At 44.8% G+C, this 144,179-nt stretch overlaps 1 protein-coding gene across 5 annotated transcripts; it reads left to right on the forward strand.

Annotated features, from left to right (window-relative positions):
* Positions 1-16,224: 16,224 nt before the first annotated feature.
* On the forward strand, positions 16,225-110,944 carry LPAR4 (lysophosphatidic acid receptor 4). Of its 5 annotated transcripts, none has more exons than XM_040405724.1 (2): positions 16,225-16,274; positions 109,447-110,944. In XM_040405724.1, exon 2 carries the CDS (start codon positions 109,589-109,591, stop codon positions 110,636-110,638), a length of 1,050 nt encoding a protein of 349 aa, XP_040261658.1. In that variant the 5' UTR covers positions 16,225-16,274; positions 109,447-109,588; the 3' UTR covers positions 110,639-110,944. The 5 variants fall into 5 exon arrangements, with proteins under 5 accessions (XP_040261658.1, XP_040261659.1, XP_040261657.1 ...); XM_040405725.1 differs by lacking the exon at positions 16,225-16,274 and adding an exon at positions 55,806-55,884; XM_040405723.1 differs by lacking the exon at positions 16,225-16,274 and adding an exon at positions 67,971-68,196.
* Positions 110,945-144,179: the final 33,235 nt, after the last annotated feature.

The following is a 144,179-nucleotide window of genomic DNA, read 5'->3' on the forward strand; positions in this document are numbered from 1 at the left end:
AAAGCTTTCATAGAAAGAGAGCAGAACAAAAAATGCTGATAGACGTCTTTAAAGGGGTATTCCGATTGCTACAAATTATCCTCTATCCACAGGATAGAGGATAACTTTCAGATCTGTAGGGGTCCTACTGCTGGGACCCCCACTGATCATGAGAACAGGGACCCCGTACCCCCTGCAGGCCCCTTGCAGCTCCCCTGAAATGACCAGAGCAGCCAGTTGCACATGTGTGCGGCCGCTCCAATAATTTCTATGGGAGTTCCAGCGATAGCCGAGTACAGCGCTCGGCTATCTCCTGAACTCCCATAGAAATTAATGGAGCGGCCATGCACATGTGCGACCGGCCGGTCCGGTCATTTCAGTGCCCCCATTCTCGTGATTGGTGGAGGTCCCAGTGGTAGGACATCACGATCTTCAAGTCATCTCCTATCCTGTGGATAGGGGATAACTTTTATCAACTGTAAAACCCCTTTATGGTCCCCAGCGGTTTATCAGAGGACCTACAGTTAGACCTCCCCATTACTGATGTCACATTGAATGAGTCTACCGCTAGGGACTACAGAAATTAGATCAACATTGGTGGATGCACCAGGGGAAACCTCTCCAGTCCAGAAACATCAGGACAAAGCTCAACTTTGCCCATGGACACCTTGTTAAACACCAGGACTTCTGGCACAATGTGCTCTGGGCAGAAAGGGGAAACACAGTATCAGAAGAAACATCTGGCAAAAAACAAATACAGTATTTAATCAGAAAAACCTAACACTACCTGTAAAGTATGGTGATGGAAATGTTAAGATGAAAACTAAGCACATGAATAGTAATTGACAGTATGTCACCATAGAAGTCCTGTGCACAAGTCGAGGAATTCATACCTTAACACGATGTAACGAAAAATATACATTTCCTTAAGATGTTAATCTACAAGCAGGCAGTGAATATCATCTATCTACCTGCCTTGTTCTAGACTAACAACAATTATGACAGGTCATCCAAGGATGCAATTCTTGCAGCAAATACAAGTCAATCATGTCCAGTATGGCAGACTCCCCAGCCTAATATACCAAGAAGTGTTCAAGTTAAGAAAATCAGTTTATATCCTGCATCTTCATATGTTCTCAAACATATTAACGCCCAACTGAAGTTCACACCTGCAGTTATCGACCGGCTCTATAAAAATATCACATGACCTAACCCCTCAAATGAACACCGTAAAAAATAAAAAATAAAAACTGTGCTAAATAAAAAAATATTTGGTCACCTTACATCACAAAAAGTACAACAGCAAGCGATCAAAAAGGCGTACACCGACCAAAATAGTACCAATCTAACCGTCACCTCATCCCGCAAAAAATTATCCCCTACCTGAGACAATCGCCCAAAAAATTAAAAAACTATGGCTCAGAATATGGAGACACTAAAACATCATTTTTTTTGTTTTAAAAAAGTTATTGTGTAAAACTTACATAAATAAAAAAAAAGTATACATATTAGGTATCGCCGCGTCCGTATCGACCGGCTCTATAAAAATATCACATGACCTAACCCCTCAGATGAACACCGTAAAAAATTAAAAATAAAAACTATGCTAAATAAACCATTTTTTGTCACCTTACATCACAAAAAGTGTAATAGCAAGCGATCAAAAAGTCATATGCACCCCAAAATAGTGCCAATCAAACCGTCATCTCATCCCGCAAAAATCATACCCTACCCAAGGTAATCGCCCAAAAACTGAAAAAAAATATGGCTCTCAGAATATGGAGACACTAAAACATGATTTTTTTTTCTTTAAAAAATAATATTATTGTGTAAAACTTACATAAATAAAAAAAAGTATACATATTAGGTATCGCCGCGTCTGTATCGACCGGCTCTATAAAAATATCACATGACCTAACCCCTCAGATGAACACCGTAAAAAATAAAAAATAAAAGCTGTGCTAAATAAACCATTTTTTGTCACCTTTCGCAAAGTTTCTGCAATCAAGATGGTTCCAACAGCCTCTTTGTGCGCAAATAGATGAGGTGAGTATGTTTTGGTTTTTTTTTATTGCCATTTCAAGAAAAACAGATTTGTTACCACGAAGCACGACGAAATTCGGCTTTGTGGCAAATCAAATTTTTCCTAAAATTCGGATCGAAGTCCACTTTGTTAACTTCGATTCGCTCAGCACTAGTTGTTGACATGTGATTAAACTATGATGGAAATATAACTTTACATTTTTGGGTTCATTCCTTAGCAAAGACTGTTGTAGTACATAGATGAGGCCCTCAGATACAGTGATCCAACTTGCTATGTTCCAAAAAAAAAGCCATGCAGCATCTGCATGGGCCAAGAGACACCAGAAGTGGATGAAATATGAATTTGCAGGGAAAGTACTTATATTTTCTAAGGTTATGGGAGAAGACAGTCAGGGGGTCTTTTGTATCATATTTTTTTTTTATTCAGCAGTTAGGGTGAATTCTAATAAAGTACTGCTTTAAAGGAGTTATCCCAAGAGTAATGTAAAAAATGAAAAAAAGAGATCAGACAGTACATGACAACCTCTTTTTAACAAAGCTGCTCTCATTGCTCTACTAGATTTATATCAAGCTGGCAGCTCAAGGGGAGGGTCTTTTCTGCTGCATCTAAAGGGGCGTGTCTCAGTTCTCCCTATCACAGCTCAGGAGGAAACTGAGCATGTGCAGCCTTCTCAGTGAGCATGTCAAAGAAACAGAAAAAAAAAACAGCAGCTCGACAGATACATTTTATTGAATAACTCAGTGGCTATACTAAATTTTTCATTACATGAAATTACAAAAGCATTTAGATCCAGGTGCTGGTTTAAAAACTGTAGAATATTTTTCATGGGATAACCCCTTTAGGTAAGGTGGTATTTTAAGGACAAAGGAGAAAACAGGAAATTCTGTACAGCTGCGTTCTTAAGAAACAATAGAGCATCTGATAGATTTCCAATATTATGTTTGCTCCCTTAAACCACAGCAGTGGTGCATTTTTTTCACATCTAAATAACCTTTTTGTTCTAAAATAGCTCGAGCCAGTAAACTGAAAGAATACCCCGGTGCAATCTGAACTCACACAAACGTCCATCTGCTGGCTGAACAAAAGGTTGGGTTCAGTTCAACCTCTGTGGATTGAATGATAAAATACCTCGCTCTATGCTAGACTGCTATGTGCTTATTAGGCATGAGTGAATCGAATTCGGATGAAACATCCGAAGTCGATTCGCATAAAACTTTGTTTGAATCCTGTACGGAACGAGCGCTCCGTACAGTATTAGAATGTATTGGCTCCTATGAGCCAAAGTTATTACTTATAACTTCTAGTGTTGAGCGCGAATATTCGAATATCGAATTTTTTTCGCGAATATCGGCACTTCGCTAATTCGCGAATATTTCGAATATAGTGATATAAATTCGATATTTCGAATATTCTTATTTTTTTTTATTGTTATATTTTTTTCTTTCCCACTTCCCTAAAGTTGTTCTTACCTGTCCTTTGGATTCCTGGCTTCCTGGCTGCTCCAGTCAGTGCCCGTTGCCGCTTCTGCCGACTTCCGTGCTCATGGATCGTCCCCATCACCATGGGAACGTCTCCATACACTAGAATGTACTGTCGGATTTGAGAATTACGTGAAAAATCGCAATTCGATTATTTCAAGTTATAATAATCGAATTTCGATTTTAACTTAGCACTGCTATATTTAATTCTAGCCTAATATGGAATATAGCAGTGCTAAGTTAAAATCGAAATTCGATTATTATAACTTGAATTAATCGCATTGCTATTTCAATAGGAGAGTAGCCTTTAAGTTAAAAATCGCAATACGCGATTATTTAACTCGCATATTAATCGCGATAACAAGAATAATGACGAATATTCGATTTCGACGAATATAAAACTAATATTCTATCGAATATTCGCGAATTTCGTCGAAATCGAATATGGCACCTGCCGCTCATCACTAATAACTTCATAAATTGATTTCTACTGTAAAAAAAACATTTCCCGTGGTACTTTGGAACCGAACCGAACCCGAGTTCGGGAAATGATTTTTTACAGTAGAAATCAATTTATGAAGTTATTACCAGAAGTCTCGCAAGACTTCGCGAAGTAATAACTTCGGCTCATAAGAGCCAATACATTCTAATACTGTACAGAGCGCTCGCGCCGTACAGTATTCAAACAAAGTTTTATGCGAATCGACTTCGGATGTTTCATCCGAAGTTGATTCGCTCATCCCTAGTGCTTATCAACAAGCTAGCAATATATTTAAGGCCAAGTTCAGGATGTTCATTACTGAGGCATTTTATATTAAAGTGTACAATAAAAGGTAATATGTTTTTTCTGCACATTTTAGCCATTCTCCTTCTACCTTTTTAAAATAAACTTGAGCATGTACAGTAGCATTGGTTACAAAGGAAAAGGTGCAAGCACAGATATTAGCAGTGACGTTTTTCCATGTTATATATTTATAGCATGTCCACAGGAAATGCAATAATAATTTGATAGGTCAACAACTACTACTGCTGGGGCAACACCTATCGTGGCTACCTATTAGGCCTCATTTACATAGCCGTTACTCAGCCGTTCCGTGCATTGGGGACGGCAATTTGCGGTCCCCAATGCACGAGAACTATCTAGGTGGCTGCCGCGACAGATCCAGACCCATTCAACTTGAATGGGTCTGTGATCTGTCCGCACCGCAAAAATAAATAGAACATGTTATTTTTTTTGCGGTGCGGAGGCACGGAGAGAAACTCCACGGAAGCACTCCGGACCTTCCGGATTGCAGACCCATTCAAGTGAATGTGTCCGCATCCGTGATGTGGTGAGCACATGGCTGGTGCGCATATTGCAGACCTGCTGTTTGAGGGCCGCAATACGGGCACGGATGAGAAATGGCCGTGTGCATGAGGCCTTAGTCATACAAATAGAGCTGGTGGCCGCCATATCGAGGTAGAAGGTAAATGGAGAGGTCATGGCACATTTACTAATATTATCACCTAGATGCGGGCACAAAGGAATGCTCTGATTGGATGTTGAGCTGGAGCCCTAAATGGCTAGGTGTCCCAAGTCTCAGAGCTTGGCTGGTTGGCATTGCATCCTTATGGAAGCAGCCAAATGACAGTCTCCTTGCACCACTTCTGATCTCCCCCAGCACCATTGCATGGACCAGAATGGCGGCTGCGGAGCCGAAGAGACAGACATAGCTGGATTGTGGTCCGGGAAATTTATAAAATCTATGCTGATTATTTTTTTTAATGCATATTGATGGTGGTTGGAGCACAGTTTTTCTGATACAGAGCTCCAAATCCCCTGCAGAGAAGTAGATTAATGACATGCCTTTAGGGTAGACTTACTACAGATTTGATATTATTATTGAGTTAAATGTATGCAGCATGATCCTAAGCTCCCCCTAGTGGTGGATGTAGGCAGTCAGAACATTTTAAATTTAAATTAACTATATTTCTATGCACAGAATTTGGAGCTCTATATTAGAGGAACAAAGCTTCATCCACTATATATTAGGACAGGGATTAGCAACCTTCAACACTCCAGCTGCTGTGAAACTACAACTCCCAGCATGCACACTTACTCAGCTATTCTTGTAACTCCCCTAGAAGTGAAAGGAGGATTCTAGGAGTTGTAGTTTCAGAACAGCTGGAGTGCCGGAGGTTGCTGATCCCTGTATTAGGAAATTACCTTAATCAAGAGACCTTTGAACCCACTTAAATTGAAAAGAAGACAAGATGGTGTTCAAGGTAGGATGTTCCCTTTAGGAATGCAAATATGATAGATTATCATTTTTAGGAAGTTTTAGTGATAGTTACTGTCACTAGATCAAGGAAAAATAAATATTTAGCGGGGTAGAGGGAAGAGTGCCAGGGAGGCTAGCCCTGATCTGACACACCCCAACAAGTTTGCACGTTTGGCAGATGAGGGGGATGTCAGTCCAGGGACGGCACTGCCGCAGCCGGACACTTCCTCTGCCAGTCAGGGGAATGTCAGCTCCGGTAAGCAGGGGACCAGGAGAGCAGGGCAGGCCAGACAGGTGCTGGTAGTGGGAGACTCAATTATTAGGGGAACAGATAGGGAAATCTGTCACAAAGACCGTGATCGCCGAACAGTGTGCTGTCTTCCTGGCGCTAGAGTTCGACATATCGCGGATCGGGTTGACAGATTACTGGGAGGGGCTGGAGAAAATCCAGCGGTCATGGTCCATATCGGAACCAATGACAAAGTTAGGGGTAGGTGGAGAGTCCTTAAAAATGATTTCAGGGATTTAGGGCAAAAGCTTAGGGCAAGGACCTCAAAGGTAGTATTTTCCGAAATACTACCGGTACCACGGGCCACACAAGAAAGGCAGCGGGAGATTAGGGAAATTAACAAGTGGCTCAAGAACTGGTGTAGGATGGAGGGGTTTGGGTTCCTGGAGAACTGGGCCGACTTCGCTGTCGGCTACAGCCTCTATCGTAGGGACGGGCTGCACCTCAATGGGGAAGGAGCAGCTGTGTTGGGGAAGAAGATGGCTAGAAGGTTGGAGGAGTGTTTAAACTAGGGACTGGGGGGGAGGGTAATTACACTATAGAAGGGGAAGATAGTGCAGATAGAGACCGGGGGCAAGGTAGTGGGACTGGGGGAGAAATGGAAGGAGGGACAAGAACAGTTCAGAAGGAAAGGTGTAGGGTAAAAAATATACATAAACCTCTCATATGTATGTATACTAATGCCAGAAGTCTGACTAATAAAACTGGTGAACTGGAATTAGTGATGTGTGAGGAGGACTATGACATAGTGGGAATAACTGAGACATGGCTGGATGATAGCTATGACTGGGCAGTTAATGTACAAGGTTACAGTCTGTTCAGAAAGGATCGTCAAAACCGGAGAGGTGGAGGGGTCTGCCTTTATGTAAAATCTTGTCTAAAGCCCACACTCCGTGAAGATATAAGTGAGGGACATGAACATGTGGAGTCACTGTGGGTAGAGATACATGGAGCTAAAAACAACAATAAATTACTAATAGGAGTCTACTATAAACCACCTAATATACCAGAGTCCACAGAAAATCTACTACTAAACGAGATAGACAAGGCGGCAAATCATAATGAGGTGGTTATTATGGGGGACTTCAACTACCCAGATATAGACTGGGAAACTGAAACTTGTATATCTCATAAAGGAAACAGATTCTTGGCAATAACCAAAGACCATTATCTCTCCCAACTGGTTCAGGACCCGACTAGAGGGACGGCCATACTGGACTTAATATTAACCAATAGACCTGACAGAACAACAGACGTGCAGGTTGGGGGACACCTGGGAAATAGTGACCATAAAGTAATAACCTTCCAATTATCATTCAAAAGAGCGTTTCTACAGGGAGAAACAAAAATACCAAACTTCAAAAAAGCTAAATTTAGCCAACTAAGAGAGGCCATAGGCCTAACTAACTGGGACAAAGTCCTCAAAAATAAAAATACAGCCAAAAAATGGGATATCTTTAAAAACATCCTAAAATCTCATTGTGAGAGGTACATACCGTATGGGAATAAAAGGTTAAGGAACAAAAAGAAACCAATGTGGATAAACAGAACTGTAAAGAAAGCAATAAATGACAAAAAGAAAGCATATAAAACCCTAAAACAGGAGGGTAGCACGGAAGCACTGAAAAACTATAAGGAAAAAAACAGAACATGTAAAAAACAAATAAAAGCGGCCAAACTAGAGACCGAGAGATTAATTGCCAAACAGAGTAAAACTAACCCTAAAATGTTCTTCAATTATATAAATGTTAAAAAGTATAAATCTGAAGGTGTCGGCCCTTTAAAGAGTAATGAGGGGGGAGTCCCAGAGAGCGACGAGGAGAAAGCAAAGCTGTTAAATATTTTTTTCTCCAATGTATTCACTGAGGAAAATAAACTGTCAGATGAAATGCTGAATGCTGAAATAAATTCGCCATTAAAAGTGTCCTGTCTGACCCAGGAAGAAGTACAACAGCGACTTAAAAAAATCAAAATAGACAAATCGCCAGGACCGGATGGCATACACCCCCGTATCCTAAGGGAATTAAGTAATGTCATAGCCAGACCCTTATTTCTGATATTTGTGGACTCTGTACTAACAGGGAATGTCCCACAGGATTGGCGCATGGCAAATGTGGTGCCAATATTCAAAAAGGGTCCAAAAACAGAGCCTGGAAACTATAGGCCGGTAAGTTTAACATCTGTTGTGGGTAAACTGTTTGAAGGTTTTCTGAGAGATGCTATGTTAGAGCATCTTATGGGAAATAAGCAAATAACGCCATATCAGCATGGCTTCGTGAGGGATCGGTCATGTCAAACTAATTTAATCAGTTTCTATGAGGAGGTAAGTACTAGACTTGACAGCGGCAAATCAATGGATGTCGTGTATCTGGACTTCTCCAAAGCATTTGACACTGTACCTCATAAAAGGTTAGTATATAAAATGAGAATGCTCGGACTCGGAGAAAACGTCTGTAAGTGGGTAAGTAACTGGCTCAATGATAGAAAACAGAGGGTGGTTATTAACGGTACATACTCAGATTGGGTCACTGTCACTAGTGGAGTACCTCAGGGGTCAGTATTGGGCCCTATTCTCTTCAATATATTTATTAATGATCTTGTAGAAGGCTTGCATAGTAAAATATCAATTTTCGCAGATGACACTAAACTGTGTAAAATAATTAACACTGAAGAGGACAGTATACTACTACAGAGGGATCTGGATAGATTGGAGGCTTGGGCAGATAAGTGGCAGATGAGGTTTAACACTGAGAAATGTAAAGTTATGCACATGGGAAGGAATAATGCAAGTCACCCGTACATACTAAATGGTAAAACACTCGGTAACACTGACATGGAAAAGGATCTAGGAATTTTAATAAACAGCAAACTAAGCTGCAAAAAACAGTGTCAGGCAGCGGCTGCCAAGGCCAATAAGATAATGGGGTTGCATCAAAAGGGGCATAGATGCCCGTGATGAGAACATATTCCTACTACTTTACAAATCACTGGTCAGACCACACATGGAGTACTGTGTACAGTTCTGGGCTCCTGTAAACAAGGCAGACATAGCAGAGCTGGAGAGGGTCCAGAGGAGGGCAACTAAAGTAATAACTGGAATGGGGCAACTACAGTACCCTGAAAGATTATCAAAATTAGGGTTATTCACGTTAGAAAAAAGACGACTGAGGGGAGATCTAATTACTATGTATAAATATATCAGGGGGCAGTACAGAGATCTATCCCATCATCTATTTATCCCCAGGACTGTGACTGTGACGAGGGGACATCCTCTGCGTTTGGAGGAAAGAAGGTTTGTACACAAACATAGAAAAGGGTTCTTTACGGTAAGAGCAGTGAGACTATGGAACTCTCTGCCTGAGGAGGTGGTGATGGTGAGTACAATAAAGGAATTCAAGAGGGGCCTGGATGTATTTCTGGAGTGTAATAATATTACAGGCTATAGCTACTAGAGAGGGGTCGTTGATCCAGGGAGTTATTCTGATTGCCTGATTGGAGTCGGGAAGGAATTTTTTATTCCCCTAAAGTGAGGAAAATTGGCTTCTACCTCACAGGGTTTTTTTTGCCTTCCTCTGGATCAACTTGTAGGATGACAGGCCGAACTGGATGGACAAATGTCTTTTTTCGGCCTTATGTACTATGTTACTATGTTACTGTCACTAGATCAAGGAAAAATAAATATTTAGCCCGGCCTTTACAAAAAGTCTTGCAGATTGACAAATAGGTGCATGTCTACATTCTGTTATCTTTCTCAGTCATTTCTCGTTCTAATATCCCTTTAAACAGCCCCCAGCAGTAATGTGATGAAATGTGATGTACCCTTTATCCAGAATATCTCGCTTCTTAAGTTAACATATTTATTTTTCTACTTGGTCAGGACATTGACTACTGTCACAGTCTTAGTTCACGGCCAGTGCAGGCGTCCAGATGCTTCCTCTCAGCAGACTGACTGATAGCTGGACATGATCCATTAGCAGTTCATCATTACTCAGGTTAATATTTGTTATTTTGTGTTACACTGACAAGCTATTTACAGAAATAAATAGCAGTTTTTAAATATAAATCACCCCATGGTTTATTATAACTTATGGGTAAAGCTATAGGGTAAAATTATATGTTTCAACAGTGGTCTTCCAAGACATTCAGGTTTTTCATGTGCTCAAGATAGAAACAATGGGGGAGGAACGGTCATCCAAAATGACTACTCTCTCTTTCTATCTTATGTATCCTACTATTATGTGTGTGTTTGTACAGGGTGTATGCTATCCTACATATATGGAAATCAGCTCTTCTTCAAAATGAAGTAAACTAACCTATATCAGCCAAACTAGTAACTCCCCCAATAGGAAGAGACATCCATCTGTAGAAAGCTGTTACTGGGTGGTAGACCCTTATCAGTATAGAGCAGGGTACTGGTTGGTTGGATCAGATGCTTGCTTTGGGGAGGGTGGGGGGGGGGGGTAGAGTCACTGGTTCTCATTGAAGAAATCCACCAGTGTATGTAGACTCACATCTACCAAAGTTCCATGAGAAAAATATATATAATTGGACTCTCTTCAAAAAGGAAGGAAACTACCTCATACTGGTCAAATCGGTGCCCTGTTCTGTACTGACAAGGGGGAAAAACCCTAAGTAGCTGTCTACAGTAGAGTATCTCATCATTTTGGAGGAGTCTTTGGTTTGGTTGATGTGAGAGTTTTTTTTCCATCTGGAGAAGAACCACTTTACATACATTTTCCCCTCATGGAGCATTGCCTGAAGTAAGTCTCCACACAGCACTGGATCTCTTTAATGAGAACTACTACTCCCCAGAGTTATTGTATGTATCAAAACTTTTTAAAATATCTTATAAGGTCCCAGCAGAAGGACCCAAATGCGATCACTTATCATTAGGCAGCCATGCATATTCAATCACTCTTCCAGCAGGATTTAATGAGTAATAGAAAGAGATGGGGGAGTTCTTGACGTGCTAGCCTAAAGCCTTGGGACAGTGAACCTGCATGGGTGGCAAAACGGTGCCAGAGAAAAGCTACCATACAAGGCAACACTTCTGAGGTGAGAGGAAAACCTGGAGTATGGGCAAAGTAGAAATTATTAGCACCCAGATAATTTCTTTAATGTAGGGTAGATAGAAAAATGGCTTCTTCAGAAGCATCAAAGGAAAGGGATCATAATAAATGTCAGTGCTGGGGTCAGTTAGACCCCAATCGACTTTCTGTCCCCCTCTTCAAGGCCTGAAAAGGCACTTAAAGGGGTGGTCTGATCTGAGAAAATGGTGGCTTAACACTAGACTATGCCACCAATGTCAGATAGAGGTGGGACCAGCTCTTAGGACCCACCAGAACAGCCCCTGAAAGTGAAGGAGAGCGCATTGCACATGAACGGTGTGATCTTCATTAATTTCTATGGGAGTTCCAAAAATAGCATTCTCATATAATTCTCCCTTCTATTTCTTCCAAAAGGACTGTGATTGTTAAGGGTTATAATATGATCTTTATGTTGCATCGTGATAATGCTATTCCACTCCATCACCCCCCAACACTTATCCAATATCTATTATGGAATACAAGATGGAGTATAGAAGCTGTAGGACAGAATTCAGGTTCTTCTGACCATTTGACTATATGGACCCTTATATTTCAACTGGCAGCCCTGACAGCAGATAAATATACACCACTGTAGTCAAGACACTCTCTGCAATGATGTTTAACATCATTTACCTTATGAAATATCTAGAATATGTGCATTAAGGTATCTGGGAAGAACTTACATCAAATCACAGAAACCTATTTGGATCCCATTTTCTATTGACTCTATATGGTGAATTGTTTGGTCACTAATTCTTGTTAATGGAAACTAGTCAAATTCCTGAAATAGAGACAAGTTACAAAATATAGTTTGCAATGATTGGCAACAGACACTTTCAAGCTGTATTTGTTGACCAGCTTCCAACTGAAGTAACAGAGCTGCAAAGAAGTCTGGAAGTGATAAGACAACTTGGTGAAAGGGTTGGAACAGCTAAATCTCTACCACATGACGTGTTGGAGTGGAGTACATGAATAGCATAGATCAGCCTTCAGTGTACACAGGTCATTATGAGGCTAAATAATCTTAAAGGGAACCTGTCACATTGAATATTCAGTCTAATCTGCAGGAATGATGTTATAGAGCAGGAGGAGCTGAGCCGATTAATATATCTATATATATATATACACTGTATATATAAATATATATATTTTGTTTTGTAGGTAAAGATTCTGAATAGCATGTCAATTATTCCTCTAAATCTTGTGGTCCTTCTCAGTGATTGACAGCTATCTCAGTATACACTCTCAATCGCTGAGAAGAACCTCCCACTGGACTCCCAGGCCGAGAATGAGCAGATATTTAAATTAATGATTGACACGTTTTTTTTAGCATCTTTACTAGTGTTGATTGAGTACCAAAGTGCTCGGGTGCTCGAGTAGAACACTTTGCGATGCTCGGGTGGAGCACAATAGAAGTCAATGGGAGAAACCAAGCACCCCCTGCTCTGAAGATGGGAGGGTGCTGGGTCCCACTGAGGTCTATGCAGAAGATCGCTGTACAGTGAGGGAATCCCCCAGTGTGAGTCCGCGGCTTAGGATTCCCTGCTCTGACTCCATATATAGCTATGTCCATATGTGGAGTAAGTGTATTTAAATCTGATTTAGCCTCTATTTCTGAAAAGTTTCTGCCGGGATTTGAACTCACAACCTTCTACATTAGAGCCAAGAATCTTAACCACTACGCTATACAGCTACATGTTAACATGCAGTGAAATATGAAATTATACTTCTGCTGTATAGGAATACTTACTACATGACAAGCCACTATGAGGTTTTTCTGACACAGTTTATCATGCAGCTTTATAGCTGAGTGGTTAAAGTACTTGCCTCTAATGTAGAAGGTTGTGAGTTCAAATCCCGTCTGAAATAGAGGCTAAATTGGATTTAAATACACTGACTCGAGCACATGAGGTATTCGACCGAACACTGCGATGTGCCAAAACTATATATCAGTCTGCTCAGCTCCTCCTGCCCTATAACATGCTGCCTGCAGGTCAGACTGCATTTTGAATGTGACAGGTTCCCTTTAAAGTTAGACATAGGTTCAACATTCGCAAATGTGGGCTGCTATCAATATAGGCTCATTTACTCTTAGAGAATCTGAGATGCTTACAGGACTTGACCAATGAATTGTGCTTGTCATGAATCTTGAACTGAGAGAATGAGATGCGCAGGAATAGAATGAAAAGTGATGCAATTGTCAGTGTTCTCTATCCCTGTTTTTATCCATGTATGCCACCCCTCTATTCTCATTGATTGCACATTTACAAGCACCTTTAGAGCATTACTAGATATAGGATGTGCAGTGGAAGCAGTTTCATCTGGGCCCTGGTGCAGAAAGGGACCCAAGGACCCCTCTTCCACAGGAAAATACAGTGTCATTATAAATGGCACATTTTACATGGGATTCTTGTTTGCATAGAGTTCAAACAAAACTTCAAGCTATGGCACTGAGCTTCATTTTCTCTACTAAAAATATACTTTCTTAGGCCTCATGCACAGGGCCGTTGCCTGACCGTATCCGCAATCACGGATGAGGACCCATTCACTTGATAGGGGGCATGGAAGCCCATGGAAGCACTACGGATTGTTTCAGTGAGGTTTCTCTCCGTGCCTCCGCACCACAAAAAAATAGAACTCTAAAGGTCCCTTTACATGGGACGATGTACCAGCAGTTTGTCTGGAGGGAAACGTTCCTTCCTGACAATCTGCTGCTCGCTGGTGGAGGAGACCGCTGCATAATCTCCTCCAGAGTATGCCATTGCTCTTCCCCATACTGACTTGTTGTTTCCCGGCAGCAGGTCGTGTTAACACAGCACAATCTGCTGTCGGGAAACGAGGATTTTTGTGTTCGCACAAACAATCCAATTACCTGATGAACAAGTGTTTCGCTCGTTCATCGGGTAATTGGCAGTACATTTACACTGCCAAATCATTGCTAACGAGCGTTACTGTGAACACTCATCAGCGATGATCTATGCGATTCTTCTGAGCCCTTGACTGTAAGTGCACATCAGTTACATAATAGGTTCTGGTGCAACTACAAGTAGTTCCTTGTAGGATCTTGGCAAAAAAAACTTACTATGTACCAAAATGTATGTTCCTGAAACAGCCGGTGAAGGCGAGTTCTCGCCATGAAACAGCAGCCACATAAATATATATTGACCCTGGTAAAATTTTCCTACGTTTCAATAGTAGTCTCCCAAAACAATGCCTTGGAACCTGAAATGACTCGTAATGGTGGAAATATTCAAGTCTGATTCAGCATCATTGTTTCATATAAAGATTGAAGTGCACGATTTGAGAAATTAGGACCCTTTGAACAATATGTTGAATCATAGCTGCAGGATGTGTGAATATACTGAGTATATCTCTAGATCTATGATCATTGTTGTCTGGTTGTTTTTGTTATAATCAGAGCTACCGGTTTTTCTCATCACTTGCTCACAATTTCCATTCATAACATCAATGGTATCCTACATCACATTATATATTACCTTGAGTATTAGCGAGAAATTTATATAAATTTTAAAGGGTTTTCCGAGATTTGAATACTGATGCAGGGGTTCTCCACAAATGAGGCCAGGTAAGGTGATCGCCTCAGGAAGCACCAGGTAGGGGCAAAAGGGGGGCAGTGGAAGGGCCATGGGCAATGAGCGCTTTGATTGTGGCAAAGGGGTTAAGTTAAGAAACTGGCATTGGGGGGGGTGCCATTTTAGTTTTCATCTCAGGCAGCAGAAAGGCTAGGTGTACCCTGTACTGATGACCTAACGTCTGGATAGGTCATCGGTATCTGATTTGTTGGGGGTCCAACACCAGGGACACCCGTCGATAAGCTGTTTGAGAAAGCGCCACGGCCTTCTCACAGCTTAGCAAGTACAGCCACTATTCAATGTACAGCACTGTGCTTGGAAAGCTGCGAGAAGGCCACAGCACTCACAGGTATCACACTCAGCCCCATTCCCTTCTATGGGGCCAAGCTGCTCCTAGGCCACGTGACAGAGGAATGTGTCGTCAATGGCCTAGGAAAAGAAGGCCGTGGCACTCACAGGGGCGCCAGTGCTTTCTCAGCTGAACGGCGGATGTTGAATTCCAGCAAGCCCTATCCTTTGTCCCCAGAAATCTAACGGGAGGCCCAAAGCATTAACTGTTTGAAGAACTTCTTGAATGCATAGCTTGTCAAATTTAAGCTATTTAGCCTCCCTGTGAATATATGGTGTACTATATATACAGTACATTTTACCTTCAAATAATCTTGACCTTCAAAATTATCATCCCATTTCTATGTCCGATATTTATGTGTTCCTCCAGGACCATAATTTAAAATAACCATATCTGAGACAAGTACTCTGTACATATCTTTGCTTTAACACGAACAACCAAACAGACCCTTCGCATTCACATGACTAACTTGATCATTACCAAGTTTTTGAGAGAAACCAGTGTACAGCTAATGTAAAACATATCAATGTTAGGCAAATCTTCATACATTCCTAACTAAAAACTTTACTCCGACAGCCTTGTTGATGAAGAAACTCTAGCTACTTTCGTAATTCTAAGATGCTGGAGATAATCTGTTATTTAAGTCACGTGTATTGTAAAAGCCTTGATAGACCTTCTGTTAAACCAAAGAGGTTTTGGAACTGAGCTCTCAACATTCTTTTGTGACAGACAGAACCAAGCTGTTTCATTACTGATACTGGCAGGCAAGACGTGGGGAGGTGTTGCGAGAGGCTTAAATATATATTTAACACCACTTAACTACTTTATCTTACAAGAAAAAGGCATGCTCAGCTTATAGGATGTTTCTAGGAACTTGTATGCAATGTGTGCATTTCATCAGCTACAGCGCAAACTCTACTGTCCAGGCTGTTGATAAGTACACATTCAAAACTGACAAAATACAAATATGAAATGTTCATTGTCACAACATCTCAATCAATTCCAAATTCTTGGGATAAGAATGAATTACAAAGTATGTACGTAACTTTTCTATCATGTCGCATGCCACTTGGGGGCACGTCACCGATGTGGCCAGTCATTGGTCGCAGTTGTGCACATGAATCCTGCCCATGCTGGAAATTTACATGCGGAGAACAGAGCAACCAAAAGGATCAGTGGGCTGAAGGGTTACAGGTAAGTATGCTTTGATTTTTTAAGGATTAAAAATTTGTATAAAAAGCTGGAATACCCCTGTAAAAGGGTTGTTCAGGCATAATCAGCCACTTGATCTGACTTGGGACATAGAGAAATGCAACTACACGGTGTCACGGCAGACAGGATACAAGATACACAGGCCATAACAAACAAGTGTCTAGGCAAGAAGCTGGGGAATGGGGTCACCTCCTGACAAATCCCTACCAGCTCTCCCTAGACTGCTATGCCCACATTCAGACCCTGAAGATGGAAATGAATGTGTCCTCGTGCCTGGGCTGAAGATTCCCTAGAATCCCTAAGATGGTGAAAGGGGGAAAGAGGCAGCCTGCTCCCTCAGACCTGGAGGGGGCAGGCGTCTCTCTAACAGCCCAGACAGACAACCACAATAAAACAAAACCAACTTATCTTTTGCTGAGCAGGAACAGCCAATTTTTCCTTTCTTCCTCTGAACCAGACAGAAGCTATAACCCACCCAGGACACTGGGAGTGGGCGTAATTTAAACTCTTACCAATAACCCCACCCAGTGCACCTGAAGGGAGGCGGATACAGCTCCACTCCAAAACAATAACAAAAGGCTACACATGTGCTATTAACCTAGCAGACCTCCGCACATGACCTGAGCAGGGCATGACACACGGTGGATGGCACTTTTTCCAAGGCAACCATCCAATTCCCAGAGTATTATCGACAGGTCCTATTCCAGTTAATAGACCTATGCATGGTACAGGGATATAGGCAACAAGCAGTTATCAAAGCTGCTGTCCGACCCAGTGTACAATTGCATTTCTCTACATCAATGATAGATGGAGTTCCATGGTATTTCTTGGTAATCATGAATAAGGACCAATCCACAGATGTCCGAAAAGCATAGACTCTGTCTTTTTGAATTATGGATTTTATGTGCACCATGTGATATTTAATAAAGATTGTCACTTTTTGCAGAAGGTGGACTTTTACACTATTTTTTCATTTTACTGCTGTGGAGCTGCCGTTTCCAGTTCCAGTCCGTGTTTTCCTAGGTGGTGCCCTCTCAGGTGAGAACAGCCATTACTGCTTCTGTTTCTGTACCTTCCTTGGTAATGTTCCTCTTTCTTTATGACCAAATTGAAAGAGCGTTCTCATTTGGTGTTTGAGCTGCTGTAGTCAATGAATAAATTTATTCTATTATTAAATTTCTCACTTGAGATGTCGATGATAGATTTACAGTGGGGGGTTGGGATTGTTATGGTTTTTAACAGACTCACTCATGTAGTTGTTTACCTACTTCATGCTTCACCGTTTTTTTTTGTTTGTTTTTTTTCAATTTAGACTAGCCTGATACTTTTTTACCAGGCATACAAATCACTCTGGTTTCTTTCCATCCTGTATGTAGAATTCCTTTATTGGTATCCAACCAAACCCATGATGCACTTCTCCTTTTTCGGTGACAGCTCCATCACCACCCCCCAAACAACGCCCAGCTAGTTTTTATCTCCTCCCACCCAGCTAGTTACATAGACACTCCCCTATCACTGTTTTGTCCATAGACATAACATCACAGGAAATAAGAAAGAGCTGCATGGACATGGTCATGTGACCACAGCCCAGAACAGACGATAGGAGCACTAAAGGTAAAAGAAATACATTACAAGATTACAGATACCTGTATAAATAATTGTTTTAAAGGATGTTGATGCAAACTGTTAAACCTCTTTAAGGTATTTCAGATTATTTTGTGGGTATGAGGGAACAGAACCAATTACAACAAACTGATACACAAGGTCTCCTACATAAAGTGACCTTCCCATTTTAACACAATTGCATCAATGACTCTCGGTGGTCACTAGAAATAAGGTTCAGTACGTTCAGAAAGTCTTCAGAACCTTTAACTTTTTTACATTTTGTTATGTTGAGGCCTTGTGCTAAAATAAAAAAAATCTAGTTTTTCCCCATTAATCTGCACTCAATACCCCATAATGAGAATGAAATTAGAATGTTCGAAATCTTTCATTAATTGAAAAGGAAATATTCAGGCCCTTTACTCAGTATCTAGTTAAAGCACCTTTGGCAGCCTCCAGTCTTCCTGGGTATGATGCCAGAAGGATTGCACACCTGGATTTGGGGACTTTCTCCCATTCTTTTCCACTGATCCTCTCAAGCCCTGTCAGGTTAAATGGGGATCATTGGTGGACAGCCATTTTCTCCAGAGATGTTCGATTGGATTCAAGTCAGGGCTCTTGCTGGGCCACTTAAGGACATTCACAGAGTTATACCTAAGCCCCTCCTGTGTTGTCTTGGCTGTGTGCATAGAGTCAGTGTCTGGTCATTTGGCCCAGTCTGAAATCCAGAATACTCTGGATCAGGTTTCTCAGTAAGAATATCTATACACTTTGCTCCATTCAGCTTTCCCTCAACCCTGACCAGTTTCCCAGTACCAGCTATTGAAAAATTCCCCACAGCATGATGCTGTTACCACCATGCTTCACTGTAAGTGATGGGCAGTGTCTGGTTTCCTCCAGACATGACAGTCTTGTTTTCCTCAGACCAGATAATTTTGTTTCTTACAGTCTTTTAAAGTGTTTTTTTTTTTGCAAACTCCAGGTGGGCTTTCATGTGTCTTTTACTAATAAAAGGCTACTTTCTGGCCACTCTGCAACAAAGCCTAGATTGGTGGAATTCTGTAGTGATGGTTTCCCTTCTAGGAGTTTCTCCTATCTTCACACTGGATCGCTGGAGCTCAACCAGAGTGACCAAGGCCCATCACCCCCAATTACTTAGTTTGGTGGGGTAGGAAGAGCCCTGGTTGTTCCAAACTTCTTCTATTTAAGAATTATGGAGGCCACTGTGCTCTTGGGAACTTTCAATGCAGCAGACATTTTTGTACCCTTCTCCAGATCTGTGCCACCACATAATCCTGTCTGTGAGCTCTATGGGCATTTCTTTCCTCCTCATGGCTTGGTTTTTGCTCTGATATACATTGTCGACTGTAAGACCTTATTAAACTGGAGTGTATCTTCACAAATCATGTCCAATCAATTGAATTTACCACAGGTGGACTCCAATTAAGGTGTAGAAACATTTCAAAGATAAGCAAGAGAAATGGGAGACCCCCAGAGATAAATTTAAAATGTCATAGCAAAGGATCTTAACAATTATTTCTATGAAAACTTTTAGTTTTCCATTTTAATAAATTAGAAAATTATTCTAAAATTCTGTTTTCACTTTCTCATTATGGGCTACTCAGTACAGATTGATGGGGGAAACCTGTTTACCTTACTGACTGACTCCAATGCTTGGACATGCAGATTCTTAACCTTCTTCATTCTCTCCTTTCTTTCTATCTTTCTGGAGTACTGTAGAAATGATGAGGTCTTTATTTTAGTAGATAGTCTTGAGAGAAGGTGATTCTTTGCAGGGGCGTACCTAGAGCATTTGGCACCTGGGGCGAACCCTTTGTTTGGCACCCCCCATCCCCCCCCCCCAAGAAAGTTAAGAAAACATGCACAAACTTTTTTCACATGCACACCCCCTTAACGAAATAAACCCAAAACCCCCCTTAATAAAATAAACCCCTGCACACCCCTTAACAAAATAAAACCCCTTAATAAAATAAAACCCCTGCTCACCCCCTTAACTAAATAAAACCCATTAACCCCCCCTTAATAAAACCCCTTAACCTCCCTTAATAAAGTAAAACCCTGCACCCTCCTTAATAAAATAAACCCCTGCACACCCCCTTAACGAAATAAACCCATTAACCCCCCCTTAATAAAATAAACCCCTGCACACCCCTTAACAAAATAAAACCCCTTAATAAAATAAACCTCTGCACACCCCCTTAATGAAATAAACCCATTAACCCCCCTTAATAAAACCCATTAACCACCCCTTAATAGACCCCTTAACCCTTCCTTAATAAAATAAAAACCTGCACCCCCTTAAAAAAATCACTTTCCATCTGCACAAAAAAATCCAAATCCCCATCAATAAAATGAACAAATCCTGCACCCCCCCTTAATTACACCCTCTCTTCTCCCCTTAATTACACCCCCTCCCTCCCCACCTTAATTACATCCCCTCCCTTAATTACACCCCCCCTTAATTACACACTCCCCCCCTTAATTACACCCCCTCCCTCCCCACCTTAATTACAAACCCCTCCCTTAATTACACACACACATCCCTTAATTACACCCCCCCTTAATTACAAACCCCCACTTAATTACACACACACACACCCCTTAATTACACAATTATTTACTCACATTTTGATGATGCCTCAGGGCAGGCTCCGTCCGACCGCTGGTAATGGATCCTTCCGCTTCTTTAAAAGATCCGTGAAGGCGGCGCGGCGTCAGCGTCGTGACGTCATGTTGCGCGCCGCCGCAATAATCCTTCCACAGAAGCCGGCGCCTGGCGGAGTCGCGTCGCGGTGCAGCAGTGGTTGGAGGGGTGACTCCGTCATGGCACCCCCCTTGTGAGTGGAACCCAGGGTGGGCCGCCCCCCCCCGCCCCCCCCTTGGTACGCCACTGATTCTTTGTAACTTTGGTCCAGGCCTGTGAGAAGTACATGGAGCTTCCTCTCACTTCCTCCTCTGCAAACTCACTAGCAACTAGACTGAGCTAGGGGCAGATCCAGGATGCCCACTTAAATTACGCAGGGGCCGTGTCAGAGTTGGTTAACCCCATCACTTCCATACATAATCATACTGGAAATATACACGGCATAAAATGACATAACAAAATTACAATTTTGCAAGTACCCTGGTCTGGGGTACTGCACACCAAAACAGACTTTGATTATCACAACACGCTAAAAGCTCAAGTTGCATATTTTAGCTGGCACTTCCACTTCTCTGAGTTCAAGAACCACATCTGTCTTCCACCATTCCTTTACTTCATTGTTTATTTAAACATCCCTTAGTTTATATAAAGTTCTCTCTGACTGTACCTCTGCTTCACAGATTCTAATTGTGCATCTCTGTCAGACATTTCTTTATTTCTATGTGCCACTTGATTCTCCTTATCACTCAATTCAGCTAAAAGTTGTTGTTTTTTTAACACTTCATTTATTGTGACTTCAAATACACTGACTTTGCACGAACTCATTTTGCTCCCTTTTAGCATGGTCAGGCTTTTCAATATCTTCCATTAGTGAATTTTCTCTTAATTTTTCAATAATGTCAGCACATTAGGCAGGGAAAAACATGGAGGCAGGATCCCAGTCCACTATGCCTGCTTACTTGCAGTGCAAGCCCTAAGCAGCAAGTCCGCAACTGCTCTACATTCCTTATACTGCTAAGTGCAAGACAAATGTAGTACCCCAGAGTGGCACTGCCATTCCTCCACCCAGCTACTGTCTCTAATGGCTAACACAGATGTCATCTGTGTATTTATTTCAGGTCCTTTACACTGTGCATTGATAAAATTGCTATTAAACTGTTATGTTCATGTAATATGCCTGGTTCAGGTGGCAGCGGATATGACTTACCATTCCATTCTCCACCTTTTGGGCAGATGTGGGCTTGTCCTGCTTCCTACCAACGTAGACAATCTCCTGAACTCCAAACTGAATGTCAGAATGGGAGAGAAAGGTGATTTAAGCAATTTTGAGCGTGGCATGGTTGTTGGTGCCAGACGGGCCAGTCTGAGTATTTCACAATCTGCTCAGTTACTGGGATTTTCACGCACAACCATTTCTAGGGTTTACAAAGAATGGTGTGAAAAGTGAAAAAACATCCAGTATGCGGCAGTCCTGTGGGCAAAAATGCCTTGTGGATGCTAGAGGTCAGAGGAGAATGGGCCGACTAATTCAAGCTGTCACAAAGCTCAAATCATATCTAGTCATTTCCACTGGGCAGACAAAAAAAGCCAAGGGTAGTTGGTAGATTGTCTTGGCTACAGTTAATTCTAGTCTAGTGTTGGAGGCAGATTACTCAAGATGTTGCAGTGAGGGGAGGGTTCCCTCTCCTGCAGCAGGAGTCTCCCAGGGAAGCACCTCATAGAGCACCATGACTCCTTACAGATTAAGAGACAGAGTATCATGAGGGGGTCAATGGTCAAATGCACCCCACTCCAAAGGTACCAGAACCGCTACAGAGTCCAGTAATTAAGTGTGCCTGCCAGTTTACCCCAAAAGCTGCTGAAACCAAAAGAAAGACTGAATATTGTCTGGATGCAAGTTTATTCTAGTAAAACTGTTGAACCTTCACCAAGTCTGAACTCGACTTATTCTCTACCTCCTACAACTCTCCCCTTTATTACTCCGGAGCCTAACACTGGGGATGGACGGCATCCAGGTAGGAGCACCGTGACACACACAGAAACTATTAAGGCCACAACACACCTCTCGGCATTCCTTAAAAATCTGGGATGGACCCGGTACCCTTTTGGACCAGAACTCAGTAGCTTCGACCTGCAACATAGCCCACACACAAAGCAAATGAAACACTAATTCAGAATGAGCGCTCCAATGCTATGGACATGCTCGCATTACGAGGGGGCATGGCTAGGCAGTGCATCACAGGGGCGGGGCCCAGCATCGCTTCCAACATGGTGCGACCGCGGCGCACCGCGTTCCACAGCACTGGAGCCGGCACAGACAAGTTGGTGACAAATGTGTTCTTGAACACTAGAACATGCTGTTCCTTTACATCCTGCGATTGCTTTTCAAGTACTTGCTTTTACTACACACTGTGTAGAACCATATTAGATAGAGCGTATTCCATCTCAGCAAACTCCTTCTTAGTGACACAGACCATTCCAAGCAAACCCATCACATTTTTACTATGCATTTTTCTCTTTCACATTCTCGTTTTCAAGAAAGCATAAAAGATGCATCTTTAAGTTTTCTTGAAAACGTTTTTTTTTTCTTGCCCACAGTTCAGTATCAACAGTATATACAATACTCTAGAAAGTACTGTTTTAGACAACCACATATTTTACTCTAATTGTGTTATTTCACACATTTACCAAAACACAATTCATTATACTGTATGTGGCTCTACAACAACCAACATTTTCTTTTGTCCTCAATAATAAGAATGAGCAAATCAATTCGGTATGAATCATTTTCTTTACCAATTTTTTAAAAGATTTGGTTTTCAGCAAATCTAAAACCTTTGGGATTTGTCCGATGCAAATCGCTCAAAATGTTACAGTTTGGAAGACAGAGAAGAAGGCATCAGCCAACAAAAAGGGATCATTTTTGGACCATTAAAAAAAAATATATAACTATGGGCTATCATCCGTTTTCCCATAGCTATATATGTCACTTTAACATTACTAATGATATCTTGGCGGTATAGATCTTGAACATGGTTTGATATATAGTCCTAGGAGACTTCAGAGTGGCATGCATGATTGTTTAGGGCAAATGGGGTACTTTCTATTCCAGTCAAATTTATTCAGACCTAATTGAATCTGCCAGCTGATTTAACCATACTGGAACTAAAACTAATTTTGGGAAATTCACTCATCTCTACTCAACAGAAAATGCAGAAATAATTTTGGCTCATCGGAGCCAATACATTCTAATACGGTACGGAGCGCTCTCTCCGTACAGTATTAAAACAACGTTTTTATTGCAGGTAAACAAAGGGCCAGAAGAGAACCAGGGAAGTGAGAAAATATATATTGTTTTGCCTATAACTTGCTTAGCTTAGTTATATATTGCTGCCCATCAGATTTACAATGCTATATATATTTTCTTTTCATAACTCGGACAACCCCTTTAATCCCATCAATTTCATTATTATGGGCAGCATTACTGTTTAGGTGCAATATTTCACTTCTGTGCAAATTTTTTACTTTGTCATAATCAGCAAATACTTTTCAAATTTCTGTGCGGCAGTCCAATCACTGGATACCTATTTAAAAGTTTTACTTTAACTAGTCTTGCACAACCATTTGCTTTATCTATTTTCACTTTTGCAGACAGTTTACTATTGCAGCTATGTTCTGTTTAAGCCACAGGCCACAGTACTGCAGATATCAAACACTTGCTTTCAGGAGTTGGGTTGACATTTTCATGCCGGCATCCTTCACCGTATGTCACACTTATTAGCATCAAATGAAGCTTCTTCCTGGTTCTTAAAAAGTGTTTGTAGTTCTGAGTACCAAACAAATAGCACATACTGTATGCTAATGACAATACAAAGCCAATGGCTTTGATAACTGCCTTGCCCATACATAGGGTGCTACTTACCTTTTTGAACCTGAACTAACTTTTAACCTTTATGATGGCACCAAGCTCATTCAAGTCTCTTGTCTCTTCTGACCACTAGTTGTCTTGGGACAGAACACCTGTCTGTCTCCAAATAGTCCACAATTCACCAGCTTCCTGAAGAACACTGCACTTCCTTGCTATGAGCTCTCCTTCTGGAATAAGCCAGAGACAAGTGTGGTCAAAGTCCTTTTCAATCTTGTTTTTGGGTCACTCTCATGGGCAGTCTAGATTTACACCCGCACAATTATTAATGGAAAAGTATATGTTTACAAATATGTATAACATATCCCCATTCTTTTCTCTGGACCACCATACCTTTATCCAATAAAAAATTAAACAGATATCTCCTTTGTTGAGACAGTACCCATCAGTATCCATACATTGTAGGTTAACCACTGTTATTTTAGGTTAAGCAGTAGCATTTACATAATAAGGTCATACATATCAGAGAAAATTGTTGTTTGTTCTCTTGGGATCTCTCACAGAAGCAGGAGCTCAGACGTGTGCTTCCTCTCCACACTAGGGCTGAACTAGAACTCTGCCACCTGGCAGGAAGCAGTACCAGCCCACTCCTACCAAGAGGGGAAGAACAGCATGGTTGTCCCTGTTACTTGTTAACCCTTGCCATTAATTTCTCACTGGTATGAACAGCCATAACATATAATAAATAAGTAAAAAAAGGAATACATAAATATATACAATTGTAATACCCCCAGGTGTGGGGTACTATACTAATTCATGGGCATAGTTAGGAGGCGAAAGAGGCATTATGATTGCTGCGTCACCTGCGTGCCAAGCAGGGCATTCACATACCACTCTACTTTGTCCAGGGCCTTAACAGATGTAGCAGCAACAACAACATTACAGACGACAGACTACATGAACAGACTATATCTATACAGTCAATTCTCACTACATCTGATCTGTACAGGGAGTGCAGAATTATTAGGCAAGATGTATTTTTGAGGATTAATTTTATTATTGAACAACAACCATGTTCTCAATGAACCCAAAAAACTCAATAATATCAAAGCTGAATATTTTTGGAAGTAGTTTTTAGTTTGTTTTTAGTTTTAGCTATTTTAGGGGGATATCTGTGTGTGCAGGTGACTATTACTGTGCGTAATTATTAGGCAACTTTAGCAAAAAACAAATATATACCCATTTCAATTATTTATTTTTACCAGTGAAACCAATATAACATCTCAACATTCACAAATATACATTTCTGACATTCAAAAACAAAACAAAAACAAATCAGTGACCAATATAGCCACCTTTCTTTGCAAGGACACTCAAAAGCCTGCCATCCATGGATTCTGTCAGTGTTTTGATCTGTTCACCATCAACATTGCGTGCAGCAGCAACCACAGCCTCCCAGACACTGTTCAGAGAGGTGTACTGTTTTCCCTCCTTGTAAATCTCACATTTGATGATGGACCACAGGTTCTCAATGGGGTTCAGATCAGGTGAACAAGGAGGCCATGTCATTAGATTTTCTTCTTTTATACCCTTTCTTGCCAGCCACGCTGTGGAGTACTTGGACGCGTGTGATGGAGCATTGTCCTGCATGAAAATCATGTTTTTCTTGAAGGATGCAGACTTCTTTCTGTACCACTGCTTGAAGAAGGTGTCTTCCAGAAACTGGCAGTAGGACTGGGAGTTGAGCTTGACTCCATCCTCAACCCGAAAAGGCCCCACAAGCTCATCTTTGATGATACCAGCCCAAACCAGTACTCCACCTCCACCTTGCTGGCGTCTGAGTCGGACTGGAGCTCTCTGCCCTATACCAATCCAGCCACGGGCCCATCCATCTGGCCCATCAAGACTCACTCTCATTTCATCAGTCCATAAAACCTTAGAAAAATCAGTCTTGAGATATTTTTTGGCCCAGTCTTGACGTTTCAGCTTGTGTGTCTTGTTCAGTGGTGGTCGTCTTTCAGCCTTTTTTACCTTGGCCATGTCTCTGAGTATTGCACACCTTGTGCTTTTGGGCACTCCAGTGATGTTGCAGCTCTGAAATATGGCCAAACTGGTGGCAAGTGGCATCTTGGCAGCTGCACGCTTGACTTTTCTCAGTTCATGGGCAGTTATTTTGCGCCTTGGTTTTTCCACACGCTTCTTGCGACCCTGTTGACTATTTTGAATGAAACGCTTGATTGTTCGATGATCACGCTTCAGAAGCTTTGCCATTTTAAGAGTGCTGCATCCCTCTGCAAGATATCTCACTATTTTTGACTTTTCTGAGCCTGTCAAGTCCTTCTTTTGACCCATTTTGCCAAAGGAAAGGAAGTTGCCTAATAATTATGCACACCTAATATAGGGTGTTGATGTCATTAGACCACACCCCTTCTCATTACAGAGATGCACATCACCTAATATGCTTAATTGGTAGTAGGCTTTCGAGCCTATACAGCTTGGAGTAAGACAACATGCATAAAGAGGATGATGTGGTCAAAATACTCATTTGCCTAATAATTCTGTACGCAGTGTAGATAGGCACAGCAGTATGAATCTTTGACCAGGATAAAGAAAGGATAAAGAAAGGTCTAGCTCACCTTTCATTCCACCAACATTTCCTTTAAGAAATGTACCCATTTCTCCATTAATTACAGTGCTTAAACATATTTTTGGTAAAGTGAAAAAATACAAGGAGCTTTATGTACATAGTTGACCAAGTCAAGAATTTCAGCTATGTAGGGTCAAAGAAAAAAACTCTATAAAATGCATTTACTACATGGACATTATGAGGCTGTCACTATGTAGCAGTAACACACTGTTAGCTTTAACATTATTCTAGTAAAATGGATCACTGCCAAAACGAATGAGAACTAAAGATAATGGCTAGTTAGCTGAGGATGAAGTTGGCATCAGTTCCTTCTTTGGGACATTCATATTTTTAAATACATTTTCCAATCATATGTAGCTAATGCTTAATCATTATATACAGTTGCAAGAAAAAGTATGTGAACCCTTTGGAATGATATGGATTTCTGCACAAATTGGTCATAAAATGTGATCTGATCTTCATTAGAGTTGAGCGGACACCTGGATGTTCGGGTTCGGCAGGTTCGGTCGAACTTGAAAAAAAAGTTTGGGTTCGGGACCCGAACTTGACCCGAACTTGACCCCGAACCCCATTGAAGTCAATGGAGACCCGAACTTTTGGCCACTAAAATGGCTCTAAAATAGCCCTGGAAACAGCTAGAGGGCTGCAAAAGGCAGCAAAATGTGCTTAAGAGCATGGCAAATGCTCTGCTAACAAATGTGGATAGGGAAATGAATTTAAAACAGGATGGATGGTTGAGGCTGTTAGAACTGTCTATTCTGCACAAGGTACAGACAAGTCTTGTGGGATCCAGGCCTGGTTCATTTTAATGAACGTGAGCTTGTCCACGTTGGCTGTGGACAGGCGGCTGCGTCTGTCTGTAATGACGCCTCCTGCCGTGCTAAATACACGTTCAGAGAGTACACTGGCTGCGGGGCAGGCCAGCACCTCCAAGGCATACAGGGCAAGCTCTGGCCATGTGGACAATTTGGAGACCTAGAAGTTGAATGGGGCAGAACCATCAGTCAGTATGTGTAGTCGTGTGCACAGGTACTGTTCCACCATGTTGTTCAAATGCTGCCTCCTGCTAACACGCTCCATATCAGCAGTTGGTGCCGGTTGTTGCGGCGAGGTGACAAAGCTTTTCCACATGTCAGCCATGCTAACCCTGCCTTCTGAGGTGCTGGCGCTGACACAGCTGCGTTGGCGACCTCTTCCTCCTCCCCTGCCTTCGCCTTGTGCTTCCACTTGTCCCCCGGCGTCAGTCGGGAATGCTCTCAGGAGCGCGTCTACCAGCGTGTGCCTGTAGTCGCGCAGTGAGGGAATTAAGGACGGCACATAGTCTTTGTAACGGGGATCCAGCAGGGTGGCCACCCAGTAGTCAGCACACGTTAAAATGTGGGCAACTCTGCAGTAGTTGCGCAGGCACTGCAGCATGTAGTCGCTCATGTGTGCCAGGCTGCCCAGAGGTAAGGACAAGCTGTCCTCTGTGGGAGGCGTATCGTCTGCGTCCTCCGTATCCCCCCAGCCACGCACCAGTGATGGGCCCGAGCTGCGTTAGATGCCACCCCGCTTTGAACATGCTTCATCCCCATCCTCCTCATCCTCCTCCTCGTCCTCCAGTAGTGGGCCCTGGCTGGCCAAATTTTTACCTGGCCTCTGCTGTTGCAAAAATCCTCTTTCTGAGCCACTTCTAAAAGACTGGCCTGAAAGTATTAGAGATGACCCCTCTTCCTCCTCCCCGTCCGGGGCCACATCCTCTTCCATCATCGCCCTAAGTGTTTTCTCAATGAGACATAGAAGTGGTATTGTAACGCTGATAACGGCGTCATCGCCACTGGCCATGTTGGTGGAGTACTCGAAACAGCGCAACAGGGCCCAGTCATTGGTGGTGAAGTGGTGCTGTTCCGCAGTGCGACTCACCAGTCCGTGCTGCTGCTGAAACTCAACTATGGCCTGCTGCTGCTCTCACAGTTTCTCCAGCATGTGCAAGGTGGAGTTCCACCTGGTGGGCACGTCGCATATGAGGCGGTGAGCGGGAAGGCCGAAGTTACGCTGTAGAGCAGACAGCTGAGCGGCGGCAGGATGAGAACACCGGAAGCGAGCACAGACGGCCCGCACTTTAGGCAGCAGCTCTGACATGTCAGGGTAGTTGTGAATGAATTTCTGCACCACCAAATTCAGCACATGCGCCAGGCAAGGGATGTGCGTCAAACCGGCTAGTCCCAGAGCTGCAACGAGATTTCACCCATTATCGCACACCACCAGGCCGGGCTTGAGGCTCACTGGCAGCAACCACTCGTCGGTCTGTTGTTCTATACCCCGCCACAACTCCTGTGCGGTTTGGGGCCTGTCCCCCAAACACATCAGTTTCAGAACGGCCTGATGACGTTTACCCCTAGCTGTGCTGAAGTTGGTGGTGAAGGTCTGTCGCTGACCGGATGAGGAGGTGGTAGACGAGGAGGAGGAAGCCGAGTAGGAAGAGGAGGCAACAGGAGGCAAAGAATGATGCCCTGCGATCCTTGGAGGCGGAAGGACGTGCGCCAAACAGCTCTCCGCCTGGGGCCCAGCCGCCACTACATTTACCCAGTGTGCAGTTAGGGAGATATAGTGTCCCTGGCCGTGCTTACTGGTCCACGTATGTGTGGTTAGGTGGACCTTGCCACAGATGGCATTGCGCAGTGCAGACTGGATTTTATCCTTGGTTGTGCAGGGAGGGCACGGCTCTCCTGGAGAAGTAGTGGCGGCTGGGAACGACGTACTGTGGGACAGCAAGCGACATGAGCTGTTTGAAGCTGTCCGTCTCCACCAGCCTGAATGACAGCATTTCAAAGGCCAGTAGTTTAGAAATGCTGGCATTCAGGGCCAGGGATCGAGGGTGGTTAGGTGGGAATTTACGCTTTCTCTCAAAGGTTTGTGAGATGGAGAGCTGAACGCTTCCGTGTGACATGGTGGAGATGCTTGGTGACGGAGGTGGTGTTGTTGGTGGCACATCCTCTGTTTGCTGGGCGGCAGGTGCCAACGTTCCTCCAGAGGCGGAGGAAGAGGCCGAGGCAGCAGCAGAAGAGGGAGCAGGAGGGGCCTGAGCCCTTTCTTGGTTTTGAAGGTGCTTACTCCACTGCAGCCCGTGTCTCACATGTAGATGCCTGGTCATGCAGCTTGTGCTAAGGTTCAGAACGTTAATGCCTCGCTTCAGGCTCTGATGGCACAGCGTGCAAACCACTCGGGTCTTGTCGTCAGCACATTGTGTGACGAAGTGCCATGCCAGGGAACTCCTTGAAGCTGCCTTTAGTGTGCTCGGTCCCTGGTGACGGTGGCCAGTAGCAGGAGAACTGTTTTGGCGACGGCTGCTCTGCTTTTGCACCCTGCTCCCTCTTTTGCTACGCTGTTGGCTCGGTCTCACCACTGCCTCTTCCTCCGAACTCTGAAAGTCAGTGGCACGACCTTTATTCCATGTGGGGTCTAGGACCTCATCATCCCCTGCATCGTCTTCCACCTAGTCTTCCTCCCTGACCTCCTTTTCGGTCTGCACAGTGCAGAAAGACGCAGCAGTTGGCACCTGTGTTTCGTCATCATCAGAGACGTGCTGAGGTGGTATTCCCATGTCCTCATCAGGAAACATAAGTGGTTGTGTGTAAGTGCATTCTATGTCTTCCACCCCTGGGGAAGGGCTAGGTGGATGCCCTTGGGAAACCCTACCAGCAGAGTCTTCAAACAGCATAAGAGATTGCTCTATGACTTGAGGCTCAGACAGGTTCCCCAATATGCACGGGGTGATGTGACAGACTGATGGGCATGGGTTTCAGGCGCCACCTGTGCGCTTTCTGCAGAAGACTGGGTGGGAGATAATATGAACGTGCTGGATCCACTGTCGGCCACCCAATTGACTAGCGCCTGTACTTGCTCAGGCCTTACCATCCTTAGAACGGCATTAGGCCCGACCAAATATTGCTGTAGATTCTGGCGACTACTGGGACCTGAGGTACAGTGGGGGAAATAATTATTTGACCCCTCACTGATTTTGTAAGTTTGTCCAATGACAAAGAAATGAAAAGTCTCAGAACAGTATCATTTCAATGGTAGGTTTATTGTAACAGTGGCAGATAGCACATCAAAAGGAAAATCGAAAAAATAACTTTAAATAAAAGATAGCAACTGATTTGCATTTCATTGAGTGAAATAAGTATTTGAACCCTCTAACAAAAAAAGACTTAATACTTGGTGGAAAAGCCCTTGTTTGCAAGCACAGAGGTCAAACGTTTCTTGTAATTGATGACCAAGTTTGCGCACATTTTAGGAGGAATGTTGGTCCACTCCTCTTTGCAGATCATCTCTAAATCCCTAAGGTTTCGAGGCTGTCTCTGTGCAACTCTGAGCTTGAGCTCCCTCCATAGGTTTTCGATTGGATTAAGGTCCGGAGACTGACTAGGCCACTCCATGACCTTAATGTGCTTCTTCTTGAGCCACTCCTTTGTTGCCTTTGCTGTATGTTTTGGGTCATTGTCGTGCTGGAACACCCATCCACGACCCATTTTCAGTTTCCTGGCAGAGGGAAGGAGGTTGTCGCTCAGGATTTCACGATACATGGCTCCGTCCATTTTCCCGTTTATGCGAATAAGTTGTCCTGTGCCCTTAGCAGAAAAACACCCCCAAAGCAAAATGTTTCCACCCCCATGCTTGACGGTGGGGACGGTGTTTTGGGGGTCATAGGCAGCATTTTTCTTCCTCCAAACACAGCGAGTTGAGTTAATGCCAAAGAGCTCTATTTTGGTCTCATCAGACCACAGCACCTTCTCCCAGTCACTCTCTGAATCATTCAGGTGTTCATTGGCAAACTTCAGACGGGCCTGCACATGTGCCTTCCTGAGCAGGGGGACCTTGCGAGCCCTGCAGGATTTTAATCCATTGCGGTGTAATGTGTTTCCAATGGTTTTCTTGGTGACTGTGGTCCCTGCTAATTTGAGGTCATTAACTAACTCCTCCCGTGTAGTTCTAGGATGCTTTTTCACCTTTCTCAGAACCATTGACACCCCACGAGGTGAGATCTTGCGTGGAGCCCCAGAGCGAGGTCGATTGATGGTCATTTTGTGCTCCTTCCATTTTCGAACAATCGCACCAACAGTTGTCACCTTCTCTCCCAGCTTCTTGCTAATGGTTTTGTAGCCCATTCCAGCCTTGTGCAGGTCTACAATTTTGTCTCTGACATCCTTGGACAGCTCTTTGGTCTTTCCCATGTTGGAGAGTTTGGAGTCTGCTTGATTGATTGATTCTGTGGACAGGTGTCTTTTATACAGGTGACTAGTTAAGACAGGTGTCCTTAATGAGGGTGACTAATTGAGTAGAAGTGTCTAACCACTCTGTGGGAGCCAGAACTCTTAATGGTTGGTAGGGGTTCAAATACTTATTTCACTCAATGAAATGCAAATCAGTTGCTATCTTTTATTTAAAGTTATTTTTTCGATTTTCCTTTTGATGTGCTATCTGCCACTGTTACAATAAACCTACCATTGAAATGATACTGTTCTGAGACTTTTCATTTCTTTGTCATTGGACAAACTTACAAAATCAGTGAGGGGTCAAATAATTATTTCCCCCACTGTAGTAGGTTCAGTATGACGTGTAGCTGTGGCAGAACGGCCACATCCTCTCCCTGCACCAGAGGCTCCACCAACACCATCACCACGACCGTGACCGCGTCCCTTATTAGTTGTTTGCCTCATAGTTAGCGTTCACCAAGCAAAGTAAAAAGTTGTTAAGTCTGTTAAAAGTAATTAACCGCCAATAAAAACCCTGATGTAGGGTATTGCACACAATTATTTTTTTTAAACTCTATATGACAGCGGTATTTGTGGCCTAAATTTTACAGTAATTTATGCACGTCTAATCCCAGATGTGCAGTAGATCAGAGGGTTTTTATAACCCCAGTAACCAAAAAGCCGTATTTCTGGCCTAAATGTGACACTCACTTATGCATGTCTAATCCCAGATGTGCAGTATATCAGAGGGTTTTTATAACCCCAGTAACCAAAAAGCCGTATTTGTGGCCTAAATGTGACAGTAACTTATGCACGTCTAATCCCAGATGTGCAGTATATCAGAGGGTTTTTTCACCCCAGTAAACAAAAAGCCGTATTTGTGGCCTAAATGTGACACTCACTTATGCACGTCTAATCCCAGATGTGCAGTATATCAGAGGGTTTTTATAACCCCAGTAACCAAAAAGCCGTATTTGTGGCCTAAATGTGACACTCACTTATGCACGTCTAATCCCAGATGTGCAGTATATCAGAGGGTTTTTTCACCCCAGTAAGCAAAAAGCCGTATTTCTGGCCTAAATGTGACACTCACTTATGCAAGTCTAATCCCAGATGTGCAGTATATCAGAGGGTTTTTTCACGCCAGTAAGCAAAAAGCTGTATTTCTGGCCTAAATGTGACACTCACTTATGCACGTCTAATCCTAGATGTACACCATATGAAACAGATGGGGTTTTTTCACCCCAGTATGCCCCAGTATGAGAAAGCCATATTTGTGGCCTAAATTTCACAGTCACTTATGCACGTCTAATCCCAGATGTGCAGTATATCAGAGGATTTTTTCACCCCAGTAAGCAAAAAGCTGTATTTCTGGCCTAAATGTGACACTCACTTATGCACGTCTAATCCTAGATGTGCACTATATGAAAAAAAGTTGTTTTTTTAACCCCAGTGTCTCAAAGCAGTATTTCTGGACTTGCAGACATGCAGATATCCTGTGCTGGTGCACTATCGTTGCATAAAATGGCGGCCGATTATGTATTGATATTGACTAACTGAAGGAAAAAAAGTTTGTTTTCAGTAGTAGTTGGCTCAGGGCAGGCTTAAAACAATTGTGCACTGCACCCACAAAACACATTTGCTGTAGATCGGTGAGTAAAGAAGCAGTTCTTCATAAGATTTCTCCCTGATCTCTCCCTCACAGCAGCTGCAGCCTATCCCTACACTAATCCGAGCAGAGTGACGGGCGGCACTACGTGACTCCGACTTAAATAGAGGCTGGGTCACATGCTGCAGTTGGCCATGTAGTAGGCATGGCTGTGATGGCCTTTTGGGGCAAGTAGTATGACGCTTGTTGATTGGCTGCTGTGCAGCCTTTCAAAAAGCGCCAAGAAAGTGCTAAACACCGAACTTTACGTAAATGTTCGGGTCCGGGTGCCGAAAAACCTAAACCTCTTTACAGAACTATTTCAGTTCAGCAATATTCTTGGGATGTCTGGTGTGAATCGCTTTCTTGAAGTCATGCCACAGCATCTTAATCGGGTTGAGGTCAGGACTCTGACTGGGCCACTCCAGAAGGCGTATTTCTTTCTGTTTAAGCCATTCTGTTGTTGATTTACTTCTATGCTTTGGGTCGTTGTCCTGTTGCAACACCCATCTTCTGTTGAGCTTCAGCTGGTGGACAGATGGCCTTAAGTTCTCCTGCAAAATCTCTTGATAAACTTGGGAATTCATTTTTTGTTCGATGATAGCAATCCATCCAGGCTCTGACGCAGCAAAACAGCCCTAAACCATGATGCCCCCACCACCATACTTCACAGTTGGGATGAGGTTTTAATTTTGGTGTGCTGTGCCTCTTTTTCTCCACACATAGTGTTGTGTGTTTCTTTCAAGCAACTCAACTTTGGTTTCATCTGTCCACAGAATATTTTGCCAGTACTGCTGTGGAACATCTAGGTGCTCTTGTGCAAACTGTAAACGTGCAGCAAATTTTTTTTGGACAGCAGTGGCTTCTTCTGTGGCATCCTCCCATGAAATCCATTCTTGTTTAGTGTTTTACGTATCGTAGATTCGCTAACAGTGATGTTAGCATATGACATAGACTTTTGTAAGTCTTTAGCTGACACTCTAGGATTCTTCTTCACCTCATTGAGCAGTCTGCGCTGTGCTCTTGCAGTCATCTTTACAGGACGGCCACTCCTAGGGAGAGTAGCAGCAGTGCTGAACTTTCTCCATTTGTAGACAATTTGTCTTACCGTGGACTGATGAACAGCAAGGCTTTTGGAGATACTTTTATAACCCTTTCCAGCTTTATGCAATTCAACAATTCTTAATCGTAGGTCTTCTGAGAGCTCTTTTGTGCGAGGCATCATTCACATCAGGCAATGCTTCTTGTGAAAAGCAAACCCAGAACTGGTGTGTGTTTTTTATAGGGCAGGGCAGCTGTAACCAACACCTCCAATCTCATCTCATTGATTGGACTCCAGTTAGCTGACACCTCACTCCAATTTGCTCTTGGAAATGTCATTACTCTAGGGGTTCACATACTTTTTCCACCTGCACTGTGAATGTTTACATGGTGTGTTCAATAAAAACATGGTAACATTTAATTATTTGCGTGTTATTAGTTTAAGCAGACTGTGATTGTCTATTGTTGTGACTTAGATAAAGATCAGATGACATTTTATGACCAATTTGTGCAGAAATGCATATCATTCCAAAGGGTTCACATACTTTTTCTTGCAACTGTATTGAATATTTTTGGAACTTCATAATATTTGTGTTCTATTTCTTCACCATTTTGTTCTGAATATGTGCTGCTCACATCGTTCATTACATATAATCATGGTTCTCTCCTCTAACAAGCTCAACAGATGCGTGAGCAGGACTTTATCAGGATTTTATCAGTTTTCAATCATTAAATTTTTTATTAATTGACCTTAAGCAGATATTGATGCGAGTGGGCATGGCCCCACTGTGTCATTGAACTAGTTTGACGTATGTAAGGCTACTCCTAAGATGGTTATCTAATTGGTCCCCTGGTCTTTAGCCTCTCACCCATATACAGGGATCTGGTCTTAACTGCAGGAGAACCACCAGGCTGCTACATATTGGAGTCTCCATTCAGTGATAGCTGACCCATGATGGACAAGAGATACTAGTGCCAAGGGATCAGGCAAAATCATAGTCAGAGGATGAGCAAAGCTCAGGGCAGGCAACATATATTCCATCCAGTAAAACAGTCCAAAGGTTGGGGCAGGCAGCACAGGATTAACATGAGAGTCATGCAGAGGTCAGGTCAGGAATTCAGTAAACAAGTAGAGGTCAGGCTAACCAGATGTCTGCAGCCATAGGCTGGGGAAGATTAGGGTGCCCTGTCCCTTTAAGAGCTGCAGAGAGTGTGATCGCATGATTTAAGATAGGCAGGCTGCAGACAGAAGCAAACAGACCACACAGGCCTGGAGCAGGAGGATGAGTAGCATCAGTACTCCTGCGGCTATGCCCCCAAGTTGCTTAACTTTTAATATACTGTACAATAAATTCTTAGGGGATTGAAACCTGGAGCTTGTTGTTGATGGGCTTGGCACCCGGAACTTCCATATGGTATTGATTAGACAGTGTTAATTGGACCTTATGGCAACGTAATATGGCCTCTATATAATACACCACAAGAAGGTGTCAATAGAATGTACTGCACAGAGCACCAATCAATAGCTAATTTTAATGAATTTATATCAAAAGGTATATTCTGTCACTCAGTTCCTGCTATCTTTGGCTTTTCGATGGTTTGCTCATTGTAATGCTGGTGATTTGGTCATATTTTGTGACCACATACGTATGCCAAAGTTGACTCAAAAGACCACAATCCCCTATAAAAATAGTTTTGTGAGTTCTTTGCATACCGACTAAAATTGGACATGATGCGATTCTTAACCCTAAAGGTGTTGTCCCACAAGAAACACTAAACCCCTATCCACAGGATACAGTATAAGTGTGGGATCGGAGGGGGCCTATTCCTTCCTGTTTGTATGAAAAGGCATTCGTGCATGTCCAAGAGATAGCCGAAAACTACACTTGGAAGTCTCATAGGCTTGAATAGAGCAGCAGCAGACATGCATGACCGCCACTCAAGAGGGGAGAACACTGGGCCTTGTTTTCATGATCAGCAGGAATCACAGGAACATGTTAAAAGAGAACATTTTAATTGTTGTTAATCTTTTTCGCCAACAATTTTTTTAAGGGGTTGTCCAACCGTTATTAAGTGATGGCCTATCCTGAGCATAGGCCATCACTGATCGGTGGGGATCCAACAACCCACACCCCCACCAACCAGCTGTCTGGGTGTAACCCTGGCACCAGAAGTCGGCACTGGAGCTACAAAGTGCCATACATGTTGCAGTGGAGGGATCTAATTACTACAACGCTCCTCCCAAACAGGAGCAAGGTTTTGGACCCCTGTTGATCATGTAGTGATGGCCTTTCCTGAGGATAGACCATCACTTGGTAAAGGCTAAAAAACTCATTTAATTAGGGTCTATATCCTTCTGAAGATTTGACCAGCTCTAGGATAATATTTGCTGACACTGATTTAAGAGATATAAACTGACTGACTTTATTTTAAAGGGAGCCTGTTGTGAGAAATTTGGAGATCCTGGGAAACCATTGGGATATTCTCTACACTGATCAAGATCTCACAGATATCCTAACTCCGCACACCTCTGTTACTTTTCAAAGAGGTAAATCCATCAGGGACCGTCTGGTCCATAGCCTATATGAAAAACCTAGACCAACTGGTACATGGCTGGACCAAAAACCATTGGGCACTTTCATATGTGGTGGGTGCATAGCATGCCCATATACAGTCATGTGAAAAAATTAGGACACCCTTTGAAAGCATGTGGTTTTTTGTAACATTTTTAATAAATGGTTATTTCATCTCCGTTTCAACAATACAGAGAGATTAAAGTAATCCAACTAAACAAAGAAAACTGAAGAAAAGTCTTTTCAAGATCTTCTGTAAATGTCATTCTACAAAAATGCCTATTCTAACTGAGGAAAAAGATAGGACACCCTCACATGTATTCCCTCTTAAATTGGCTCAGATCTCACACAGGTATATCACACCAGGTGCACATAATTAGTAGATCGTTACTCTGCATGTTGAATGAGGCTTGCCCTATTTAAACCTCAGACATTTAGTTTGGTGTGCTCCTGACTGTTGAAGTGAGAGTGAGCACCATGGTGAGAGCAAAAGAGCTGTCAGAGGACTTCAGAAAAAAGATTGTAGCAGCCTATGAGTCTGGGAAGGGATTTAAAAAGATCTCAAAAGATTTTGAAATCAGCCATTCCACTGTCCGGAAGATAGTCTACAAGTGGAGGGCTTTCAAAACAACTGCCAACATGCCCAGGACTGGTCGCCCCAGCAAGTTCACCCCAAGAGCAGACCGCAAGATGCTAAAAGAGGTATCCAAAAACCCTAAAGTGTCATCTCGAGAACTACAGCAGGCTCTGGCTACTGTTGATGTAGAAGTACATGCCTCTACAATCAGAAAGAGACTGTACAAGTTTAACTTGCATGGGAGGTGTGCAAGGAGGAAACCTTTGCTTTCCAAGAGAAACATCGAGGCCAGACTGACATTTGCCAGCGATAAAGTTGACAAAGACCAGGACTTCTGGAATAATGTTCTTTGGACAGATGAGTCCAAAATTGAATTATTTGGACACAACAGCAGAGGACATGTTTGGCGTAAACCAAACACAGCATTCCAAGAAAAGAACCTCATACCAACTGTGAAGCATGGAGGTGGAAGTGTCATGGTTTGGGGCTGCTTTGCTGCAGCAGGACCTGGTCAGCTCACCATCATAGAATCCACGATGAATTCTACTGTGTATCAGAAGGTGCTTGAAGAACATGTGAGACCATCAGTTAGAAAATTAAAGCTGAAGCGGAACTGGACCATGCAACATGACAATGACCCAAAACATACTAGTAAATCAACTAAAGATTGGCTGAAAAAGAAGAAATGGAGAGTCCTGGAATGGCCAAGTCAAAGTCCAGATTTGAATCCCATTGAGATGCTGTGGGGTGACTTGAAAAGGGCTGTACGTGCAAGAAACCCCTCAAACATCTCACAGCTGAAAAAGTTCTGCATTGAGGAGTGGGGTAAAATTTCCTCAGACCGATGTCGAAGACTGGTAGATGGCTACAAGAACCGTCTCACTGCAGTTATTTCAGCCAAAGGAGGTAACACTCGCTATTAGGGGCAAGGGTGTCCTATCTTTTTCCTCAGTTAGAATAGGCATTTTTGTAGAATGACATTTACAGAAGATCTTGAAAAGACTTTTCTTCAGTTTTCTTTGTTTAGTCGGATTACTTTAATCTCTCTGTATTGTTGAAACGGAGATGAAATAACCATTTATTAAAAATGTTACAAAAAACCACATGCTTTCAAAGGGTGTCCTAATTTTTTCACATGACTGTATCTTGGTATCTAAAAAAATTCTAAAGTTTCTCACCAGGAAAAGAATACACTATGAGGGATTACGCGAATTGTAAAACAAGCAGTGTGGTGTACTTAGTCACTTGCAGTTGCCCCCTAAATTATGTGGGGAAAACCAAACGTGAGCTGAGAAGGAGAATAGGAGATCACCTTGGGGACATCAAACACAAACGAGATACCCATTAGCCAGTCACGTTTTGGAATACGACAATGGAAATTCAGGTGTCCTCAGTTTACAGACTATTGAGTTAGTTCGTCGCTCATCTCTGAGAGGAGACTGGGATAGGAAAATCTTACAAAAGGAGGCCCAATGGATATTCAGGCTCAAAACAGTAACAAACAATTATCCTTCAGTTGCTTCCTATAGACTTCCTCGCTTTACTTCGGATCTACCTTACTAATATATAGCTTCCTGCTTCGAGCAGCTAGCTGCTATTTGATTAGAAATGACCATAATTACTAGGTATTATATTTTTTATCTTCTGTGCATTACTTGCATTACTTCCGGGTCTGTGGAACACACACTGCGTTCCACATCTATGCTTGACGCTTCGGCGGCGTCACTTCTGGCCCGATGGTACGCATGCCATGTTTCCTAGCTGCTGTAGGAAGCATTCTCATTGAGCATGGAACGCATTTGCAAGGAAGCTGTCTTACATTTAGAGTTGGCATTGGATGCGACAAAGTTGTGTAAAGGCCGGCGCCAGAGCAGGGGCTTTTTTAAGACCGGCATTTAAAATGCTGGTCTTAATAAATGACCCCCTATATGTTAGTATTATTTACTCACTGTATGTTGGTATTATTCACTCACTGTATGACAATATTATTCAGTCAATGTATGACGGTATTATTCAGACACTGTATGACGGTATTATTCAGTCACTGTATGACGGTATTATTCAGTCACTGTATGATGGTATTATTCAGTCACTGTATGATGGTATTATTCAGTCACTGTATGATGGTATTATTCAGACACTGTATGATGGTATTATTCAGTCACTGTATGACGGTATTATTCAGACACTGTATGATGGTATTATTCAGTCACTGTATGATGGAATTATTCAGTCACTGTATGATGGTATTATTCAGACACTGTATGACGGTATTATTCAGTCACTGTATGATGGTATTATTCAGTCACTGTATGATGGTATTATTCAGTCACTGTATGATGGTATTATTCAGACACTGTATGATGGTATTATTCAGCCACGGTATGACGGTATTATTCAGTCATTGTATGTTGGTATTATTCACTCACTGTATGACAATATTATTCAGTCAATGTATGACGGTATTATTCAGACACTGTATGACGGTATTATTCAGTCACTGTATGACGATATTATTCAGTCACTGTATGATGGTATTATTCAGTCACTGTATGATGGTATTATTCAGTCACTGTATGATGGTATTATTCAGTCACTGTATGATGGTATTATTCAGACACTGTATGATGGTATTATTCAGTCACTGTATGACGGTATTATTCAGACACTGTATGATGGTATTATTCAGTCACTGTATGATGGAATTATTCAGTCACTGTATGATGGTATTATTCAGACACTGTATGACGGTATTATTCAGTCACTGTATGATGGTATTATTCAGTCACTGTATGATGGTATTATTCAGACACTGTATGATGGTATTATTCAGCCACGGTATGACGGTATTATTCAGTCACTGTATGATGGTATTATTCAAACACTGTATGATGGTATTATTTAGACACTGTATGATGGTATTATTCAGACGCTGCATGATGGTATTATTCAGACACTGCATGATGGTATTATTCAGTCACTGATGAAGGGAAAGTTGTTCCCGAAACGCGTCTGGGTTTGATCGGACACTTGTACAGAGTACCTCCGCAACCATAAGCGTGGCCACGCTATGAAAATTGAAACCTCGTGATAGAGGAAAGACCATTGGAACAAACCATACACGGACTAAAAAGGCACCTTCCTCTGTTTGGTACCGGAAGACTAAAAGGTACGGACGACATAGACACGTGAGTCTCGTCCTAACTCCCGCGAGAATTCGGGGCAGCAGGCTGGAGGTACACCGAGTGTGACGCCGGTATTATCGTGCGCCGCCAGACCCTCGCCTGAAGCACTACAAACACTGAGGAAGGTAAGAGGAACTCTACCCATTAATGCAGTGACTTTGAATGAATACTTAAGACCTGCCGGCAATATAATAACATCCTGAAACAATTTAAAGAAAGGCTCAGGAACTGGAAAACGGAGATATACTGCATATATTGGCTCACATCCATATAGGATTCCATCTGTATGCTACATTTATCCACATTAGGACACTCACGATCATACAAATAGCCGATCGTATTGGAAATTGACTTTAACCACCTCAGCCCACCTAGCTTAAACACCCTGAAAGACCAGGCCACTTTTTACACTTCTGACCTACACTACTTTCACCGTTTATTGCTCGGTCATGCAACTTACCACCCAAATGAATTTTACCTCCTTTTCTTCTCACTAATAGAGCTTTCATTTGGTGGTATTTCATTGCTGCTGACATTTTTACTTTTTTTGTTATTAATCGAAATTTAACGATTTTTTTTGCAAAAAAATGACATTTTTCACTTTCAGTTGTAAAATTTTGCAAAAAAAACGACATCCATATATAAATTTTGCTCTAAATTTATTGTTCTACATGTCTTTGATAAAAAAAAAATGTTTGGGTAAAAAAAAAATGGTTTGGGTAAAAGTTATAGCGTTTACAAACTATGGTACAAAAATGTGAATTTCCGCTTTTTGAAGCAGCTCTGACTTTCTGAGCACCTGTCATGTTTCCTGAGGTTCTACAATGGCCAGACACAGGGCCGGGCCGACACAGAGGCTGGGGAGGCTCCAGCCTCTGGGCGCTCCAGCCTTTGGGCGCAGCAGGGGCCGGAGACCGGTCACCGCCGGAGTCAAACACTTTAAGTCCCCCAGGCGGCAGGCCAGACAGTGGCGAGCCGGCGGCAGGCGAGCGCTTGCTGCCGCTTGAGTTGTGATGTGACAGCAGTGCGCCGCGCGAGTGCCGACTCGCCGAGTGCGGTACTGCATCACAGCCGGTGATTCAAAGGACCCAGGAGGGAGCCGGCAGCGGCAGGAGAACGGTGGGCGGGCCCAGAGCGTGATGCGTCACGCTGATGTCACGCTGCGCCAGGCAGAGCCCGCCCACTGACTGAATTCTTCTCCCGACTCCTGCGCCTGCTGCCTTCTCCAAGTTCTCCCGCCTCAGCAGCCTGCCCACTGTGCCCAGCTGTCCTGGTGTGGACTGTAGTCTCAGAGTAGACTCAGTCTTGCCTTGCCTCCAGTAATAAAGTGCCCTGCTGCCTCTGTATAACTTGTAAGTAGTGGGCGGCGCCAAAATCTCAGGGAGGGAGACAGTTTGAAAAATAAAAATGTGATTTTTACAGTGCCTGCTGGGAAGGGGGGATGGATGCATATGAGGCATAAAAGCAAAGCTCTGCAGATGTGACTATTGGGTCAGTCAATCACTAAATGAACCCTGTTATGGGGAGAAACTGTGGATGACACTATTTGTCATAGACAGACCGTCTGTGTATGACAAATAGTGTCATCCACAGTTTCTCCCCATAACAGGGTTCATTTAGTGATTGACTGACCCAATAGTCACATCTGCAGAGCTTTGCTTTTATAGTAGTAGAATACAGTCACATTGCACGGGCCCTGCTGTCATTATGAAAGCAAATGCGACCCCACACCTCTTTTATTGGTGGTCAGTAAATGGGTCTGTGACAGACCCATTTACTGACCACCAATAAAAGAGGTGTGGGGTCGCATTTGCTTTCATAATGACAGCAGGGCCCGTGCAATGTGACTGTATTCTACTACACCTCCCCGCTCACTGGATATAATCTTATTAACTATATAACCGGGCCCCGCTAGCGCTGTCATCATAAAAGCAGATACAGCACCACAGCCTCACCCCTTGTATTTGGGGGTCATTCCTACACGGACCCTGTTATGGGGGGGATTCCCCCAATAACAGTGTCATCCTCAGATCCCCCCAATAGCAGTGTCATCCACCACAGATCCCCCCATAACAGTGTCATCCACCACAGATCCCCCCATAACAGTGTCAACCACTACAGATCCCCCCATAACAGGGTCATCCACCACAGATCCCCCCATAACAGTGTCCTCCACCACAGATCCCCCCATAACAGTGTCAACCACTACAGATCCCCCCATAACAGTGTCAACCACTACAGATCCCCCCATAGCAGTGTCCTCCACCACAGATCCCCCATAGCAGTGTCCCCCACCACAGATCCCCCATAGCAGTGTCATCCACCACAGATCCCCCATAGCAGTGTCTTCCACCACAGATCCCCCATAGCAGTGTCATCCACCACAGATCCCCCATAGCAGTGTCATCCACACATCCTCCATAACAGTGTCTTCCACCACAGATCCCCCCATAACAGTGTCAACCACTACAGATCCCCCCATAGCAGTGTCCTCCACCACAGATCCCCCATAGCAGTGTCCCCCACCACAGATCCCCCATAGCAGTGTCATCCACACATCCTCCATAACAGTGTCTTCCACCACAGATCCCCCCATAGCAGTGTCTTCCACCACAGATCCCCCTATAGCAGTGTCATCCACCACAGATCCCCCATAGCAGTGTCATCCACCACAGATCCCCCCATAGCAGTGTCCTCCACCACAGATCCCCCATAGCAGTGTCCTCCACCACAGATCCCCCCATAGCAGTGTCATCCAATCCACCACAGATCCCCCATAGCAGTGTCCTCCACCACAGATCCCCCATAGCAGTGTCCTCCACCACAGATCCCCCATAGCAGTGTCCCCCACCACAGATCCCCCATAGCAGTGTCATCCACCACAGATCCCCCATAGCAGTGTCTTCCACCACAGATCCCCCATAGCAGTGTCATCCACCACAGATCCCCCATAGCAGTGTCATCCACCACAGATCCCCCATAGCAGTGTCATCCACCACAGATCCCCCATAGCAGTGTCATCCACACATCCTCCATAACAGTGTCATCGAAAGATCCCCCCATAATGGTGCCATCCACAGATCCCACATAACAGTGTTGTCATCCACAGACCTGCCCGATCTGGAGATCGCTCAGGGAGTCCCATCCTGTGGATGGGGGATACATTTTAAATAACAGGATAACCCCTTTAAAGTCATACAAGTCTGCATTTATTTTCATTTCCCTCCTCTGTGCCCCCATATAGTACAGGCTCCCCCATCTGTGCTGTCATATAGTACAGATTCCCTTTCTCTGTGTTGCCATGTTTAGTGGGCTTTATTACTGTGTGGGGCAATACGCATTGGGAGTTTGTACAGAGGTGGGGATGGTGCTGGAATCATGGAATGAGAAGCCTAAACTATTAGTTTTGCAGATTCTGCGGAGACGAGTGGTGGCCAGAAAAAGACTGATTCCAATCAAAGAAGACGTCGCCTTTGATTCACCCTTGAGTCGCCCTGTGAGTCAATATTTCTGTACTTTTAATCACTTATGGTTTGCAGAATCTGTGTAGTAATATTGTCATATTGGTTTTAATTTAGTTACAGTGTGGTGTTAGTATCCAGTCACTATGCGGGGGTCATTCCTGTTAGATTCTATATTTATATGGATCTAAAGAGGTTGTGCATTTGTTTACAGCTATAGTTAATTGGTACATAATCATTAAACTGCGCATACTTATGTGTGATTACAACAGTAAGTATTTAGTAAAGACTCCACAAGTTGATGGGGGGGGGGGGGGCGCACTTGGGAAGCTCAGCCTCTGTTGGTGGTTGACCTTGTCCCAGCCCTGGCCAGACAGTACAAACACCCCACAAATGACCCCATTTCGGAAAGTACACACCCTAAGGTATTCGCTGATGGGCATAGTGAGTTCATAGAACTTTTTATTTTTTGTCACAAGTTAGCGGAAAATGATGATTTTTTTCTTTTTTTTTTTTTTTTCTTACAAAGTCTCATATTCCACTAACTTGTGACAAAAAATAAAAACTTCCATGAACTCACTATGCCCATCACGAAATACCTTGGGGTCTCTTCTTTCCAAAATGGGGTCACTTGTGGGGTAGTTATACTGCCCTGGCATTCTAGGGGCCCAAATGTGTGGTAAGGAGTTTGAAATCAAATTCTGTAAAAAATGACCTGTGAAATCCGAAAGGTGCTCTTTGGAATATGGGCCCCTTTGCCCACCTAGGCTGCAAAAAAGTGTCACACATCTGGTATCTCTGTACTCAGGAGAAGGTGGGGAATGTGTTTTGGGGTGTCTTTTTACATATACCCATGCTGGGTGAGATAAATATCTTGGTCAAATGCCAACTTTGTATAAAAAAATGGGAAAAGTTGTCTTTTGCCAAAATATTTCTCTCACCCAGCATGGGTATATGTAAAATGACACCCCAAAACACATTCCCCACCTTCTCCTGAGTACGGAGATACCAGATGTGTGACACTTTTTTGCAGCCTAGGTGGGCAAAGGAGCCCATATTCCAAAGAGCACCTTTCGGATTTCACTCGTCATTTTTTACAGAATTTGATTTCAAACTCCTTACCACACATTTGGGCCCCTAGAATGCCAGGGCAGTATAACTACCCCATAAGTGACCCCATTTTGGAAAGAAGAGACCCCAAGGTATTCGCTGATGGGCATAGTGAGTTCATGGAAGTTTTTATTTTTTGTCACAAGTTAGTGGAATATGAGACTTTGTATGAAAAAAAATTTTTAAAAAAAAAATCATCATTTTCCACTAACTTGTGACAAAAAATAAAAAATTCTAGGAACTCGCCATGCCCCTCACGGAATACCTTGGGGTGTCTTCTTTCCAAAATGGGGTCACTTGTGGGGTAGTTATACTGCCCTGGCATTTTCCAGGGGCCCTAATGTGTGGTAAGTAGGTAAATGACCAGTGAAATCCGAAAGGTGCTCTTTGGAATGTGGGCCCCTTTGCCCACCTAGGCTGCAAAAAAGTGTCACACATCTGGTATCACCGTATTCAGGAGACGTTGGGGAATGTGTTTTGGGGTGTCTTTTTACATATACCCATGCTGGGTGAGAGAAATATCTTGGCAAAAGACAACTTTTTCCATTTTTTTATACAAAGTTGGCATTTGACCAAGATATTTATCTCACCCAGCATGGGTATATGTAAAATGACACCCCAAAACACATTGCCCAACTTCTCCTGAGTACGGCGATACCAGATGTGTGACACTTTTTTGCAGCCTAGATGCGCAAAGGGGCCCAAATTCCTTTTAGGAGGGCATTTTTAGACATTTGGATACCAGACTTCTTCTCACGCTTTGGGGCCCCTAGAATGCCAGGGCAGTATAAATACCCCACATGTGACCCCATTTTGGAAAGAAGACACCCCAAGGTATTCAATGAGGGGCATGGCGAGTTCATAGAATTTTTTTTTTTTTGGCACAAGTTAGCGGAAATTGATATTTTTTATTTTTTTCTCACAAAGTCTCCCGTTCCGCTAACTTGGGACAAAAATTTCAATCTTTCATGGACTCAATATGCCCCTCACGGAATACCTGGGGGTGTCTTCTTTCCGAAATGGGGTCACATGTGGGGTATTTATACTGCCCTGACATTCTAGGGGCCCTAAAGCGTGAGAAGAAGTCTGGAATATAAATGTCTAAAAAATTTTACGCATTTGGATTCCGTGAGGGGTATGGTGAGTTCATGTGAGATTTTATTTTTTGTCACAAGTTAGTGGAATATGTGACTTTGTAAGAAAAAAATAAAAATTCCGCTAACTTGGGCCAAAAAAAAGACTGAATGCAGCCTTACAGGGGGGGGGGGGATCAATGACAGGGGGGTGATCAATGACAGGGGGGTGATCAGGGAGTCTATATGGGGTGATCACCCAACTGTCATTGATCACCCCCCTGTAAGGCTGCATTCAGACGTCCGTATGATTTTTACGGATCCGATCAGTCTATCAGTGGATCCGTAAAAATCATGCGGACATCTGAATGGAGCTTTACAGGGGGGTGATCAATGACAGAGGGGTAATCAATGACAGGGGGGTGATCAGGGAGTCTATATGGGGTGATCACCACAGTCATTGATCACTCCCCTGTAAGGCTGCATTCAGACGTCCGTATGATTTTTACGGATCCGATCAGTCTATCAGTGGATCCGTAAAAATCATGCGGACATCTGAATGGAGCTTTACAGGGGGGTGATCAATGACAGAGGGGTAATCAATGACAGGGGGGTGATCAGGGAGTCTATATGGGGTGATCACCTCCGTCATTGATCACTCCCCTGTAAGGCTGCATTCAGACGTCCGTATGATTTTTACGGATCCGATCAGTCTATCAGTGGATCCGTAAAAATCATGCGGACATCTGAATGGAGCTTTACAGGGGGGTGATCAATGACAGAGGGGTAATCAATGACAGGGGGGTGATCAGGGAGTCTATATGGGGTGATCACCACAGTCATTGATCACTCCCCTGTAAGGCTGCATTCAGACGTCCGTATGATTTTTACGGATCCGATCAGTCTATCAGTGGATCCGTAAAAATCATGCGGACATCTGAATGGAGCTTTACAGGGGGGTGATCAATGACAGGGGGGTAATCAATGACAGGGGGGTGATCAGGGAGTCTATATGGGGTGATCACCACAGTCATTGATCACTCCCCTGTAAGGCTCCATTCAGACGTCCGTATGATTTTTACGGATCCGATCAGTCTATCAGTGGATCCGTAAAAATCATGCGGACATCTGAATGGAGCTTTACAGGGGGGTGATCAATGACAGGGGGGTAATCAATGACAGGGGGGTGATCAGGGAGTCTATATGGGGTGATCACCTCCGTCATTGATCACTCCCCTGTAAGGCTGCATTCAGACGTCCGTATGATTTTTACGGATCCGATCAGTCTATCAGTGGATCCGTAAAAATCATGCGGACATCTGAATGGAGCTTTACAGGGGGGTGATCAATGACAGGGGGGTAATCAATGACAGGGGGGTGATCAGGGAGTCTATATGGGGTGATCAGGGGTGATCAAGGGCTAATAAGGGGTTAATAAGTGACGGGGGGGGGGGGTGTAGTGTAGTGGTGCTTGGTGCAACATATTACTGAGCTGCCTGTGTCCTCTGGTGGTCGATCCAAACAAAGGGGACCACCAGAGGACCAGGTAGCAGGTATATTAGACGCTGTTATCAAAACAGCGTCTAATATACCTGTTAGGGGTTAAAAAAATCACATCTCCAGCCTGCCAGCGAACGATCGCCGCTGGCAGGCTGGAGATCCACTCGCTTACCTTCCGATCCTGTGAACGCGCGCGCCTGTGTGCGCGCGTTCACAGGAAATCTCGCGTCTCGCGAGAGGACGCACCGGCGCGTCCACCCAGAACAACAGGACCGCCGCAAAGACGCAATCCTGCGTACGGCGGTCCTGAGGAGGTTAATGACAAGTATCCATCTATTGTGTGGACTCTATTGAGCTGAGTTTTACCGAGTATATTGTATTCTATTGTATTTTACTTTCCAGGATTTTATAGTGTTTTATATTCTTATTCTACATACACGTGTAAACCCATTGTTTGATTTAATTAAATTTTATTGCTAAGTCCAAATGCAGTGTGCTCACCCATTACTTTAACAGTCCATTATTCAGACACTGCATGATGGTATTATTCAGTCACTGTATGATGGTATTATTCAGTCACTGTATGATGGTATTATTCAGACACTGTATGATGGTATTATTCAGACACTGTATGATGGTATTATTCAGTCACTGTATTATGGTATTATTCAGTCACTGTATGATGGTATTATTCAGACACTGTATGATGGTATTATTCAGACACTGTATGATGGTATTATTCAGACACTGTATGATGGTATTATTCAGACACTGTATGATGGTATTATTCAGACACTGTATGATGGTATTATTCAGACACTGCATGATGGTATTATTCAGACACTGTATGATGGTATTATTCAGACACTGTATGATGGTATTATTCAGACACTGCATGATGGTATTATTCAGACACTGTATGATGGTATTATTCAGACACTGTATGATGGTATTATTCAGACACTGTATGATGGTATTATTCAGACACTGTATGATGGTATTATTCAGACACTGTATGATGGTATTATTCAGACACTGTATGATGGTATTATTCAGACACTGTATGACGGTATTATTCAGACACTGTATGATGGTTTTATTCAGACACTGTATGATGGTATTATTCAGACACTGTATGATGGTATTATTCAGACACTGTATGATGGTATTATTCAGACACTGTATGATGGTATTATTCAGACACTGTATGATGGTATTATTCAGTCACTCTATAATGGTATTAGGCCTCTTTCACACGGGCGTGTGCGCCCCTTTGCTGCATTGCGGACCGCATTTGCGGATCCGCAATATACGGGTGCCGTTCCGTGGGCATTCCGCATCACGGATGAGGACCCATTTACTTCAATGGGTCCGCAAATCCGGAGATGCGGAATGGTGCAGAACGGAACCACGGAACGGAACCCTACGGAATCACTACGGAGTGCTTCCGTGGGGTTTCGTCCCGTACTTCCGTTCCGCAAAAAGAGATAGACCATGTCCTATCTTTTTTTGCGGAACGGCCGGATCACGGACCCATTCAAGTGAATGGGTCCACGATCTGCTGCGGCTGCCCCACGGACCGTGCTCGTGCATTGCGGCCCCATTTTGCCCTCACGCGCCCGTGTGAAAGAGGCCTAAGGGCTCTTTCACACTTGCGTTATTGTCTTCCGGCATAGAGTTCCGTCGTCGGGGCTCTATGCCGGAAGAATCCTGATCAGGATTATCCTAATGCATTCTGAATGGAGAGAAATCTGTTCAGGATGCATCAGGATGTCTTCAGTTCCGGAACGGAACGTTTTTTGGCCGGAGAAAATACCGCAGCATGCTGCGCTTTTTGCTCTGGCCAAAAATCCGGAACACTTGCCGCAAGGCCGGATCCGGAATTAATGCCCATTGGAAGGCATTGATCCGGATCCGGCCTTAAGCTAAACGTCGTTTCGGCGCATTGCCGGAGCCGACATTTAGCTTTTTCAGAGTGGTTACCATGGCTGCCGGGACGCTAAAGTCCTGGCAGCCATGGTAAAGTGTAGCGGGGAGCGGGGGAGCAGTATACTTACCGTCCGTGCGGCTCCCCGGGCGCTCCAGAGTGACGTCAGGGCGCCCCAAGCGCATGGATCATGTGATCGCATGGATCACGTCATCCATGCGCATGGGGCGCTCTGACGTCATTCTGGAGCGCCCCGGGAGCCGCACGGACTGTAAGTATACCGCTCCCCCGCTCCCCGCTCCTACTATGGCAACCAGGACTTTAATAGCATCCTGGGTGCCATAGTAACACTGAAAGCATTTTGAAGACGGCTCCGTATTCAAATGCTTTCAGTACACTTGCGTTTTTCCGGATCTGGCGGGCACCTCCGGCAAGTGGAGTACATGCCGGATCCCAACAACGCAAGTGTGAAAGAGGCCTTATTCAGATTATTCAGTCAAGTAACTAATAATCATGCAGCTTGTATTTGGAAGTATGTGCCTGAGCAGTGTGGGAGACATTACTGTAAAGTGTCGCCAATATGTAGTAGAAACTGATACATATTTCATTTTGTAGTCTAGATTCTATTTGCAAGTTTTCTACATTTTATGTAGTAGGATATTTTTTCAGATTGCCTTTCCTTTTCATAGCAAAGAAACCCAGCACTGGTCCAGCCTTTGAGGCCCCATTCTTTTCTATTTTACAGGGATTCTTGTTGCAGAAATAGTTGTTTCCAAGGAAAATAAAAGCATCTCAGCCAAAGCCCTGCATCCAATGAATGGGCCACAATGCAAGTGGTGAAAACTATTTCTGAAAAGAAATTCGTTGGACTTACTTCTCTCAGAGTCAGGAGAGAAATGTGAATGTGGGGAATCTTTGTGCAGAACTTTAGAAGAAAAACACATTAGAATAAACTGGAGCCAGGAGCACAATCCCAGAACATGGGCTTGTCCTCAAAAGTATGTTTTCTCTGGTTGTTCTGAATACAAAACATGTGCAGCTCAGGGAGATTATACTTAGTAAAAGTTCACCAGCAAAATCTCAATAAACAAAAGAAAAATAAAGTCTAAAAATCAACAAAATTCGAAATAAAAAAATACAATAAAAGCAGATTTATCATTAAAAACACATCCATATATTGTAGTTCCTGAGAAGAGCGTCCACAGCAGGTTAGTATTTCCTATGATGATAAACTAAGCCTCCTTCCCAAGTGCATACAGAAAAGCCACAGCCCCCCCCCCTGCCAAAATAATGGGGGACATTAACCATGCCCCTACACCAATTTTCTGGCTTGAAAGAGTCACAATTTGCTACATTTTAAATGCCAATGCATCTTCATTTAGGCACAAATTGTGTTTTTACGCCACATTGACCGCTTTCCTAAAAGGGGACATGGCAAGGGTGATATGTGGATGCTGCCAATGACCTATGCTCATTTATCATCATTTATGTTGGGGGAGAGTTGGGAACGGCCGATAATACACTAATGTGTATGGAGGCCTTAAGATGTCTTTTTTTCAAGCCTGATTTCTTAAGCCTCTCATTATTAGGCCTCCTGCACACGGCCGTTGCCCGGCCGTGGCCATATTGCGGGCTGCAAACAGCGGGTCCGCAATATGCGGGTACCGGCTGTGTGCTCCCTGAATGGGTCCGCAATCCGGAGCTGCGATGCAGAACGGAGGCACGGAACCCCACAGAAGCACTACGCAGAGCTTCCATGGTGTTTCTGTCCGTGCCTCCGCACCGCAAAAAAATAGAACACGGATCACAGACCCATTGAAGTTGAATGGGTCTCCATCCATCCTGGCCACCGCACGGACGTGGCCCGTGCATTGGGGTCTGCAAATTGTTGTCCTCAATGCATGGAACGGCCGCACAACGGCCATGTGCATGAGGCCTTAGAGAGACCTTCCTTCCCCATTAATATCCGGTTATATGCTATTAGTTACTTTGGTGGGAACGGTCCATTAACTCCTAAACGCTCTGTGACGCCACAAAGCACAGTGCCGTAATAGTATGTCACGGTGATGTCATGGGCTCTGGTGCTGACTGTTTTATATAGTAGGTACGCGGTTCTCACTGCCTGGATAAGAGATAACTCTGATCCCAGCAGTTTAAGCTCCTCAGATGCAGCGGTCAATAGTGACTGCAGCATCTGAGCTGTTTGGCCTCCGTCACATGGATGCATTTTTCTTCCATGTCCAATCTGCATTTTTTATAGATCTCACACAGGCCCATTCAGTTCTATGGGGCTGTTAATAATGCGGACAGCACACAGATGTCATCCATGCGCTGTTCGCATCCACAAAGCACAGAACATGGTCTATTCCTGCCTCTTTTGCAGACAAGAATAGCCATTTTTATTATAGGGATCAAGGAAAGTGTGGGATGAACACATCCCGAAAAATACATATGGTTGTGTGCATGTAGCCAAAGGAGGGGAGAGGGGGGCTTCCTCTGTCTTCCGGTAAGAAATAGGAGTGAGACAAAACATTTTTTGAGCATTCAATTTATTGAAAACAACGAATAAACTGAAACAGGCTGTTTTTCAGCTGATCAAAAGTTTAGGACCAGACCTCCAAAAAAAACGAAACCCCCCCAAAACAGAAATCCAACTTCCAAACATGAACTCAGTAATGAGTAGCTCCGCCGTTATTGTTTATCACTTCCAGGATTCGTTTCGGCATGCTTGATGCAAGCGTTTCCATGAGGTGAGTGGGAACATTTCTCCAAGTGGTGAAGACGGCCGCACGAAGGCCATCTACTGTCTGGAACTGTTGTCCATTTTTGTAAACTTCCCTTGCCATCCATCCCCAAAGGTTCTCAATTGGATTTAGATCAGGGGAACACGCAGGATCGGCCAAAAGAGTGATGTTATTCTCCTGGAAGAAGTCCCTTGTCCTGCGGGCATTGTGTACTGTAGCGTTGTCCTGAAAAACCCAGTCGTTACCACACAGACGAGGAATGCTCTCTGCAACATCTGGACATAGCCAGCGGCCGTTTGACGCCCCTGCACTTCCTGAGGCTATATTGTTCCACTGAAGGAAAAAGCACCCCAGACCATTATGGCGCCCCCTCCACTGTGGCGCGTAGAAAACATCTCCGGTGGGATCTGCTTGTCATGCCAGTAACGTTGGAAACCATCAGGACCATCAAGGTTAAATTTTTTCTCATCAGAGAATAAAACTTTCTTCCACCTTTGAATGTCCCATGTTTGGTGCTCTATTGCAAAGTCCAAACGAGCAGTTCTGTGGCGTTCAAGGAGACGAGGTCTTTGAAGACGTTTTTTGTTTTTGAAGCCCTTCTGTCTCAGATGCCGTCTGATGGTTATGGGGCTGCAGTCAGCACCAGTAAGGTCCTTAATTTGGGTCGAGGATCATCCAGTGTCTTGACGGACAGCCAATTGGATCCTCCGGCTCAGTGTGAATGAAATTTTTTTGGGTCTTCCACTTGACTTTTTTGTTCCATAACCCTCAGGATCATTTAAGAAATTCCAAATGACTGTCTTACTGCGTCCCACCTCAGCAGCGATGGCGCGCTGTGAGAGACCCTGCTTATGCAGTTCAACAATCCGACCACGTTCAAAAAGGGAGAGTTTTTTTGCCTTTGCCATCACAACGTGTGACGACCTGACAGAAAATGACAATGAATCCACATCTTTGCACAGATTTGGCCTTTTAAAGTCATGTGGTCCTAAAATTTAGATCAGCTGAAAAACAGCCTGTTTCAGTTTAATCGTTATTTTCAATTAATTGAATGCTCAAAAAATGTTTTGCCTCTCTCTCATTCCTTCTTGTTGCATGTTGAAGCTCTACTTGGAACCTTTGTTAACCCTTTCCCGACTGCAATCCGTTTATATACGTGATATTTGCACATGCCCCGTGCAGCTATCATGTCTATAAACGTCAAACCAGCTCTTTAATCCAAGCACTGCAAAGCACTTGGATTAAAGCTTCTGCCCCTGCACTGCTGCTGTCACGGACAGCACACAGTGCAGTAATGCCGGCAAGGGAACAATCAGAGTGGCCCCTTGCCGACAATCGATCCGATTAGTTAGTCTGTGCAGACTAACCAATCAGATCGCGGCAGTGAAAAAAATGCCGGTTTCAGGCTCTGATCTGCGCTCTGCAGATCAGAGCCTGAAATCAGGTAGTGTCTCTGTGGCCCCCAATCTGTGCCCCCTTCCTGTGCCCCCCGATCTGTGCGCCTCCAACACCCCACTGTCCGCGCCTGCCCCTGATGCAGTTCCCCCGCCCGATCCATATTCATGTAGTCCCTGATGCGGTCCGCTCCATGCATTCTCCCCGCCCCTCCTGCCCCAGCCTCCCTCAATGTTGGCGGCCGTACCCCCTCCCCCCCTCTTTCAGCGCTGCCCCCGGTCCCCCTGCTGTGTGTGATCGGCGGCGGCTCCATTCCTTAGCCGCCGCCATCAGCAGCAAGTGTCAGCTCTATGCTGACACTCTGCTGTAACCCCATAGATGCCGCGGTTGCTCCCTCTCCAAACCATCGGGGCTGCAGCGTTGTGATGGCAGCGCCCGATGGTTGCCATGGCAACCAGATGCTTTGCAAAGGCGTCCGGTTGCCATGGCAAAGGCGTCCTGTACTTCCACCTATAGAGCATCTAATAGTCCTTATTGTGAGCTAAACCTGTAGTGAAGTCTACTCGATAGAGATAAGGTATAATGGAAAGATTTGCACCTGTTCTATGCTTTCGACTCATACTGTACCTGGTGTGGAAATAACTGACCAAATAACTGAAGTGTAAACCTGGACTTACTTGTAATTATTGCAATCATTTTTTTATGTTTTACATTTTTGATGTGTTGTGTTCATTGAGTTCCTACTGAGATGTTTAGGGGGGAAAATACACCATAGCCAGCCAACCATGCTGCACATTCTTTTTTTTAAATGCCACTTACCCAAAACCTGCACCTCAAAAAGTGCATGCATGTACTCCGTTTCTAAAATCTCATAGACTTACAGCTAATACCAATTTATATATTTTTTAAAGGACAGAAACACCAGAAAAAAAACTGTGGGGAAATTTATCACGAGTGGACTTTTATGACTTTTTCTATTTTTACACCACTCACTACAGTTCTCCAGTTTTGAAAACTAGGTGGGAATGTGGACATGCTCGGCCTGTTGTGCTGGGTTAAACTAGATTTATCAACTGCGAAAAAAAATTATTATTATCACAATCTTACTCCATCATAGGGGGCGGAGTAGAAAATGCAGTAACAAACATATCCAGACGGAAGTGTTAGGCTTGAAAGATGCACCCAATTTATCAAAGATGATGAGACATTTGCTAATCTTTTGACTGACTTTAAAATTGAAGTCAACGGGAAGTTGCTGGCGAGGTGAATCATAAAGCGGAAAATGCCCGTCTTCCACTACAGGATCCATTGAAGATATTGCCTATGTGGACATAGACTCAGAATTGTAAGTAAATTTGCCCTGCTAGTAAATTTCTGGGATCGGGGGGATTGTGATTTTAAGCCAGTGAGGCATTTTAATTTGTAACGTCAGTGTAAAGTGCTGGTAATTTGTACCCGTCATTCAGCAGTTAAGCCAGTCATTAGGGGTTAGGTTTGACTTGGCAGTTTTTTCCTTTGATCATTTTGATGCATGTCAGGCATAAACCCAAGTCACAACATGTATGCTTTTCTCTAGTCACCGTATACCTACAGAAATCACACACAGCTACAAGTCGAAATGTTATTTTGGCCAAATTAGGTTCCTTTCACCACCTCCACCCCATCCTCCAAAATGTTACTAACCTGGGTTCATGTGAACCATCCATCTCTGGATTGTCTTAGGGCTCTTTCACAACAGCGCGTTTTCCATCCGCATGCAATGCGTGTAGTGAACGCGTAGCATCCGGACATGAGCGTCGCTTTTCATGCATTATCTCTGCGTTCAGGAAAAATACCAGCAAACTAAATTGGACTATAATGTGAGTTTTTCACGCAGCCCCGGCACCATAGAAGTGAATTAACCTTGCATGAAAAATTTAATGAATCCGGATGCAATGCATTTTTTTTTACTGATGGTTGGCAGATACGGATTGTTATTCTGCAGTTTTTAATAATAAAAATAATATTTATTTATATAGCGCCACCATATTCTGCAGCGTGGGGAGCACGGAGACGTCAGCGCAGGTCCTGCTGAATGAAGATAGAGGTCCTTTTATCTTCATTCAGCGGGACCTGCCCTGACGTCACTGCGCTCACCACGTGGTGAGCGCGATGACATCAGCGCGGGTCCTGCAGGAAGAAGAAAGAAGAAGACGATACCGGCTGCGCGAACAAGTGGATAAGGTGAGTTTATTTTATTTTATTTTTTAACCCCTCAATGGACATTTTAGTTAGGCCTCATGCACACGACCGTTGTTGTGTTCCGTAAAATGGGGTTCCGTTGTTCCGTGATCCGTTTCCATTTGTCTTCCTTTATTTTTGGAGGATCACCAGACATGAAGGAAAGTAAAAAAAAGTCTAAGTCAAGTTTGCCATGCAAATGATAGGAAAAAAACGGACGCGGACGCGGATGACAATCTTGTGTGCCTCCGCTTTTTTTCACGGTCCCATTGACTTGAATGGGTTTGCGAACCATTTTCTGTGAAAATAATAGGACAGGTTATATTTTTTTGACGGACTGGAACCACGGATCACGGACGCGGATGACAAACGGTGCATTAGCCGAGTTTTCAACGGACCCATTGAAAGTCAATGGGTCCGCAGAAAATCACGAAAAACGGAACATCGGACATTAAGAATGCTATTATTTTTCCTTATAACCATGTTATAAGGTAAAATAATAAAATCTACAGGACACCGATCCCAAGCCCGAACTTCAGTGAAAAAGTCCGGGTTCGGGTCGGGGTACCATATTCAAATTCAGTTTTTTATCACGCGCGTGCAAAACGCATTGCACTCGCGCGAAAAAAAAAAATTAACAATGGAACTCAATCGCAGACAAAACTGACTGAAATTGTGTGCCCACTCGCGCGGGTTTTCCAAAATGCAACCGCTACGCATCCGGACAAAATTTGTGGCGCCCGTGTGAAAGAGGCCATAGGGTTCCTGTACAAAACAAAAGTAACTGGCTAATATACAACTGAAACACTAGGAGTCAGGGCCCTGCTCGCAAGAGCTTACAATCTATTTCTCCACGCTAGTGAAAAACACCTGCAATCCTGATACAATCGGGATGGAAAAAGCACACACACTGAACGCAATTAATCGGCCCGAACATAGAGCTGTCTAAATCAATCTTTAGGCCCCTTTCACATGAGCGTGACGGATCAGGTCCGGATGTGTTTAGTGAAACTTGCACCATTTTGCAAGCAAGTTCAGTCAGTTTTGTCTGCGATTGCGTTCAGTTTTTTCCGTGTGAGTTCAATGCGTTTTTTACACGCCTGATAAAAACTGAAGGTTTACAAACAACATCTCTTAGCAACCATCAGTGAAAAACGCATCGTACCCGCACTTGCTTGCGGATGCAATGTGTTTGCCACTGAAGCCCCATTCACTTCTAGGCCCCTTTCACATGAGCGAGTTTTCCGCGCGGGTGCAATGCGTGACGTGAACGCATAGCACCCGCACTGAATCCTGACCCATTCATTTCAATGGGTCTGTGTACATGAGCGTTTTTTTTCACGTATCAGTTCTGCGTTGCGTGAAAATCGCAGCATGTTCTATATTCTGCGTTTTTTACGCAGCCCTGGCCCCATAGAAGTGAATGGGGCTGCGTGAAAAACGCATTGCATCCGCAAGCAAGTGCGGGTGCGATGTGTTTTTCACTGATGGTTGCTAAGAGATGTTGTTTGTAAACCTTCAGTTTTTTATCACCCGCGTGAAAAACGCATCAAAACGCATTGCACCTGCGCGGAAAAAAGTGAACAACTGAACACAATCGCAGATAAAACTGACTGAACTTGCTTGCAAAATAGTGCGAGTTTCACTGAACGCACCCTGAACGCATCCGGACTTAATCCGTCACGCTCGTGTGAAAGGGGCCTATGGGGCCAGGGCTGCGTGAAAAACCCAGAATATAGAACATGCAGAACTGATGCGTGAAAAAAAAAACGCTCATGTACACAGACCCATTGAAATGAATGGGTCCGGATTCAGTGCGGGTGCTATGCGTTCACTTCACGCATTGCACCCGCGCGAAAAACTCGCTCGTGTGAAAGGGGCCTAAGACCTCGTCCACATTTCCATTTTTCACTGACGTGTGCTGTCTGCATTTTCCACGGACACCACACTTACCGATTGATTTGAATGTGTCTGTTCACACCGTGGGTCAGCAAAAAAATCACGAAGAAAAGCACTACTTTGATCTGTGATTTAGACAATGTGATGAAAATCACGGACACACCACAGATAGCATCCGTGGTGCGTCCGTTTTTCTCTGAAGACTGATAGGAGATTTTTGGGAAATTAATTTTCAGCTGAGCAACGTCAGTGAATTACGGATGACACACGGTGGTAATAACGGACACACGGACCAACCACGGATCCTTCATGGATGAAAAATGTATGCTTTTTTCACGGACGTGTCACTGGCTGTGTCCACATGTGACTTGTACATACAGTACCAGATAAGTGGATGAGATTTTATGAAATCTCACCCACAAGCTGCGTACAAAAAACTGTAGTATACTCTTCAGCTGAATTTTCAGGCATGTGTGGCTGTACCCTCAGGGTACATGCACAAAACAGTGTCGTTTATGCCGATTTTCCACTTGGATTTTCGTGGAGATTTTGCTGCATTTGTCTCACCAAATCCACACCAAAATCCACATGTGTTAGGCTACTTTCACCCTAGCGGCAGCCTTCTCCGGCAGGCTGTTCCGGTGGGTCCTACATGTCGTATTTTTTTTTCCGGCTGCCTCTCGGCATGTTTGCCATGCTGCAGCCAGACCTTCAGCCAGCCCCCATTATAGTGAATGGGTCCGGAGCGGACTTCACGGTGCACTAGCGGTAGCACGGATACGGCAGGCTGTTCCCCCGCCAGAACAGCCTACCAGAGAAGGCTACCGTTAGTGTGAAAGTAGCATTACGTGCTCATTATGTCATGGATTTGCCCCAGATCACCCTTTGCAATGCAATCTACACTGAAAATCCACATAAACTATTATCATGCTGCAAATTTCAAAATCTGCTCTGAAAATTTCCGCCCCATGTTCATGAAAATCTCATTTACTTAGCTGGTACTGTACCACATTGCCAATCGTCCACATGAAAATCTGCATAGAAAATCTGTACATTATATGCTCCAGGTGCATGTGAAGTCTTTCACATGTCGGCTTCCGTGTTTCCTCTGTGAAGATGTCCATGAAGGATTTGGTCCATGTGTCCATTTTTTGCCTTCCATGAGTTATCTGTGTGCCACATGCACTGTTAGGCGAAAAATGGATTTCATGGGCATATCCTACCAATGGTCAGTGAAAACCATTGACAGAACATAGATGCCCTCTGTGATCTGTTAGTGGTTTTCATGGTTCCATAGACACCATTGGGCGTGTTTGGGCTGCGTCACAGACCAGGGTATGATGGAAAAACAAGGATGTGTGAATAAACATTTTAAGGCCTCATGTACACGAACGTTGTTTTGGTCCTCATCCGAGCTGCATTTTTTGCAGGTCGGATGCGGACCCATTCACTTTAATGGGGATGCAAAAGATGTGGACAGTACTCCGTGCGCCGTCCGCATCCGTTGCCCCGCAAAAGAAATAGAACATGTCCTATTCTTGTCCGTTTTGCAGACAAGAATAGGCATTTCTATATCGGGCGGCCAGTCCCGTTCTGCAAATTGTGGATCGCACACGGGCAGCATCCGTGTTTTGCGGATCCTCAATTTGAGGACCGTAAAACACAGCGCGGTCGTGTAAATGTAGCCTAAAAAGCATCTGGGACCAGCACAGATGCCTTCAGCTGCCAAGCGCACAGCCAGCAGGTCAGCCAGTTTCACAGGTACAAATCTGCTGACAGATGGACTTTAGGCCTCTTTCACACAAGCGAGTTTTCTGTCCCTCAGTGATGTCACGTGCCTGCGCCGCCTGCTTTATGAATGAAGCAGGTGGCGCAGACAAGTGACGTCACTGAGGGACACGCCGGCCGCCCCGGCCCGCCTGCCGGCATTATACAGAAGAAATACGGTACTATTAGGAGTGAGGGGGGCATGTTTAATAACTTTAAACGGCGGCGGCGGGCACACGGAATCGGTGGATGGCACAGTTAAGGGGTGGGGGTCTGTGGATGGCACGGTTATGGGTTGGGGGGGCACTGTGGATGGCACTGTTATGGGGTGGGGGGTCTGTGGATGGCACATATATAACAGTGCCAGCCACAGATCCCCCTGTAACAGTGCCAGCCACAGATCCCCCCCATAAGTGTCCGTCATCCACAGATCCCCCCCATAAGTGTCCGTCATCCACAGATCCCCCCATAAGTGTCCGTCATCCACAGATCCCCCCATAAGTGTCCGTCATCCACAGATCCCCCCCATAAGTGTCCGTTATCCACAGATCCCCCCATAAGTGTCCGTCATCCACAAATCCCCCCATAAGTGTCCGTCATCCACAGATCCCCCCATAAGTGTCCGTCATCCACAGATCCCCCCCATAAGTGTCCGTTATCCACAGATCCCCCCATAAGTGTCAGTCATCCACAGATCCCCCCCATAAGTGTCCGTCATCCACAAATCCCCCCATAAGTGTCCGTCATCCACAGATCCCCCCCATAAGTGTCCGTTATCCACAGATCCCCCCATAAGTGTCAGTCATCCACAGATCCCCCCATAAGTGTCAGTCATCCACAGATCCCCCCATAAGTGTCCGTCATCCACAGATCCCCCCATAAGTGTCCGTCATCCACAGATCCCCCCATAAGTGTCCGTCATCCACAGATCCCCCCATAAGTGTCCGTCATCCACAGATCCCCCCATAAGTGTCCGTCATCCACAGATCCCCCCATAAGTGTGTGTCCGATCCACATTTCTTTCTTTTTTAATTCTCTTATACGTTAATAAGGATACAGTGTTATGCAGAGGTGTACTTATAACAATTTTATAGACAAATGATACTATTTACAGTCGCGCGGGGGGCGCGAAATGTTTTCTTCTTCCTAGGGGGGGCATGACAGAAAATAATTGAGAAGCACTGCCTTAGAGACAGTTGCTGGGTGGTGGGCTGCCCCCACCCTCCTGAATACAGAGTTGTTGGTAAGTAAGCCGAGAGATAAGATGTGTGTAGTGTGTAGGCCAGACTAGCTGTAGATAAAGCAGGAAAAAGAGAATCCTTTTCCAAGGAAACACCATCTCTGTAAGTGAAAAGCTGAAACTGTGCTAAACCAACCTATGAGGGAAAGAAAACAGACTTCTATAGAAGGTTGAGGACCAGTCAAAGAGACAGTGCGTGGACAATGCACTGCCCCAGTGGAACAGTGCAAAGGGTCAATTATAGCTAAACGGGTTCATTTATTGTTACTGAGTTAAATGTTGTCATTTAATGTTGAAGCACTTTAATGTCTCTATGCACTCTGTATGCCTATTAGTAATGTATGGGCAATATACAGTTAACACTTCAGACCTGTTTAGGGTACCAGGGTGATGGACTTAGCCCGTCCTCTGGTTAGTTAGTGGAGTCTAAATTGAGCAGAGATACAGGAAGGATGTGTTTGTGAGAGAACCTTTCTCTCTGATACTTCAGCTGCCAAAGAAGCAACTTTGCCACCAGAGTACTTATAAAGGAAAGAGACCAGCAACCTTACAAGTAGTGTTGAGCGCGAATATTCGGATTGTGAATTTTAATCGCGAATATCGCCACTTCGAGAATTCGCAAATATTTAGAATATAGTGCTATATATTCGTATTCACGAAAAGTGTTGAATATTCTAATCGCAAATTTATTGAGAATTTATTACGAATTTATCGTGAATATATTACATTGCCGATTTTCGCAATCAAGTAAACAATGACTGGAAATCACGAATTCTCGAATTTGAGAATTTATGACGAATATTAAGCCAAAAATTTGAAAAATATTCCAAATTTGAATATTGCCTACACCGCTCATCCCTACTCCTATAAGAAGGTCTAGAACCACCATCAAGGCCATTCAAGATAAAGGCAGCAATACGGGGGCACCTAGCTTTTCTGCTGCCTGAGATAAAAACTGAAACACCCGCCCCCCCCATGCCAAATTCTCATCCTAACCCCTTCCTTCATAACATTATATACAGCAATACAAAACATACAGGGTGTTACAGTGCCAACACCTCTTACATCCAGTGACGTCTCCTTTGATGTAGATGTTCTCTTTCTTCATCTTCTCCATTCGGACCAGACCACCATGATGATTTAGTGCCGTAAATATGTGTCCCACAGTAATAGTGCTCACCACAGCCCCATCAATAGTAATAATTCTTTGCCACTTAGTAGTAAGCAGATGTTGTTGGGAATTCTACAGTAAGTGAATGTAATCTTTCCTGGAATAAACACATGTCTATCCTAAGATAAAAAAAGAAATGATATAAGGGCACACTAGATGGACCAGGTGTTCTTTTTCTGCCATCAATCTTCAATCATCAATCAATCAATCAATCAATCAATCTAATAGTGCACCTACAGTTCCCCCAACAGTAATAATGTCCCCACCAGTGATGGGTCAGTTCGCAGTGTTCGCCTGCGAACACAGCGAACTGACCATCACTGGTCCCCACTGTCCCCCAGAAGTTATAATGCCTCTATAGTGTCCATACTAGTAATCATGTTCCCCATAGTCCCTCAGTACTAATAAAGCCCACCGTAATGCCCCCCAGTAGTAATAATTCTCCTTAGGCCTCATGCACACGACCGTTGTTTTGGTCCGCATCCGAGATGCAGTATTTGCAGCTTGGATGCGGACCCATTCACTTGAATGGGGCCGCAAAAGATGCGGACAGCACTCCGTGTGCTTTCTGCATCCGTTGCTCCGTTCCGTGGTCCGCAAAAAAATAACCTGTCCTATTCTTGTCTGTTTTGCGGACACGGACGCCATCCATGTTTTGCGGACCGCAAAACACACAACAGTCGTGTGCATGTAGCCTTATGTGTGCCAGTAGAAAAATGCCCCCTAATGTGTGCCAGTACAAAAAATTCCCCCTTTTAATGAGCGCCAGTACAAAAGATGCCCCCTTATAATGTGTGCTAGTAAAAATGCCCCCTTAAAATATGTGCCTGTAAAAAAAAAAACTTATATTGTGTGCCAGTACAAAAAATACCTCCTCTTAGTTCCCCCAGTAGAGGCAATGTCCCTATAGTGCCCCCATAATGTGTCCTAATGCCCCCTTCTGTGTGCCAGTACAAAAAGAATACCTCCTCTTAGTGCCACCAATGTCCCCAAAGTATCTCCCGCATAATGTGTGCCAGTACAAAATGCCCCTATTTAGTACCCCCATTAGATGTCCACATAGTGCTCCTCTCCCCAATACCTGAGTGTGCCGTGAGACAAGAAAGGGTGGCCTTCCATGCACTGTGTGGACAAGGGAAGGTTACGGTGAAGGCTGCCACCATGAACTGAGTATTACAACCACCACTATAGCCACTACCACTCCTCCCCTCTGTGTCACGAGGGCAGACTTTATGGCTACAGACTTCACGGCACACGGCTTGGGCTATCTTGCTTCGAGTGCTCGCCACACTACTAAGATAGACTGACGGCTGTAAGATTCGGCTAATTTATGGCTAGGCATGTGCCTTATCATAAATTAGATGCATCTATGGCAGTCTGCATGCCTGCTGTACAAACTACTCCAACTTTTGGAAGGCGTAGCTTTTCGCCAAAATTTTCGCCTCCTTCAAGGCATAAATGTTAGTAAATTTGCTGGGGCCAGGGTACCGGCCCTGGCACGGCTCCTGACACGCCCAAAATCTGCCCCCAACTGTCAAATCAGCACAAAACCAGCGGTGCAACTAGTTTAACAACTAAGGCCTCATGCACACGCCGTTGTTTTGGTCCGCATCAGAGCCACAGTTTTTGAGGCTTGGATCCGGACCCATTCACTTCAATGTGGCCGCAAAAGATGCGGACAGCACTCCGTGTGCTGTCCGCATCCGTTGCTCTGTTCCGTGGTCCGCAAAAAAAATATAACCTGTCCTATTCTTGTCCGTTTTGCGGACAAGAATAGGCAGTTATATCAATGGCTGTCTGTGCCGTTCCACAAATGGCGGAACGCACACGGACGCCATCCGTGTTTTGCGGATCTGCAATTTGCGGACCAAAAAACACACAACGTTCGTGTGCATGAGGCCGAAGGCTATATGCACACGAACGTTGTTTGTTTCCGTGTCCGTTCCGTTTTTTTTGCAGATAGGATGCAGACCCATTCATTTGAATGGGTCCGCAAAAAATTTGGACAGCACACCGTGTGCTATCTGCATCCTTATGTCCGTTCCGTAGCCCCGCAAAAAAAAATATGTCCTATTCTTGTCCGTTTTAGACATTGTTACAATGTATCCGCAAAAAAAAAAACGGATGGCATACGGATGTCATCGGTTTTTGTTTTGCAGATCTGCAATTTGTGAGCCACAAAACATATACGGTCGTCTGCATGTAGCCTAAAAAAGTCCCTTGATAAATTACCCCCACTGTATTTTGCTTTTACCAAGCCAGCCTGGTCATTTGTCTGCATAAGGCCTCTTTCACACGAGTGTGACGGATTAGGTCCAGATGCGTTCAGGGTGCGTTCAGTGAAACTCGCACTATTTTGCAAGCAAGTTCAGTCGGTTTTGCCTGCGATTGCGTTCAGTTGTTCAGTTTTTTCCGCGCGGGTGCAATGCGTTTTGATGCGTTTTTCACGCGCGTGATAATAAACTGAAGGTTTACAAACAACATCTCTTAGCAACCATCAGTGAAAAACGCATCGCACCCGCACTTGCTTGCAGATGCAATGTGTTTTTCACTGAAGACCCATTCACTTCTATGGGGCCAGAGCTGCGTGAAAAACGCAGAATATAGAACATGCTGCGATTTTTACGCAATGCAGAACTGATGCGTGAAAAACAAGGCTCATGTAGACAGACCCATTGAAATGAATGGGTCATGATAGGGTTATTGGGGAAGTTCTCTCGGGTCCATCATACTCCAACCTACCCTTAACCAGCCCCCCACCCCCTTAAAGCCACCAATAAAGACACTGAGGCAGGTAACTGGAATTAAATGGCCACAGCAGCCTTTTATTAACATAACATAACATTAAAACATGTACATCATGAACCCGACGAAGGAGGTCCTGAAAGCCCTAGTTACACTCTAAAACAAGTGCACCAAAAACACCCGGGTAAGTACAACTTGCCTCCAGCCGCGCCACACCAGCTCGGAGACCCCCGAGTGTTGTATCCCCTTTAAACCGCCCGATTACCAGAACCTGGGAGTCCAGCTCCACCAATTGAGGCCCTCCCATCCACAAAACACCAAGTTATAGCCCAGCTTCCAGGACCTCCTACCGCCACACCTGCCGTGACAAAACAGATTCGACCTCCCGCCACAAACCAATACAGTAACCAAAAAGGGAGGGTTGGTGGGAGCTTGTTCTAACTAAAGATGGCGCCGGATAGCCCTTGGCGCCACCCTTATAAACCTCAAGCTCCGCCCCTACTCCCCGGCCGCTTCCTCCCACCATTTTAACCCCTACCTCACCTCACCAGCCCTCACCCATCTACCACACTTCCCCTCGCTCCCCAAAACCTATCATGGCAGCCTCCCCTAAAGGCTGACGCCCCCCAGTACAGCTGCACTGGATTCAGTGCGGGTGCTATGCGTTCACGTCACGCATTGCACCCACGCGGAAAACTCGCTCGTGTGAAAGGGGCCAAACCGACACAGGCCATGTTCTCCTGCCTTGCACCCTGCAGCTCATCTAACACCAAGGGCATCCCAGTCACCACCAGACAGGAACCCCAAAACCACGGTGTGCCATGAGGGGAAAAAAGGGTGCACCATTTCCATTCTTTCATGTCCCAAGGAGTGCTGGAATAAGGATTGCCACTCTGAGAACTACTACCACCATCAGTGCCCCTACCAACAATCCTGTCCTGCTCCCTATAAGGGTTGTTACATTAAGGCCTCTTTCACACGGGCGTTGCGGGAAAATTTGCGGGTGCGTTACGGAAAAACCCGCGATTTTTCCGCGCGAGTGCAAAACATTGTAATGCGTTTTGCACTCGAGTGAGAAAAATCGCGCATGTTTGGTACCCAAACCCAAACTTCTTCACAGAAGTTCGGGCTTGGGATCGGTGTTCTGTAGATTGTATTATTTTCCTTTATAACATGGTTATAAGGGAAAATAATAGCATTTTGAATACAGAATGCATAGTAAAACAGCGCTGGAGGGGTTAAAAATAAAAAAATATTTAACTCACCTTAGTCCACTTGATCGTGATGCCGGCATCTCCTTCTGTCTCCTTTGTTGAACAGGACCTTTGATGACGTCACTCCGGTCATCACATGATCCATCACCATGGTAAAAGATCATGTGACGTACCATGTGATGACCGGAGTGACGTCATCAAAGGTCCTGTTCCTGTATTTAATGCTCACCACAGGTCCTATTCAACAAAGGAGACAGAAGGAGATGCCGGCTACGCGATCAAGTGGACTAAGGTGAGTTAAATAATTTTTATTTTTAACCCCTCCAGCGCTGTTTTACTATGCATTCTGTATTCACGCAACCCCATTCACTTCTATGGGGCCTGCGTAGCGTGAAAAACGCAGAATATAGAGCATGCTGCGATTTTCACGCAACGCATAACTGATGCGTGAAAATCACTGCTCATGTGAACAGCCCTATAGAAATGAATGGGTCGATATTCAGTGCGGGTGGAATGCGTTCACCTCACGCATAGCAACCGCGCGGAATACTCGCTCGTGTGAAAGGGGCCTAAGGCCTCATGCACACGACCGTTCCGTTTTTTTTGTGGTTTGCAAACTACGTATCCGCAAAATACAGAAGCTGCCTGTGTGCCTTACGCAATTTGTGGAACGGAACAGGCTGCCCATTGTAGAAATGCCTATTCTTGTCCGCAAAACGGACAAGAATAGGATATGTTCTATTTTTTTTTTGCGGGGCTACGGAACGGAGCAACGGATGCGGACAGCACACGGAGTGCTGTCCGCATCTTTTGCGGCCCCATTGAAGTGAATGAGTCCACCCCCGAGCCGCAAAAACTTTGGCTCGGATGTGGACCAGAACAACGGTCGTGAGCATGAGGCTTTACTGCATGAATCAGGAGGCTCAGTGTGAGCACTTCAGGTTAGCAAAACTGTGAGAGAACACCAAAAAAAATGCTATTTTTTTCTTCTTAAGAAACGTGATTGCCGTTAGTAAGCATTGTCACATCTGATCTACAGTATGTGGCCTCTCGGAATGGCTCTGTAACCACAAGTGAGACCTCACTGGCACATCTGAGGTTAATGAGGCAGCTCCTTACACATGATGTGGAGGCAGAGGCGGGTCTGGGTTTGCTTTAGACCTGCAAGCCATTAACTTCAGAAAGAGAAGTATCTGTGGTAAGACTGCTCTTCATGATTTTATTATGACTGAAGAGAACCAGAAGAAAACCCTAAAGACAGGAAGGATTAGCTTCAGGATCAGATTGTTCCTCTTGATGCAAGATAGTAAAGGACTGTCCTCCCCTCAATAGCCCGAGCGAGCAGAGAAAGCGAGTTGCTGGCCAAGGACCAGAGGAATTGATATTCCAGTCAAGGCTAAGGTAAGCTAGACAATTAGGCTTGCTTGCTCTGTAGATGAGAGTTAAAATGCTCCTCAGGCTTCTTTCTGGCAATGATTCTGATGTGCAACCAAGATAAAAAGAGGCGAAAAATGAAAAATTGGTGTGAGCAGCTAGCGGCTATCCAGTGGTTGTCGCACTACAAGTTCCAGAATGTTTCAATCTTCATTACACCAGGAGATGTGCCCTGGTGGGGTTGGGTCGGCAGGTTGGCTGGGAATAGAACTAAAACTAGCCATCGATTCCAAGACTTGCTCCTATTAGATGTCTGAAAATTTTGGTAAAGTTTACTGTTTTCTCTATCGCCCCAAGATGATCCGATCGATTTATTGAAATGCAAAAACGTGTTTTGTGATAAATATTCTGCAATATTTATCATGCTGGTAATTTTGGAACTCTTTGGGGGTCATTTATGAAAGGGGGTTACCTGAGATGTGCCGTGATCCCGTGTGGGATCACAAGTCGTACATTGAGCATTTGATCCCAGCCTGGGGTTAAAACCCGCAGCGCATGCGTAAGCCTGGATCTCTGGCAAGCCCTTTAAGGCAGGTTGCAATCCCAGTCATAAAAACAGTTGCACATCCCTTTTTAACCGGCCGTTTTTACGCCATGTTTGTCAGGTGGATGGGACAGGCAGAGCGGGAACATGTTGTGGGCCATGCCAGGGCCTGGACTCCAGCTCTGGCGTATTCACTAACATTTACGCCTGGAAACGGGCTGGGGTATTTCTCCTCTCCATGCTGTAAGAATTTGCTAATTTATGACGAGGCATGCGAGGCGGGGGGAAATCTATGACTGGTGTAAAAAACTAAAACAAAAAACAAAAAAAAAAAAACTTTTTTTTCTTGAGTTTGCATTGCCAAAATTATCAAATTATGCACAGAGTTTAATACATTTGGCCAGCCAATGGCCGCACGATTTAGCTGTAAAATTGTGTAGGCAATTGTGTAAGCAAATTGTGTAGGCCACATACATATAGCCAGCAGCCCCGCTGGGATTGACTGACCTTTTCTGGGTATGGCCCAATTTACAAAACGACGGCCCTTTTATAGAAATGCCTATTCTTGTCCGCAAAACGGACAACGTTAAAGTGAAAAAATGCGGCTCGGATGCGGAACCAAACCACGGTCGTGTGAATGAGCCCTAACTGACATAGATAACCACACACCCACCTCTTAGGCCTCATGCACACAACTGCTGTTTTGGTCCGCATCCGAGCCACAGTATTTGCAGTTTGGATGCGGACGCATTCACTTCAATGGGGCCTCAAAAGATGCGGACAGCACTCCGTGTGCTGTCCGCATCCGTTGCTCTGTTCCGTGGTCCGCAAAAAAAAAATCTAACCTGTCCTGTCCTATTCTTGTCTGTTTTGCGGACAAGAATAGGCAGTTATTTTAATGGACACGCTATCAGTGTTTTGCGGATCCGCAATTTGCGGACGGCAAAACACACAATGGCCGTGTGCATATAGCATTATTGTTAGCAATTCCATGGCTCATGCTAGTGATGTAGAGTGAAGACATAGGTGCCCCATAGCGAAAATTAAAATGGGCCTCCTGTTCTGGGTTTTGTCACAGTCAGGGAGCATTCACACGACCATATAAATGGATCCCCATCCGTTCCGCAAATTTGCGGAACAGGTGCGGACCCATTCATTTCAATGGGGCCGCAGAAGATGTGGACAGCACACCGTGTGCTGTCCGCATCCGTTGTTCCGTTCCGTGGCCCCGCAAAAAAGATAGAGCATGTCCTATTCTTGTCCGGACAAGAATAGGCATTCTCTATATAGCGCCGGCCATGTGCGGTCCGCAAAATGCGGAACGCACTTGGCCGTTATCCGTGTTTTGTGGATCTGCAACTTGCGGACCACAAAACACTTTCGGTTGTGTGAATGCTCCATTAGACCTCTTGCACACGACCGTATGGCTTTTTCAATATTTTGCGGTCCGCAAAAAACGGATCTGCATAAAATACGGATGACATCCGTGTGCATTCCGTTTTTTACGGAAGGGAGCAGCTGGCCCCTAATAGAACATTACTATCTTTGTCCGTTATGCAGACAATAATAGGACATGTTCTATCTTTGAACGGAAATACGGAAATGGAAGGCATACGGGGAGTACATTCCGTTTTTTTCTGTGGACCCATTTAAATGAATAGTTCCGTATACGGAACGCAAAAAACTGAACGGAAACATGAAAAAAAACGTTCATGCGCAAGAGGCCATAGTCCTTTTTATTTTCATTTTTTTTTAACCCTCCACAATTTTTCGATAATCCTCCATGATTCTCCACTCCCATACTTAAGCATCATTCAGAAGTCAGTGTTCCACGTATGTGTGCTGCACGTATTTTCCACGGACAGCACACGTACCCATTTATTTTAATGTGTGTGTTCACACATCAGTCTTTAACCACGGTCCGTGTCTTTAGCACAGATGCAGGCTCCATCACGGATCCATCATGCTGATTATAGTCTATGGGTCCGTGAAAACCACGGATGCAACACAAGGGCCATCCGTGTTTCACTGATCATTAGGAACAGATGATTTGAAATAATTTTTCAGCTGTGCAGTGTCAGTGACACACGGATCCATCACGGACCACCTTTTCACAGATTTAAACAATCTGTATCTGATCTCGCCACCCAGCAATAAATCGGAAGGAACCAGATAAGGCCCGTTTCATGTGTCAAGTGGTTCATACATGAAGATGTCCATGAAGGATCTGTGTTTGGTCCACGTGTCCGTCTTTTGCCCTCCTTGTGTCATCTGTATTAGGGCTCTTGCACAAAACCATATGTATTTTGCGGTCTGCAAAACAAATGGATGACACCTGTGTGACGTCCGTATTGCATCCGTTTTAGTGGATCCATTGTAACAATGCCTGTCCTTGTCCGCAATAGGATATGTTATATTTTTTTTTGCGGAACTGATTTGCAGACATATAAATACAGAATGCGCACACAGTAATTTCAGTTTTTTTTTTGCAGAAAAATGGTTCTGCATACGGGCGGCAAAAATAACGAAAGGACACACAATACATTCGTGTGCATGATGAGCCCTCACACGGACACTGCTAGGCTGAAAATTTGTTTCCAGAGCAACTCCTACCAATGGCCCGTGGAAACCACAGACCAAACACAGAGGGCATTCGTGTTGTGTCTACGGTTTTTACTGACCCATAGACCCATAGACTACAATGCTTCCGTGGTAGTATCGCTGCCCCATGGTCTGTGGAAAACCACTTATGTCGGAATACACATTAAATACGTGAGTGGTTGACTGACGTGTGAAAGAGGCCTAAGGTTGGGCTTCCTCTCTTCAATGGCCCAATAGCAGCTGGTTGGTCTTCTATGATATGTAGGACTTTGGCTCGGGGAACACTGCACAGTGACATGAGAGGTCAGTCTTATGATATGGCTGCTTTCTTTTCTTTCAGTGGAGCAGAGTAAGGCCCCTTTCACACGAGCGAGTTTTCCGCGCGGGTGCAATGCGTGACGTGAACGCATAGCACCCGCACTGAATCCTGACCCATTCATTTCAATGGGTCTGTGCACACGAGTGTTGTTTTTCACGCATCAGTTCTGCGTTGCATGAAAATCGCAGCATGTTCTATATTCTGCGTTTTTCACGCAGCCCTGGCTCCATAGAAGTGAATGGGGCTGTGTGAAAAACGCATTGCATCCGGAAGAAAGTGTGGGTGCGATGCGTTTTTCACTGATGGTTGCTAAGAGATGTTGCTTGTAAACCTTCTTCAGTTTTTTATCACGCGTGTAAAAAACGCATCAAAACGCATTGCACCTGCGCGGAAAAAACTGAACGCAATCGCAGACAAAACTGACTGAACTTGCTGGCAAAATAGTGCGAGTTTCACTGAACGCACCCTAAACGCATCCGGACCTAATCCGTTACGCTCGTGTGAAAGAGGCCTAAGGCTTCGTTCACATCACCGTTCTGGCTTTCCGTTCTCCTGCTCCGTCTAGGAGCAGGAGAACGGAAAGGACGGAAAAGGCACATAACTGACGCCAAACTGAGTCAAACGGAGCCTAAGGACCCCATAGACTATAATGGGGTCTGTTATGTTTCCGCTCAGAAGATGATTTTTAAGCGGAGACAAAAGTTGTGCATGCAGGACTTTTGTCTCCGCTCCAAAATCATCTTCTGAGCGGAAACCTAACGGACCCCATTATAGTCTATGGGGGTTTATGAGGTCCGTAGGCTGCATTCGGCTTAGTTATGAGCCAAATCCGTCCTTTCCGTTTTCCTGCTCCTATAACGGAGCAAGAGAACGGAAAGGCTGAACGCAGATGTGAACATAGCCTAAGTCACTATGTTGCTGTGAGTTTGGGTCACAGGAGCAGTGTTTGATCTGGGAAATTCAGCCATTACAAGATACATGTTTCCCGGTCCAAACACTCTCGTGTGTTGTCCGGGTTCAGAGCTAAACCTGGACATATCCCCATTTTCACCCATTTCATGTTCCAATGCTCTCCTTTGCCCCGTGCTGAATCGCGGTGAGGTACTGGGCTCTCCACAGGGACTGCTAGGCAGAGGCTTCCACCCAGCAGTGAGCCCGGTGACATCACCGGCACTAATGGGCAGGCTTTAGTGCTGCCCTAGCCTATAAAAGGGCTAGGGCAGTGCTAAAGCCGACCCATCAGAGCTGGTGATGTCACCGGGAACACTGCTAGGTGGAAGCCTTCGCCTAGCAGTGCAAAAATGTAAACATGAAATGCTCCGATGCTCATATCAGGAAGGGTGAAGATGGGGATAAGTCCGGGTTCAGCTCTGACCCTAGACAACCCCTTTAAGGGAATGGCCACAGTGGCAGTTTATGCCACAAATCTGTAGTGGAACGTTTTCTGTGGATTTGCCTTGAATTTCACCCTATTCATTGCAAAGATTTAAATCCACGCCAGAAATTGATATGCTGTTGATTTCCAATGCAGATTGTTTTTAGTGTGGATGGGATCTCTTAAAATCTTCTCCACTTTGCTGATAATATACAATGCTGCACACACAAGTCTGCGGTAGCAAATCTATAGGGCGTCTGTCCTGTGCGGACCTACCCGAACAAAAACTGTGACGTGACAGAAGTCACCATGTAGCCCCAGCCTTCACAATGAATATGGAGGTTTATTAAACTGCGTGTAATATTTTTATTTGAGTGAAAAAGCAAAAATCTGGCAGTAAAATGATGCTGAAGCCTCAATAGTTTGACATTGTGCCAGAGAGAGTTATGGGAAATGTGTTTGGAAATGGTTCATGAAGCTCGGGAACAAGGAAAACAGATGTTCTACAAGTTTATTGTCCCTGCAAAATCAAGTCTCGAAAAAAGTCTCCTATCTCTCTATATCTATCTATCTATCTATCTCTCTATATCTATCTATCTATCTCTCTATCTCTCTATATCTCTCTATATCTATCTATCTATCTATCTATCTATCTCTCTATATCTATCTATCTCTCTATATCTATCTATCTCTCTATATCTATCTCTCTATATCTATCTCTCTATATCTATCTATCTCTCTATATCTATCTCTCTATATCTATCTCTCTATATCTATCTATCTCTCTATATCTATCTATCTATCTATCTATCTCTCTATATCTCTCTATATCTCTCTATATCTATCTATATCTATCTATCTATCTATCTCTCTATATCTATCTATCTCTCTATATCTATCTCTCTATATCTATCTATCTCTCTATATCTATCTCTCTATATCTATCTATCTCTCTATATCTATCTATCTATCTATCTCTCCAGATATGAATAAACGGGTCCTCACCAATTCACCGTTTTTGGAGTGCTGCCTCATTTTTGTGAAACTATCTATCTTCTTTAAAGGGGGTTCTCCGGGTCACAGGCGTTAATGACTTATCCTCAAAACAGGTCATCATTATCACATCCGTGGGGTCCCATCAGCACAAATTTAACAGTTTATGGACGGAAGCAGAAGGCTTCGTACCCTGTGTAGTTTCTGGAGCTGGCGTACTGCAGCACAACTTTTTTGTTTACTTGAATGGGAGCTGAGCTGCAATACCTCAGTGCGGCCACTACACGGCGTAAGGAGCTGTCTGCACAGTGTAGCTTCTGGAGCCGCTACTGCCCAAAACAGCAGATCCAATGAGGGTGTCGGACCCCCACCGATCTGACATTGATGACCTGTCCTGAAAATAGATCATCAATGTCTGTAGCCCGGAGAACCCCTTTAATCTAGGATCAAAGGACCAGTCAGGTGCTGTTTTAACAGACCTTCTGGATTATCAAACAGCCATAGTAAACTGTAAAAAAAATAAAAAACTCACCTGCAAGTCCAGTTTCACACGGCCGTGCATGGTCCAAGAAAAATAGACCGTGTGACGGTAACCTTTCCCAGACTGACCATGACTCGTCTGACTCAATCTCACTGCCTCATAGTAACCTATAATGCTGCAAGTTTCAGCGCAACCACGGGTCCGCTGTACAGTATTGTACTCATACTGGGACAATAGACCCATGGTTGGGTATCGGAGATCACCGTTATGCAGCAAGTTCAGGTCAGCCAAGCTGCAGTAAGACCGGAAAATATGACCGTCACATGGACTGTTTTTCCCGGAATGCACAATGCCACATGAAACCAGCCTAAGGCCTCCTGCACATGATCGTATTTTTGGTGCGTGTCTGATCCATACTTTTTGCGGATTGCACACAGACTCTTTCATTTCTATAGGTCCACAAAAAAAACTCGCCTGTCTCACCTGTGCTGCAAATGAGTTAACCTGCACTATTTTTGCCCATTTTGTGGACAAGAATAGGCTTTTTTTACACTGGTTCTCGCAAAAAAAAAAAATGGTGGGATGCACATGAACTGCATCTGTATTTTGTGGATCCGTGATTTGTAGACCGCAAAACGGATATGGTTGTGTGCAGGAGGCCTAAGGGTTGAGGTCCTTCAGGAACAGAGCTGCACAAAGTGAACACTGTCCGGGATTAGTAATGTGATAATGTCTAGACTGTCATGTAATATGCGCCAATATTTGGAATATTACAAGCGCAAAATGTGGCTTCACGTTTTAGACCGGAAGGAAAGGATTCAGAACCAGGAAGTGGCTTGGTCCATGAATGCTGCGGCTAATCACAGGCCTCGGCGGTCACAGCTGCTTTGCTCTGATGTGTCATGTGTTAAGCAGATGTGACCGCTAAGGCCACTATAAAAAGCGCCATTTAAACGTGCTAGCACAAAATTCCTACTAAAGAAAAAACATAAAATATTCCATGAATATAGAGAAGAACAAAAAAGCTTTTTATTGTGGTAAAAAAAAAAGTACCACCAATTGGGGCACATTTTGGCTAATCCTCCGGCAGCTGTGCGCCTGGTGAAAAAACTGGGGCTGGCGTAGTTTTTAGCCAATATGTACTCTTGTTTCCAGGCGTACATATTAGTAAATTTGCAGGGACTGAAGTTCCGACCCCGACATTCCTCCGATTTGCTCCTGTCCTGCCCAAAAACTTTTTGACACTGGCCATGTGACTTAGGCCTCATGCACATGAACGTATTTTGTTTCCGTGTCCGTTCCACTTTTTTTGCGAATAGGATGCAGACCCATTCATTTCAATGGGTCCGCAAAGACATACATCCGTATGTCCGTTCCGTAGCCCCGAAAAAAATATATAACATGTCCTATTCTTGTCCGTTTTAGGCATTGTTACAATGGATCCGCAGAAAAAAATGGATGGCATACGGATGACCTCCGTTTATTTTTATATTTTTTTTGCGGACCGCAAAACACATATGGTCGTGTGCATGTAGCCTTAAAGGGGTTGTTCAGGGTTTGATGATTATTAGGAATAAGAGAACTTCTGGTCTCATAACTTTTGGTAGCAGAATCCATAACGGCATTCTTGGATATATCCCGGACCTTGTACGCCGAACTTGAAAACAGAAGTTCGCTCATCCCTAATGATTATCAATATCTGATGTGGGGTGGTCCGATACGCGGCATCCCCGGTGATCAGCTGATTGAAGAGGAGGCGGTGCTCCATGAGAAAGTCGCCACTAGGCATAAAACTCTATTGTGTTCTGCATTTACATATTTCCCATAGACTTTCAGTTAACATGAAACTCGGGTGCAAAAAACACCATGCACAGAAAATATAAAAGTGCTGAAAAACGCCCCCAAATACCTGTCAGTGTTGCACGTCTTCTGCTATAAGTTTGTGCCATTAGACCTGTGTTTGAGGATATAATATAAAGGCCAAAAATCTGCCTGTACCAAAAAAAAAGCAAAGCCGACACTTTTCTGTATAGACAACCTGGCGAAAGTCACACTAAACCCATGTACTGGTGCGCAGCCCGTTCCCTGAGCTGCTCGGCCTATTGCTCCTGGTCTTGTGAAACTTCTCATCATATCGCAATTCCACGCTGGAAACAAATGCAGGATTATCGGATGCTGATTTAAAGGGGTATTCCAGTTGTTAAGTTATCCCCTATCAGGAGAACGGGTGCCCCGTACCCATCAAAGCCTCCCAAAATGAGTGGATTGGCAGGCATATTCCTCTCTACGGGGGTTCTGGAGATAGCCAAGCGCTGTACTCGACTGTTTCCGTAACTCCTTTAGAGATGAATGGAGCGACGGTGCGCATGCTCTACCTGCCGCTCAGTTCATTTTACGGGGCTCCAAGGGGTATGGGTTAGCGGGAGGATCCCTACTGATATAATAGTTAATAGTTAATCTCTTAGTTAGGGCTCATGCTCCCCGCCGTGGACCGTATTACGGCATGCAAACCGCTTCACGAGTGGGGCCCGTTCACTTGAATGGGTCCGCAATCCGAAAGGTCTGGTGCGGAATGGAGGCACGGAAGCACTACGGAGTGCTTCCGTGCAGTTTCTCTCCGTGCCTCTGCACCGCAAAAAAATAAAACATGTTCTATTTATTTATAAAAAAAATTGTGGTGCTGACGGATCAGGGACCCATTCAAGTGGAACGGGTCTGCATCCGTCTGCGGCATCCACACGGATATTGCCTGTGCATTGGGGACCGCAAATTGCGTTTCCCAATGCACAGAACGGTTGTGTGCATGAGCCCTTATCCTGTGAATCCTGTGAACTTTTAAAAACCAGAATACCCCTTTAAGGGCTCATGCACACGACCGTGCCGTTTTTTGCAGTCCGCAAATTGCGGATCCGCAAAAAACGGATGCCGCCCCGTGTGCTTTCCGCAATTTGTGGAACGGAACAGGAGGCCCATTATAGAAATGCCTATACTTGTCCGCAAAACGGACAAGAATAGGACATGCCTCATAATTTTTGCGGGGTCACGCAACGGAGCAACGGATGCGGACAGCGCACAACAGTACTGTCCGCATCTTTTGCGGACCCATTAAAATGAATGGTTCCGTATACGGAACACAAAATACGGCCCGTGTGCATGAGCCCTAAGAGAACTTTGGTCTGTGCGCACAGATATATGTCTGCCAGTGTAGCAGAGTTGAGTTTGCCATCTAGCACTGCTTATTGTTACAGCATGCCATAAGGAGCAGTCCCTATACAGCCCAAATGAATGAGTAACAAACAGCGCTTTGCTTCGTCCCCTACATACACCCAGGTTCTACTGTTTGCTTTTCCTTAGGACAGTGAGATCCCATCACTTACTATCTAATTGAGCAGGAAATGGGTCTTATTGACCAGGAGCAGAGCCGGGGATGGGGGCTCTTTTGTTGGGGGAGCTGCTTTCCCTGCCAGTGCTCTTTATAAACTCTCTATGGAGTGGGATTGGTTTGCAAAGAATGGGCAAAGCACAGGGGACTGGGAGGGAACTCTGAGTCTAATAATATTCCTCATCCAATAGAAACCATTTCCTATTGAGACCCCCAAGGGTCCCCCTTGCTCTCAGATCCATCCCAGACATTAGGCCTATTCTTCTGAGCAGTCTCCTCTGCAGGGCATGCTGCTTGTAAGGCTCAGCCTGGGCTTCCTCTAACAAAGGACTGGTGATAACAGCTGCTGCCTTCACATTGGGAGGATTAACTCATTTCGGGGAATAAGAACCTGGGCAACTGTCCTGTAAGCAGCGCAGACTTCATTTCCTGCAAACATGGCCATGCCTGTGGATTTTTAATTCTTGTCATATGTCCTTGGGCTACAGGAAACTTTGGATCTGGTTTCTCATAGGGGTAAGTTCTTGCGATTCATCCCTAGATCCGAAAAAACCTTTGCAGTTGTATTGTAGAACCTTTTGCAGATTCTATCTATCTTCTATCTATCTTCTATCTATCGTCTATCTATCTATCGTCTATCTATCTATCTATCTATCGTCTATCTATCTATCGTCCTATCTATCGTCCTATCTATCTATCGTCCTATCTATCTATCGTCTATCTATCTATCTATCGTCTATCTATCTATCGTCCTATCTATCTATCGTCCTATCTATCTATCGTCCTATCTATCTATCGTCCTATCTATCTATCGTCCTATCTATCTATCGTCCTATCTATCTATCGTCCTATCTATCTATCGTCCTATCTATCTATCGTCCTATCTATCTATCGTCCTATCTATCTATCGTCTATCTATCTATCGTCTATCTATCTATCGTCTATCTATCTATCGTCTATCTATCTATCTATCTCAGCTGAAGTGTACCAGTTCCATGTCCAGTCTTCTGACCACACCTATACGCAATGTTGATTTTAACAAACTCCTGTAAACTCCAGTTTGGAATAACTCTACAACCTCTGCTGTGCTTTGTACAATTTCCCAGCGTATGTTTTCTGTATGTGGGGGAATCTAAAGCTACTTGCACACGTTGCAGATTGCGCACTGTTTTTCAGCAGCCTAAGGACTCGTGCAAAACACGGATCCGCAAAAAAATACGGATGAGGTCCGCCTGCGTTCTGTATTTTGCGGAACGGAAAAACAGCTGGCCCCTAATAGAACAGTCCTCTCCTTGTCCGCAGTGTTCTATATTTATTTTTTTGGCGTATACGGACTTACAGAAACGCAATGAACACGGATTACCTTCCTTTTATTTATTTTTTTGGAGACCCATTGAAATGAATGGTTCCGCATGCGGTCTGCAAAAAAAAAACAACTGAACGGACACGGAAAGAAAATACGATCGTGTGCATGAGCCCTAATACGGTGCCAGCAATGGGAATGAGATTTGACCAATCTTGCTTGCATTTTCCTTGCGGAATTTGATATTCGCGGCGTGTCAGTGGTTTCTGCGGATTTTTAGTGCAGATTTCACCGTTTGTAATGCAAAAAAGAGAGATCGGGGCAAATCTGCCTTAAAAGACATGCAGGTTTTGGCGCATAAACGCCGAGAAATCTGGGTGGAAGGCAGCGTTACAATATTGCGGTCTGCTGTTGTAGATCAATGCCCTTGCTAGTTAAAAGCCTATCAGGATTGATGGTCTGTTCATAAGCTGCCGGGTCCCTAAGGATAGGGTTGAAAGAGGCAAAGGTCTTTGGGAAGGAAATCTTGTTTCGGCAAGGTCGGAATAATCTCCTCAGATTAGTCTTTATGGATTTGATTTGCACGTCCTGGTGTCAATTTATTGACGGCAGAATCGGTAGTCCCTGATTTACTATTGGATAATCCAAGGGTAAAATGTGATACAATGTAACCGTTTTTTCCATAGAAGCTAACCAAGGGCAATCAGGAAAAAAAAAATTCAAATCATGGCCAGTTTACATTTGGCATAATCTTTCCTAGTGATCATTAGAAGTCTAGTTGGTCCAAGCGATCTGTTCATCATCATGTGTCTCACCACCGCTGAGGATCATTGAAGGTGTCTCCTGGTTCTTTATGGTGTGCTCTAGATGCTCCACATGCCCTTTGACCAATTTGGCAGCCTAGGATCTACAAAGCCAAAGACACGAAATATGGATTGAATCCTGAAGTTATTTGCAAACCTCTCAAGCGAAGGAGAAGTCATGGACTTGCGATGGCTATGCTCACCACCTGTGTCATACTGTGTACCACTATGACCAGTGCATGAGATGTGGCACATCCTCTTCATTAGCAGCTCTATGGGGGTTTGGGTGTGACCTTGGTCTTTTAAAGTGAACTGTGAACTTTGATGCAGATGTTGGGGAGGAAGGACAGGAGGCTGGAGAGTAAACATCAGGAGAGATGAGAAATGCTCTCAGATGGGGGAAGGGGCCCGAGCGGAGGAGGAGGGGGGGAGGGGGCAGTTTACACATTTTAATGAGTGTCAGACATAATGGAAGCAGATGCATTTTACTCTGGGTGGATGGAGGGAATTCCTTTGACATTTGTAAGCAGAAATGTAATGTGTTAATTAATTGTACATGTTTATTGAGGAAAGCAGAGCTCGGGCATTAATGCAGGATTTGGGTAGGTTTATATACAAGGAGCGCTGGCTCTACTGCCTGTTTGTGTTATGAGGAATTGTTTCAATTTTGTTTTCATTTTAGACTTTATTCTGTTTATTATTAGAACATGATAATCTGCTACAGTGTATCAGCGCCCGGCCAGGAAATTGATGATGTAAATATTTTAAAAGTTATATATTTGCTATGTTTTAAATAAAACCCCTGTGGACCTTGTCTTAAAGGAACGGTTGTTCAGGCTTTTACGATTGACGACCTATCCGTGGAGGCCTGACGCCCCCGCCGATCAGCTGGATGAGGAGATGGTGTGCGCACGTGCGCTCTCCCTTCTCTCTTCCTGTTCACCGCTGCTTTGCCATAGACGGCAGCGGTGAACAGGATAGGAGACGGCACATGGGCACTGCGTTCGCCGTCTCCTCATAGAGGTGGGGGTGCCGGGTGTCGGACCCTCGCCGATCTGATATTGATGACCTATCCTGATAGATCTTCAATAGTAAAAGCCCGGACAAGACCTTCCAGGATGGCTGAACCCATGGTGGGAATCCTTCTTACCCGATCCTCGCCGCTGGGTTATGGCTCCACTGCCTATCGGGTGCTGCAGGTTTTGAGTCTCCCTGTGTCAACATCCAGTTTGGCACAGGTCATGTGGCTGCCACGGTGACATGTGACCCAGTGACATGACGCATGGGTGATACATCACTGCAGTGTCCAGTCATTGGCTGCAGTAGCAACGTGAATGGCGGCCAACTGGCTGCTTCCCAGACCTGCGGCACCTGAGGGGCAGCAATGGAGCCGGAAACAAGTGGTGGGGATCAGGTACGTGTCATTCCCACTGTGGGTCTGTCCACGCTGGGGGTTCTGCAGAAAAGGTCCCCAGGGGTGAACAGTCCCTTTTAAGACCTATGAATGTCAAACCTATGGTTCCCTTCTCTAGATTTCTAAAGTATAATCGCACATGGCAGATCTGTTCCATACATTTCTGCTATTCTCTCATCTATCTAAATGGGACTTGCAGAAATCCATTCGCTAAAGGTGGAATTAGACAGGGCGACATACAAGCAGATTATCGTGAACGAACACTCCTTCATGAAATCTGCCCATGTAACAGTGCAGCTGATCACCCAATGAACAAGATAAACCCTCGTCTGGTGAAATGATGGTCAGCGCTTGCAGGTAAATATTCGTTACTGGGCAGCACAGCGTGCCGTCTAAACAGCGATCTGCTGTCCAGAAACAATGTAGCTGCAGGAGGACGATGGATCACAATGGCGATCCCTCGTCCTCATACTGTGGAGGTGATTGCTGCATGTAAATGCGCAGTCTCCTCCACTGAATTGTCGGGAGGGAATGCTTCCTTCCCGACAATGGACTTCTAGTCGCCCCATGTAAATCCACCTTTAGTGGCAGAAACCACTTCATTCATATGTATAGACGTGGTTTACAGTTGCAAATTACTCGCATGAATTAGCATGTGTTTTTTTTTTTTTTTGTTTTTTTTTTTGCACAGCCCTCTTAATAGATAGGGTGCACTTCCAGGCAATCCGTGCACAAGAAGTTCAGATCTATACCAGCTATGAGTTGCCTTAGATATGAACTATCATTTATGCCAGTTTCTGTCGGTCACAGAGTCCTGACCCACTTTTGAAATAATAAGCACAAATAGTACGTGTGTCATAATTTGCAACTTTCTTACCCCACTGGCATAAAAATGTTTAAAACATGTCCCTGAGTTTGTTTGCCCACTAGCGTTTTTCCACGTGTAGAGAAGGTGATGTGAATATGCCAAGAGCTCCAGCATGCTCAAAAAAAATTCTGCAAAAATGACACTTAAAACACAGAGAACATGCAGAAAAAATGCGTTCCAGCACCCCTAGTCTACATGGACATGGGTGCGGATTTACAAACACAATTTCTGCATGTGTTTTATTTTTATTTTTTTGGGGGGGATTTCTCTGCATTTCGGTTCTAAATCCATGCCAAAATGTCCATGTGTTAGAGTACTTTCACAATAGCATTTTTCTTTCCCGGAGTTGCGTTCCCTCGCAGGGGCTCAATACCAGAAAAAAAAACTGCAGCGTGCCGCAGTTTTCTCTCCGACCAAAAATACTGAACACTTGCCGGAATGCCGGATCCGGCATTAATTTATATTGACGTGTATTAGTGCCGGATCTGGCATGAAGTGTTCCGGCAAAACGGATCTGGCTTTTCGATCTGCGCATGCGCAGACCTTTTTTTAAAAATGCAGAAAAAAAATACCATTTTTTCAGATGACACCAGATAGACGGATCCGGTATTTCAAGGCATTTGTCAGACGGATCCGCATCCGGATCTGTCTGACAAATGCCATCAGTTCGCGTCCGCATTGCCGCAAGTGTGAAAGTACCCTTAGACTACACATGGTTGTGGGCTGTCTTACAGAAATTCTTCATGAATGTCCATTCGGATTTCTGTGCTCATCTGCACCAAAACCACATTTGTTACTTGCGTTTTTGGTGCGGATTACATGAGGGTTTGCTGCAGATCTCGCCACTGCATAGAAAAAGGTGAAATCCGCACAGAAGAACCGCACACAGAATTGACATGCTGAAGACTTTAAATTATATTGAAAAATATATGCAACATATATATATTTAATATATGCAAATGAGCCTCAAGGAGCAACGGGGGCGTTATCGTTACTCCTAGAGGCTCCGCTCTCGAGCACGGGCTCATGCACACAAGTGTTGTTTCATTTGATCCAAATTTTATACGGGTCGGATATATAAAACATGTCCTGGATATCTTCATGATTCACCCATGCCCGCTTCTTCTTACTCCTAACAGTCGCCGTACACATTATATAGCTGTTGGCCAATGGCTTTCTCTCCCGCCCCTTCCATTCACTTCAATGGGGCCACAAAAGATGCGACGGCACTCTGTGCGCTGTCCGCATCCGTACGTCCATTCTGTTGCATCTGCAAATATATTAAACGTGTCCTACTCTTGTTTGCATTACAGACAAGGATAAGACCGTTCAGTTATCGTCTGATGTTCCATTCTGCAAAGTGCGGAACGCACATGGCCGTGTCCGTGTTTTGCTGATCCGCAATTTGCGGACTACACAAAAGACAACGGTCATGTGCATGATCCCTAAATATGAGTATATGACTATTACGATGACCTTAGTTCAAAGGCTGATCCAATGACCATCAGCAGTTAAAGGCGGTTGGCCACTTTTTGGCTACCAGTGACCAATGTGTATGTAAGGTGACTCTATGACAATTGCTAATTCAGCCTTTGTTGATTTTCTGTGCCGTTTGCTATATTTCATAAGCTATGTCCCCTTGTTGGGCTACATGCACACAATGTGGTTTGCGGTCCGCAAATTGCGTATCCATTGTATTAATGCCTATCCTTGTCCGCAAAACGGACACGAACAGGACATGCTCTATTTTGTTTGCGGTGCTACGGAACGGACATACGGATGCGGATAGTACACTGTGTGCTGTCAGCATTTTTTGCGGACTCCTTGAAATGAATGGGTCCGCATCCTATCCGCAAAAAAAACGGAACGGACACGGAAACAAAATACATTCGTGTGCATGTAGCCTTAGGCAAATCTTTTTTGCTGTCCGCATAGAGGTCCTGTCCACAAAATGGCTGCTAATGGAGGGTCATGTGACCAAGTCACAGTTAACCTTTTTCTTAAAGGACACACTGGCAAGGAGATATTGCAGACTGTAGGAACTTCCGAAGCCATGTTATAACGGATCAATTCATCTGAAACAGATCATGAAGAAGTTTTGCTTACAGTTTTGCATAAAAGTAGTTTTCAGTCATTTTTTACATAATTGTGAACATGGCCTAGTATTAAATGAGTTTTCAACCATCACATCCCCCTGCTTGGACTACAATAAGCCACTGTGGAAATGTGATGGCTCCCTGCCAACTGCTCTTGTAAGGAGACATATCTGCTTATGGTTGAGGACCATGTTTGGACGTTGTGCTACACATACACTGTGGCTTATCAACTGTGACCCATTACATCCTTTCACTGCTTTTCATTTTCAAGAACCTAACCAAAATTGGAGCAACAGTCATTCTTCTGACAGGTGATGCTGAAATGTGGCATAGTGTCTAACTGTACAACTCAGCCCCCTTAAAGCGAAGCCTCAGTACCTGACAAAGTCCATGGACAAGAGTCGCACAATTTTTGGGGAAACAAAATGGGCCCATTTTGTGCAATTTCATATGATTTATTTATCTGCACTGTGAACTTAAATTTTTCCCTTCCCCCACGACAGCACCACAGAGAGAAAGTGGATCTGCCCCCAGGGACAAGACACCTGCAGAATAAAAATGTGGAGCCTCTCTCCCACCTCATTGGTTTCCTGTCCCTGGAGTGGGAGACCTGCAGTTTTCTTTCAGGTACCACTGGTCTGGAAGTTCCGGAGATGTTCTGGAGGGCTAGATGGTAAATGATACCTGCTGGGGTCATATGTTGGGCTGGCAGGACCCTAGGAGTCGGCGGGGTTCCGGGGCCTCGGTCAGGTTCTTGCAGCAGGTGCGTGTGCCCCTCCAGGGGAGTAAGACCATGTGACGTTAGGAGAAGTAATGAAGCAGCCCCAGAGGGGGTGATGCGTTCCACCACATGAGACCAGATACCATTGAGGACTTCCGCTGCCTTCCCAACATGCGGTTCAAATGTGGAGTCAGCACAAACAAAGGTGGACGTCACTTCCAGTAAGACGTGCGTTCCACGTGACTTACTTTAAGTTTAGCCGGAATTCGCATCTTAATTGCGCATAGCTTCCGGGGGAAAGGGCAGTGATAAGGCGACAATACTGGCAGTGGCCGGCGTGGTCCTGGGCTGGAAAAAATTACCTGACTTCCATCTGGATCACACAAAATTGTGCTGGTACCTTTTCAAATCTGAAATAAGAGGTGTAAGTGCCCAAACTTGATACCGATTTGATATTGTAATTATTTCTATCTTTCTTTTTAGACAAGGCCTAAAAAATTTTTGGCAAAAAGAAAGAATAAAGAATGTGCTTTATGTAGTTGTCCCTTATCCTCCTCTTATACTAAGAAGCTTTGCCAACAATGTATTGACAAACCGGTGACAGAGGAATATCCTACCTTTTTGAAAAATATTAAGTTGCTCATCAGATCTGAGGTCAAATCTTCCTTAAAAACCCGTAGACGTCAGAAAAAATCTACAGAAGGCTGGTCGTCAGAAGTACAGTCTGCAGCCGACAGGCGTTTCTCCATATTCCTCATCCTCTGGAGAGGATATGAAGGGAAAGAATTTATTTCCTGTTGAAGGCGCAGATAAATTATTAAAGGCTATTCCTTTCTACAATAGAAAGCCACAGATAGAAAAAGGAAATTTCCCGGTCTGGCAACTGGGTTTTCCACCACCTCCTTTTGCAGATCCAGACGCCAATTTCGTTCCTCAGCTGGATTTCGAGGAAGAGGTTGAGTTAGAGACAAAAAACAGAATTCTAGGTCCAGAGGTTTTGGGAAACCGTCCCAGCAATGACGCCAGAAGCGCGGTGGGAGAAAGGTTAAAGCTCTTCCTTTCCGCATGGGAACAGATAGTAGGGGGATGGGTCCAAAGGCTCATAGGAGAAGGCTTCCAGCTAGATTTCGTACAAAACCCCCTCAAAGATTTATAGTCTCAAAAGCTCAGGCATCATCTTCAGGTTTGTCGGCAATAGAGTCAGAGGTTTTAGATTTATTAGAAAAACATGTGCTAACCCGAGTTCCAGTGGAAGAATGCGGAAAGGGATACTACTCTGCTCTTTTTCTAGTAAAAAAAAAAACGGACAACTTGTTTAGCACTATTATAAACTTAAAGCAGTTAAACAGACACCTTCATCTGATAGAGTTCAAAATGGAGGCAGTGAAATCTGCTATCCCATTTACTATTTCCAAATTGTTTCATGGCAGTCCTAGACCTGACGGATGCGTATTATCACATCCCCATACACCCCTTGCATCAACAGTTCCTCAGGGTTGCAGTAGTCATCAGGGAGTATATTCATCACCTGCAGTTTCAGGCACTTCCGTTCGGCCTTTCTATGGCTCCCAGAATATTCACAAAGGTGATTGCAGAAGTAGCCTCATTCATAAGAAAGGACAATATTATATTCCTACCATATCTAGACGGTTTTCTGATTTTATAGCAAGCTCTCATCAGGACTGTGTGGCGGCAGTGCAGAAGGTGATAGACATTTTGAAAGAATTCGGTTGGCTGATAAATGTAAAGAAATCCCGTTATACCGAAGACTCGTCAGCTGTTCTTGGGTCTGCTCCTGGATTCAGTGGCCCAGAAAGTTTTCCTGACAGAGGAATAAATATGCTAAGATCCTCACAGAATCTATCTATTCAGAAAGCAATGTCAGTATTGGGGACGCTAACCTCCTGTATTCCTGCGGTAGGCATTGGCTCAGTTCCATGCTCTGGTTCTACAGACAGAGATCCTTTTTACACTAGAAAAGAGTGGAAACTCATTGGAGTCAAAGATGGTGATCTCCAAAAGGACTCGAAAGATCTGACCTGGTGGGACGAAGCGTTACTTGGAATCATGCCAATCCAGTAATGTTAACAACGGATGCCAGCCCCTTTGGGTGGGGGGCACATTTTCTGGATCAAGTCATTCAGGGGAGGTGGTCTCCAGTGCAGAAAACGTTTTAGCTGTAAGACTAGCTTTGCAGACTGCAATGCCTTTTTTTTTCGTTCAAAACACGTAAGGATAATGTCGGACAATCAGTCAGCAGTTGCTTACATAAATCATCAGGGGGAACAAGGTCAATTCCCTTCATGAAAGAAGCAAATCTTTTGTTTCAAAGCCTGGAAGGGAAGGTCAGTCACATTTCTGCTCTCCATATAAGAGGCAAGGAGAACTTCCAGGAGGATTTCCTGAGTCAACATCATTTAAGATGGGGAATGGTCTCTAAATCCAATAGTCTTTTCAGAGATAACCAAGATGTGGGGACTACCTTTCATCAATCTTTTTGCCACCAGAGAAAATAAAAAAATTAAAACATTTTGTTCTCTCAATCCGAGGGAGTTCCCGTATGAGGTAGATGCTCTTCTTCTAAAATAGAATTTTCCCTTATGTTATGCATTCCCTCCTTTCCAGCGGATTCCTCTAGTTCTGAAAAATATCAGAGACAAGGGTGCGAAGATGATTGTAATAGCCCCCTTTTGTCCAAAGAGGGTATGGTTCTCCCTTCTAAGATCCATGTCGATAACCGACCCTTGGATCCTTCCAGAGATTACCGGGCCTTCTCTTGCAGGGTCCAGTTTGTCATCTGAATGTCGGGGGTCTGCACCTTTTATGGCTTGGAATTTGAAAGGGCGCTATTAATAAAACAGGGGTTTTCAGAAGCACTAGTATCTACCTTGTTAAAAAGTAGAAAAATCGTGACTGTCGATCTATGCCAGGATTTAGAAAAAATTCTTCGATATTTTTTTTTTTTGGGGATCAGATTCAATACAATCAGAGACTTAGTGACGAGGGGCCTGGGCACCGGCCGCTTGAACGCTGCCCCTGGGCACCTTCAGACCTAATTTGCATATTGAATTAAAAGTGTTTTTGGAGAAAATAAGCGACGGACAGCTAAACTGTAAGTAGCATTCCAATATGGGGACTATAATGCTGATAATGGTGTTAATGTTCTATAAAGATCAGTATAGATAAAAGACTTCTTTTAAAGCTTCTTACATTCAATTTAGTTATATTGGTGGCTTTAACCTCTGCAAGAAGAATCAGTGAGATCCAGGCTATCTCTATCAATCCCCCTTTTATGTCAATTTTTGATGATAATGTAGTTCTTAAACCAGATCCTTCATTTTTACCAAAAGTTCCATCAAAATATATCTCCAGGAGATAGTGCTTCCAACCTTTTTTGATGATCCCAAAAAATTAGGAAGAAAGGGAGTTCCACTGTCTAGATGTCTTTTAAATTACTTAGAAGTATCCAGAGATTGGAGAAAATCCTCTGTTCTATTTGTCCTTTAATAAGGTGTAAATAAGAGCAAGGTAGCTTTTAAAAGCTCGCTAGCCTAGCTTACACTTCATCTGGAATTTCTCTGCCTCTCTCTATTAGAAAACATTTTATGCGGGCAATTTCCACCTCTTGGGCAGAAAGATCTCATGTCTATTGAGCAAATATGTAAGGCGGCCATGTGGTCCTTTCCTTCTATCGGCTTCAACTTAATTCTGCATCTGATCTTCTGTTCGGTACTTAGGTTCTACAAGTGATGATTACACCTACGGGTAAAAGGATTTTCCAGATCTCTCTCTCCATCTTAGACATTTATGGCTTATCCAAATTATGTTCCACAAATGTCTGATAGACGCTGGTTCATCTTCTGGCTGCTGGCCATCTCATCACATCTGATAATAAATGGAGATGTCGCCATTCACTTCTGTGGAAATTAGCTGTTTCTATGGAGATGTACACTAATGGTGGGACCCTCATCTATTGGACGCTTATGATGGGAATACCCCTTTAATGGACAAGAATAACATCTAGCAGGCCAATCTCTTTTTTTATTGCTCTAGATAGAGCAGAGGTCTTCTTCTCCAGCATCTGTATATTCTCCAAGTTTATCACAAAAACTGACATTCAAGAATGTGCCAAAGATGTCAAGATGTTTCTTCTCAAGCTCATCTCTGTTTAGTGGAAATCAGTAGAAATTAGTAGAAATCATCATATAACCATGACTTTACACTGAGATAAAGACGCGTTTATAGTACTTTACATCTCATCTCATGTTTCTCATGACTGGCAGAAGGTTTCATGGCAGAACATCTGTAAGGCCAAATTTGCTCTTTGCCCCGGTGGTTCAGCGCAAAGCTTTACACCCAATCCATTTTGATGACTGTATTTATTTTTATTTTTTTTAAACTATTCTAGGAAAGGGGTGAGCCTATGCCCAGTGGGGCCATCTGAGACCTCCTTACGGTCACCAGCCTGGTACACAACATTCTGATGCTCTCAGCATTAATTAATGTAGGAGCATCAGGTACTTTTTGCACCTCCTGAATTCAATTGCATCACCTTTCTCCGGACAGTGATACAGTTGAATACTGCGACAAGACAGTGGTATTTTGTGCTGCACTGTGACATCTGGTTCAGCTTGGGCAGTATTTTGTGCTGAACTATGTTATTGCTGGTCCTGCCCACTTCTGTTGTCCCTGCCTACTCATGTTGTCCTGCCTTCTGTCAATTTCTGTCCGCCAACAACATGGGACCCTTTTTAGTTTTTTTCCAGAGCCACTTTAAGTTCCCAGTCTGCCCCTGCTAGGGGATGTGTGGCACTGCTTCTGTGAAAAACCAAGATGGTTCCTGCCTGTTAGAGAGCATTCATACGACTGTATTTTTGGTCCGCCCGCATCCAATCCGCATTTTTTGGATCACACGCAGGCCTGTTCGTTTCTATGGGGCCTCAAAAATTGCAGACAGCACACGGATGTCATCTGTGTGCTACCCACATCTATATGGCAGTTCCGCAAATTATAGAACATGTCCTCTTATCCATTTTGATGACAAGATTAGGCAGTTTTACAATAGGTCTCGCAGGACGTGCGGGATGCAGACAGCTGGTATCCATGTTTTGCTGATCAGTGGTTTGTAGACCGTAAAATAGATATGGTGACTGCATTTTTTACACATCTTTGCAGTTAATGGTGGACACAAATACTTCAGGGACTCATCACTCATGCAGCATGTCCTAGATGTTGCACCGCTGTGAGACAAGTTTGTGTCAAGAGCTCTTCACAAATGTATCTTCCTGCTGTGGTAGAGTAGGGTAGAGGTGTGAAGAAGTGGGGGGGGGGGGGGGGTCTGCAAGAGCAAGCAGGCTATGTGGTCGTTGGCTTAAAAGTAAAGGTTAAAGCGGTTCCCTAGGCTTTTCATATAGATGGCCTATACTTAGAACAGTCTGAGGCTCTCCATGAATGTTTAGGCCTCTTCCCCGATCAGTGACGTCACGTTCATCGGTCACATGGCCAAGGTGCAGCTCAGTCTCATGAATGTGGCCGATCTGCAATACCAAGCACAGTCACTATACAATGGAAGGCGGCGGGCGCTGTGCTTGGTAATCTGTGAAGAGGCTGCAACGCTCACCAGAGCTTTGAACGTTTTAACTTCCTCGAACAGCTGCTTTGTGGGAATGCCCGGGAGTTGGACCCAGCCACCCCTGTTTTTAGGTTGTAGGTCTTATTGCATCTCTGCTACATTCTCTTCAATTGAGCTGAGCTCCATTGCAAGGCAATAGGTCCCACAGGACGTGCGGGATGCAGCCAAGGTTTTATTTATTTTTTTTATTCTGGAAAACCCTAGTTAATAGGCTCTTCAGAAACCATCCCATTAGAAATAGGCCTTGGCAACAAGTGGTTGCCTCCACAGTCTGCTCTGGATGGGGTTGTCTTCTGCTGGATCATTGCTGCATAAGAGCCAAGGACAACTGGTGGATCATCTAGTATCCTGGTAGGCCAGTCCCAATCTTTGTCTGAGGCACAGACACTGCTAAATGTATCTATATGGCATTTTCCAGCATTACATTTCCTGCTCATTTACCTGGGTTCCCCATTCTGGAAATTTCTTATAGATTAAAAATGGCACCAGAAAATCGGCTGATCACCAAGTTCACAGAGATGAAGCGCTCTGTTGGAGGAACACTGCAGCAAGTGTTCCATTCCCCCATAGCGCCACCACAGGGGAAATGAAATATTACAGTGTGAATTGAAATTAGTGGGCTGTCTGTGTAATGCATGTGTGGTTCTCCAGTGCAATAGACCCTCATTGTAGCTGCATCAATAGATGAGGGTCCTGAATAGGGGGATATCCCCTCATTAACTTTATAACTTCAAAACCACTTTCAAAGTGATTTTTGTTTTGCTTGACCAAGTCCAAATCATTGTGGACATTAGAGCATGAACATGGAGTCCATTACTTGCAGTGAGTGTCCTTGTGGCTTTGCTGTGGTGCAGCACTCGGCAAGACCCTCCACCCCATCCCCCCCCAATGACCCTCTGGGGTGTAGAAAGAGAAGATTTACAATGGCAGGCAGTCTCTTTTAAAGACATATGTCATAGGCAGGAATCAATGCCATCTGGAGATTTGAATATTCATCATGACCTTGGCATATACAACGTATAGGGGGAGATTTATCAAGACTGGAGCTTTCTGCGCCTGTCTTCATATCCCCTGTGCTGACAGAAGATGCGCCTAATTTATCATGAGGCGCAGGCTCCATCACATCCTCCTGCAGTCTGTGCGCCTAACCGGAAATCTACGACCGCTCAGAGCTGCCGTAGATTTCTGGCTTCTTTTGCACCAGAAAACTGGTGTAAGTGAAGATAAATTTGTCTCTGCTGTTGGTCATGCCCCTTTCCCACCTTAGCTATTCCCCCTTTTGGAAAAGTGGCAAGGGCGGCACAAAAAGAGGCACTTGCGATGCTTGTGACTTTTTTTAAAGCCACTTAGCTGGTGCCGGGGTCCCTCATATAGATTATACTTCCCCGGCACCCGTGTCGCAACTGATCCCCGCACCAGAACCGCTGCATCTCACGCAGGGATCAGTAGCGACGCGGGTGTCGGGGAACGCGGTAAGTATAATCTATATGAGGGACCCGGGCATTGGGGGGGGGGGCATGTTTTATACTTTGGATAACTCCTTTTAAGCCTACGGTTTTCTCTAGCACTCCTATCGGCTATCGTAAAGTAAAAATATTTTTTTGTTCCCCCCCAAAATATGTGGTCAGAAACCTATTAAATGGAGGCATTGTTGCCACATCCTGCACAGTAGCAACCTCTGAGTGAGGCCACTTACACTGTATTTTACCAAAACCAGGAGTGGAACCTACAAAGGAAATTTTAAAGGTGTTCTGCAGTTTGTTTAAACTGATGATCTATCCTCTGGATAGATAATCAGTATCTGATCGGCGGGGGTCCGACACCCGGGACCCCCGGCGATAAGCTATTTGAGAAGGCAGCTGCGCACCAGGCCGCAGGCCCAGTGACGTCACGACTAGTATCAACTGGCCTGGGCGGGGCTAAGCTCCACTCAAGTGAACAGAGCTTAGCCGCGCCCAGGCCAGTTAATACTAGTTGTGACGTCACTGGGCCTGCAGTAAACAGTGAGAAGGCCGCGGCGCTGCTCAGAGGACAGATCATCAGTTTAAACAAAGTGCAGAACCCCTTTAGAGAGGACCTTTCACTACAATTAAAAATCTAAACTAAGTATACAGACATGGAGAGCGGCGCCCAGGGATCTCCCTGCACTTACTATTATCCCTGCGCGCTGCTCCGTTCTCCCGGTATAGGCTCCGGTATCTTCATATGTTCGGCTCAACTGGGTGGAGCCTGCCGGCGTCTCCTTCTCTCAGGCTGGAGCGCTGGCCAATAGCAGCACTCAGCTCATAGCCTGAGTTTTTTTTTTTTCTCTCAGGCTATGAGCTGAGCGCTGCGATTGGCCAGCTCTCCAGCCTGGGAGAAGGAGACGCCGGCAGGTTCCACCCAGTTGAGCCGAACATATGAAGATACCGGAGCCTATACCGGGAGAACGGAGCGGCGCCCAGGGATAATGGTAAGTGCAGGGAGATCCCTGGGCGCCGCTCTCCATGTCTGTATACTTAGTTTAGATTTTCTAATTGTAGTGGAAGGTCCTCTTTAAAGGCTTCATGCTGGCTGCAGTTATGCAGTTCATTGGAGAACCCTAAATGCATTAGATCTTCTGCTGATTCCACCAGATAATAGCTCATATTTGCTACTTGCTGCAATCACACAGACAGAGCAGGCAGTTATCGGGAAGGAACCTGCTGGTGAGTGGAGGTGAGAGCTGCATTTACATACTGTAATCGCCTCCATTGTCTGGGGATGCTATCGCTACAGAGTCATTTACTAACATCCTTATGTCCGTTTTGGGTTTAAAGACCCAAAAGTTGCAAGATCAATTTATGCCACTTTTTAAACGCCCATGTGACAATATTTTGTTGCATATGCATCTTTACACTGTCCTCGACACTTGGGAGTGGCAGGGGCCAAGCCGGATCTGCGTCATCAACCCCATCATGTTACTTATCTTTTTCTCAGTTTTAGGCTACATGCACACGACCATATGTGTTTTGCGGTCCGCAAATTGCAGATCCGCCCCAAAAAATTGATGATATCCGTATGCCATCCGTTTTATTTTAATTTTTTTTGCGGATCCATTGTAACCATGCCTAAAGCAGACAAGAATAAGACATTATTTTTTGCGTGGCTACGGATCGGACATACGGATGCGGATAGCACACATTTTTTGCGGACCCATTTGTGTGCATGTAGCCAAAGGTATACAAGTAGGAATAAGTAAACTTGTGTTTTCAGGTTCGGTGTACAAGGTTCGGGTTATCTAAGAATTCCGTTATGGATTCTGCTACCACGGACACAAGTTCGCAAGCACACATAGCAGGAGGCTGTGCCCAATTTATGATGAGGCGCACGCCTCATCCTAAATTAGCAGCATCGCCCGCTAGCGCAAAGGGGAAACAAAGGCTGTCGGAAAAAGACGGTCTTTGTAAATGACCCCCATTATTTCTGGGCAGCAGATCGTTATATAATGCTACCTGCTGCCCAGCAAAATTATTTTACCCGATGAACGAGTGTTTTGCTCGTTCATCAGATCTGCGCCATCTTTACCCTGGCAGATTATCAAGAACAAGCGTTCATACTTTCCCTAGAGCGAAGAATTGAAATATTTGATTTGGCTGCTTCTCCGAATTTTATGAAAAAAATTGTTTTGTGGTGAATTACTTCATCATGAAACGCGTTTCTTTGTAAGTAGTGGGTGCAATGACGGGGAGCGGCGATTGCGCCGTTTCCCGTCATTGAACCCCTCAGATGCCGCGTTAATAGCTGATCGCGGCATCTGACAGCAATAATGCAATGTAAAATAAAATTAAAAATCATATTTGCCTCCTCCGTTTGACCGCAAAGAGCCAGTCGCCTCCATCCTGATTGAAGATGTAGCGTAAAATCTTGTATGGCCCGTGATGACATCATCACGTTGCCTGACGTGGTGCCATCATACGTCACCTCGCATGGGATTTCGTGTGAGATTTTCACTCAAGATGGCGGTGGCCGGCTCTTCGCGCTCAAACGGAGGAGGTAGGTATTTATTTTATTTTTTTACCGCCATTCAGGGAAAATCACAAGGAAATTCTGCTTTGCGGCAAATCGCATTTTCCCTGAAATTTGGATCGAAGTCCAGATTTGATTCGTTCGACACAAATACGAACGTTTCTTCCCCATAATTTACCCGACAATTACCTTATGTAAATCCAGGTTTAAGTACAAAGCCTGTAAAAAAAAAAAAACGGCCGCACTTTTATAGTACAATTTTACTGTTTACATTTTTTATTTTTTTTTTGCACTAAAATCCAAGGGGCATCTACTACGACGTCAGGAGAGAGCAGAACATGTGGCCAGCCAATTTTCTGTTGGGTGCGGGTGCATGTTGGTGGGTTGGCTGACATTTCTCTGTTCTGAAGAGAACATGTGCCCCCTCCCCCCCCCAGGCTGAAGTTCTGCTTAAGACATCTCTGTGAAGATAATTAACTGAATCCAAAACAGATCCTTCCCTGCAGTATACACTAGGCCAGGAAATGCCTTAAAGACCTCACAGGATATAGACGGCTCAGCAACGCTGAACGAGCTTTCATCGAATCCTCTAAAAGACGACATGAGGCCGATTATTCTTGGTCGTGTTGTATTCATATTTACTACAAGAAAATCTAGACAAGCACATTCATAGTCGCAGGTGCACATCCATAAAGCTAGCCTGCAGGAAGCGAAAAAAAACGGGCATGGCAGCACAACATAAAACTGGGAAATGGGGATTATACTAAAGTAAAGTGGTATTATACCTACTATAAATGAAAAAAATAGTAGCTCTTTGCGCACATTTTTGATCAAACGTGTGTTGGGCCCAGGGGAGGGCTGGCAGCCTTAGTCCTGGCGGGCAAATCCAGTCAAGTGGCCCATTTTAGCCTCGCCCATTATTAAAAAGCCCCTCCTACATATAATAGGCCACTCCCAACAAACACTGTACAGCTGACATTCTATTGTTGAGGCCTGTCTACACATCATACGGAGAGGGGAGGCCTGTCCTGGCTGCACTGCCTGCTTCACATTATACAATAAACAGCAGGCTACAGCCAGGACGCTCCTCCGCTCTCCTTCCTCCCCACCATCTGCCACCCGCCCGTGGCCTGCTGCCCCCTTTGGCCGTCCTCACCCAGCTCTGAATCCTCCTTCTGCAAATGGCAGGAGGAGGAGCCGGAGCATCTCCTCTCCTACATAGCGCCCCATACCTCTTACATCCAGTGATGTCACCTTTGTTGTAGACGTTCTCTTTCAGCCATCTCCCGTCTCTGCAGAGATTGGGAAACACATTTCCATCATCTTTACATCTTCTGAACACCCCATCCTGCCACCCCCAATACTATACTGCAGAAACAGTCCCCCTGGAAATACTACTACCACACGGATAGTGCCCCCAATACTGTGCCCCCAATACTATACTGCAGAAACAGTTCCCCTGGAAATACTACTACCACACAGATAGTGCCCCCAATACTGTACCCGCTATGCCCCGAATACTATACTTCAGAAACAGTTCCCCTGAAAATACTACTACCACACAGATAGTGCCCCCTTAAACAATTATTGGCACACAGTGCTCTAAAAAAATAACTGCGCCCAGACACTAATAGTATAAAGATAAAGTCCCCCAAAAATAATTGTGCTAAGCTGATACTATGCCAGGGTGCCCCCCAAAGTAACAGTGCTCCCCAAAATCCCACCAATAGAAATAATTCTCTGCCAGAGCAGACTTAGTAGTAATAATGCCCCTATAGTGCCCTAGTAATCATGTTCCTCATAGCCCCCCAGTAGTAGTAAAGCTCCCCATAATACCCCCTAGTAGTACGAATTCTCCCTATAATAGGACAGTACATGAAATACGCCCGCTTAGTGCCCGCAGTTGAGCTAATGTCCCCAAAATGTATGCCAGTATTAAATACCCCTATATAGTGCCCCAGTAAATGCCCTCATAGTGTTCCTCTCCCCCTTCCCCATAGTGTTCCCCATAATATGCCAGTAAAAAAATGCCCCTTCTTAGTGCCCCCCAGCAGATGCCCCTATAGTGCTCCTCTCCCCCACAATGTGCCAGTAAAAAATGCCCCTTCTTAGTGCCACCATATGCCCCAATAGTGCTCCACTCCCCCCATAGTGCCCCCAAATAATGTGCCAATACAAAAGGCCCCTTTAGAGCCCCCACTTCCCCATAGTGCCCCCCAAATAATGCCCCTATAGTAACACCAGATGCCCCATAGTGCCGCTCTCCCCTATAGTGCCCCCCATAATGTGCCAATAATAAAAAGAAAAAGCCCCTTTAGAGCCCCCAGATACCCCCATAGTGCTCCTCTCCCCCATGGTGCCCCCCATAATGTGCCAGTAAGAAATGCCCCCATAGTGCCAGCTACCCCATAGCCATAGTGTCAGCCCCCCCCCCCCCCCCCCCCCGCGCCCCCCATATTGCCAGCTACCCGTTCGTGTGAACGTGCCCTAACAGAAGTGCCTCTCCTGGGCTGCAAATTCACAGTGAAATGTGCTTTGCAGTGTAAACATTGGGTGCCGGCCACGCTAACAGGTACGCTCTGGTTACTGGCGTTTGTAGTAAGTTCAGGGCTTTCCAGCCTTTTTGCGATAGAGACTTAGGAGATTAATCAAAACTGGTTTAGTTGCCCATAGCAACCAATCAGATTCCACCTTTCATTTTCAAAAGGAGCTCTGAAAAATGAAAGGTGGAATCTGATTGGTTGCTATGGACAACTAAGCTGGTTTTCCTTTATGCCAGTTTTAAATCTCCCCTTGATGCTAATTACCTCACAGAGGTGAGACATGTCCGTTTTAGTGAATACTTGCATTCCCCATGTAATAAGAATTCTGAAGCATCTATTCTTATGACTCTGTTGTGCCATTCCTGTATTATTCCTGCTAGAAGTTTACAAATCACCAGCAGCCTGCAGGAAAGGTACTGGTGGGTGTTACCAGTAGCGCATGTGTCTGACTCTGTCCAATCAGTGCTGCCAGTGTCAGACTGTGCAGGGACACCCCCCCCCCCCCCCAAACTGGTACTGTCCATCTGTACCGTTACTGCAAGATGCTGACAATTCGTTCATAAACTTCTAGCAGGAATAATACAGGAATAGTGGTAAGAATAGATGTTCCAGAATTGTTATTACATGGGGACTCCAAGTAGTTACTAAAACAGCCAAAGGTGGTACCGCATATTTGCCATGGCAATAGCAGAGTCACACCTGGGCCATGGTGAGAGGACCCAAAGGTATAGAAGAAGACATGAGTAATCTAAACGGCCGGTCACGAGCCCTGCTACAGATATTGATTTGGGGCACAGGGCCTTCAGGTTACGTTTCTGACCAAACTGATCCAGTTTAAGGCTTCAATACACACGGCCTTATTTTGCACTTGTATCCAATCTACATATTTATTTATTTTTTGCCTATTATTTACGAACCTAGTAATTTATATGGAGCCACAAAAAAAAACGGACAGCGCATGTATGTACAGTAACCCGCATGCTGTCTGCATCTGTATGTCCATTCCGCAAATGATAGAACATGACCTATTCTTGCTCGTATTACAGAAAAGAATAGTAATTTCTAGTAATGGGAGTGACAAAAATGTGTATTGCACATGGAAGGTATCTGTATTTTGTAGACCACACCATGGAAATGGTCGTGTGCATGAGGCATTAAAAGGGTTTTCCGATACTTTGATACTGATGACCTATCCAGATCAGTGGGGCGTCCGACACCCAGGACCCCGCTGACCAGCTGTTTGAGAAGGCACCAGCGCCGTGACCTTCTCCAGCTTTTTCTAAGCCAGGCATGCTCAACCTTTGGCCCTCCAGCTGTTGCAAAACTACAACTCCCACCATTCCCTGACGGCCTACAACTATCATCCTACAGAAGGGCATCGTGGGAGTTGAAGTTTACAACAGCTGGAGGGCCGCAGGTTGAGCATCCCTGTAAAATAAGCCATGTGACATCACGTTCATTGGACACATGGCCTGGGCGCAGCTCAGCCCCATTGAAGTACCAATCACAGCCGCTATACAATGTACGGCGCTGTGCCTGGTGAGCAGGAAGAAGGTCGCGGGGGTCCCAGGAGTATCCAGAGGATAGGTCATCAGTATTTAAGTCTCACAAAACCCTTTAATGTTCTATAAGGAATCTATATGATATTAAAGCTGCTGTCTCAAGATCACGGCTCCTGTCTTGCAAAACTAGGACAATATGGACCTTGCAGAGCCTCGGAGAGGGGGTGTCCTGCTTAGGACCCTCTTCTACATACCAAAGGAGATACGCTCTTACAGAGCGGCTATCTATGAATGCCAACCATGTCGTGAAAAATTATACCTAGGGGCAGCTTCTCATCAGGGGGTGGGAGCCAGACCTGCCAGCTTCATTTTCGAGGGGTTCATCTCCATGACGCAACCTCTTTATGGCGGATAAATAATAATTAGGCCCTTTCTGATTCCCATTACTAGAAATGACTATTCTTGTCCGCTGTATGGACAAGAATAAGACATGTTCTATTTGTGAAACGCACATGGATTTCATCTTGGGGCTCATGCACACAAGCCGTGCCCGTATTGCCACCTGCAAACGGCTGGTCCGCTATATACGGGCAACGGCCGTGTGCACACCGCATCACAGATGCGGACCCATTCGCTCAAATGGGTCCGCGATCCGGAAGGTGCGGTGCGGAACGGAACTCCATGGAAGCCACACAGTGTTTTCGTGGGATTTCTCTCCGTACCACTACTTTTTTTGCGGTGCGGACGTTATCAACCTGAATGGGTCCGGATCCGTTTGAGGCAGCCGCACGGATAGTGCCCGTGCATGAGACCTAATAGAAATGAATGGGCCCATGTGCAATCTGCAACAAATTTGGTTCGGACAGGGATAAAAAATGCAGTCGTATGCATGAGGCCTAATGTAGAGGGTTGAGTCTGCAACAAATCTGCACCATTTCCTGCTGTGTCATTTTCGGGGAGAATTCAATATCCATCTGCTGTATAATTACGCCAGGTCTACTGCGGATTTTTTTTTCGGTAAATGCGGTCATACCCTTATTAAAAATCACACGTGCTGCCCTATCTAGCAAAGCACTTTCTATTATGGGAAGTTATTTCGTAACCAGGCTCTTAAGAAGAGTGAATCCGTAAATATTAATGTAAGAAATGGTGAGAATGGGTTCTGATGTACAGTGGAAAATAATCTGACGGCGCTACGTGCATATAGCACCATTTTCCTGGGAAGTCTCTTTACAACATCCATGCTTAGATGTAGGGACGGTTGGAGACTCTCAGGCTGAGGTTTATTTGTCTGTTCGTCTTGCTCCATGCCAAGCGTTCCCTAGACGTGTAAGTGCTGGGAATCTACACGGACCGCTCAGTTTACAAACATTAAGGGATATGGCCTTTTTAGGTCTGATAGATATTTGAACTACAATAGCATACACAGCAAATTATATTAAAAGGGGTTGCCTAAGGTTATAGAAACGGGGCTGCTTTCTGCTCAAAACAGTGCCACACCTGTCCACAGGTTGAGTGCGGTATTGCAGCTGAGCCCTGTTCAAATCAATGGGGCTGAGCAGTAATAGCAAACACAACCCATAGGCTGGTGAAGAATAAAGCAGCCATGTTTTTCTAAAACTGGACAACCCCTTTAAAGGCTTGGGGTACAGCCACACGTGGCAGATACACTTTGCGATTAAATGGATAAGGTGAGTATGGTTTAATTTTAACTTTTTTTAATTATTGACCCCCGAAGGCCTTAATATTAATGTCAGATGCCACGATCAGCGATGAACGTGGCATCTGATGGGGTTCAATGACAGGGGGAGGTGCAATCGCCGTTCCGCTTCATTGCGCCCACTACTTACAAAGAAATGCGTCAGAGTGAATTTCTTTGTAAAATTCGGGGAAGCAGCTGAATCTAATTTTGAATAACTTTGCTCATCACTACTGATAACTGTAATGTAATGAACGGTGCGCCTGTGCGACCATCACAAGACCAGGCAGAAATCTCTACTATGCAGGATTCTATTCAATGACAGCATGCAGAGATCTTCCGAGCATGCAGAGTTATTATTTTCCGGCATTGAGTTACGTCCTAGGGGCTCAATACCGGAAAAGTTTTATCCCCATGCATTCTGAATGGAGAGTAATCCGTTCAAGATACATCAGGATGTCTTCAGTCTTTTTGACTTTTCAGGACGGAGATAATACCGCAGCATGCTACGTTTTTATCTCCGTCTAAAATTCCAGAACACTTGCCGGAATGCTGGATCAGGCTTTTTTTCCCATTGACATGCATTAATGCTGGATCTGGCCCCAAAATGGATCCGGCAAAATGGATCCGGCATTGCAGTCTGCGCATGCTCAGACTGCAAAAAATGTGAAAACAAATCCAGCATTTCAATGCATTTGTCAGACGGATCAGGATCCTGATCCGTCTGACAAATGCCATCAGTTTGCATACGTTTTGACGGCTCCGGCAGGCAGTTCCGGCGACGGAACTGCCTGCCGGAATCCTCTGCCGCAAGTGTGAAAGTACCCTAAGCCATTTTACCTTAACACCAGTTTTGATAAATCTCCCCCCCCCCCTCCTTAGTGTGCAGATGTAAGCCTAAGGTGCGTCCTTTTTTCCATCCATTTGATAGCGTTATGCCTTGATTCCTTTGTTGAGGGTACAGAATAGTGCAGGCTGGTGTTGGACAATTGGTGGCCTGGGAGAGCAGACCATCCGCAGATATTCGCCTTTTAGACCTGTGTCTCCCTCTCCTCACAGCCGGTTCAGACCTGAGCATTTTACAGCGCGTTCCTACGCGCTGTAAAACATTCAACAAGGAGAAACCAATGCTTCCCTATAGGCATGGTTCTCACCTGGGCGTTTTACAGCGCGTACGATCGCGCTGTAAAACGCCCGACGCCCCAAGAAGTTCAGGAGCTTCTTTGGGGCGTAGTGTCGCACGTTCCCGTACATAGACTTCCGGGAACACGCGACAATGGGCGTTCGCTTGTCTCCGCGGCGCGATTGTAAACGCCCGTACAATCGCGCATACAGAGCGTACGTTCAGTACGCTCTGGTGTGAACCCAGCGTTGCTGTACATTGCGTCTCTCCAGAGACCTACTAAGTCACATTTTACTGCTTAGTCTTTGCCTGTGTTTCTGTATGAAAAGCACTGCTTATGGAACACAGATAAAATCTACCTTTTAAATGTTTTTTGGTGAAGGCCTGAAATCTGAGATCCCACAGAAGCCTATTGACTCTAGCACTAGTGTTGAGCGAATTGGCTTTGATCTGAATGTTAGGAAAAATTTGATTTGCCGTGAAGCCGCATTTTCTCGCGCTTTGTGGTAACGAATGTATTTTTCCATAAATGGCGGCAAAAAAAATCAATTTCCTCATGAAGAAGCCGTTGCGTCCATCTTGTTTGAAGAAACAGAGTGAAATTTCACGTGTAGGGATGTTGCCAAATAATCAGACTGGCAGGGAGCTGTAGTGTCCACCAGCGTGATGATGTCATCCTGTCGCAGCGTCAGGTTTTGCAAGGTTTCTCTCTCCGTGAGCAAATAGATAAGGTGAGTAGGGATGAGCGAACCCGTGGAAGTTCGGGTTCCCCGAGTTTGGCCGAACTTGAACCCGAACCCCATTGAAGTTAATGGGGACCTGAACTTCACTTTATTTTTTTCTGTTATGACATGGTTATATCGGAAAATAATAGCATTCTTATGACAGAATACGGCCATTTACGGGTTAAAAAAAACTCTCCTCATCCACTTGATCGCGCTGCAACAGTCTCTTCTATCTTCATTCAGCAGGTCCTGCCAAAGGACATGCGTTGTGCCCGATGACGTCACTGCGCTCTCCCGCGTTGTAACGGAAAATAATATCACCTGTACACAGACTTTAGTGAAAAAATCCGGGTTCGAGTCCGGGTACCCGAATTCACAAAGTTCAGTACGAACCAGAACTTTGCAGTTTGGGTTCGCTCATCCCTAAAGGTGAGTATGTTTTAACATCCGATGCCGCCATCAGTAATGAATGCAGCATCTGGGGGGTTCAGTGACGGGGGCCACACAATCGCTATTCCCCATGATTGCCCCTTCTACTTACAAAGGAATGTGATTTTGTGACTAAGTAATTCGTAACGAATTGAACAACCCACGAAAGAAGCTACTTGGGATACCCTCTCCCATTTTAATAAAAAACTGCTCCACAATTTTGTCGCAAAATTCTGTCTCAAAGTAAGCCAGCCAATAGTTGGCACAGAGTTGGATAGATGGGTCTATCCCTCCACCAGGCTTCTCCTCCAGCCTGAGCCCCTATGATAAATCTGGTGCAGGTTTAAACCGCCTATCTAAGCTTACGGCATCATTAGGATTAGCCCTCCTGCACATGACTGTATTTTGTATCCGAGTCTGAGCCGCATTTTTTGTGGGTTGCACACGGATCTGTTAATTTTATATGGTTTTGCAAAACATAAAAATAAAAAAATGGACGACATGTGATAGAACATGTCCAACCACAGACTCACTGAAGTCAATGAGTCGGCAAAAAAAAAAAAAAACCCAGACACAACATGGACATCACCTGTGTTTTTGGACCGCAAAATGGATACGGTCGTGTGCATGAGTCCTCCGTAAATCTGAGCCAATGTTCTTGTCATGAGCATTTCATTCTGGATAAAGTAACATCCAGCGTCCTATAGTGCAGATATTCCTATAGTCTGGCTCCGGGTTCTGTTCTACGTCCGTAAAATAATCTAGAATTTACATCCGGCCATGAAACTTATCTGACTGATAAAACAACAGTATGTCTCCCTGGAGGGTCTCGCTGAGTTTAAAGGGGTATGTCCGGGTTCAGAGCTCTGAACCCGGACATACCCATAATTTTACCCAGGCAGCCCACCTGATGTTGGCATCGGAGCATCTTGTGCTCAGATGCGCTCCCTTGCCCAGCGCTAAATCGCGCAGGGCAAGGGCTCTTTTGTTCACAATAACACACTGGCGGGCGGAGGCTTCCACCCGGCAGTGTGTTCGGTGACGTCACCGGCTCTGATGGGCGTGCTTTAGCGCTGCCCTAACCGTTTTAATGGCTAGGGTAGCGCTAAAGCCCGCCCATCAGTACCGGTGACGTCACCGGGCTTCCTGGCAGCCCCATGTAGAGCCCGGTTCGTCACCGGAACTCCTGAAAATGCCTTTGCCCTGCGCGATTTAGCGCAGGGCAAAGGAGAGCATCGGAGCATGAACTGCTCCGATGCTCAAGTCAGGGGGGCTGCTGGGGTGAAAATGGAGGTATGTGCGGATTCAACTCTGAACCCGGACAACCCCTTTAAGCTTTCTAACAATAGATCAATCTATGATAGAATATCTCACTTCATGTAGTTTAAAGTGTAGAGTCAGAGAATCTGTAAAAAAAAAAAATATATATATATATATATATATATATATACAGTACAGACCAAAAGTTTGGACACACCTTTTCATTCAAAGAGTTTTCTTTATTTTCATGACTATGAAAATTGTAGATTCACACTGAAGGCATCAAAACTATGGCATCCACACATGTGGAATTATATACATAACAAACAAGTGTGAAACAACTGAAAATATGTCATATTCTAGGTTCTTCAAAGTCGCCACCTTTTGCTTTGATTACTGCTTTGCACACTCTTGGCATTCTCTTGATGAGCTTCAAGAGGTAGTCCCCTGAAATGGTTTTCACTTCACAGGTGTGCCCTGTCAGGTTTAATAAGTGGGATTTCTTGCCTTATAAATGGGGTTGGGACCATCAGTTGCGTTGAGGAGAAGTCAGGTGGATACACAGCTGATAATCCTACTGAATAGACTGTTAGAATTTGTATTATGGCAAGAAAAAAGCAGCTAAGTAAAGAAAAACTAGTGGCCATCATTACTTTAAGAAATGAAGGTCAGTCAGTCAGCCGAAAAATTGGGAAAACTTTGAAAGTAAGGGCTATTTGACCATGAAGGAGAGTGATGGGGTGCTGCGCCAGATGACCTGGCCTCCACAGTCACCGGACCTGAACCCAATCGAGATGGTTTGGGGTGAGCTGGACCGCAGAGTGAAGGCAAAAGGGCCAACAAGTGCGAAGCATCTCTGGGAACTCCTTCAAGACTGTTGGAAGACCATTTTAGGGGACTACCTCTTGAAGCTCATCAAGGGAATGCCAAGAGTGTGCAAAGCAGTAATCAAAGCAAAAGGTGGCTACTTTGAAGAACCTAGAATATGACATATTTTCAGTTGTTTCACACTTGTTTGTTATGTATATAATTCCACATGTGTTAATTCATAGTTTTGATGCCTTCATAGTCATGAAAATAAAGAAAACTCTTTGAATGAGAAGGTGTGTCCAAACTTTTGGTCTGTACTGTATATATATATATATATATATATATATATATATATATATATATATATATATATATATATAAATTATAATATATCTTTCTCTGAATGTGTGCTAAGTAGACTGATTCATGGCCGTCAGAATCCAAAGGGATCCGTGTGGTATTTTAATCCTATAGGAATGTTGAGGTAAATATCCTGTCTTATGGGATTTTTAATAAGACCTTTTGGATGGGCGTAATAAATGCAGAAATGAAGCTGATAACAGCTGACTTCTCATAGACGCGTCCACCGCCAACCAAAGTGGAGAGACCCCTATGCTATGTATAGAGCTCAGGTCACTTTAAATTATTCTTGCTATATATAGCTACATAATGGTCTAATTTACTCGCTATAAATAACCTTTAGAAGATTCATTGGCGTGTGATATAAGATAGGATGGCAAATAAATTTAACCCGCAGTGACAACTGTGTGCTTGGAAATTGCGTGACTTGAAACTGGATGACCTGTTGCAACTGAAGACATCTGTGTTGGTCCCATGTTCATATGTGCCCGCATTCCTGAGAAAAATTATGTTTTAATATATGCAAATGAGACTCTAGGAGCAACGGGGGTGTTGCTGTTACACCTAGAGTCTCTGCTCTCTCTACAACTGCCTGAGCCTCTAGGTGCAATGCCAATGCCCCCTTTGCTCCTAGAGGCTCACTTGCATATATTAAAACTTCATTTTTCTCAGCAACGTGAGCACGTATGAGCATGGGACCAATACAGATGTCTTCAGCTACCCAACATGAATAAAATTTGTAAACCTTAAGGTCACCATGCACATTAGATAGAAGATCGATGCTTGAGCAATCATCTGGTGAATGATGGTTTCACTGATTCGGACAATTGCAAGTCAATTTTGCCCCCCGTCATTTAAACTTGCCGTACATTTTCATTCACATCTGGTAAGGACAAATTATCTTTTTGAGAAAGTTCTAGGAAGATTCTTTCATGGTAAGATCATTCATAGTCTACTAACTATTTTGAACACCACTTCGTTCCACGCAATAATGGTCTGTCATCAGTTGGCTAAAACAATCAATCATTATAACACTTCTGACATAATCTGTTTTGATCAGCTTTAGTCAAATGTGCATGGCCACCCTTATTCTTATCTTGGCCCTTCTATGTCTCTACTATGGAAGACATATTTTGCAAAACCTAAACCAACCGTGGTTTTACCAAACCAAATTTAGATTATGGTAGTCTAAGGCCTCTTTCACACTTGCGTTGTTGGGATCCGGCATGCACTTCCGTTGCCGGAGGTGCCCGCCGGATTCGGAAAAACGCAAGTGTACTGAAAGCATTTGAAGACGGAACCGTCTTCCAAATGCTTTCAGTGTTACTATGGCACCCAGGACGCTATTAAAGTCCTGGTTGCCATAGTAGGAGCGGGGAGCGGGGGAGCAGTATACTTACAGTCCGTGCGGCTCCCGGGGCTCTCCAGAATGACGTCAGAGCGCCCCATGCGCATGGATGACGTGATCCATGCGATCACATGATCCATGCGCTTGGGGCGCCCTGACGTCACTCTGGAGCGCCCGGGGAGCCGCACAGACTGTAAGTATACTGCTCCCCCGCTCCCCGCTACACTTTACCATGGCTGACAGGACTTTAGCGTCCCGGCAGCCATGGTAACCACTCTGAAAAAGCTAAATGTCGGCTCCGGCAATGCGCCGAAATGACATTTAGCTTAAGGCCGGATCCGGATCAATGCCTTCCAATGGGCATTAATTCCGGATCCGGCCTTGCGGCAAGTGTTCCGGATTTTTGGCCGGAGCAAAAAGCGCAGCATGCTGCGGTATTTTCTCCGGCCAAAAAACGTTCCGTTCCGGAACTGAAGACATCCTGATGCATCCTGAACGGATTTCTCTCCATTCAGAATGCATTAGGATAATCCTGATCAGGATTCTTCCGGCATAGAGCCCCGACGACGGAACTCTATGCCGGAAGGCAAGAACGCAGGTGTGAAAGAGCCCTAAGTTCAGTTATTTCAAATGCTATGTTACATTCTGCTATACTGGCTGTCAGTCCCACCTAACCCAGAAGGCATGGCCACCGGAACACTCACCCTTTCAGTAACTCAAGGATGAGAGCGGCCTATTTTTCCTCCTATTGTTTAGTCTTCTGCATGTTTGATTTCTTTCTGTGTTTTCTCCTCTGCCTGCTGTTCCTAGGTCGTGCATCCTCTCACTGGCTCTTTAAAGGGCCAGCATGTATGTAGCCCAATCTGTTCCCAGCCAGTGGCTGTTGTCCTTGTTTGCTATAAGGCACCTTCCTCTCTGAGATCGTACCTGAGCAATAGGTTCTCTAGCTTGCTAGTCCTGGCAAAGTTGTGCTATTATTCCATTTTGATTACTTGTTCTTGACCTCTTCCTGTTTACTGGATTGGCCACTCGTCTGCCTGACCTGACTACTGCCTAACTCCCTTATTGACCCTAAGCCACCTACCCTAACCTATTGCCTGCATACTGGATTGAATGAACTCTTCCTGCCTGTCCAGTGACCACACTCAAGCTTGTCTCCTCGGTGCCACTCATTGATGTCTCTTGACCTACCTGGGTCAGCGGTCACTGAACATAGACTATTTCACGAGGTAGGGAACTAGTGGTTCCCCTGCCGCAGAGTCCAGATCCCTGTGCAGGGGTTAAAAAGTGAAGATTGGGGAGGGAGCGGGTTAACATCCTTAGAAGTAGCTCTAAGCCACATATGTTCAGTGACACAGTTGGTCTAAACCCGCTTTGTGACATGTTCTAGTCAATGGGAAGCTTCACATGCGTAAAATAAATTTGAAATCCAATCAATGATAGATGATGCTCATTGGGTCATGTATACAGAACGAGTAGAGTTGCGCTGTATATTTGGTTCATTATAATGATATTTCCAGGAGCAGATGTGGTGTGGGACCTTCTGCAAATTGAAGCCAGTTGATGCATGGACAGAATAATGTACCACTGTACCATGCATGACGTAGACCCGTCATGTTGAATCTCTTCTGTTCTTTATCCGGATAGGATATGAATATTCTGGTATATACTATGGGACCTGATTTCAGTTACAGCTGAACATAAATATAATCATTGCAAGACTCCTTCGCACGCTGTAATCCCAGTCTACAGAACAGATTTTAACTTGTTTAATGTTACTAAGCTTTGCCAGAACTTGTGCTCCTCTATCCTGAAATGCCTTATGGGTTTTAAAGTAAAGCCTCTACTTATATCACGCAACCACAAGAAACTCCCATGTTATTATATTGCTATGGCTGACCATCATTTATTTTTAACGTGCATCTGGCCTCCTTGGTTTCCAAATGTACACGTGTATAGTCTTTCCCTCACCGCACCATAATCTAGTGAACCATCTGCACGTGTAATCCAAGTTAGAAAACACACAATATGGCTTCTTTGTGGAAAATAGCTCATATAGCCTTCATTGTGTGTAAGTGTTTACCCTGAGGTAATGTGCGTGTCTACCATGCCAAGGGGAAAAAATACATGTCTGTGCAATATAGACAGAGGTACATTCAATTATTCACTCTTCTCCACTCCTGTTGAACATCGCAAAAGTGTTTCTTCCAAATGTCTCGTCCATGATTTGGTTTTCAGTGCTTGAATCCATCCTTGATGATACTGACCATCCATCATCTTCTTGTTTTGTTGGACTCCTTGTATCAAATGGTCTTCTCATAATATGTTTTAAAGGGGTTGGCCTATCTCATACATTTGGGGGCATATCTCTAGGATATGCCCCCAATCTCTGATAGGCCTCTGAGACCTGCACCTATCTGTAGAATGGAAGCAGCAACTTGAAAGAGAGTGGACTGCATTTGGCGTCCGCCCTTTATTCATTTCTATGGGAAAGCAGAAAATGGCTGATCAGTGCGCTCGGCTGATTTCGGAAGTAACATAGAAATGAATGGGAAGCTCACTGTGCAAGCGCGGCCACTGCTCTATTCACTTCTATAGGGCTGTACATCTGCTATTGGGAGTCCAATTGGTGGTCCTACTGTGTGATTGAAAGTTAATTTTCTCAGTGTGTAAAGCCATACAGGGAATGCTGTCAACCACAGAACTTATAAGAAACTTCGATAAATAAATGTTGAGTTATACTAAATCTTTTCTCACAAAAGTATACACGAGTTTGCTCACCCTGCTCTATAACTTGCTGCCTGCAGATACCATAGGACAATATGCTCAGAATGACAGGTTCCCTTTAAGATGGTTGGAACAGTAGTTAATCGTATTCATTCAAAGTCTATATAAACAAATGTAAGCTTATTACACTCCAAAAAAGATTTACAATTAATTTTAACTTTCTTTCTTTTAGGCTATCAACATGTATTATGAAGATGAAGATGCATTTGAGCTTGGCCACCACATAACCATGCAATGCCAAGACTGCTTCTAAAATATTCTATGGGTACAGTCAGAATCCGTAGAGGATTCAGCAGAACATTCTGGAGCTTGGGATGGGAAACTACAGCAATATTACCTGCTCCATCGATGACTCTTTTAAATACAACCTTTATGGTGTGGTTTATAGTGTAGTATTTGTCCTGGGATTGATCACAAACTGTGCTTCCCTCTGCGTCTTCTGCTTCAAAATGAAGATGCACAATGAGACAGCCATTTACATGACCAACCTTGCCGTGTCTGACCTACTGTTTGTGTTCACTCTTCCTTTCAAAATATTTTATAATTTCAACCGCCATTGGCCCTTTGGAGACACCTTGTGTAAAATATCAGGCACGGCATTCTTGACCAACATCTACGGAAGCATGCTTTTCCTTACATGCATCAGTGTGGATCGATTTCTGGCAATTGTCTACCCATTCCGTTCCCGAACCATTAGAACAAGAAGAAATTCTGCCATAGTTTGTGCAGGGGTTTGGATTTTAGTACTGAGTGGAGGTATTTCTGCATCTCTTTTCTCTACCACCAATGTGTCCAACACAACCACCACTTGCTTCGAAGGTTTCTCCAAAAGCATCTGGAAAACCTATTTGTCAAAAATCACCATGTTCATTGAAATCGTTGGATTTCTTATTCCTTTGCTCCTCAATCTTACCTGCTCCTCTTTGGTTTTAAGGACACTGAGGAAACCAGCAACCTTGTGTCAGATTGGAACCAACAAAGAAAAAGTTCTGAAGATGATCATCGTCCATATTGCCATCTTTGTTGTGTGTTTTGTGCCGTACAATTCGATCCTGTTTCTTTATGCTTTGGTACGTTCACAGGCGATAGCGAACTGCTCGATTGAGAGATTTGCACGGACAATGTACCCAATTACCTTGTGTATCGCAACGACAAACTGTTGTTTTGACCCCTTTGTATATTATTTCACTTCTAAATCTTTTCAAAAGTCCTTTAACATAAACCCGCTAATAAAGATGGATAACCTGTTCAAGATTGACTCGGCAACAAAAATTGCTCTGCCAGTAACACATGAGGAACTAACCGAGCAAATGAACATTAACAATGGAGGGGATTTGATGTCAGAGTCTAACTTTAAGGACTAGAGTTCTATGTAATGGTATAAAATAAGACAAAACGTCTAATGAATGGAACTATAATTTATGAAGGACGCTTCGAACCCTGTGGTCAGTATTATAGTTGGAATTAATGTGTATAAAAATAGAAGTTTTAATTTAAATAGATATATATTGTCTGGCATACTGTAAAAAGTTCACAAAGTTTTAATGTTTTTGTGTAAATACTCATTATGAAGTGTTGTAGATGTATTTGTCCCAAATTGCCAGTGTTTCAGTATTTACACCATTTGAATGTCAACAAGAGAAAAAAAGTACTAAAAAATTATTACACACGCACATATGGTGGCTGCTGTTATTTGTCATGACTTCGCAGGTTGAATTTTAAGAAAAGCGAATTGCCACAATTTTCGGACTATATAAGGCGCACCTAGGATTTAGAGGAGGAAAATAAGAAAACAATATTTTTTTTAGCAGACCTCAGATCACACCCCCAATCGTCATCGGACCCCAGAATCGTACCCCTAAGCCCATCGGACTCGGAGTAGACTCTCCAATTTCCTTCAGCCTCAAATCCCTTGCCCTTGACTCTGTACGCAGGCATGACACAATGCACAGCGGGGCGTGGAAGAAGATGAGGGAAGGTGAGTAGAGCCAGTGCAGGACTGTCCTCACCACTCCCTGTGTCACCTGCATACTAATAACCGCTTCCATAATGGAAGAGGTCTTTAGCATTTGGGCCATAAGGCCGCTTTCACATGAGCGTGACGGATAAGGTCCCGATGCGTTCAGGGTGCATTCAGGGAAACTCGCACCAATTTGCAAGCAAGTTCAGTCAGTTTTGTCTGCGATTGCGTTCAGTTTTTTCCACGCGGGTGCAATGCATTTTGATGCATTTTTCACGCGCGTGATAAAAAAAAATTGAAGGTTTACAAACAACATCTCTTAGCAACCATCAGTGAAAAATGCATTGCATTCGCACTTCCGGATGCAATGCGTTTTTTACTGAATCTCCATTCACTTCTATGGAGCCAGGGCTGTGTGAGAAATGCAGAATATAGAACATGCTGTGTTTTACATGCAACGCAGAACTGATGTGTGAAAAAAAACGCTCATGTACACAAACACATTGAAATGACTGGGTAAGGATTCAGTGCGGGTGCAATGCGTTCACGTCACGCATTACACCCGCGCGGAAAACTCGCTCGTGTGAAAGGGGCCTAAGACACACTTCTATTTTCCCTCACTTTTGAGGGGGAAAAATGTGTCTTCTAGTCTGAAAAATACGGTACTGAAGATCTGGTTATGTAGTTACAGAAAATTTTACTTTATCCTTCGATGTGAGATGGAGCTTCTCATATCCTCACACATTAATCTTAGACATTTGTTGTCAATACACCCCACATCTAATGACTATAGGTGCTTTCAGGCCTTCTCCACAAGGGGCTAGCAAGATTGGATTTTTCTAACCCACTTGTATTGCTCTTCTCAGATGTCCGTTGCGTTCGAGGTCCTGGCAACTCTACTACTGCCACATAATATGCATTTTCTGCCAAATGTACAGGTTTGTTAATAGAAAGATTGCGTATTTGTAAGCAACTAGCCTATGTCTGCATCCCATCAGTGGGCTAATGCAACAATTACGTGAGAATTAGGCCTCATGCACACGACCGTAGTTATGGTCCGCATCCGAGCCGCAGATTTTGCGGCTCGGATGCGGACCCATTCACTTCAATGGGGCCGCAAAAGATGCGGACAGTACTCCGTGTGCTGTCCGCATCCGTTACTCCGTTCCGAGGCCCCGCAAAAAATATATAGCATGTCCTATTCTTGTCCGTTTTGCGGACAAGAATAGGCATGTCTACAATGGGCCGCCCGTTCCGTTCCACAAATTGCGGAAGCAACACGGGTGGCTTCCCTTTTTTGCGGATACGCGGAAAACGGCACGGTCGTGTGCATGAGGCTGAGTATGGGTGAATACACATCTCACTACAGGGGTGTAGCTAGGGGGAAAACAGAGCATATACCCCTGGTGCTGAGTACCATGGAGGTGCCAACAAGCTTTTTTTCCTTAGCCAAGATATTTAGATACAGGTATAGATCAACAAGGTGAACTGAAAGTAAGCCTAGCTACGGCTCAACTGTCTACTTAATCAACAATAGAGGTTTGTCATAGCGGCACTCCGTGCCTGCCACTGGCTTCATCAATCACCTAGCTGCTGCTTGGGGCTGGCAGCCAGACTCTTGTGTTCTGTGCTGCAGGCCGCAGTGTAGCTGCTAGGACTCTTCATGTGTGTATATTCATTGAACCTCACCTTAAGGCTCCATTCACACGTCCGCAAAATGGGTCCGCATCCTTTGCGGAATGGGTGCGGACCCATTCATTCTCTATGGGGACGGAATGGATGCGGACAGCACACAGTGTGCTGTCTGCAGCCGCAATTGCGGAGCGCGGCCCAGATTTTGGGTCCGCAGCTCCGCAAAAAGATAGAGCATGTCCTATTCTTGTCCGCAGCTTGCGGACAAGAATAGGCATTTCTATGGGGGTGACGGGCTGGTGTGTTGCGGACCCGCAACACACCACGGACGTGTGAATGTAGCCTAAAGAAGTTAGTTAATTCCCCTTTTTGCTCTGTGTGCAGCTTCTTCACTAATGAGCTAATCGGTTTTCCTTTATATGCTGGGCTGTTTGTTTCATCCCTTGCTAGACCCTGCAAAAGATCTATAAACCATGTGTCTGCCTGTGTACTGACTTCTGCCTAATTCTTGAATTCCGACTCTCTGCCACCTGAACTTACCCGTGCCTGTTCACGGTGCTGACCCTAAGCCGCCTGCCCTCACCTCTGGACTTATTTTATAGATTTGCATGAATTGCCCGTGCTGACCTCCGCATATGAGTATTGCCTAATATCTTGGCTTCACACTGGTGTTTCTGATCCCTGTGGGTCTGCAGCTGCCCACTCTAGTTGGTTGGCAATAGCCATAACAATGTCCTCATAACTTTAAAAATGCTGCTATTGGTAGGTACTTTAGAAGACCTCTACAGTATATGAAGGTAGGTATAATAACATGCTGTATTTTGTATGCTTTAGGGTATATTCACATGCAGCACATTTGTTGCAGACATTTCAGCGATGTCCCATTCTTCTGAATGGAGGTTTTAGAAGTCCATGTGCTTGCTGCAAACAATAACCTGTTTGCTACATAACATACATTAATAGTGTCAGACAGAATTTTTGTTAATTCAGAAAAATGTTTATTAGTGGGACTGACCGCATGAATCAGTGGGGTGTTCATAATTATATAAAATGGAGCTTCATCTACACACACACACACACACACACACACCATGCACATAGAACATAAAGGGACCCTTCTCTGGGTGCAAGCCTTTCATTCTTCTGCACATTTCTCTCAACAAGTAAACAGTCGGTGCATGGGTTCTCATTAAAGAGATCTAATATTTGTAAGGATAATTACCTCCAGTCAATGGTCCATGGGAAAAAGTATGCAAATTTAGCCCCTATAAAAACAAGAGTAACTCCAGTGGAAATTTATAGGCCGCAACGAAAAGCAGAACTACTGCTTCTTGCTTCTAACACATTCTATGTCCTCTGACTGATGTGATGCTTTGGGCCAGAATTAAGGGCCAAGGCTTCAAATGTCCAGTAATGTTGATACCCAACATTTTTTTTTTAAAGACACCTGTAGCATATGGTATTTTATTATTATTTTTTGGGTGGTGGGGTCAGTTGGTCACTTAAAAAGTATTAGTATGGAGCGAAGGGTCCTTATACACATTAGTTTTGTCTGCCTTTTTTATTTTTTTTACCAGCAAAAAAAAACAAAGTCCTAACCATAATAATCATAAAAAGCACTTGCACATGTTTTTTATTTTTTTTTACCGGCCACCTGCATTTTTTAAGGAGTTTTTCAGGCATTTTTTTTTTTGCAAACAGTATGTTTTGCATATTAGGGTTTTCTTCATTGCATTTTTGTTTTTTATAGAGAAGGTAAAGTGGAAACACCTGAAAAAGCTACAGCATGCTTTACTTTTGAAAGTAGCCAATTAACAAAAATACTAGTAGCAAAAAAAAAAAAAAGGCTATTGTGTCTTGCGTTTCCCATAGACCTTTAGCTGACATCTGGAGCCAGTGTTTTTACAGCAAAAAATGCAGGTGCAAAATACACCATTTACGGTAAAATCAAAAGTGCTGAAATAGATCAACAACAGTTTTGCCTAGAAGGGAAATGGGGTTACTGCGAGTCATAATTTATCAATATTGTTAATTGATAATTTGAATGTGAAATTAGAGTAAGAAGCTTCCAATCATTATGATGACAGGTGTGAGTAGGCGACCTGTTTTATTTAAAGAACAGACATCTATCAAAGTCTGATCTTCACAACACATGACCACTGATATTTCTGAGGACCTCAGAAGATGATTTGTTGATGCTCATCGGGCTGGAAAAGGTTAGAAAACCATTTCTAAAGAGTTTGGACTCCACCAATCCATGGTCAGGCAGATTGAATACAAATTGAGGAAATTCAAGACCATTACTAACCTCCCCAGGAGTGGTTGACCAACAAAGATCATGCCAAGAGCAAGGTGTGTAATGGTCCATAAGGTCACAAAGCCACCCGAGGTAACCTCTAAGCAACTAAAGCCCTTTCTCACATTAGCTAATGTTCATGCTTATGATTAGTGTTGAGTGAATCAGAGATCCAAAGTCAATTCATTCAAAAACTTTGGTTTTAATGCTGCCTCCATACAGCATTAAAATGTATTGCCTCCGTGTAGGCAAAAATTTGATTCACCCGAAGTCGCATGAGAATTCAGTAAATTAATTTGGTAATAACATCTGCGTCTTTATAAGCATTTTAAAATAGCTATCCGAAGTGCGGTTTGGTACCAGCTGGAAGTGTTACGTTTGGAGAAATGAAAACTCTGCATTCCAACATAAAAACCTCATCCCATCTGTGAAACACAGTGGTGGTAGTATCATGTTTTGGGCCTGTTTTGCTGCATGTGGGCCAGAACGGCTTGCCATCATTGATGGAACAATGAATTCTAAATAAAACCAGGAAAATCTGAGGACATCTGTCCTTGAGCTGAATCTCAAAAGAATATGAGTCATGCAACAAGACAACAACCCTAAGCACACAAGTTCTACCACAGAATTGTTAAAGAAGGATACATTTAAAGTTTTGGAATGGCTAAGGCTCTTTCACACTTGCGTTCTTTTCTTCCGGCATAGAGTTCCGTCGTCGGGGCTCTATGCCGGAAGAATCCTGATCAGTTTTATCCCCATGCATTCTGAATGGAGAGAAATCCGTTCAGGATGCATCAGGATGTCTTCAGTTCCGGACCGGAACGTTTTTTTGGCCGGAGAAAATACTGCAGCATGCTGCGCTTTTTGCTCCGGCCAAAAATCCTGAACACTTGCCGCAAGGCCGGATCCGGAATTAATGCCCATTGAAAGGCATTAATCCGGATCCGGCCGTAAGCTAAACGTCGTTTTGGCGCATTGCCGGATCCGACGTTTAGCTTTTTCTGAATGGTTACCATGGCTGCCAAGACGCTAAAGTCCTGGCAGCCATGGTAAAGTGTAGTGGGGAGCGGGGGAGCAGTATACTTACCGTCCGTGCGGCTCCCCGGGCGCCCCACGCACAGAGTGACGTCAGGGCACCCCACGCACAAGGATGACGTGATCACATGGACACGTCATCCATGCGCATGGGGCGCTCTGACGTCATTCTGGAGCGCCCCGGGAGCCGCACGAACAGTAAGTATACTGCTCCCCCGCTCCCCACTACTACTATGGCAGCCAGGACTTTAATAGCGTCCTGGCTGCCATAGTAACACTGAATGCATTTTGAAGACGGATCCGTCTTCAAATGCTTTCAGTTCACTTGCGTTTTTCCGGATCCGGCGGGCACCTCCGGCAAATGGAGTACACGCCGGATCCGGACAACGCAAGTGTGAAAGAGCCCTAAGTCAAACTCCTGACATTAATCTATGGAATGACCTGAAGTGAGCAGTTCCTGGGAGGAAACCCACCTACATAAGAGTTGAAGCTGTTTTGTAGAAAGGAATAAAAGCAACGGAGCGGGGGCGCAGCCTTAGCGCAGGGCGAGCTGACTTAGGGGGAAGACTGTAGGCTAGGAGAGGGTTAAATGGCCGGGTGTATGTTTAGGGGTTGGGGTTTAGTTAGGTGGGGAGGAGTTGGTTTTAAGGCGGGATAATATAAGACTGGGAGGCGGAGCTTTGGGTCAGTTGCAGCCTTACAGCGTGTAATTTAGTCGACATGGCCTCCTTGGACGAGTTGCTGGCGGCAGTGAGGAACGCGGTGCAGGTACATGGAGTGGATTTCATGCAGCAATCCATCCAGGCTGCCCTCCTCCCTCCCGCCCCTCCGGTTGCTGTAGCTCGCGCTGTCAGGGCCAGGAGATCTGTCCCCCCTGAGCGCTTGAGCCCAGAAGCTACCCCCCGGGTCCGCCGACGCATTAGAAGCCCCGCCAGGGACCCTCCGCTGAGGTCTGAGGTGTCTGTGGCCAACCGGACCCCCAGACGCAGCGGGAGGAATTCAGTATCGCGTGGCGGGCCGGCGGGAGAGGGTCAGGCTTCTCCTAGACCAGTCTCCCTTTCAGCACGGGGGAGGGATCGTTCCCAGGCGGCGACGTCCCCGCGAGAAGCTCCGCGTCGGGGTCGAGCCAGGAGGACATTACCTGTGGAGAGAAGAAGTGTCGCGGCTGGGCTGTCTGCGGGCTTGGGCCTACCTGTAAGTGAAGAGCTGGCGTCTCCGGCGCTGCGGCGGAGGGTTTCTGGCCGGCAGCTTCAGTGTGAGGAGGATCGGTACGCAGCGGCTGTATGTAATGCAGGTACGTCGCGACCCCGTGCGGTGGGTCGGCGGCATGGCAGCCAGATGAACGTCAGGGAGGAATCTGGGGCCCTATACACGGAACGGCGGCATGGTGTGGCGGCTGGCTGCAGGAGTGCAGCTGAGTCGGTAACTAGAGGAGCAGGAGCGATTTTGGAACCGCGGCCAGAGGATGAGGCCTGCCCGGCTGGGGTGCGGACGGTTACCCTCCCCTCACGCCGGTGTCCTGAGGGGGAGGCTGCGCTTATGGAGGAAGGAGATCTAGAATCGGGAGAGGATGTCGCGGCAGGCGGAAGGGATGACGCAACTCTGGAACTGGCCGTGCCATGTGGAGCGAGTTCGCCGGTGGGGACATCTCCGAGGGAAGAGGCGGCTGCCGGAGGATCTGTCCGGGGACGGCCAGGTGAGATGACGACGGGGCAGATATTAGCTGGGAGTGATGTTCAGTATAGTGGGGGGGGGTTCAGATAATTTGGCGCGGGAGGTTCTGTCAGGGATGTTGTCTTTGTTGTCACAGTTGGGGTCAGGAGCGCCTTCATCTCCGGCGTCGGTCTGGGCGCCTTTGCAGGCGGGCGGGACCCTAGAGCAAGGGACGGTGCAAGGTACGGCGGGTGTTGGGGATAGCGTGGGCACCGGTGGTGTGCAGGCCGCTGCGGCGGGGGGCAGAAGTGAAGTGGGTGATGGCGTTCGGCTGTCGGATGCAGCAAAAGGTGAAATTTATGTGTGCTTTGAAGGGCCACTGGGGTCGCATTTAAAGCAAGAAATCAGGGAGAAGATATGGAGGGATGAATATGTAGAAATATTTTCATTGCTTCCTTTAGAAAAATTTAACTTGGATCGTGGTAGGCCTGATGACAGTAAAAAGGAGGATGAGGAGAGGAGGCGGTACAGGTTGATCCCACGTACTTTTCAGAATTGGCTGCAGGCATTTGCGATTTTGGCCAGCGTGGTTGGGGAAAAATCGCCTGAACATTGCTCTGCACTGTTCTGTTATATGGATGCGATAGGGGAGGCTCATCGGACATATGGGGGTGTGGCGTGGCTCAGGTATGATGAGCAGTTCCGGCAACGGAAGGCGGTCAGGCCTAATATAAGGTGGGACCATAAGGACATCGGTCTCTGGATGCGATTGATGGCGGCACCTAGGAGTGGCCCTCAGCCTTTTCGGGGATCGGCCGGGGGTTCCTCGGCTTCTGAATCACAGGGAGGAGGTAGGAAAGGCTGTTGTTGGCAATACAATGAGGGACATTGTAGGTTCTTGTCAGATTGCCGGTACAAGCACGAGTGTTCCGGTTGCGGCGGATCCCATAGTTTGTCGCGCTGCTTCAAGCGAGGGAAGGGTGAGGGACCCGAGGCTGTGCAGAAGAGGGGTGACTCCGGTGAGGGTGGAAGAGATGGAGCCCTATTTAAAGAGTTATCCAAATAAGGAGGTTGGGCGGTTTTTTGCTGGCGGGTTTTACTAAAGGTTTTGTGATCCCGTGTAGTTCAGTTGTGCCGTGTTTGTTGGTGCGGAATTTGCCATCAGCATTGCGTCATCCGGATGTGGTGAGGGAGAAGATTGAGAAGGAGGTCGCTGCGGGCAGGGTTGTAGGCCCCTTTAGTGATCTCCCCTTGCCCGACTTGTGGGTGTCCCCGTTGGGGTTGGTGCCCAAGAAGGAACCCAATAAGTTTAGACTTATTCATCATTCGTCTTATCCGCAAGGGGGGTCTGTGAATGATGGAATAGCGGATGAGTTGTGCTCTGTGTCTTATACGTCCTTTGATGCGGCGGTGCGATGGGTTAGGCGTTTTGGGCAGGGCGCCTTGCTTGCTAAGACGGACATTGAGGCTGCTTTTCGGTTGTTGCCCATTCACCCGGACAGTTTGCATTTGCTGGGATTTCAATGGGATGGTTGTTATTATGTGGATTGTTGTTTGCCTATGGGCTGCGCAATTTCTTGTTCATTGTTTGAATAGTTTAGTTCTTTTCTGGAGTGGGTGGTGAAACAGGAGTCTGGATGGAACTCGGTGCTACATTATTTGGACGATTTCTTGTTTTTAGGTCCGGCCGGATCCAAGGTGTGTCCGGTGTTGTTGCGCACGATGGAGCGAGTTGCAGGGTGGTTTGGTATTCCTTTAGCCGGGGAAAAAACGGAAGGGCCTTCCACGGTCATTACGTTTTTGGGGATAGAGATCGACAGCATGGCCATGGAATGTCGGTTACCGGACAATAAGGTGTCTGATTTGTTGGAGGAGGTTGTTTTTCTGAGGAAAGCTAAGAAGGTTCAGCTTAAGCGGGTTCAGTCTGTATTGGGAAAATTGAATTTCGCTTGTCGTATTTTGCCAATGGGTAGGGTATTTTGTCGGCGTTTAGCGTTAGCTACGGCTGGGGTGGTCGCCCCTTTTTATTATTTGCGATTGCCTGTTACGGTAAAGGAGGATTTGGCAGTGTGGGAGAATTTTTTGGGGGAATATAATGGGCGGTCAATGTGGATGGAGGAAGCGATTAGTAGTGTGGATTTGGAGTTGTTTTCTGATGCCGCGGGTTCGTGTGGATATGTTTTTTTTTGCCAGGGGCAATGGAGTGCGGGTGCGTGGCCTGTGGAGTGGGAACGGGCTGGTTTCCTTAGTAACTTGGTTCTGTTGGAGCTTTTTCCTATAGTTTTGGCTACTGAGTTGTGGGGGGATTGGCTCAGGAATCGGCGAGTTCGGTTTTATTGTGACAACATGGGGGTAGTGCAGGCGATTAATAGCCAGACGGCTAATTCTCCGCCAGTGTTAAATTTACTCAGGCATTTGGTGTTGCGGGGGCTGCGTTTGAATGCATGTTTTGTCGCGGTACATGTTCCAGGTGTAGATAACTCACTCGCAGATTCCCTTTCTCGTTTTCAGTGGGATCGCTTCCGCAGTCTGGCGCCAGGCGCCGAAGTTCAGGGCTTGCCCTGTCCCCAGTGGCTCTGGAGCGTGGCCTTGGGGTGTCAGCGGGCTTGATTGGTCAGTCACTCAGTAGAGGTACGTGGTCGGCATATTCGTCAGTATGGTTGTTGTGGGAGGAGCTGATAGAGCGGGTTGGGGGGTATAGTTCGGTTGCGGAGCTTCAGACTTTGTTGGTTTTTTGGGTAGGTTCATGTTACGCTGAAGGTTTGTCTTTTTCTGTGGTGTCTAAGAGGGTGGCGGCTGTGGCCTTCTGGTTGCGGGTGAGGGGAATTACGGATGTGTCTCGGTGTTTTATGGTGCGGCAGGCGATGAAAGGTTATAGGCGAGGTACGATTCGTAAGGATGGTAGACGGCCGGTTTCTTTTGATGTGTTACAAGTCTTGTGGGAGAAAGCAGGTGTGGTTTGTGTGTCTGAATTTGAAGCGCTTTTGTTTAGGGCGGCGTTTTCGTTGGCCTTTTTCGGAGCTTTTCGGAATTGGTTTCTGCCAGTCGTTCGGGTGATGGTGGTTTGTTGAGGGAGGATGTTTGGTTGGGAGATGGCGGTTTACGGTGTGTGATACGCAGGTCAAAAACGGATCAGTTCGGTAAGGGTGCAGTTTTGTGGCTCAGGCCTTTGGTTGGGTCGGCGCTTTGTCCGGTGCGTTGTGTGAATGAGTATTTGGAGGTGCGGCCTGATGGTAGGGGTTCTTTGTTGGTTCACCGGGACGGTTCGCGGTTGTCGCGTTTTCAATTTATTGCGGTATTTAAAAAATGTCTGGGCGCAGCGGGGCTTCCCGTTGATGAATATGCGTCTCATTCCTTTAGGATAGGTGCTGCGACGGAGGCGGCCAAGTGGGGGCTCGGGGAAGAAGTTATTAAACGTATTGGGCGTTGGGAGTCGGATTGTTTTCACTCTTATATTCGGCCTCATTTGTTGTGATTGTGGGGTGGGTGGTGTTGTTTACGGGATTCAGTGTGTTGGATCTGTTGTCACAACTATGTTATTTTGTTTTAGGGGCAGCGCCGTGTCTCGCATGGATCTTCGGGCATTCCTACGTCTACTGGGGGGCCTTACGCGCCGATGTTAGAAGGAATGGACGCCAGTTGGGTTTCCCGGTGGAGGAATTGCTAGTTCGTTGGATTGGTTTGAGGGGGCTACTTTGGGGGCGGGTTCTGCCTGAAATTCACATGAATGCCACTTTAGATAGGCCACCTGATATATTGGTGCTTCACGTTGGAGGCAACGATTTGGGGGTAGGGCGTTCCCGGGATGTTATTCGGGATATCAAATTGGATGTGCTACGCTTATTGTCGGAGTTTCCGGATCTGTTGCTGGTGTGGTCGGAGGTGGTTGCGCGGCGTTGCTGGCGGTTTGCTAGGTCGGTGGAGTGGATTAACAGAGCCCGGGCAAAATTAAATAAAGAGGTGGGGCGGTTTGTGCGCAGGCAAGGTGGGATTGTTGTTCGTCATCGGGAATTGGAGGCGGCGTCGCCTCAATTCTTAAGAGATGATGGTGTGCATCTGAATGATGTGGGCATAGATATGTGGGCTTTGGGTATCCAGGAGGGTTTGGAGACGGCCATTAGGGTTTGGCGGGACGCCCACAGGTGAGGTTTCACCGGTGGTTGTCGGTGGCTGATGGAAATAGGATCCTGGGGAGCAATTCAATGGTTAAGAGGTGCAGGACATGTTGGAGCCTGCATCTCAGATGGTTTGTTAATGACGAGGATGGGTCCCCTGTTTGGGCTACAAGGCCTACAGGGGGGGATACTAGTATACTTCAAGGAGTTGGTGCCCTTGGGTCGGTGAGTGCGGCCAAGGGTAAGTCTTGAAGTGAGGCGGTGAAGGAGGATACGGCTCGTTTGGGTTGCCCTCCAGGATCCTTGTTATGTGTGTAAAATGCCGGATGTTATTATGGTTATTGTTATTATTGTTATTATTATTATTATTAATGTTATATGGTGTACGATGTGGTTTTGTTATGTGTGGAATAATAAAGTTGGCCACCATGGTCATTATACCAAGCAAGTAAGTGTTGGTGTGGTTTATTTAAAAGGGGGAACAAGGTAGGTTTTGTAGCCGGAGGAGATTCTTCCATCCTATTAAGTCATAAAAGCAACGGAGCGGGGGCGCAGCCTTAGCGCAGGGCTAGCTGACTTAGGGGGAAGACTGTATGCTAGGAGAGGGTTAAATGGCCGGGTGTATGTTTAGGGGTTGGGGTTTAGTTAGGTGGGGAGGAGTTGGTTTTAAGGCGGGATAATATAAGACTGGGAGGCGGAGCTTTGGGTCAGTTGCAGCCTTCCAGCGTGTAATTTCCCTCCCTCCCACCCTTTTATTGATATTATTTGGAGATTGGTGATAGTAGTAGGGCTGATGGAAATAGGATCCTGGGGAGCAATTCAATGGTTAAGAGGTGCAGGACATGTTGGAGCCTGCATCTCAGATGGTTTGTTAATGACGAGGATGGGTCCCCTGTTTGGGCTACAAGGCCTACAGGGGGGGATACTAGTATACTTCAAGGAGTTGGTGCCCTTGGGTCGGTGAGTGCGGCCAAGGGTAAGTCTTGAAGTGAGGCGGTGAAGGAGGATACGGCTCGTTTGGGTTGCCCTCCAGGATCCTTGTTATGTGTGTAAAATGCCGGATGTTATTATGGTTATTGTTATTATTGTTATTATTATTATTATTAATGTTATATGGTGTACGATGTGGTTTTGTTATGTGTGGAATAATAAAGTTGGCCACCATGGTCATTATACCAAGCAAGTAAGTGTTGGTGTGGTTTATTTAAAAGGGGGAACAAGGTAGGTTTTGTAGCCGGAGGAGATTCTTCCATCCTATTAAGTCATGGGCTAAAATTCCTCCAAGCCGATATGGTGGACTAATCAACAATTACCAGAAACGTTTAGTTGCATTTATTGCTGCACAGGAGGTCACACCTGATATTGAAGGCTAAGGTTCACACAGGGGTGGACTGGCCATAGACCCTAAGGGTAATTTTACCGGTGAGCTGATGACCAGCGGGCCACCCAAGTGCTCCTCATGGCAACCATGTGGGTACCTAACGATCTGATGCTCTCAGTAGTAATTAATGCTAGGGTCATCAGGTACTTAAGGCTGGGTTCAGACCTGAGCGTATTTGATATGCGCGTTTAACGCACGTTTTTAGCAATAGTAAACGCGCGTTTGACGCGCGTTTGTGTGATTGACTGCAGTGTCCTATGGCCACAAACGCGCGTCAAAACGCCCCAAAGAAGCTCAAGAACTTGTTTGAGCGTAGGGCGTTTTTCAGCGCGTTCAAACGCGCTGTAAAACGCTCAAGTGAGAACCAGGGCCATAGGGAAGCATTGGTTTTCATGTGTTGAGCGTTTTACAGCGCGTTTGAACGCGCTGTAAAACGCTCAAGTGTGAACCCAGCCTAAGTGTCTGGCCGGTGGCTGCAGGTGCCCTCCTAACTTGAACTGTGTCACTGTTTTCAGGACGGTGATACAGTTGAATATCACAGTGGGGCAGCAGTATTTGGTTCTGCTGGAGTGGTATTTTATGCTGCACTATGGCATTGCTGCTTTGACTACTTCTGTTGTCCCTGCCTATTTGTGTTGTCCCTGCCTACTTATGTTGCCCTGTCTTCTGTCAATTTGGACCTGCCTACAACATGGGGCCACTTTAAGGTTTTTATTTCCAGGGCCACTTTAAGCTTCCAGTCCGACTCTGGGTTCACATACTTTTGCCACTGACAGACCTGTGATATAGGAAATCTGATGTAGCTTTAGGTCAAATTTATGCAGAAATACAGAAAGTTCTGAAGGGTTCACAGACTTTCAAGCACCACTGTATGCCAGCCATGATGATGTAAGTAAGGCCTCATGCACACGACCGTGTCTGTATAGCAGTCTTCAAAATACAGACACCTTCCATGTGCAATCCAGATTTTTCTCACCTCCATTACTAGAAATTATTATTCTTGTCTGCAATATGGACAAAAATAGGATATGTTCTATAGTTTGTGGAATGGACACATGGATGCGGACAGCACACGGATGACATCCATGTGCTATCGTTTTAGTTTTTTTTTTAATGGACCCCCTACAAACTAATGGGTTCATATGCAATCCACAAAAACAATAATGCGGATCAGACATGGATACAAAATATGGTCGTGTGCACTAACAGACATGAGGCCTTAGAGATATTATGCCATGTGATATAGATTTAGTAAATTTAGGGCAATTTGTACTATTTATGATGACTCCTAAATTAATATATCCTACAACAGATGAATGACTATCCTCCAGTATGTTATTACTCTTGATCCTCTGCTTCTAAGAAACAGGAAGGATTCAGTGCCATTTTGCTGTCGGGCCTGATCATTTATAACTGGAACAATCTCTGTATTCTTTCACAATGGCGTAGCTAAGTGTATAAATGTCTGCAGATTGGCTATTCACTGTGCTGTGTCAGCCTAAGAATGAAAGCCTTGATCTCGCAGGAATATGAGGGCTATTATAAGAAGGAAACATCTCACAAAGAATGTTTAGATTTCATAAAACTATTCACATTAAAATATATTTTTTTTAATATGCACTGGAGGTCATATAGGGTTTGTGTTCCAATTAGATTACTGGCCCTCATCTATAAGGCCTGCTGTAAATAAGTTATGAATGCCAAATCAAACAGGCCTTAGGATAGCTCAGAATTATATTGCTGTCACTTAAGGCCAAGATAATTGATGGTCTTCCTAGAAGAGACCAGTAGTAGATCTGTCACACTTGGATAGCTTCTTGCTGTGTTATTCAGTTGTCTTACAATAGAGCTTCCTGTTGTGCTTTGCTAAAGGAAGTCATATGTCCATAGGAATATTAATTCCTGCTAGAGTAAAACGTCATATTGTTAGAAACTCAGGGTATTCTTCTTAAAGGGGTTTTTCTAAGTGTTTTTTTTTTACTGATGAGCCATCCTCTTGATAGGTCATCAGTATCTGATCGGTGGGCGTCCGACACCCAGGACCACCACCGATCAGCTGTTTGATAAGACACTGGCTTGCAATAAGGCTGTGGCCTTCTCCCAGCTTACCAAGTGTGTAGTATCTCAGTTCAGCCCTATTCACTTCAATAGGGCTGAGCTGCGCCTAGGCCATGTGACTGATGAACATGACATTACATGGCCAAGGGAAAGCTGTGAGAAGGCCACGGCTCTACTGTGAGTGCAGCTGGGTGTCGGACCCCCATCGATCAGATACTGATGACCTATTCAGAGGATAGGTCATCAGTAAATAAAAACACTTGGCAAACCTCTTTACAGTCTTACAGTTTCATATTTGTTTCTAAAGTGCAACTATCTAGTGATATCTGTTGCTGTATCTGAGAGCAGAATGTGATAGGGGGAGAGAAGCTGAGCTCTGAGATATATAGGCATGAGGTGAACTGTCTGGAACAGCCAGCAAACTGCTACCTGTCCTCTTAAGGCTCCTTCTAGATGTACACCAGAGCCCTCCACAAAGATAGTTACGTCTTAGCAAGGCAACAGAAAAAGTGTGATAGATCACCTGTAGCAGACCATACTAGAAGACCAAAAGGAAAACAGAAGAGTAGTTCGGGTAGCCAGGGTCAAAACTAGGAGTAAGTAGAAGCCAAATCAGTAGACACGAAGTTAATCAGGAGCCAAGCCAAAAGTTATTACACAGAGGATAACCAAGCAAGAATAGGGGATGAACAAGGGGCGTAGCAGGACAAAAAGTAGCAAGGAGATATACAAAATCACAGGCACTGACCAAGAGTCCTGCAAACAGACAGACATGAAAATGGTATACATGCCACTTCAGATCTCCCGCATCACCACTGCATCGATTGGAGTGGTGGCTACTGGGTGGAGAGATGGACACTGCCAGATTGTGGCCAGGTAAGTACATTTTAATAGGGTTTTCTCTGTTTTTCACTTAGGTTTATATGATTGGGAGCAGGATTTCTAACAGGACTCCTAGAAGAGACAGGACTCCTGATTAACCCACACACAGGATGAATGACATCCTTTTTTGTACACTGATAGTGGGAAAGCTGTAATTTGGACTGTCACTGTCTAGGAGTCCTGTCAGGATTTTCTCAGCTTTTTTACTCCAAAATCCTGCTCCAAAACAATGTAAACCTACAGTATATGGTATATTACAGAACTCAACATCTCTCCCTCTATCATATCTATCAGTGGATCATGGCACCTGAATTGGAGACTACCTATGTTAAAGGAGTTCTCTGGGATTTTCATATTGATGGCCTATCCTGAGGTTAGCTCATCAATATGAGATCGTCCAGAGTCTAAGCCTTCAAAGCGGTAGCCGGCAGGGCCGGGTCCGCCTACCACCAAGCGTCAAAAGTAGAGGAGCAGTGTTCTTGGCTTTTTTGGAATCCCCATAGAAATTAGTGGTAGCACACCGTGCTTACATGGCCACCGCTTCCATCCACTTCTGTGGGACTCAAAAGAAATTTAAGTCGACCCCATAGAAATGAATGAAGGGCAGCCACGCATGAGCGGTGTGCCCTCCTTCACTTTGCTAGCTGTGTTTACAAGATGGGTGTGGGTCCCAGGGGTGAGACCCGCACCTATCAGACAATGGGGCATATCCTAGTGTTATGCCCCCATTGTCTGAGAAGGGAAAACCCCTTTAAGTGAGACTGCCTGCCATGCTAAAAGTTCAAAGACGAATTTGAAGAGGCGGGACAGGAAGTGGAATACATGGAGTGACTTCAAAAATATATCCAGAAAAAACATCATCCAGTTTTTCTTTTTTCTTTAAAAATATCTAAAGGTTTTACACCCAGAATATAAACAAACAGCTCGTATGAATACATACTGTACATAACATGTCATCCGAAGCATATACAGAGGATGATTACAGACCATGTATCATGAGACACACTGATGTCATTACCAATGAGTGCGGAGAGCAATAAATCAGCAACCATCTCTGCCGGACACATATGTGGTCAATTACAATCCAAAAGATAACTAGAAAGAAATACAAAAGGGATGAAACAGTAGACTAGGTAAAAATGGAAAAGAGCTGTATGTGTGGGAAGTGCAGTATATAAGCGTATCCAGTTCAGCCTTCAAATTTAATAGCGGGTCTTGATTTATACATAGTTGATCTGGATGAAGACTAGCTGGACTAGATATGCAAATACTGTATGGTTGATGCGAGCGTAAATCCCAGTGCAACAATTCTTCCAATCTGGCGATTTGATCTAGTTTATATAATATTCTACAGTTTCCAAACCAGCCCCTGGATCTGAATTGTAATTGCATGTAATTAAAAATGTATTATCGCTACTGAGTTATTTAATGAAATCTATCTGTACAGCGCCACCTGCTGTTTTCTCTATTTCTGTTTTCTCTGTCCAGCTCACCAAGATGGAAGCACACGCTCAGTTTCATCCTTCAACTGCCACTAGCTGCAGTAGATGAGACATGCCTTCTGAGAAAGAGCATGTCCCTTACGTTGCCAGTTTCAATGAAATCTAGCAGAATAATTGGAGAAATTAATGAGAAGATCTCTTGATCCATGTGAGGTACAGGGCTGGTCCTAGTTTTGTTATAAAGAGATTTTTATGTACTATATGATGTCTTATTTTCATTTTTTTAATTAATTATGGGATAATCTATTTAAGAATGCATACCTAGTTTATATGTTGGAAAATCGGTTTCCAAAAATCCAACATTCCCACCATATATGGAGGAAGGAGCCAACAGTATTTTCACAGTGCCATCTGTCACTAGTAGTACCATACATTAAAGGACCTGTCACCAAAAAATGCAATGCTATCTGAAAGCACCATGTGGGAAAAGACTCAGTAAAGCTTGTAATTTTTACATTTATATATGCAGCCCTGTGAACAGTGGTAAGAAGGAAGTAGACAGTGGTAGGATACAACTCACAACTTTTACTGATGTTGGTTCCAGTTGCGGCATATACATCCAGACAGAATACAGTCTTTTGCAATTTAGAGGAATTCTGATGATCCACTGTTAATAGGTTTGGCTGGGTTTAGCTTAGCTTGAAGGTTCTGTAGGAGTATTTCTGGTAGGTGACTTTGCTTCAGGTCCCTAGTAAACCAGAGTAATTTGGTGAGGATGCCTGTAATGCTTATTTGGTATGCTTAGTCCTTTTGTTTCTGTATCTTCCAAGCCCTTGAGCAGGTAGCTAGTCTGTATTCTTCAATGTATGGTGAGGCTGCCTGTAGCTAGATTGTCCTCCACCATGTGCAAAGGTGCCCATTAAGCCTTTAGTAGTGGCTGTTATCACTGATGTCTCTCTTTAGCTTGGTTATCTTCTTCCAGGGACGAAAATGCTATCCTCTGGTTATAGGATCTAGGATCTAAGAAGGTCACAGGAGGAAAACGCTCTCCTGCACCTCATACCTTGGCTCTACCTCATTTCTGTATCTGGCTTCACCCACTATTCCGTGGTGTGTAGCCTCAGTTTTACAACTGGCTCTGCTCCTCTCTAACCTACTAATCTCTAATCTGTCTCACTAGGCCTGACCTAAGTTTTGGTTCAGACCGTGTGAGATACCCCCCTACATACAGGGGTTTGAATCAGGCATTAGAAATACAGCCATTTGAAATACAGCCATTTTGTGCAAAGATATATTTACTTCAGGCCTACACTGATTCAGGGCGTGTGAGATCCCCCCTATACATACAGAGGTTTGATTTAGCCATTTGAATTACAGCTATTTGAAATACAGACATTTGAAATTCAGCCATTTTGTGCAAAGATATATTTACTTCCGGCCTACACTGGTTCAGACCGTGTGAGATACCCCCCTACATACAGGGGTTTAAATTAGGCATTAGAAATTCAGCCATTTGAGAGACAGCCATTTTGTGCAAAGATATATTTACTTCAGGCCTACAGTGGTTCAGGCCCTGTGAGATACCCCCTACATACAGGGGTTTGAATAAGCCATTTGAAATACAGCCATTTTGTGCAAAGAAATCTTTAATTGAGGCCTAGTCTGGTTCAGGCGTGTGAGATACACCCTTTCCATACTGTCGTTCTTTTCTACTATTAATTAAACACCTATTTAGGGCAAGATCCTAAATTCAAAAAATATGAGGAGAGTGTAAAATAAGGGACGTGGCCCAGGTCGTGGTGCTGCTGGTGGAGCTCCTGTTGCAGGGAGAGGACGTGGTCGATCTGTGCCAGCTACACGCACAAGTGAAACCCCTTCCTCAGGTGCGAGTAGGCAACAAAACCTGCAGCAGTATTTGGTAGGGCCTAATGCTGCTCTACGAATGGTGAGGCCTGAACAAGTACAGGCGATAGTAGATTGGGTTGCTGATAGTGGATCCAGTTCCGTCACATTGTCTCCCACCCAGTCTCCTGCTGAAAGACCACAGTTGGCACCTGCAGCCGATGTCCATCAGTCTTTCACCTCACCCCCTTGCAAATCAGCCAAGCAGTCTGAGCCCCAAGTCATGCAGCAGTCTCTTCTGCTTTTTGATGACTCTGTTAGCAGGGTTTCCCAGGGCCATCCACCTAGCCCTGCCCCAGAAGTGGAAGAGATTTAGTGCACCGATGCCCAACCACTTATTTTTCAAGATGAGTACATGGGAGGACCATCGGAGCACGTCTCGGATGATGACGAAACACAGGTGCGAACTGCTGGGGCTTTCAAAAGTGTGCAGACCGACAAGGAAGTCAGGGGTGAAGACTGGGGGAAAGATGATGTGGAGGATGATGAGGTCCTCGACCCCACATGGAATCAAGGTCATGCAAGTGACCGATGTAGTTCGGAGGAAGAGGGGAAGATGCGGTGGTCGCACAGAGCCACCAGCACAGCAGAAGAGGGAGCAGGGTGCAAAAGTGGAGAGGCCGTCCTCTAGACAGTACGCCTCCTACTGGCCACCGCAGCAAGGGACCGAGCACACCAAAGCCAGCTCCAAGGAGTTCCCTGGCGTGGCAGTTCTTCAGACAATGTGCTGACGACAAGACACGAGTGGTTTGCACGCTGTGCAATCAGAGCCTGAAGCGAGGCATAAACGTTCTCAACCTGAGCACAACCTGCATGACCAGGCATTTAAGTGCAAAGCATGAGCTGCAGTGGAGTAGACACCTCAAAAACCAAGAAAGGTCTCTGGCTCCTGCTGCTTCCTCTTCTGCTGCAGTCGCGGCCTCTTCATCCACCTCTGGAGTGACAGTGCCACCTGCCACCCCACAAACAGAGGATCTGCCAGCAACACCAACACCTGGATCACCAAGCATCTCCACAATGTCCCACGGAAGTGTTCAGCTCTCCATATCCCAAACGCTGGAGAGGAAGAGGAAGTACCCCCCTACCCACCCGCGATCCCTAGCCCTGAATGCCAGCATTTCTAAATAACTTGCCTTTGAAATGCTGTCATTCCGTCTGGTGGAGACGGATTGTTTTAAAGGCCTTATGGCGGTGGCTGTCCCACAGTACGTCGTGCCCAGCCGCCACTACTTTTCAAGGCGAGCCATCCCTTCCCTTTCACAACCAAGTAGGGGACAAAATCAGGTGTGCACTGCGCAACGCCATCTGTGGCAAGGTGCACCTGACTACGGATACGTGGACCAGTAAGCACGGTCAGGGCCGTTATATCTCCATAACAGCACACTGGGTAAATGCAGTGGCGGCTGGGCCTGAGGCGGATAGCAGTTTGGTGCATGTCCTTCCACCACCGAGGATTGCAGGGCGCTTCAGTTTGCCTCCTGTTGCTTCCTCCTCCTATTCTGCTTCGTCATACTCTACCAGATCCTCACCCGGTCAGCGTAACACCTTCACCACCAACTTCAGCACAGCCAGGGGTAAACGACAGCAGGCAGTTTTAAAACGTATCTGTTTGGGGGACAAACCCCACACCGCGCAGGAGCTGTGGACGGGCCTTGAACAACAGACCAATGAGTGGCTTGTGCCAGTGAGCCTCAAGCCCGGCCTGGTGGTGTGCGATAATGGGCGAAATCTCGTGGAAGCTCTGGGACTAGCCGGTTTGACACACATCCCTTGCCTGGCGCATGTGCTGAATTTGGTGGTGCAGAGGTTCCTTAAAAATTACCCTGGAAAATGTCAGAGCTGCTGCATAAAGTGGGGGCCGTCTGTGTGCACTTTCGGCGTTCTCATCCTGCTGCTGCTTGCCTGTCAGTGCTGCAGCATAACTTCAGCCTTCCCGCTCACCGCCTCATATGTGACGTGCCCACAAGGTGGAACTCCACCTTGTACATGCTGGCCAGACTGTGCGAGCCGCAGCAGGCTATAGTGGAGTTTCAGCTGCAGCACGCACGGATGAATCGCTCGGTGGAACAGCACCACTTCACCACCAATGACTGGGCTTCCATGCGAGACCTGTGTTCCTTGTTGCGCTGTTTCGAGTACTCTACCAACATGGCCAGTGCCGATAACGCCGTTCTCAGAGTTACTATCCCACTTCTATGCCTCCTTGAAAAAACGCTCCTGGCGATGATGGAAGAGGATGTGGCACAGGAGGAGGAGGAGGAAGAGGGATCATTTCGTAGGGTTTCCGGCCAGTCATTCCCAAGTGCCTCCGAGGGTGGGTTCCTGCACCCACAAACCCAAGGTACACAATTGTCCAGCCAGGGCACAGTTCTGGAGGATGAGGAGGTGGAGGAGGAGGAGGAACCATGTTCACAGCAGGGTGGCACCCAGACCAGCTCATGGCCATCACTGGTGCGTGGATGGGGGGATACAGAGGACACAGACGATACACCTCCCACAGAGGACAGCTTTTCATTGCCTCTGGGCAGCCTGGCACACATGAGCGATTACATGCTGCAGTGTCTCCGCAACGACCGCCGAGTTGCTCACATTCTAACTTGTGCTGATTACTGGGTGGCCACGCTGCTGGATCCCCGTTACAAGGACAACGTACCGTGCTTAATTCCGTCACTGGAGCGTGATCGTAAGATGCGCGAGCACAAGCGCACGCTGGTAGACGCGCTGCTGGTGGCATTCCCACCTGACAGCGGGGGCACAGTGGAAGCACAAGGCGAAGGCAGAGGATGAGGAAGAGGTCGCCAACGCAGCTGGGGCACCGCCAGCACCTCAGAAGGCAGGGTTAGCATGGCCGTAATGTGGAAAAGCTTTGTCAGCTCGCCACAACAACCAGCACCACCAGCTGATATGGAACGTCTTAGCAGGAAGCAGCATTTCACCAACATGGTGGAGCAGTATGTGTGCACACGCCTACACGTACTGAATGACGGGTCTGCCCCCTTCAACTTCTGGGTCTCCAAATTAGGCACATGGCCTGAGCTTGCCCTTTACGCCTTGGAGGTGCTGGCCTGCCCTGCAGCCAGAGTATTATCTGAACGTGTGTTTAGCATGGCAGGGGGCGTCATCACAGACAAGCGCAGCCGCCTGTCCACAGCCAATGTGGACAAGCTCACGTTCATTAAAATGAACCAGGCATGTAAGTGTGCACACGCCTACACGAACTGACTGACAGGGGTCAGCCCCTGCAACTTCTGGGTCTCCAAATTGGGCACATGGCCTGAGCTTGCCCTTTACCCCTTGGAGGTGCTGGCCTGCCCTGCAGCCAGTGTATTGTGTGAACGTGTGTTTAGCATGACTGGAGGGGGTTATTACAGGTTATATTTCCCAATGTTTTGGGGTGTACCCTGATTTTAAAAATAAAATTTAAAACCAAAAAGCAGTGTAGGCTACCTCCTCCTCCTCCACCGCCGCTTCCACCGACACCGCCACATCCACCGCCTCCTCAGCCTCCTACTCCATATGGACCTGGTCCTCCTAGATCAAGATTATTATTTTTTATTTTTACATATTTTATGTTATTTAAAGTAATTTCCCTATCCACATTTGTTTGCAGAGCACTTGCCATGCTCTTAACCACATTTTGAAGCCATTTGCAGCCCTCTAGCCCTTTCCATGACATTTTTACAGCCATTTTAGTGCTCTACGGGTCCCCATTGAATTCAAAGGGGTTCGGGTTCAGGGTCAAGTTCGGGTCCCGAACTCGAACTTTTTTCCGAAGTTCGGCCGAACCCGTCGAACCCGAACATCCAGATGTCCGCTCAACTCTAGTGAGCAATCCACTCCTATAGATCGCTCTTCCAGGGTGACCAATGTCTAAACTGTATGCAACCTAGTATATAAGGAATTATCACGTTTATGCAAGATAGTCATTACCTGAGGATTTATTAGGCACCTTTGTAGTAGGGGTAGGAGATAGCTTGAAGCATCTACATCTCCAGTTTAAATCCTGAGGACAGTCAGGCCAACTGTCAGAAATGCATTGGAATAGAAGTTTCAGGATTCAGAAAAGCACCTTTTTATTCAAGGATTAGGATCAGGCCGGAGTTGTTACCAGTGTAAGACTTTCATTATTACCAGCCTAGTCTGAGCAGTAGTTTTCTTATGTATTACAAGAACCTGTACTTCATTGAGGATTTGCATTTCCCTTTCCCCATGCATGGGAGATTGTGCTTAATGCCGGATTGTATCAAGAGACTGTTTAATGCCATTGGATGTATTGTAATCAAGAGTCATCATTAGTAAAGTGCCATTTGGAGTTTCACCCTGCTTGCCTCAGACTCGGTTCCTCTATTAACACTATAGTAAATGGTTGTACCTCCATACAAAAGGTACTGGTGTCACGATTACAAGGGACCTTGCCACTGGCACATTAATACAGACCACCAAGGGCACCTCAAACCAACATCTGGCCAGTGTCCCTTACACCAGAGTGTGCCCCAGAGAATCCTTGTGCCATTCTCCTTTTCACTTATGCAAGCCTGCCCAGGGACGACATAAACGTGAGTAACCAGAACTGTATTTCCCTCGGCCCACCTATTGCTCACACCGTGACCTCACACATAATTCCCCTCCAAGGTCTGGCAAACCGCACAGGGAGGAGGTGTTATCGATGAATGACTCTCTATACACAAGGCCATCAATCACTGATAACACCTTCCCCTTGTCCCGATAGCAAAAAATATAAATGTATAAATTACAGGTTTTACTGTAAGTTATCAATCTGCTCAGCTCCTCCTGCTCTACATGCTGCCTGCAGATTCCATTGCATTTTTGATGACACTGTAGGTCCTCTTTAAAGGGTTTCTGTCACCTGAAAAATGGGTATTAAGCTGGTTGACATTAGCGATGTGCTAATGTCAGCTGAACAGAACTATATTAGTGCCATCTCACTGCCTAAAGCCTTTATTGAGAAAAATGAACTTTTATAATATGCTAATTAGCCTCTAGGAGCAGGGGGGGGGCGTTAAACCTGCTTCTAGAGGCTCAGTTTGCCCACCTCTTTTCACGCCCTACTTCTCCTGATTGACAGGGCAGCGCTGCTCTTCTCCCGCCGGAAGTGTCTACTAAGAAAATCTTGCGCCTGTGCCGTCCTGTTCACTATTTGGCGCAGGCGCAGTGAGGGAAGGACGTTCTCCAGCAGCCGGATTCCTCACTGTGACGTATTCAGAGCAGGCGCAGTATTATAAAAGTTCGTTTTTCTCAATAAAGGCTTTAGGCAGTGAGATGGCACTAATATAGTTATGTTCAGCTGACATTAGCACATCGCTAATGTCAGACAGCTTAATACCCATTTTTCAGGTGACAGAAACCCTTTAAGCATAATTTAGTTGAGGTCAGGTACCATGAGGATAGAATTTTGTATGCATTCTCTTAGATCTTGACACATCGAGATGTTATTTTAGGGTCTCGTAATATTAGAGCAATTTGTAGTGGTGTGACTGTAGTCTTCAGATCCTTTTACTGTTCTTTAATGAAACCCATTTTTCCTTAATATGTGATAAAAGTGTCTGTCCCTTTAAAGTGACTTGATTAACCATTCGCCCTGAATTTGAATAGGCCATACAATAAAGTGTTCAGATACTTTTTGTCAGCAATGCTTTGAGAACTTTGAAATGAGTCTAGGTCCATTATGCTTATGAACTTGATATATGAAGATGGCATGAAAGGGTAGTATATTTACAGTACATGGGTATTGTTTGCCTTTATATAGTCTGTCTCTCACGTGATGTGTTGGTGTTTCTCCCTAGAACAGTGGGACCACTCTCCTTCTGGGGTTCACTTCAGTGCACCAGCCTTCTGCTAACCACCTTTTCAGGCTCTAGCATGCCATGCTCCTAATTGGTGGAATAGGCCTTATGCTCAAATAGTCAAACAGGACAACAGTAGCTTCCACAGTAACTCTAATAAGCTCACTAAGAGATATCCACACACACTCTCCTCCCGTCTGTTACTGCAGTGTTTGTGCAATCAACAAATTTGACTTAGGGCTACAGTCCCTTGGTAGTCACCCTTTAACCCCTGGACACAGATATGGACTTCACTGCAGGGGAACCACAAGGCTTCTACCTCCTGAAGTAGTCTCGGTGTGATTGATGCGATCGACACACAGGGATCAGAGACACCAGTACAGAGCACTGTTGGGTCAGGCAAAATCATAGGGATAAACCAAGGTCAGGGCATGCAGAGTATATGTAGAATGGAAAAAAGGTCTGAGGTCAGGACTGGCAGCGAAGGGTAAACACAGAGGTCAGGCATGGGTCAGGTTAAGCAGCAGAAGGTTGCACGGGTAAACAACTAAAACAGCACAGCACACCTTAGTAGGATACTGAAACGCTAGGAAATCTATTGCTCAGGCACCTTCTCAAAGGGAAAAGTGCCTAAAGTACCCCAAGGTTGCCAGCCATTGGCTAGTGAGAATTAAGGTGCTTGCTGGCCCTTTAAGAAGTGGAGAAGGAGCACACCGTATGGGCAGAGATGGAGAGGCCTAGCCAGGAAGCAGGACACAGTCTGCATGGAGGGACAGAACAAACTCAGTGGCCAGAACCACACGGAAGAGGAGGGCAGCAGGAGGCAGATGCGGGATACTGGGACATGTGAATAGATCGGCTGTGGCACCACTTTAATTTTAGCCTATTCCCATTACTGTTCCCAATGTGATGAAGCAGTGCCCAAATGTCACCTTTATAAATATACAGACTTTTTCTGGGCCTGCATGCTCTCCGTACCTCTCTTAAGCTAGCAGCCTCCCCACCACCACCAGTGGCACTGTAGACCTGCCGACGGTGTAAACTCTCGCGCTCTCTTTCTTTCTCTCTCTCTCCCAAAAATTCCACTTGAATTCTGATTCTGAATGTGCTCATCTCTATTAATCACAACAACAATGGCAGTCCTTCCCATATGTTCCCACCTAGAGAACATCTAGTGTTTTTTTGACTTTCCTTTGCTTTCATTTCGTTAGTTTCACAGCTCTCCGGCAGGCTGTTCCAGAATGCCCGCTGGCCCCTTTGACTATAATGGGGTCCAGCAAAGATCTGGCCACTACCCAGCAAATATGGCAGGATTCGGCCAGACACAAACCACTGTGCATAATGGTTTTTGTCCAGCTGATTCTATGCCGAAACGGTCTTCCAGAGAGCTGTGCCACAAATGTCAAAGAAGCCTAGCAAGCACTAAATTATTTTATAATTGATGAGTTATTTACATCCGCTAGGCACCAGCTAGAATCTATAATAGAGTGCCTGGTCTGTTATCCTAATTTCCCCGAGCAAAGTAATATATTCGATTTTATAGAGGGGCTCTGTTACTATACATTACCTTTTATGTCTCTCGGAGCACAGATAAAAGGAAGCACATCTAGGAATTCCAGTCTCCTCAATACTATTTCTCTGTGTTTACCCCGCAGCCGCTATAGGGAAGAGGCTCAACAGTATTTTAGTATGTCATCTTCTGTCCCTTACATAAACACATGGACTACTACTAAAGTCCTCAAACGAGGACAACTCACCCTACTTCTGCAAATCCAAGTGCGTTATAAATAGATCTCTAGGGGAATTTGTAGATTTCCAACAGAATAAAATATGAGGTAATCCAGGATCAATGGGTACTATTCATCCACAGGACTATTTTTATGCATGGTGCCGCACTGGTTACAGAGGCTGAATATGTCCTCATTAACAAGCCTTATATATCACGACACCTTCCCCCTATGCCTCACCTTGCACACACTAATCCACAGTACCCTATACTACTTCTTTTAGACTCCAGTCCGCAAGTATCTCCAACAGATCATGCTTTTAGGATTATTTTACAGTAATATAGTGTATCAGGTATTATCTCCACTCTTATCTCTGTCGGGGTCCTAAAAAACGTTTGGGGGTACTTGAATCCTGAAGTTGCGAAAACATTGCCCTATCCATCACTAAAGTTAAACTCAGCCAATTAACAAACTACAAACATACTACTGTGCACAGTACTGATGGAAGAGACCTGGATTTAGCAAATTAACAGGTATGAAGAGGCAGATTGGCCACAGACCCTACAGGGAAATTTGCCGGTGGGCCAATGGCTAGGGGGCCATCCAAGACCTTTCTCATGGCCGCTGGCTGGATATATAATGATCTGATGCTCTCAGTATTAATTAATGCTAGAAGCATCAGATACTAATGCCCCTGGTCAGCAGCTACTTTCCTGAATTCCCCTGTATCGTCTTCCTCAGGATGGTGATACATTTGAATATTGTGGTGACGGTAGTAGTATTTTATGCTGCACTGTGGTATCTGGTTCTGCTGGAGCGGTATTTTGTGCTGCACTGTGGTATTTGGTTCAGCTAGGGGGGTATTTTGTGCTGCACTGTGGAATCTGGTTCTGCTGTGGGACTACTTTGTACTGCACTGTGGTATTTGGTTCTGCTGGGGCAGTATTTTGTGCTGCACTGTGGTATTGTTGTCCCAGCCTACTTCTGTTGTCCCTGCCTACTTTTGTTGCCTGGGTTTCTGCCAATTTGGGCCCGCCTATGTAAGGATGTGGGGCAAGGGACCTTAAATGTATTACTCTGCATGTGTAAATGGTATAATTACTGCAATATCTCACTTTGGTCAGTAGCTGGCAGCAAAGGATAACATGAAAAAAAGTCTACACTGCAGCTGCCTATCAGAGTAATATTAATAACCTGTTTAATTTGCAAAGTTGCTAATTTATGGCTGTTTGTGCACCCCTACAAATGTGATAGCAGGCTGTATATGCAGGTCTGACACTGCACTTAGCAAATAACTTATTGCATCACACTCTCTCCCTGGGAAGGGGAGGAGGGGCCTGGGAGGAGCAGGAAGTAGAGAGACGGAGGTTGTCCTTGGTGCTTCTGAAGACCAGAAGAGATCTTCTCTGCAGATTCTGGAAGAGAATGGACCGGCTCACAGTGGAGACTGGCGACAGCATGAAGGGGAAGTTTGCAGCGGCAACCCCAGGAGTGTCGTGTCTGTAGGATCCAGTTCTGGAGTTATGGACCAGAAAATAAGATAAAACATCAAGAACCTGCTCAAGGAACTGTAAGTGCGGCTATGCCGCATCACATTGCACCACACTGGTAAAGTGGCATTTAGACAGACAATAACGCTCCAAATGCAGTTGCATTGCGTTGTACGGGCTGCAAGCTAATGCAAAGCCCTAAGGGACTCATATGCTGACACCTTCCTATCTTACTTACTGCTCATAGGGTGTTATATACTGGGAGCTGGAGTAAGGATTACAGCTGCAATCAAAGGGACAGACATCATTTACCTGTGGAATACAAATAGGGAAGTCCAATTTAAAGAGACAGACATTTACCTGTGGATTACAAATAGTATTGCGCAATACTTAGGGTGCACCCCAACGAGGAACTCGTCCAGGGATATACAAGTGCAGCTAGGCTGCTTATTGGAAAACATTGCATTTACTGGTTTATTGTTAGACTGTGTTTAATTCACTGTTGTTTTTTTTTCTGTGTACCAATCTGTTTTATATATTCTCAGCTTCTTGTTCACTATATTGTTCAGTAAACTCAACTACTGGGAAAGTCTGTGTCTGTGTGGCATCGTGTACCCTCTGTACCTGTGGGCCCAGCCCTCGGTCTTCTTTCACCTACAACATGGGGCCCCTGCAGGTATGGATGAGACCGTAGATCATGAAGACACCAGTGCACTGATCTAAAATAAGGTATTAGATATTTCTAAAATCCGATCGTAGATATTGCTAAAATCAGAAATTAAATATTGCTAAAATCAGGTATTAGAATAGATATTGCTAAAATGTAATATTGGATATTGCTAAAATATTATATTAGGCTACTTTAACATCTGCGCTTTTCCTATCTGGTATTGAGATCCGTCAAAGGATCTCGATACCAGAAGAAAACGCTTCAGTTTTGTCCCTATTCATTGTCAATGGGGACAAAACGGAACGGAGTGCACCAGAATGCAATCCGTTCCGTTTGGTTGCGTTCCTATGCCAGATAGAAAAACACTGCAAGCAGCGTGTTTGAGTGTGTCATGGGATACTGATCAAGACGTCATGTAACGCAGTGTAAGTCAATGGTGTCGGATCCATTATCACGGACACAAAAGAAAACAGATCTGGTGCCCATTGAGTTATAATAGCTTTAGTGCTGGATCCCTCATGGCTATTTTAGAGATAATACAACCGGATCTGTTCATAACGGATGCAGTCGGTTGTATTATCATGATGGAAGCGTTTTTGCTGATCCATGATGGATCCAGTAAAAACGCAGATGTTAAAGTAGCCTTAAATATTACTAAAATCAGATATAAGATATTGCTAAAATCAGATATAAGATATTGCTAAAATCAGATATTAAATATTGCTAAAATATTATATTAGATATTGCTAAAAATCCGATAATAAATGTTGCTAAAATCAGGTGTTAGATATTGCTAAAATCTGATATTAAACGTTGCTAAAATCCTATATTAGATAATGCTAAAATAGGATTTTCGAAACAAGCTAACGCGCTAAACTGTCTTTTTGGTTTACTTCTTTTGCAATTGATTAAAGAACAAAGTAAGGTGAGAAATATTTCCATTTTCTGTGTAAAAATAAATAAATGACAAAACATAATGAATTCCAAACTGGTACCAAATGATAAACTCCTCAGTCCTATAAAAATTGAAAATAAAAAACAAAAACATCCATGGAAGACCAAAGTTGGCCAAACACATGCTCAATCTGCCAACCGCTATCTCTCCTGCTTCTCCCTTACATATGCATGCTCAGCTCATTTGTGAATGAAGGAAAAAGATGCTGCCAGACACCTCACTTCAATGGAGCTGAGCTGCAATGTGAGATACAACTCATGGAGAGGTGTGGAGCTGTTTCTAAAAATAAGCAGCCATGTTCTTCTAACCCTGAACAATCCCTTCAAGTGTTGAATGCTGACTGATGTAAAACGTGGAGATCTATGACTGTGTTTTTCTACAGTGGTAGGGATAACGATTGGTGTGGCTAATTGTACTACAGAACATACAGTGAAGCAAATCAGAACTGCACATGAACATTCCTGCTACTGTTGAGAAGGTTAATATGGGATTGTCCTTTATGGCTATTAGCTTGAGATAATCTGACATTTCCAGACAAGATCCCCCCCGATACTACAAATTGTATAATATTACAGACCTTTTTTTAATTTATGAAGTCATTTGTTAGAAAAATGGCTTTTGATTTAGATCAATGCCTAGTCCTTCTGAAGATATGTCAAAAAATGTTGGATGCGTTTGGATGAAATCCAGGGTACATATACACAGTCAGACTGTGCTGAGAGCATAATGGCCGTCTTTTACTAAGGCCGGAGCTTGCAGGCATGTATTTGCAGTTGCACAGGAAAAAAAAAGCCTTGTGGTTGATATTCTCACATAAATTGAAACTTTACTGCCATGTGCCAGAAGTGAAGTGAAAGGCTCCACTATTTTGTAATCAAACGTTTTTGGAAATTATATAGAGGTCATATGTTTACCGAGATTCAGAAGTGTCGAGTTAGACCTCTCCAAGACAGATAAATGGCTATGCAGTCCCTGGCCTGGGTATAAATAGCTTATTAACCGGTTCAGAGATACAAATCTTTCTTCTAAACCAATAGTTCAGCCTGGGTGACATCTTGGGTACTCGTCATTTTATACCATTCTCCATTAAATTTCCAAAAAGAGAAGTCTGCATTAATATTTTCTTAAGTGCATGTGAGTGGTCCTTAGGGCCATATGCAGCTAGCCCTGGGGCAGCCAGTGCAGAGGATGGGAGTGGTGGTGGCTCTGATGAAGTGTTGGGTCACGGTGTACTTCCTCAAACCGTTGCTCCCTGGTAATCGGTGCAGGAAATGTAGTAATGTAGAATTAGATCAAAATTAGACGTTACAAAGTCTTTTTACTAAGTGTAACGTGAAACTTCAAATACTTCAAATAGCAGCAGATTTCACATGGAAAACTTCTCTGGTACCAGTAAGGATTATGGAGGAAGAATGGATGGCGGCAATTTAGTACCTGTATTGTTCTGGCCTATTCTGGGTGATGGGTGTCTTAGCTGTAGCTCCTAACCTCACAGAAGTGTCTGTCTTTAAATGTAGATTGTATCTATCAAATCTGCTGTCTGTCTTCTCAAGGATTTATTTGAGGCACGATCAAGTTGATGTCTCTGGAGAACCTTTCTTACAAGCAGGAGCTCTGTAGTGTGCTTCCTCTCCCTTCTGTCTCTGGACAAGAACTCCCCCTCCTGGCAGGAAGTAAGACCAGCTCACTTCTACAAAGAGGGGAGGAATAGGGTGGTTAGCCCTGTTCCTTGCCAACCTTTGCCGTCCACACATATAAAATACATAACAATAAATAATACAATAACTATTTACAATGGTAGTACCCCCGGTCTCAGGTACTACACACAGTTGGGGCAAAATGGTTCAGTTCACTTCTCTAATCAGTGGCGTACCTTCAATGGAGGCACACCACGTGACTGCTATGGGGCCTGGGAGGAGGAGAGGCCCGGCGCTGAATTTCGTCTCTTTCTGACAAGAAAGCACAGTATTTTCATGCAGCTACCACTAAGAGGAGCACCATACAAAGTGATTATTACAGTAACTGTAAAAATTCCTACACATTGAGCTCCCCCTAGTGGTGACTACAAGCATCCAGCTTTGCAATACATTATGTGAAGGGAAGCAGTGATTTACAGATGCATGGTGGAGATTTATCAATGTATTTATGCCAGTTGTCTGATGTAAATACATTAAGAAATATGGTGGTCGGAATGAGCACCATATTTTTGAAGCATCTGTTTCACTTTTTCTGACATTAAAGTCAGGCAAAGTGGGTGAGGCCAAGGTCAACTTCTTTTAATTACAGGTTGTTGTTTTTTTTTGTTTAGTTTTTTAATTTCTTCTGCTCAACAAAAAAAAAGTTTTTGACACCCAAGTACTGGGAAAGTGGGTGAAGATAAGTCATCAGTAGAAAAGTCTGGGAAAACCCCATTAATGTATAAGATATTAATTGGAAACACAATCCTAGAAAACCTCTCTAATTATAATATCCACACTCACCCAAATTATTATCTGTATATTAATACTGTCTAATTTAAGTACCTACCTCCTACAGCACTAGGTTCTGATGTGATCCTTTGTAAATCTGTGAGTCACACAATTTGTCTGTTTGGTCCCACCGCCTGTGGTCATTCCCTCTATAGTGTAAAATATTTCAAGAGGGTGGTATAGACTGCAGAACTAAACACAGACTTGAGATACAGAAGCATCAGCAGCACTCATGCCCTCATTTTTACAGCGATTTTTTTAGTGCATTTCTGAAAAAAAAAATACATAAATCATAAATTCTCAGTAAGAGAAATCTACACTGTTCAGTTGTGAATAGATGTATTAATAATCCAGCATAAGTCCTGTCGTCACAATACATCAAAAAATGTATAGCAATTCTCTGAATCAGTATGATTTATATCTACAATCCACAAAAAAACTTTGATCATAGTTAGAGTTGAGCGGACACCTGGATGTTCTGGTTCGGCAGGTTCGGCCGAACTTGAAAAAAAAAGTTCGGGTTCGGGACCCGAACTTGACCCCGAACCCAAACCCCATTGAAGTCAATGGGGACCCGAACTTTTGACCACTAAAATGGCACTAAAATGGCTCTAAAATAGTCCTGGAAAGGGCTAGAGGGCTGCAAAAGGCATCAAAATGTGCTTAACCCCTTAAGGACGCAGGGCGTACCGGTACGCCCTATTTCCCGAGTCCTTAAGTACTCAGGGCGTACCGGTACGTCCTAAGTTTGAATCATTATGCCGGCGCCGCAGGGGTTAATCGGAAGAGGATGCCGGCTGAAATCATTCAGCCGGCATCCTGTCACAACGCCAGGGGGGGTCATGTGACCCCCCCGTATCGGCGATCGCCGCAAACTGCAGGTCAATTCAGACCTGCGGTTTGCTGCGCTTTCTGCAGTTTCTGATCCCCGCGGTCCCTATCCGGTCAGCGACAGACCTTCACCACCCATCTTCAGCACAGCCAGGGTAAACGTCAGCAGGCCGTTCTGAAATGAATGTGTTTGGGGGACAGGCCCCACACCGCGCAGGAGTTGTGGCAGGGTATAGAACAACAGACCGACGAGTGGTTGCTGCAAGTGAGCCTCAAGCCCGGCCTGGTGGTGTGCGATAATGGGCGAAATCTCGTTGCAGCTCTGGGACTAGCCGGTTTGACGCACATCCCTTACCTGCCGCATGTGCTGAATTTGGTGGTGCAGAAATTCATTCACAACTACCCCGACATGTCAGAGCTGCTGCATAAAGTGCGGGCCGTCTGTGCGCGCTTCCGGCGTTCTCATCCTGCCGCCGCTCGGCTGTCTGCTCTACAGCGTAACTTCGGCCTTCCCGCTCACCGCCTCATATGCGACATGCCCACCAGGTGGAACTCCACCTTGCACATGCTGGAGAGACTGTGCGAGCAGCAGCAGGCCATAGTG

This window comes from Bufo bufo, chromosome 8 (assembly GCF_905171765.1).
Source record: "Bufo bufo chromosome 8, aBufBuf1.1, whole genome shotgun sequence".
Taxonomy (NCBI): Eukaryota; Metazoa; Chordata; class Amphibia; order Anura; family Bufonidae; genus Bufo; species Bufo bufo.

What these genes read in the sequence shown, in the direction of transcription:
- LPAR4 (XM_040405724.1), top strand. Translation starts at nt 109,589, where the DNA reads ATGGGAAACTACAGCAATATTACCTGCTCCATCGATGACTCTTTTAAA.